This window comes from Heloderma suspectum, chromosome 4, assembly GCF_057233095.1.
Source record: "Heloderma suspectum isolate Gila_16-S chromosome 4, 16-S_ref, whole genome shotgun sequence".
In the NCBI taxonomy this organism is placed as follows: domain Eukaryota; kingdom Metazoa; phylum Chordata; class Lepidosauria; order Squamata; family Helodermatidae; genus Heloderma; species Heloderma suspectum.
Window position 1 is genome coordinate 25,458,622 of NC_139461.1, and position 144,179 is coordinate 25,602,800.

General features: G+C 46.3%; 1 protein-coding gene and 1 long non-coding RNA gene across 2 annotated transcripts; one reads left to right on the forward strand and one right to left on the reverse strand.

Annotated features, from left to right (window-relative positions):
* Positions 1 to 39,812: 39,812 nt before the first annotated feature.
* LOC146346642 (uncharacterized) lies at positions 39,813 to 53,577 on the reverse strand. The gene is made up of 3 exons (XR_014789820.1): positions 53,055 to 53,577; positions 52,558 to 52,636; positions 39,813 to 41,225 (listed from the first exon to the last, which is right to left on the reverse strand). It is a non-coding gene; the product is annotated as an uncharacterized LOC146346642 (long non-coding RNA).
* HAS2 (hyaluronan synthase 2) lies at positions 53,094 to 101,939 on the forward strand. Its single transcript, XM_084847978.1, has 4 exons — positions 53,094 to 53,527; positions 82,434 to 83,060; positions 98,173 to 98,274; positions 100,165 to 101,939. The coding sequence occupies exons 2-4, from the start codon at positions 82,434 to 82,436 to the stop codon at positions 101,092 to 101,094; spliced, it is 1,659 nt and encodes a 552-aa protein (XP_084704104.1). The 5' UTR covers positions 53,094 to 53,527; the 3' UTR covers positions 101,095 to 101,939.
* Positions 101,940 to 144,179: the final 42,240 nt, after the last annotated feature.

Sequence of the window (144,179 nt, forward strand, 5' to 3'; positions counted from 1 at the left end):
GGTCTGTCATTTTCATGGAGTTGCAGCACAATGCTCAGGTTTGTGGCACAAAATAGCACAAACATTGTGGGCTTTGTGTTAACTATGAGCCCACATTTGATGTGGTTGGCAACACAAAACGTGGGGTTTGAGGCACAAAGCTAGAATAAAATCTTGCCATAAATTTGGAGGAGGTACCAAACTTGAGGGTTCATAGTTAACACACAGCTTTTCCCAGCAACTCCGATACTGGAGGAATATATAGCCATATTGACTAGTGGCCACTGATAACCTTACCTTCCATGAATCTGCCTAATCCCTTTTTAAAGCCATTCAAGTTAGTGTCCATCACTAGATCTTGTGAAAGCAAGTACCATAGCTTAACTATGCGCTGTCTGAAGAAGTACTTTCTTTGACTGTCCTGAATCTCCCACCCTTCAGCTTCATGGGATGATATCGAGTTCTAGCAGTAACAGAGAGGGAGGGAAGCTTCTCCCCCCCTTCCCCCCACACACACTTCCTCCATATCATGCATAATTTTATACACCTCTATCATCTCTCCCCTTACTTGCCTTTTGTTCTAAGTGAAAGAGCCCCTAACATTGTTATCTTTCTTCTTTGGGGAGTTGCTCCAGCTCCTTGATCATTTTGGTTGCCCTTTTCTGCACCGTCACCAGCTCTACAATATTGAGGTGTGGTGTAACCAGAAGTATTCCAAGTGTGTGATTGCATCATACATCAGTAACTCTCTTGTGTTTTCCAACCACTTCGTTCCTCCATCTTTTTGCTTACCAAAGAAAACCTGTTAAGAAGGGAAAGATGGAATACTTCCATACCGTCCTTTGATGGATGATGCTAGGGCTCTTACAAAACTGTGGGACTTCTGAAGCACATTACAGCGATGCTTAATGTCCTAGTATGAAAATGGATAGAGCGTTGCCAAGTAAGTAGAACAAAAGAGGCAGGGAGATTACAAACCAGAAGAGGTGTTGGAGATGGTGATGGGATCTTCCCATCTCTTTTCTTTTTAAGGCAGCTGGGGAGGAGTTGATTTGGAGGGGGTGATTTAATTTAGCCTTTTAAATTATGTAGCTGTTTTACTGTTTTTAATGTTTTTAGGTGTTTTTTTTACCAAGTTAAGATTGTATTTTTTAAATTGTTGTACACTACCTTGATGGCTTTTTAGAAAATAAGAGAGTATATAAATGTTAATCATCATCAGTATAACACAGCTGCCACTGTTTGTCTTATTTTCCTCAAATACTTCCCAAAGTCTTACTTCTGTCTCATCTTACTCCTCACTCACAACCTTTACAACTCACCTAAGAAACAACAGGCCATGATGTAACTGGGAATAGCCGATCCCAGAGCAACAGGACCACCACTGCTCGGTCAGACAACCGTTTTACCACACAATCCATCAAACCTTTTACCACACATGACCAGCACCTGATGTAAGATAAAATTCCCTTTACCATTTGCAAAAGACAGCCAAGCTACCATGAGCTTATCCTGTCATTAGTTTGTCTGTATTAGCTGAGTGATGCTCATTTAAGGGGGGCAGTGGGGATAATGAAGCGTATGCCATAATAAATGTGTCTTTAAAGTGCCACAAGACTCTTTGTTGTTTTAACTGAGGAAGAAAGTGTTCCCTCAGATTTTTTTTTTTTTAAGAAAAACAATACTGCATTGGTTGTGAGCCAGGCTCCCAGCCCTTGCCCTGAGAGAATAGGAAATTGGCTGGGGTCAGAGTTATTATTATTATTATTTAAAATATTTCGTGGCTGCCTTTCAGGGCAGAAGCCCTCCCAAGCATACAGCAATATAGCACAGAAAACCAATATGATATTAAGAGCAAAAACACACACAATAAAACATGAATAAAAACAAGAATGGCATAGAGAAGTTGCCCTAAAAATTTTGGGCCCTGCCCTGAGGTCCTGGGGCTGCATCAGGAGGTGGTGTTTTGGAAGCTGAAAGTGTCTCCCCAAAACACAGACCATTATAATTATTACATCCTTGTTGACAGAGCTAGGCACCAGAGAAAGTCTGGTTATTTACTTTTGAATTCTCAGCTCCATTTATAATAATGTTTTGGGTAGAGACGACTGGCCATCACTATCTCATGTTTTGTTGCTTTGAGGTTTAAGACTTTGTCTGAGTAACTTGGTATTTACTGAATTCATAGTTTCTCCTTGTATTCTTTGCTAAGATTGGCTTAGGCAGCCACTGCTAATCATTGGCCATGTGCAAAATGAAAATAGAGCACAGTAATCATGCTGGCCCATCTTGCAGGGATTGCTGAGATGTAGGTATAGTGCTAGATGGTTGAGCAACTGTAAGTCAGCCTGGGCCCGGGAAGCAAAACACTGAGCTACTGCTCATCTACAGCCCTGCCAGTTTGCACTGGCCAGGGCAGAAAGTGTGGGGGGGGGGTGTCATGTTTTATTCTTTTTCCCCGGTGAAGCAGGACATTTTATGTTTTCCTTCCCACTGGTCACAACGGGAGGGAATTTTCATATGCTAGCTCCAGGCTAGCATAGGTGAGGGGTCCTAACTGGACCCTGGTCCAAGGAATGGAGAAGTCTGGCATCCCACAGATCCCCTGCTGGCTCCAAGCTGTCCCCAGAATAAGAACATAAGGAAAGCCATGCAGGATCAGAGCAAGGGTCCATCTAGAATGCCCAGCATTCTGTTCACGTGGTGGCCAACCAGCCACCCACAGGAAACCCACCAGCAGGACCTGAGTGCAACAGCACCCTCCCACCCACGTTCCCCAGCAACTGGTGCACATAGGCATCCTGCCTGTGATACTGGAGGTAGCATAGAGCCACCAAGACTAATAGCCATCGATAGCCCTCTCCTTCAGGAATTTGTCTAACCCCCTTTTAAAGCCATCCACCATCACTATGTCTTGCAGTAGCAAATTCCATAGTTTAACTGCTTCAGGGCTTTCCACCTGCTACCACCAGTGGTAGCTTTCCACCTGTGTGAGCACAGCGGTGGACTCTGCCACGGTTGAGCTGCCCCCCTCCATCAGAGCTGTCAGAGGGACACCTGCACCACCTTCTAACCCCCTCCAGCCATCAAACATGGTGTGGGAAGGCGGGGGGGTGGGGTAGGATTCCTCTCCAAAATGCTAGATTGGGGGGTATAGAAATGTAAATAATAATAATAATAATAAATGAGCCAAACTACACATTCCGCTAATCATATAGCGTGAAATTCAGGGTCATCTTTTCATTTACTTTAATGAAAGTGCATGTGGACCCAATTCAGAAAAGGATGCCATGGGAGAGCGGGATTAACCCTCTCCATGGGTTAAACTTTTAGCTTTGCTGTTTTAAATCTGTATTTTAAACTCCTGCACTGCTGCTAGGTTCTATTGTGGTTGCATTGTTATATTTTGGCTTTAATGTTCTATATATTTTAAATTGTTTTATTGTGTGCTGTTTGGTTTTAATTTTTGTGAACTGCCCAGAGAGCTTCGGCTATTGGGTGGTATAGAAATGAAATGAATGAATGAATGAATGAATGAATAAATAAATAAATAAATAACAAAAGAAAAACGTCTCCGCTGTTATCATGCTGGGGACAGGGTTGGGAAGCAAACTGTGTGTGGGGGAAGGTTTAATAATACTCTTCTCTCAGAGCAAGGTGGTCCTGATCTGAATCTGCACCATGCATGGTTACACTAGAGTAAATAAAAAGATAATCCTGAGCTACATACGACATGATTAGCAGAACGTAGCATTTGTCTCTGTTATTATTCTAAATGCACAAAACCAACGTGGAAGATGAAGTCTTCACAAGCTGAGTTCCCTGCTTGCCAAGTAGCCATAATTTGGGAGTGGGGGGGGCGGTCCTGCAGCAGGGGAGAAAGGGGGCTAGCAAAAGCAACTGTTCAGCCGTGGCACCAGTGCCTTCCAGGTGGGGAGGCCTATTGAGCCAATGATTGACTTGATTGATTTGATGAGGGGGGAGCCAAAAGGCAGACCAGGGAGAAACTTTCTGGTCCACCTAAGGCCTATAGAAACAGGCCTCTGTCACAGCTTCAGCACTGCCATCACCAACTTCCCCACCTACCCACCCCTGGTGGTTTGTTTGTTTGTTTGTTTGCTGCATTTCTATACCACCCCATAGCTGAAGCTCTCTGGGTGGTTTACAGAAGTTAAAACATTAAAATACAGTATGCAAAGTTTAAAAGCCATTTACATAAAAGCACACAGACAATATAATCAAACAACATATAACTAAAAACAACTTTGAACAGTCAGTCATAACTAAAGACGCATCCAGGACTGATTAAAACTCATCATGTCCTGCCAAATGCCTGGCAAAAGAGATCGGTCTTAGCATAGTGCTGAAAAGATAATGATGTTGGTAGCCAGGTAACACGGCTGGGAAGGAATTTTACCTGCGTTCTGACTGGCAAATAGAAATTGGCAAATTTCACCCTCCTTGTTACAAGATTATTTCCACTGCAAACAAGTTGATCTGTACTGTAGGTAAATTCTTTATGGCTGGTTCATTTTATAATGTTTCATGCCACAACTGTGCAGGCATGATAGGTATTGGGCTGGATCCATTCGTAAGGGGAAACAGGATTGGGCTTCCCCCTCCCCAGGGTGGGGATCCCCTTAAGGGATCCTGGGGAAGTGGTACCAAGACCACTTGGAGGGGTTCACATTAGTGGTCTGTGCCATTAGTGAACCCCTGACCCTGCCATCCACCACCAATGTTCCTCTTATGCAGACCAGGATGGGAAAATCAGCAAGTAGGCAGGTTGCCCAATCATAGGATCCACCCTTTATGCCTCCACCAATCCTATTCAAGCTAAAGATAATAAAAGTTGTGGCTAATTTTATTAACCCATCTACATCTGTGTGTCTAATTTGTTCTCTTCATGGCCTGGACCCAACTAGATGCTGCTCCAGTAAACCAGTAGTTTCAGTGGTCAACCTGTATTTGGACTGTACCACTTCACAGTGTGGAGGGAGCGGGAGGCTCACACCTAGAAAACTAGATGCCAGGAGAAAGAGTCCTAGTTTTTTTTCTAGAGAGATCACTCTGTTAGTTTGTTGCAGCAAAACCAACAGAGAATCTTGTGGCACCATATAGACTAGCAACATTATAATGGCAGGAATTCTTGGAGTTGTGGTGCAAAACATCTTGAGGGCACCAGGTTGGGGAAGGCTGGTATAAGCTTTTGTGGACCCAATCCACTTCATCAGAACTGCTATCCTCAATCGACAGGAATATATACACATGGTTGGTGGGCATGGGGGAGGGTTGTAAACTGTGAGGTCAGAGGGAATTGACATGCAAGTACAGACAGTGATAATTACCTTAACAGTGTACATTAACAAAACAATTGTTGGGTGGCATCACAGATATCCTTGCACTGATGAGCTGATTAGCACATGTAGTGGGATAAAAAGCTTTTATCCCCATTCAAGTCACAGGAGATAGAGCTGAACCTCTGGAAGAATTCTTGTTCAGCTGTTTTGTGTTGATATCTGAAGTTCCTGAAGTTCATTTGTTCAAGAATGGTCACCTGAAGGTCAGTGACAAGAGTCTCCTGGGAGGTTGAAGAGTTCCCCCACTGGTGTGTGTTTTTGTTTGTTTTTTTAGTATTGCCATTTCTGATGTCAGCTTTGCATCCACTTATTCTTTTGTGTAGGAACTGGTCTGTTTATCCTATGTAGAATGCAGCAGGACATTGCTTTCCTGCCCACAGGGCAGTATTCTTGCATATGAGCCCTATCTGCAGGCCACATAGTAAATTCCAGAAACAGTCTTAACACTTCATCTGCTGTTTGTGAGACCTAGGCCTAAGATATCAGCATTCCAAAGCTGACAAGTGCTGTAAAGTTTTGCTGTTGAGCTAATTATTAAAAAGTGAAAATTAACAAATGTGTAAGTGGCACAAGGGACTGGAATGTAGGGCTTCAGGTTACTATTCTTCTTATCTAAGATCTCTAATGTTTGATATAAGTAGCTGATGATAGAGGTAGTTTTATTCACATGTACGTATGTCCTGAAGCTGAATTAATCTGTGTTTAGAAAACATTATAAATTCTTCAGTTCAAACAGAGTTATAGCAGAAGTGTTAGGGGAAAGACTGTCTCCAGGAAACACATACAGGAACAATCCGTAGTGCTCGTTAAATTCCTGGTAGCTTAAATCTATAAATGAGCAATTTATAGCTGCCAAGCTGGGCCATTTACGCCTGTAATATTGCATAGATATGGCCTTTACAGCTGCTAAAAATGGCGACCGCAGGAACGATGAGCACTTGAGAACGGCTCCAGGTAGGTGCCAGCAGCTCAGCAAGCGTGGGGAGGTGAGCAGGTCTGGGGATGTGCAAGCAGCGGTAGCAACTGGGCAGGCATCCAGAGAACCCAAACGGGGGGCGTCCATCCATCCCTAGTCACACATCCTGCCCTGAGCCCACTAAGTTAGTTAGCCTGCTGCCCTCAGGTGTGGTGGAGGATGCCGTCCCATCACCAGCATTTCAGTCAGATTCATCTGCCAGCCTGGTCAGCTTCTGTATGTGGAATGGAGAGGGGGTTAACCTCTTGTCCTTCACCCCAGGTGGCAAAATGTCTTGGACCAGCCCTGATGAAAGTTGAAAAGGCAGGAAGCTAGAATTCAGTGATGTGGAGGTAAATTTTGAAGTACAGGTGCTGATCATGGCAGTCCTCATAGCGTTGCCCCCAAGAAGAATCCAAAAATGCAGATGTGTTGAAGCTTTTCTACATGAAGCATTGTGCACTCATCATTCCCTACTCACAGTTGTTCACGGGTTCTTTGGATGACGTCATGAACCCTAGGGATGGACGAAAGGGACTTACCTGGTCCCGCAGCTTGCTTCGTGGTGGGGGGGAGGCGCCTCGGTTCTCCCCCCGAAGTTCAGGCGAGGGGAGGGAGGCGCCCCGCCTCGCCCGGCCGACATTCAGGCCGGGGAGGAGGCGCCCCATCCCTCGCCGCCGAAATTCAGGCCGGGAAGGAGCGCCCCATCTACCCGGCCGCGAAAAAAAAAGTAAAGTAAAAAACAACAACACACACCCGTGATAGGCTACGTAACGATTTACGTAGCCTATCACGGCTAGATTTCCAAAGTCAGCCGTGATAGGCTATGTAAATCGTCACGTAGCCTATCACGGGTGACTTTGGAAAAAAAAAAGCGCGTACGCAAATGGCGGCGCCCATGGGGCGCCGCCATTTGCATTCCTTAGTTTGGCACATCTAGTCTACGTAAAGATTTACGTAGACTATGGCGAAAATAAGGGAACGCTCTTTGCGTTGCCCTTATTTTCGCCATAGTCTACGTAAATCTTTACGTAGACTAGACATGCCAAACTAAGGAACGCAAATGGCGGCGCCCCATGGGCGCCGCCATTTGCGTACGTGCTTTTTTTTTTTCCAAAGTCACCCGTGATAGGCTACGTGACGATTTACATAGCCTATCACGGCTGACTTTGGAAATCTAGCCGTGATAGGCTACGTAAATCGTTACGTAGCCTATCACGGGTGGGTTTTTTTACTTTCCTTTATTATTTTGCAATAGCAGCGGCGGCAGCCGGTCAGAAGACCGGCTGCCCCCACCGCCCCCACCGAACCGCCGCCAGGACCCGCCGCTGAGAGGGACATTCGCACAAGGTAAGTCCCATCCCGGGGGGGGGGTGTGGCAGAGAATTTCACCACCAATTTCAGGGGGCCGAATGCATTGGCATTCGGCCTCCCGGAGATTCGTGGTAGGGATGTACGAAAGTCACTTACCTTTTCACAGGGGTGATTCGCGGTGGGGGGGAGATGCTTCGCTTCTCCCCCCGAAATTCAGGCCAGGGAGAAGCGCCCCGTCTCCCCGGCCGCGAAAGAAAAAGTAACAGAAACAAAAAAAACCCGTGATAGGCTACGTAACGATTAATGTAGCCTATCATGGCTAGATTTCCAAAGTCAGCCGTGATAGGCTACGTAAATCGTCACGTAGCCTATCACGGGTGACTTTGGAAAAAAAAAAAAGCGCGTACGCAAATGGCGGCGGCCCATGGGTGCCGCCATTTGCGTTCCTTATTTTGGCACAGGTAGTCTACGTAAAGATTTACGTACACTATGGCGAAAACAAGGGCAACGCAAATAGCGTTCCCTTATTTTCGCCGTAGTCTACATAAATCTTTACGTACACTAGACGTGCCAAAATAAGGAACGCAAATGGCGGCGCCCATGGGCCGCTGCCATTTGCGTACGTGCTTTTTTTTTTCCCCAAAGTCACCCGTGATAGGCTACATGACGATTTATGTAGCCTATCACGGCTGACTTTGGAAATCTAGCCGTGATAGGCTACATAAATCGTCATGTAGCTATCACGGGTGTGTGTGTTTTTTTACTTACTTTTTTATTTTGTAATGGCGGCGGCGGCAGCTGGTCGGGAGACTGGCCGCCGCCCCCGCCCCTGATGAACCGCCGCCGAGAGGGACATTCGCTGAAGGTAAGTCCCATCCCGGGGGGGGGCAGGGGCCGGCGGAGAATTTCCCCAACACTTTCAGGGGGCCTAATGCCTCGGCGCTCGGCCTCCCGAAGATTCGGGGAGAAATTCTCCGCCATCCCTAATCGTGGAGAAATTCTCCGCCATCCCTAATTTGAACCCTCAGCTTTGCTTCTGTTTAAACCGCACTTCTGGCAAGTATCCATTTCCACCAGGAGCCCAGGGCTGACATTTCCAGGCTTGCAATGCACTCTACAAAAGAAAAAATGCATTTGACAGCATGGTCACATTTGAAAATGTGCAGAAAACACTACATATATTTCTAAAATGTGCACAAACATGCTTTAATCAATGAGGGCATGCATTCTTTAATGCACCAATTAATGCACTCATTTGAAACATGTGCACAAAAATACATATGGATTCTTTTCTGTAACTATATATATGGATAGACAGATGATGGTGATGATGATGAGAGAGAGAGAGAGAGAGAGAGGTCTATCCGCATGGAACTGGAACAGAACAGACTTGGAGGTGGGAAAAGGAGGATGTCTTAAGAACATAAGAAGAGCCATGCTAGATCAGACCAAGGATCCATCTAGTCCAGCATTCTGTTCACACAGTGGCCAACCAGCTGCTGCCGGTGAGAAGCCCACAAGTAGGACATAGCACCATCCCACTCATGTTCCCCTGCAACTGATGTTCATCGGCTTACTGCCTCAGATACTGGAGACAGCAGACTTGACAGATTTCCCCATCCTCAGTTTGGACACAGAGTTTCTCCTGTAGGTTTGTACATCCCAACTTTAACTGGTGTTTAAGTGAAGATTTGTAAATTGAGTTTAAACCCATATTGTTAAGCGAGCCAAACTTCTGGGAATTATTAAGGATGTTATGAGAGTCTGGGAAGGGAGTGGAGTACAGCAGACTCTCCCCCACACACTTGCTCTCCCTGGACCTGCTTGCCGAGCCCCGATGCTCACCCGGACCCACTCGCCAAGCAGCCACATGGAATGGCCCTGCTTTCCTTCTCAGCTCCCTCAGCACAGCCTGCTCGAATGGCTGCTGCTGGTGGAATGGCTGCTGGTAGTATGTCAACATACTATACCCAATTTCCTTGATGTTATGGCCCTCCTTCTCTTGTAATGATATTTTAAAGACCTGTTTCTAGTCACAAACCATATCAGACACACTTCCTGTCAATAACCCTAATGACTCTTCCTTTCCCCTATTCACAACTCAGTCTTTCTTCTACCTTTAATAGATCCTACAACCATTCAGAGCCTATTGGGATTATCTGTGATCAGCACCTTCACTGTAATTTCAAAAACATGGATGATGATGGTGAAGTCCCTTTAGTGAATCTGATCCCTGGAAACAGCAGTTTACAGTTTTTTAAAAAAAGGCCTGGAGTTAAAATAGACTAACATAACTCGCATGGATGATGATGAAGTAATACATGTAGCTTTCTTGTCCAGACATGTTAATTAATGCATCACCAAAGACTTCTCTGACTTTTCAACAGATGTGCATATCTTATGGCAGGCTTACTAAGAATCTCCTTCTAATCCCAGTTCAGCATTTTTATCACCAAACTAGAAATTCAACCCCCAGCTCTGCTCCTCTGCCAATAACAAGACCCATGATAACTACTCAACACCAGAATCTATTTATGTGTCAGAACTTTCCCAGTCTTAGGAACATAGGGACATTGGTCCATCTTGCTCAGTACTGTTGACTCAGTGGTTGAATGTGGGTTGTTGTTGAACCATGGGTTAGTGTGTTGTCTGAACGCATGACATTTTCCACAGGGTTGTTTGTTACACATGCAGTGTGGGTATTTTTCTCAGACAAGCTACCTTGAGAACTCGTGTTTTGTTGTTGGGTTGTTCAGGGTGGTTAACACGCCACACTATTTAGTTAACAAGCCACCCTGTGGAAAATGTCCTGGGTTCAGACAACACAGTATAACCCACAGTTCAACAACAACCCACACTCAACCACTGTGTGTGGGTTGGTGTGCTGCGTGAACAGCTCCACTTACCAACAGCATGCAAAGCAGGTGCTCTACCACTGAGCTACACTACCTTGAACTTAAAAAGTGGGAGAAGAATGGTTTTACATTGGTATCTTGTGCCAAAGGACACTACAGATGAGAAAGGTACAGAAAAGGAGAACTAAAATTAAAAAAAAATTCAAGGGCTTGGAGCACCTTCCATAAGAAGAACATTTTGAGACTCCACCGTTCAATTGTATTGCACATGCATTGCATGCAGAAGGTCAAGATTTGATCTCTGGTATTTCCAGTTAAATAAGGTCCTAAGTAAAAGTGTTCTGAACGACATTGACTGAGATCCTGGAGAGGTACAACAGATGTCTTCAAGTGAAAGTCCCACAAGGGAAGCCTAGGCTTCACATGCAGCTGAATGATGCAGTAGTAGGATCTTGAAATGGTACACTGGACTATCCTCTTTTTTAAAAAAAATCCTTTGCAAGTGAAAAATCTAGCACACCAAAAAGAAAAGTTCTATCCCAGCTTGCATCTTCTTATGCTAGTTTTCTACTTGCAGAGAGTTTTGTTATTCTTTTTCCTCATGAACATTTAAAAACATGCTCCCCCTACGCCCCCCCACCCAAAAGCTTGAAGTGGTACAGACCATTCTACCTCTTCAGAACTCTTCTACCTCATTCTGCTGCTTAAGTAGACCAAGCCTTATTGGTAGCATTAATAACAACAACCACCTTCATTTTGCTGCAGTTTGTTTCCATGAGGTACTTCCATGAAGTAAATTTACCATTTATTCCTACTCTCTGCTTTCTGTTCTTTGACCAGTTACTGATCCCTAAGAGAATATCTCCTCTTATTCCGTAACTGCTCATTTCCTCAGGAGTCTTTGGAGAGGGACTTTGTCAAAAGCCTTTTGGACGTCCAAGTAAACACTCTCAAAGAACTCTAAAGGGTTAGGGAGACAGGAAAAGAGCAATAAGCCCTTCCTGCAACTTCTAACTCACAAATATAGCCGATCCATTCATGCTTATAAATGTAAAGACATTTGTACAGATACTGGCATTTGCCTTTTGCCCAGCAGGAATGTTTAGGAATAGAGAAAGAGCAACCAATACCAACCGCAGTGCATGTGGCAAGGAGAGGAGACATAAACTGCTTAATCCTATATGCAGGTCTACTCGGACATAAGTCCTGCTGAGTTCAATCAGATTTGCTGCCAAGCCAATATGCACAGATTTGCCTCCTAAATGTGTGTGTGTGCATGCCCGCATTTCAGTTACCTGCCAGGATAATTCCTAAAATGGTGTCTTTCAATGGCAGAAGGACTGCAACTGAAAGGACCAAGCTGTAGCATGCTTTCTGCATTTGTATTCAAAATTCCAGCATCTCCATAGGCCGTAGTCACTAAAACATCTTCTTTATCACAAGCAACAGCCTCAAAGTGATTACCTTTCCTCCAGACTCTATTTTCCATGCAAGGGATAATTCTGGGGGCCAACAATTTGCTTATTGCACAACTATATGGTTGGTAAATGAATCCTCATTTCCAGACAGTGAAATTACTGCTTGAGAAGCAATACCATCCATCGCTATGTCATCACTGAAAACTTGCCTGGAGCAGTTTATGAATTAGCAGCCCTTTCCTGTGAAATACAACTGCAGCCCACAAGATGTGTGCGTGTGTGCGTGTTTGAAAAAAAAAAACTATGTTACTATGTTAATCAGCTATGAAGTTGGTCGTTAATCAGCACAGCGGCTTGCTTTTAATGACCGGCTTCACCGAGCCTCTAGAAGGAACCTGCCCTCCATCAATGGACAAGGGGGTCAGACAGTGTAAATCTCAATGTCATGGATGAACCCCACATCACGCAAGCAAGCTCTTTGAAGCCAATGGAGAGATGTGTGGGAGTTTGGGTGCACAAGGATGACTAAAGCATTTGGCAATCGATGGTCCATAAAGAACGGAAGTGTCTTCCGTGCAGGAAGGATGATGCTTATCAGTTTTGGAATGGGGGCGGGGGGGGGGGGGAGAAACTGACTTCCAAACTCCCAGTCCCAGACGGTGAAATGATGTGATAATTATCAGCACCATCTATGACAAACTCCAGCAGCGGGGATTAAGATAATAATATAATGAAGGGGAGAAAAACCCGCCACTTCCTGCAGAGATTTTGGGAGGGTGTGTATCCAAGACAGAATGTATACTGGCTCGATAGTTGTCAAGCAATAAAGTAGTCTATCATGTTGCCACCTATTCATCTGAATTCCGAAAGGCATGATGTTGTAAAGATGCGACAGTGTACCACCATATCCCGCTTTGCTAATATAAGGGCTATTATCAGTGGAGGCTGGTAGCTCTCATTTCGGTGGGGCCATGATTCCATTCTGCGTTTCAGTCAGAATGATCCAGAACCCTAAAGGAGCTATCCAAGGTGCCAAACCAATTTTGGGGATAGGGCATGGCACCTTGGATAGCTCCTTTAAAGTTTTGGCTGGTTCTGACTAAAACCCAGAATGAAATCACAGCCCCACCAAAATCTGAGCCACCAGTCTCCACTGGATATTACTATGTTTTTCTTTACTTCTCCTCTCTGCCTTGCAAGGGATAGGTGTATTCTAGCTAAATAATAATAATAATAATTAAGTACCAGAACTGAATGGAACTCTCAGTCCTTCCCTTCTATACAAAAATCCACTTGTGGAATGCTTCCAGATGAAGCTTTTATTGTTCAATTGCACTGCTTCATTCACGGAATTTTATGGGGTGATCCAGACATCATTGTCTTTCATAGTAGCACTCCCATGTTTTCCCACTGCTCCTTCCATCTTTTTTCTTGCCAGAAAAAAAACTGTTAAGAAAAGAAAGAATAGCTTCACAATGTCTTGTAGTAGTTAGCACTAGGACCCTCCATCTGGAGGGACCCCTGAACATACACAGCTCTCTTCATCTCCCATAGAGCCCCAGACAATTGTGAACTGCCTTCTGCTCTCCCTTGTTCCAGCTAGCACCAGAGTTGGATTTAAATTCGTGTTGGCATCTATATTTTCCAAGGGAAAATGGCATTTCTTGCCATCCTCCAATAGTCCTTTATACAACTTGAAATCTGGTTTGCACCTAGCATGGCCTTATCTAGGGATGTCTGAGAAATCTGAATGGATTCAAATGACTTTGGATTTCTATGAATTTGACTGACAAATTCTGAAGAAGACCAGCATCTTCCTAGTGCGTGGATTCTGCAGACTTTCAGGCTGCTTTTTACTTTCCAGAATTGTATGCAAATTTAGTTGTACAAAAATAGGCAAATTACTTGAAATTTTTTATTTATTTATTTTTATTTATTACTTTTCTTAATCGCCCATCTGGCTGGTCACCCAGCCACTCTGGGCGATGTGCAATAGTACAACAGTTTAAAACAATAAAATTCCACGTTAAAACATCGCATTTCTAAAAATACCCTAACCCACCCCAAATGCCTGCCTGAACAACCACGTTTTTAATGCACAGCGGAAGCTCATTAAAGAGGAGGCATGGCGGAGTTCCCTAGGGAGGGAGTTCCACAGAGTGGGGGCCACCACGGAAAGGCCCTCTCCCTCATCCTCACCAACCTAGATGTCCTGGCTGATGGGACAGAGAGAAGGCCATCTGAGGCTGATCTTGTTGAGCAGCCTGTCTGGTGTGTTGGTGGAGGCACTCCTTGAGATAGGCTGGGCCGGAACCATATAGGGTTTTAAAGGTCAAAACCAACACCTTGAATTTGGCCCAGAAAACAACTGGTAACCAGTGCAACTCCTTCAGCACCAGAGTGATGTGATCACGTGGGCGGCTGCCTTTAATATGCTAATATACATGCTATTTTTAAAAAACACACATACACCATTCTCTACATCTCTGATCTCTCTTCAGCCTCCGCTGCGTAGCACTCTGCTCATTGAGTATGCTGAGTTAAGAAAAATGCACGAAATGTTACGTGCCAGTGAAAGTTATGTAAATTGAGGCAAACTTTTTTGCATACTTTTCCTAATGGGAAAAACCTGATTCCATCAATAAGCAGACGATGGAATGAAAGACGCCTGACAATCCATGAAACACACAGAACAGGTTAAACAAAATCTGTATGTGCCTAGCCCAATCTAATTAAATCTGCATAACACCACCTGCACTCCGATTTTAGAATGTTACAAGCTACAATCTTTGGGGGCTTTTGTACCAGAGTTCCAGAGAATAGCAAGGAGAGACAAGAAGGCCTTCTTAAATGAACAATGCAAAGAAATCGAGGAAAACAACAGAATGGGAAAGATCTTCAAGAAAATCGGAGATCTCAAGGGAACGTTTTGTGCAAAGACGGGCATGATAAAGGACAAAGAAGGCAGGGACCTAACAGATGCAGATGAGATTAAGAAGAGGTGGCAAGAATACACAGAAGAACTATACAGGAAAGATCTGAATGTCCCTGATAGCCATGATAGTGCGGTCACTGAACTTGAGCCGGACATCCTAGAGAGTGAAGTCAAGTGGGCCTTAGGAAGCATTAGTAACAACAAAGCTAGCGGAGATGACAGTATTCCAGCTGAGCTATTTAAAATCCTAAAAGATGATGCTGTTAAAGTGCTGCATTCAATATGCCAACAAATTTGGAACACTCAACAGTGGCCACAAGACTGGAAAAGGTCAGTTTACATTCCAATTCCAAAGAAGGGCAACGCCAAAGAGTGTTCAAACTACCGCACAATTGCGCTCATTTCACATGCCAGCAAGGTGATGCTCAAAATCCTACAAGCTAGGCTTCAGCAGTATGCGAACCGAGAACTACCGGAAGTACAAGCTGGGTTTAGAAGAGGCAGAGGAACTAGAGATCAAATCGCCAACATTCGCTGCATCATGGAGAAAGCAAGAGAATTCCAGAAAAACGTCTATTTCTGCTTCATTGACTACGCTAAAGCCTTTGATTGTGTGGATCACAACAAACTGTGGCAAATTCTTAAAATGATGGGAGTACCAGACCACCTTACCTGTCTCCTGAGAAACCTGTACGAGGGTCAAGAAGCAACAGTAAGAACCAGAGATGGAACAACCGATTGGTTCAAAATTGGGAAAGGAGTACGACAAGGCTGCATATTGTCACCCTGCTTATTTAACTTATATGCAGAGTACATCATGAGAAATGCCGAGTTGGATGAATCACAGGTCGGAATTAAGATTGCCGGGAGAATTATCAACAACCTCCGATATGCAGACGATACCACCCTAATGGTAGAAAGCGAAGAGGATCTCAAGAGCCTCTAGTTGAGGGTGAAAGAGGAGAGTGCAAAAGCTGGTTTGAAACTCAACATTCAAAAAACTAAGATCATGGCATCTGGCCCTATCACTTCCTGGCATATAAAAGGGGAAGAAATGGAAGCAGTGACAGATTTTACTTTCTTGGGCTCCAAGATCACCGCAGACGGTGACTGTAGCCATGAAATTAAAAGACGCTTGCTCCTTGGGAGGAAAGCTATGGCAAACCTAGACAGCATAGTAAGAAGCAGAGACATCACCTTGCCGACAAAGGTCTGTCTAATCAAAGCTATGGTTTTCCCAGTAGTAATGTATGGCTGTGAGAGCTGGACTATAAGGAAGGCTGAGCGCCGAAGAATTGATGCTTTCGAACTGTGGTGCTGGAGAAGACTCTTACGAGTCCCCTGGACTGCAAGGAGGTCAAATCAGTCCATCCTAAAGGAAATCAACTCTGAGTGCTCATTGGAAGGACAGATAATGAAGCTGAAGCTCCAATATTTTGGCCACCTAATGCGAAGAGAAAACTCCCTGGAAAAGACCCTGATGCTGGGAAAGACTGAAGGCAAAAGGAGAAGGGGACGGCAGAGGATGAGATGGCTAGATAGCATCATGGATGCAATGAATATGAACTTGAGCATGCTCCGGGAGAGAGCGCAGGACAGGAAGGCCTGGCGTGCTATGGTCCATGGGGTCATGAAGAGTCGGACACGACTGAACGACTGAACAACAACAATGAGGGACTGCCCACCAACCTGCCACACTCCAGGCTGTCTATCTTTTATTCATTTGTTTTACTGAATATTTAGCCTGAAGAAGAGTTCTGGAGAACTCAAGAGGTTTGCTCACTACTTTGTGACATTTAAGTCAGTCCTAATAAAAAGTATTCCACTGCTGTTGCTTTTGGAAGCAGTATGGCTACCTGCAATATCTGTCTATAGTGCTTTGTGTCTGAGTGCTAAACTATACACTATGTTAAATGCATAGCGTGGTGGAGTTAACCCTAACTTTTTTCTAGTTTAGTGTAAGCTGTGGGGCTCTGATCTGGATTGGGAGCACTGTGTACACAGGTTTAAACCTCCCCACCCAGTCACTTCCCCCTTAAATTCAACCCTGCCCCCATACAGGGGCTAAAGAAAAAGAAAAACTCCATTAGTGCCAATTGGTGTTAGTACTTAACGTGGTGTGCAGTTTAGCCCTTCTATACTCATGCTTAGTTACTTCCACAAGTTTGGGGGTATCTAACTATGATGCTAACTACAAGTTACATGCATGGACATGCACCATTTTTCATAGAGAAAAGGAAAAAAAGAAAAGACACTTTGCCCCTGGCCTCTTTACAATCAGCTTCTTCCAAGGGCAGATAAGTCTGCTGCATCAGGTATGATTGGCAGCGGTGTCGTGGTAAATTGTGCAGGCGCTCATCATGGGAGTCCCCATAGTCATGCCCCAAGGAATGTCCAAAAACTCAAAGTGTCAACAAACCAGTTCTAGCATTTTTATCCCTGCCAGGACAGGAGCAGGTCTTTTATAAAGCTAATGGACCTTAACTGCCCATGCATGACCATGCCACCACAAAATATTTATGTTACAATGGATAATAATATATTCTTGGGAAAATCCATTTTCCCCCAGCTCCCATGAGGATTGCAGCTAAGCTCAGAGAGAAAAGAGAATTCTGAGGGGTGGTGGTGGCAGATGATTCCGTGTCCCTGATAATAATAAAAAAAGTGCTGGTGCCGTATCCCCATGAGCCCTGCCTCCACTACACCACTGATGATAATTGGATCATTCAACCAGTCCTGATGCAAAGATGCTGAAAAGTAAACCTGCCCTCAGAGAGAAGGAAATCTGTTCTACCTATGGCCAATTCTGTGACCAGTTCTGGGCACCACATTTTAAGAAGGATGTGGACAAACTAGAGCGTGTCCAGGGAAGGGTGACCCTGATAGTGAGGGGTCTGGAAACCAAGTCCTATGAGGAATGGTTGAAAGAGCTGGGTAAGCTTAGCCTAGAGAAGAAGACAAGATTAATGGGAGACAAGGTAGCTATCTTCAAATATCTGAAGGGCTGTCATGTCTTCTGTTGCAGAAGATGGAGCAGACTTCTTCTCTGTTGCTCCAGAGGCCAGAACTAAAACCAATGGGTGCAGGGAAGCAGATTTCTTCTAAACATCAAGAGAAAAGTCCTAACAGTAAGACCAGTTCAACACTGGAACAGACTGCCTTGGGAGGTGGACTTCACTGGAGATATTTAAGCAGACACTGGACAACCATCCAAGAGGGATGCTGTATTTGCATCCTGCAGTGTATATCCTGCATTGAGCAGTGTTCGGACTAGATCCCCCAACGTCCCTTCGAACTCTAAAGTTCTATGATCCCATTATCTGTACATCAATCACTAATTCATAAGAACATAAGAAGAAGATCCATGCTGGATCAGACCAAAACCCATCTAGTCCAGCATTCCAAATTGGTGGCCATCACTACATCTTCTGGTTGCAAATTCCATAGTTTAATTATGTGCTGTGTGAAGAAGCACTTTCTTTTTTCTGTCCTGAATCTCCCACCAATCAGCTTCATGGGTTGACCCCACTGGGTTCTAGTATTATGAGAGAAGGAGAAAAATGTTTCCCTATCCACTTTCTCTGCACCACGCATAATTTTGTACACCTCTGTCATGTCTCCCCTTACTTGCCTCTTTTCTAAGCTAAACAGTCCCAGATGTCGTAACCTTTTCTTGTAAGAGTGTTGCTCCAGGCCCTTGATCATTTTAGTTGCCCCTTTCTGTATTTTTCCAACTCTACAATGTCCTTTTTTAGGTGTGGTGACCAGAACTGTACACAGTATTCCAAATGTGGTCGCACCATAGACTTGTATAAAGGCAGTAGGATATTGGCAGTTTTATTTTCAATTCCTTTTTAAATTATACCTAACATGGAATTTGCCTTTTTCATAGCAGGTCTTTCCCAATCAGAAGACCAGCTAAGAACAGTAACTCATGGAGAAACATAGGGGTTGGACTCCTTGGAGGGCAGGTAATTCATATTCTTTCTCTCTCTTAAAGTAAACCTGGTGGGGTGATAGAGTGCAGTGTGCATCCAATTTTAATTTAGAAGAGGGAGAGAAAGCTTGGGAAACACTGCTTTTGGCAAACCCACCTTTCTGTTTCCTGGTTGTTGATGCAGAAAAATCAAGGAGTCATTTCTGTCTTTCCTAGGAACAGGGCATCAGCTGCTCACTTTGCTTGGGAAATGTAACACAATTTACTCCAGATTCCCTACTGTGAAAGTGAGCATAGCCCTTTGTTAGCCCTTGCAACTTGAAAGGACAGGAAGGATATAAGATATATTGCTATCCATTCAGAAAAAAGGACATTCTCTCCTTTAAAAATAACGATTTCGATTAAAATATATTATGCTGGTAAAAAAGCTAAAGTTATAATTTTCTTTAACCACTGGCCACAGCTGCAACCCACATTAAAACTTTTCAGAGTGAATGTTTAAGAGCTGGAATTGCTGATCACAGTTTTGTTAAGTCATTTTAGATGATACAACCCACAAATTTGGATGTGGTGTCTACCAGCCCAATCCACAACCCAATTAAGCTGAGATATTTGAAACTTAGCTAATCCCATGTTGTTGAAGTCAACAGAGAGATATAAGCTTAAACACACATCCACCATCTTATATGGGTTCTAGGTCAGACTCTTTCTTTGTACTAAGCCAAATTCCCATCCTGGAAAAATGAGACCGCCATTTTGTGAGGCTATTTTAGATGTGGCCTGCATATTGCTTTTATAACTCAACTCCATTTATTTACTAGACTTGTGTGAACGGAAATCAGAGGTTTGGTGAATAAATCACAGTCATTTGAGGTTATAAAATTGGTCATCTAATCTGGAATTATTCTGTAAATACACCAGTACCAAGCACACAGAGGGATTTGAGAGCCCACTGATCGCTTGCGTTCCTTCCTCACTATTTTTGTTTAACGTGATTAGCAGTTGTGCAAATTATATATTTCTACATAATAACCTTTGGTTTACCAGAAACAGTAGCAATTATTGTAAAAACCTGGACATATTTTATGGAACAAGCCCATGTTACATGCACAGACAGAGTCTTTGGATTTGTGGGCCTTGGTGCCAGTCGAACAGGCTGGGCTGCCATGTATTCAGGGCTGGATTGAGCATTATGCTCAGTACACCACAGAGAGGATCTCTGCCAAACAGTTTCTCTTATTCTTCAATCATCTGGTCATTTGCCAGTGTGGAATGTATTCCCATTTTGTTCCCAGCTCCGACCTTCCTCAAAAGTGTCTGATAGACAGAAAATGGTGGCTGCTCCCATGGCCAAATTCTCAGCTACTGGGAAATTCAAATGCTAGTGGCAGGAGTACCATGGGGCATGCATCCACATTTAGGACTGCATGGGCAACTCTGATTGTCCTAACTGAGAAAGGAAGACTATAATTAAAAAAAAAAGCAGGAGAAAATACAGAAAATAGAAAATATAGATCAGGGACATTGAGCCTCATCCTAATGAAGGCCATGAACCAACCAAAGTTAAACACTTTTAAGTCCCATTTATATCAATGGGGGGAAATTTAAGCTTTAAGGTTTTTAATAGTGCAATTCTATATGTGTCTACTCAGAAGTAAGCCCCCTTTAGTTCAGTGGGTCTTGCTCCCAGGTAAGTGTGCATAGGATTGCAGCCTAAACTGTTCTTTAAAAATGGATTAAACCAAAAGCAGCTTCATGCAAAGCTCTGTGCTGAATGCATAAGAAAAAAGCCGCACAGAATACCATGGTGTTTCATGCAGACTACAAATTTAGTGCAAAAAGAAGAACCAGTATTTTGAGAGTATGACATCCTGGAGATCCCCTCTTACTTACTATATGAGTTGGAAGCTGGGTTAGTAAAAAGCCATTTGGCATGCCTCTGTTTTTGTAGAGCATGATTTCATACATTTAACTTTTTCCTTGTGAAGTACACCCACATAACATGGGCACCACTGCACATGCCTCTAGGACATTCTCCTTATCCAGCAATAACATGTATCATAATCAGGGGGACTAGAAACTTAGGGCATGATGCAGCCAAAGTTAAACACTTTAAAATCCCACGAGAAGATTCAACACATGCCTTAAATCTCTCCTATCCAAACCAATTGGATTTAAAACTGCTTAACTTTGGCTGGATTGTGCTCTTGATTTGCTTTTAAAATTAAGGCCTATGCATGAAGGGGAGGGGCCATGGCTCAATGGCAGAGCCTCTGCTTTGCATGCAGAAGGTCCCAGGTTCAATCCCCGGCTTCTCCAGGTAGGGCTTGAAATATTCCTGCCTGAAACCCTGGAAAGTGGCTGCCAGTCCGTCTTGACAAATGAGAGTTAGGTGGACCAACTGTCTGACTCGATATAAGGCAGCTTCCTATGTTCCTACATTCCTGTGCTCAGGGTTCCAAAAAAAAAACCCAGACACGTTCTTCAGGTGAACTGGAATAACTATTGTAGTTGTAGATGGTCATGAGGTAAAAAATCCCCCCTCCAGCTCTAACTTCCTCAGGAGTAGTCAGAGGCCAGCCAAAATTTGTGACCCTACCTAAGCTTCTCAAGAAGCCAAATTCCACTGCTCCGGAATCTGTTTAAATGTGGAGTGGAGTACAAATGTTGTAGAAAGAATGAATGAATGAATGAATGAATACACAGTATGTAGCCGTGGGTATAAATGGAGTGTATTCACTTCTAAGTTTTGTTTTCACTAACCAAGAACACAATCCTAATAGACTGATGTTCTGTAGTCAGAGGGATTGCCACTCTATGCTCTGCCAACTGGAGCCAGGAAGAACGGCAAAGGCTTTTACAGCTCCCCACTCCTCCATTTGGCTATTCAGAGCTAGATGGGCCTCTTAGCCCATTCAGCTCATTCACTCACCTGTGGGCAGGGCCAGGAGACAGAGAGCCTCATGGATCTTGTGGATACACATCTCTCTGTCCCCTTCACACCCACCAGAACATCCCCTTTTCAGCCTCCCAGACATCTTCTAAGGATGCTTTTGCGTTGTCAGATGAGAATCTGCCACAGTGCTTTCTGTGGCAGCTGGGTGGGTGGGAAATCCCCTCTTGGGTTTCCCCTCCCAAGGTGGTAGCTGTGTGTATAGCCTCAGGACGGGAAATGTGCTGTAGCCTATGGGCCCTGGGAGAGCGTCCCAGGAACTATAGGATTGCTTTCTAATACTAAGAATGTAATATGAATTCAATACTCAGGCATGTCAGCACATGATAGACTAAAATATAACTTTTCTGGAACAAGAGGACCCCCTCCCCCCCACGATATCTGATATGGAAGTCTCTTTATACCTCATATTGTTTTCTATGCTTTTTTTTTTCTTTGTTGGCACATTTAGTAGTTTATATTGTTGGTTTTACTGCAATATTTTATTCATATTATTATGTTTCTGTAAAATGCTTAGCGAAATTTATTTTATGAGGTGTTTAATACATTAAATAAAGTAATTTTATTTTATTTTATTTTTTATTTATTTATTTAAATAAATAAATTATTATTATTATTATTATTACTATTATTATTTATTACATTTCTATACTGCTCCATAGTGGACATATCATATTAATTACACTATGGAATTGCACTGAGGTTTAAAATTGGCTATTTTTCCCTGTCATTAATCCACCAATGCCCTGTGGAGATGCACGTTCCGGAGTAATACTGAGCTGTCCGTTGAATAGATGACTTCTATGCGTCTCAGACTTGACAAACGCAAACCATGTCTACACTGACCTGGTTTGCATGAGGAAACAACCCACACAGTTGGTTAATGATGGGATGTTTGGGAGCGAGCAGGCACAGGCGATCATGCTGGCTCCCAACCGCTGAACTGCTTCTGGCACACTAAACAACTCAGGGATGCCCTGTCCCCAGGTCGTTCTCTGTGACATCCAAACCCTGAAGTCTGGGTTGCTGTGCTTTGTTCTTAGATTATAACTCTGGGTTGTTTCTCCCCCAGCAACCCAGAGTTCTAGATTCAGATGTCATGGAGAACTACTCAAGGATGGCTTCCCCAGATTGTTTACCACACCAGAAGCAGGTGAGTGGTCAGGAGCCAGCATATTTGCTCACTCCTGAACAACCCGTGGTTAAAAACCGTGGGTTGTTTCACCATGCAAACCAGGTCACTATTGCTTAAAGCAAAGGTTCAGAGTATATTTCTTAACACCTTGGTAGAACATTAGTATTGTTTTTCTAGTAGGTCAGTCAGGTAGCATGTGGTAGCACAGCCTGTCCCCATATGGTGCCTTCCAGATGTGTTGGACCACAACTCCCATTATTCCTGGGGATAATAGAGGTTGTGGCCCAACACATCTGGAGAGCACCAGGTTGGGGAAGGCTGTCGCAGTATGTTATTTTCAGCACTACAGGCCCAGCCAGTTCTACTAAGGCTGCAATCTTATGCAGACTTTCCTGAGAGTAACTCCCATTGAGCATAGTGGGACTTACCTCTGAGCACCCTTGCACAAGGTTGCACAGGGGATATCAATGCCTATTCTGTTGGGTTTATGTTGAGCAAGGAAGACAGTGATAAGCAGGAACAAGCAGAAATAACTTAAACCACCAAATTTCAGAGGCTCCAGAGGGGTGTTCTCTACCTCCCAAGTGGACTTTTAAATCAAAGGGGACATTGTGATTAGATTAAGGCCCCGGAGTGACACCAGCTCTCCTTTGGTTTTGCTTTGAACTCTGGAAAGCTCCCAGGCTGAAGTGCTGTTCAAAGACGCTTCCTTCGGATGGATAAATATGGGGGAGGGTCGAATTACCACCTCATCTTGCCGGTGTCCTCCTCTTCTCTAGCTAGTCACACAGCTCAGATTTCAACAATTTCTTCTTTCCCCTTGAAACTCAACAACAAAGGCAAAAGATGCTACTGGCTTGGGAAAGTGCCAATAACCAATGACCTACAACGAGAGAGAGAGAAAGAGAGAGAGAGAGAGAGAGAGAGTTTAAAAAACACACACTAATAAACCTTTGCCAACATTACCCATTTGTGGCTTTGATCCAGCTAGTCATGATAAACTGTCATTGAAATAGATATTAGGGATGGCGGAGAATTCTGCCACGGACTCCAATGAGGCCCCAGAGTCCATGGCGGAACAGAAGACTTGCCTCCGCCTCCCCACAGAATCCTTTTCAGCTGGATCCTCCAGCTCCATATTGCCAGTGATACGGCCGCCATGCCCGCCGTATTGCTGGCTGAAGGGACTGACTGGGGCCTCAAATGGCATCCGGGACACCAGTCAGTAGTCCCCTTCAGCCAGCGATACGGCATGGCGGCTGTATCACTGGCACTTCAGAGCTGGCCGGCGGCTCCACGGAATCGCTGCAGAGTGGAGCCAGCTGAAGAGGATTCCGGGGGGGGGGACAGATTGCCTCCCCCCCATGGCCCCCCCCCGGACTGGCAGGTAGGGGATTCATACATCCCTAATAGATATAGCACAAGTTGGTCACAACCAGTGCAAGTCCCATTGCTTTCAATCCGTGGTGCCGTTAGGTAACTTCCAAAATGTGCTAAGCCAGCCCTGCTGTGCTTTAGGGCCCACCAGTGGAGGCTGATGTGGCTCCACTGTCACTGGGGCAGTGAATCAGCTCGGGGTTTCAGTCAGAACCAGTCAAGACTAGCACCTTGCATAGCTGCTTTAGAGTTCTGACTGGTTCTGACTGATGCCCGGAGGGCCCCACTGACATTGGAGCCACCAACCACCAATGGGGCCCACCTGCTCACTGGTGCATACCACGTTTCAGCTCCTTTGGCCGTGTTTTAGGTCTCCCACCCACCCTGTTTGTGTTTGGAGGAACCCACAGCCCCCTTAAGAAACAGGAAGCTCATCTTTTCACCACTGTATATTACATTCCCTGCCCTTCCCCATCTTTTCCCCACCAATATACCCTCTCCCACACCTTCAGTAAGAGCCAGATGGAAGTGCATCAAATGATCTTTATTGTTTGAAATACAATGCTTCTTTGGAAGATCAATTCCTACTTTGGCTCAGTCTTCTCCCAAAAGAGGGTCTATGACCCCCCTGGCAAAGGTGAAATACAGGCTGAAGGGGCGGGATTGCAGCTTGAGATCGATAGGCATATGGTCAAGGAACACCAAATTACTCTGAATGAGTTCAGATCTCCAGGGCCAGATGAACTGCAACCTAGAGTAATAAAGGAACTGGCAGAAGAACTCTCAGAACCGCTGTCTATTCTCTTTGAGAAATCATGGAGGACGGGTGAAGTGCCAGATGACTGGAGGAGGGCTAATGTTGTCCCTATCTTCAAAAAGGGTAAAAAGGAGGAACCTGGGAACTACAGACCAGTCAGTCTGATATCAATCCCTGGGAAAATTCTGGAGCAGATGATCAAGCAATCCATCTGTAAGCACCTTGACAACAATGCCGTGATTACTCGAAGCCAACATGGATTTGTCAAAAACAAGTCCTGCCAGACAAATCTGATCTCATTTTTTGATCAAGTAACCTCCCTTGTGGACCATGGGAATGGTGAAGACATCATATACCTCGACTTCAGCAAAGCTTTCGACAAAGTGCCCCATGATATCCTGATGAGCAAACTAGCTCAAAGTGGGCTAGATGAAACAACGATCCGGTGGATCCACAGTTGGCTACAGAATGGGACTCAAAGAGTGCTTATCAATGTGACCTTCTCAAACTGGGGAGAGGTAACGAGTGGGGTACCACAGGGCTCAGTCCTGGGCCCAGTGCTCTTCAACATTTGTATTAATGACTTGGGAGGTGCAGGGAATGCTGATCAAATTTGCAGATGACATAAAATTGGGTGGGATAGCTAATACTTTGGAAGACAGAAACAAAATTCAGAGTGATCTGGATAGACTGGAGCACTGGGCAGAAAACAACAGAATGATATTTAATAGGGATAAATGCCAAGTTCTGCACCTAGGAAAAAGAATCCAAATGCACAGTTACAAGATGGGGAACACGTGGCTCAACAACACTACAAGCGAGAAGGATCTTGGAATTGTTGTCAATCACAAGCTGAATATGAGCCAACAACGTGATGTGGCTGCAAAAAAGGCAAATGCCATTTTGGGCGGCATTCATAGAAGCATAGCTTCCAAATCCCAGGAAGTCCTAGTTCCCCTCTACTCAGCACTGGTTAGGCCTCATCTGGAGTACTGTGTCCAGTTCTGGGCACCACACTTTAAGAAGGATGCAGACAAACTGGAGAGGGTTCAGAGGAGGGCAACAAAGATGATCAGGGGACTGGAAACAAAGCCCTGTGCTGAGAGACTGAAAGAACTGAGCATGTTTAGCCTTGAGAAGAGAAGACTGAGGGGAGATGTGATAGCGCTCTTCAAGCACTTGAAAGGTTGTCACAGAGAGGAAGGCCAGGACCTCTTCTCAGTCATCCCAGAGTGCAGGACATGGAATAATGGGCTCAAGTTACAGGAAACCAGATTCCGGCTGAACATCAGGAAAAACTTCCTGACTGTTAGAGCAATACGACAATGGAACCCATGACCTGGGGAGGTGGTGGGCTCTCCCACACTGGAGGCCTTCAAGACGAGGCTGGACAGCCATCTGTCAGGGATGCTTTGACTTGGATTCCTGCATTGAGCAGGGGGTTGGACTCGATGGCCTTGTAGGCCCCTTCCAACCCTACTATTCTATGATTCTATGATTCTGTGATCTTAACTGCATCTACAGCACTCTTAAGGCACTTTTGGCAGGTGGGAAGGGTGCACCTTGTGGAGAACCCAAAAAGGGATGCCTGTACCAAGTTTCAGCGAGTTGTGCGAACTCGGACTGAAAATAGAAGAAAGGTCCAGCCATAGCTGGAGTGGCTGTTCATCAGCCTTGGCAAGGATGCAAGGGGTCAAAGATACTGAATGTGAGTCAGCAGTGTCTTCTTCCAAAAAGGAAAGTGACATTTTGGGTTTCATAAGAAAAAGCATTGCATACAAGATGTGGGAGGGGATCATGCTGCACTGTTTAACCCTAAATAGGTTCCTGTTTAATCCATTAAGGCTGATATATGTTCATTGCTTGATGACATAAAGCAGGGGTCCCCAACATGGCGCCCATGGAGACCTCCAGTAGTACCCATGAACCTCTCCACTCCCTGCCCCCTTCAGAAACCATGTTTTTTAATAAAAACCTTGAAAACTGTTGGGTAGGAATGGACAGACTTACTCCAGTCCACCTTGCGCGCCACTCACTGGACCCCTGCAGGTCACCCAACCCGTTCGCCATGCCGCGCGAGTCCATGAGCACCCGGCAAGCAGCATTCAGCTGCCCATTTCCTCAGTGAGCTGCCATTTTGCATAAAAATGGAAGCTCATTCTTTTATGTACATGGTCTTTTATGCAAATGGTGCCCATAAAGCAGCCACTTACTCAAGATTACAGGTGTAATTTGTCTGTTTATGCCTGTAATCTTGCATAAATGGCTCCTTTGCAGCCACCATTTGTGTAAAAGGCCCTTTATGTAAAAGAACAAGCCACTATTTTTATGCAAAATGGCAGCTGGACGGACCAGCGGGGCCTGCTGTGCTTGTCCAATTCAGCGCTCCCCAGATCTGGCAAGTGCAGCAGTCCATCGACTAGAGTCCAGGTGGCTAAGCGGGGGGTGGGGCGGAGTCTGCCGGATTCCTCCCCCGTCTCAGACTCCCACAACATCCCGAGTGTTGGGGCGTCAGGTTCTCCTTCCTGTTCCTGAACCCACTGCAAGTCTGCAGTTGGCAGGCAGGCAAAGAAGGAAAGGGTTGCTTTCTGGTCCCAGTCCCACACAATCTTCCAGACAGACAGACCTTTCCCATTGATTTCTCTCTCTCCAGTCCCTGCCTCTAGCCCCACTATTTCTCTTCCGGCAACCCCTTCCTTTGCCATTTCTCTCCTTTCCCCATCCCTAGCCTTCTTTCTCTCCCTTTCTAGCCTTGCTCTTGCTCTTTCTCTCCCCTCTACCCCTTTGCCTTACTATTTTCCCCTCCCTCCTAGCCTTTAGCCTGGCTATTTCTCTCCACCTCACCTCTTTTGCTCACTCTTTCTCCCCCCACCCGCCCCAGCCTCTAGCCTTGCTTTTTCTCTACCCCTTTGCTTTGCTATTTTCCCCTGCTTGCCTGCCTGCCTGCTTGCCTCTAGCCTCACTATTTCTCTCCCCGGCCCTCCTTTTAGCTCACTTTTGACTAGCCAGGCCCCCATGGCAGCCCCCCAAAAGGTTGGGGGGGCTGACTTCAGGGGTTTTCAGATAAAGGCCCTCACACATTCAGAGCATTTGTGTGGGAGCCACATGGCCATGTGGGTCAATCCCAGTCCTCTTTGCCAATGAACTTGTTTGCCATGCACCCTGCTAACCCCACATTCAGTCAGCGTGAGAAGGAGCCCTATGACGTGCGTTCATCAGAACACAGGTCTCTTCTCATGCTGGCTGAATGCACAGATGACTTTTTTGGCAGAGTTAGTTTGACGGAGCTAGCTTGGGGGGGGCACAGCTCAATGACAGAGCACATTCTTAGCATGCAGAAGGCCCCAACTTCAATCCCAGCATATCCAGGTAGGGCTAGGAAAGAATCTTGCCTGAAACCCTGGAGAACCGCTGCCAATCAGTGTCAACAGTACCAAGCTAGATGGACCAGTAGAAGGCAGCTTCCTATGTTTCTAGTTCATATTTAGCTGTCAGATATCGAAGACTGGTTCGTACATGCATGTTCATCATCTGATGATGATTGGCAACATCAAGGGATGACTTGCATGTTTGAATGGGCCACCACTCATTCATTTTAACTCTAGCCAAGGACTTCCAGATCACCTCTGATCACCCCAGAGGCAGTGCTTTTTAAAGGAAGCAGTTCACACGTCCAGCTGCTAATGATGAGGGGTATAGAAGAAATCAAGTAAAGTCTGTGCTTGTGCTGACCCAGGAGCAAATGTTGATAAAGTGATGTATATGCATGTGACTGTGAACCAACCTATAGATGTGAGAATGGAATGTTGCTCTCACTTTTTAAAAGGAAGATTAGAAACAAGCTGGAGAGGAAAGAAGGAAGAGAACACATCTTTGCTACCAACAGGCAAGAAAGGTGCGTGCAGAAGAATGAGCTGCTAGATACTTCAGCAGGAGGCTTGGAAGACAGTGCCTTGGCATTAATGGCCCGTCAGTGACATTACAATGCACCAGGCAGAGTTATGGTTTACCCAGCAAAGGGGTGGCATGGCAGATAAACTGTTCATATCTATGGAGAGTTTCTCTGGTTGCCTCCACAACAGGGCTGGACAACTCATGGCCCTCCAGATGTTTTGGCCTACAACTCCCATCAGCCCTAGCTAGTGTGGCAGGATCATGGCATAGTTTGTTGTTCATATATTCACAAGATATATGGGCTGCTTAATTCCAAGCCCTCTAGGCAGCCCACAGTGACATATTTCAACATTCCTTACCAAAACAATCTGAGCCAAGCATGTGCAAAGTAAAAAGTTAAACATCAAATTGAGTATGCATCTCATACAATACATTCATAGGTTCAGGAAATTATACGCTATAACGTAAAAGGTTAGAAATGTAAGAAAACAACAAAAGTAAATTATATTTTCTCCTAGGAATCTGCAGGGCATATTATAAAGACCATCTCATAGCTTCATTAGCCTTTCAAAATAACAACAACAACAACATTTAACACTTTTGAGTATTCAAAGTACTTCAGATCATCTCAATACTCCTTACAGCAACTCTGTAAGCATTATCTCCATTTTATAGATTGGAGAGCTGAGCGTGAAAAGCCACCTAGTATAGTCATGGCGAGGTATTATTTTAACCTGTCAAAAGGATCAGACAAATTCATGGTGGATAAGACTATCAGTGGCTACTAATCATGATGGCTATATATTACCTCCAGTATTTTTCTGGAGTCGCCTCCCACCCTCCCTTCACCCACCCATAGCCAAACATTTTCTCAGTCAGTTCATTCCCCAGTTGTAATTGATTGGTGTTTACTAAGCAATTAGCAACACTTTTTTTTTTTTTTTACAGTTTGATTTCTCCCAGTAAATGGAGGGGCAAATTACAATGTGTCTGAAGAAATTAAGAAACAGAGTCTCAGAGAGGCCCCAGAAGATAAGGACGAAAAGAGTCCTTCACGCCCACACAGGAATCCAAGGAAGAAGATGGACTGTTTTCTGGAAAGACGATAACATTAAGCAGGAAGTTACGTCTGAGTAGACTTGGTGGGTCAGGAAGAGGCCACACACGATCAGGGTGTGCAAAAATAAAAGGGGTCACAACACTGATTTGCTGGAACTGAAAAATAACTTCCGTTGTGAAATCGGTTGTGAAATCCTGTCCGTCGGCTCCAAAGAACGGGTCTTTCCAGACACCGTTGTTCTCTCGGAATCGCTGAACAGCCACGGCTTGAAACAGGCAAGCAACTCTGCTCCAACAAGTAATCCCTTTGTTGAAGAATCACTGTGTTCAGCAGCAATCATATCTAGACTCGGGGTTGATGGTAAACAGCCATTCTGGCTCCCCAGTTATCATGGCTGTGCAGGGCTGGCCCTACTGTTGGGCAGAGTGAGGCGGCTGCCTCAGCTAGCTGAGTTGGGGTGTCATTAAAAGGCAGCAAATTGTTAGTTATTTAATTTGTTGTTGATGTTGTTGTTGTTGTTGCATTTTTAGTGCCAAGTAAAGGGTGGGGGAAAGGTGTTTGCAGTATTTTACTGCCTCAGGTGCCAGAATAATGTGACCTAGCCTTGGGTACTATGCATGTTGACTGGGGGCGGGGGAGCACCATTTGCTGCTCTGCCTCAGGTAGCAATGTCTTGTGATAGCCCTGTGGCAGATATTTTAGAGCAGGGGTGTTCAATCTGTGTCCCTCCAGATGTTGTCGGACTGCAACTCCCATGATCCCTCACTATTGGCTATGCTGGCTAGGGCTGAAAGGAATCGCAGTCCAACAACATCTGGAGTATCACGAGTTCCTGACCGCTGTTCTAGAGCCATTTCACACATTACACAGAGGCAGACCTGGGTTTGCCATCAAGTGTGTACACTCAAATGCAGCTCCTAGCTTACCTGGGGAACAACGTTGGGGTGGCGTGCAGTCCCGATGGGGAGGCAGGGAGGGGGCAGCTGCACAACAACAGCACCAGCATCGAGTGTGCACCCACACGGGAGGCAGGAAGCCAATCAGGGTTAAATTGGCTCAGCAGGAAGATGGCTTTGCCGGCGGACTGGAGGGAAAACTTCCCTCCCTCTAGTCCGCCAGAGGCTGTTGAGAGCAGGGCCTCTCACGTGGCTTCAGCATTGCCATCACTGATTGCACCCAAATGAGTTACCACCCACCCACTCCAGGGTAACTCATTTCTTGCCATGGATTACAGTTAGTCACTAGTCAATGGGGCTGGAAAGGAATTTTACCTGCCCACAGATTGGCACCAGTGTGCAGGGTTTTCACCTCCTCCATTGCAAGAATATTCATGCGGTGATATTTGGCTTTGTTTGGCTTGACAAGTAAGGTTGGTTACAGAACTTTCAATTCTAAGTCACAACTTTGCAGGTGTGGAAGGCATTGGCTGGATCCACTGGCAAGGGAAACGGGATTGGGCACCCCGTTTTCCCCTTCAAGAGGGGGTCACTTTAAGGGACTGTGTGTGGGGGGGTGGCATTAAGACCCAGCTCAGCGTGGGGCTGCAATCTGGGACACACCCCAGGGAGGCAGAAAGGGGCTCACTTCAGTGGTCTGTGCCGCGGGGGTGCCTCTGACTTCTGCCTCCCGCAACAAGGCACTTGACAGGAGGGTCAGGTTGATGGGATCAGACTGCTGGCGGGTATCCTGATTAACGGATCCATGCCCTATGCCCCCGTCAACTCTATTCCAAGATGAACCAATAAAGTTGTGGCCAATTATTTAACCCATCCAAGTCTATGGCAGAATTTGTTTCCCCACCTCCCTGTCCTTAGGGGTGCACGAAAGTCACTTACCTGGTCTCGCAGCTTTTCGCGGTGGGGGGGAGGTGCTTCGCTGCTCTCCCCCCTCGCCTCGCCCGGCCGCGAACTAAAAAGTTAAAAAAAAAAAAACGCCCTCGTGATAGGCTACGTGATGATTAACGTAGCCTATCACGGCTAGATCTGCAAAGTCAGCCGTGATAGGCTACGTAAATCGCCACGTAGCCTATCACGGGTGACTTAAAAAAAAAAAAAAGCGCGTATGCAAATGGCGGCCCCCATAGGGAGCCGCCATTCGCGTTCCTTATTTGGTCGCTGTAGTCTACGTAAATCTTTACGTAGACTACGGCGAAAATAAGGGCAACGCAAATAGACTACAGTGACCAAATAAGGAACGTGAATGGCGGCTCCCTATGCGGGCCGCCATTAGCCGTACGCGCTTTTTTTTTTAAGTCACCCGTGATAGGCTACGTGACGATTTACGTAGCCTATCACGGCTGACTTTGCAAATCTAGCCATGATAGGCTACGTTAATCGTCACGTAGCCTATCACGGGGGCGTTTTTTTTTTTTTTAGTTTTATTGGAATGGCGGCGGCAGCAGCCGGTCGAAAGATCGGCTGCCGCCCCCGCCCCTGACAAAGACCTGACGAACCGCTGCCGGGACCCGCCACCGGGAGGGACATTCGGGAAAGGTAAGTCCCGTCCCGGGGGGGGTGCGGGGGGCGGGGGGGTGCAGAGAATTTTTCCCAAAACTTGTTCGGGGGGCCAAACACGTTGGCGCTCGGCCCCCCGAAGTTTCGGGGAGAAAATCTCTGCCAACCCTACCTGTCCTCCTCTAAAGGGAATAGCTGCACGCTACCACACACAACAAGATGCTGCAGTGAATGACAGCACCAAGACGAGTACATCTGCATGAAACCGGATTTCATCTCAGTCATGTTTTACATTTTTAACTGTATGCTTACAACGCCTGAGGTACACATCTAAAGAACATGTGATGGGGCCGTGATTATTGCGAGGAAAATGAATCGTAGCAACACCTATTGTGACATCCATGGGACATGTAAAACCAGCCCTTTCAAGGTAGCCATGTATGGGTTGCCAAAGAAGTGGAACACATCACTCCAAGAGAGGGCAAAAGTGGATGCAGATTTGCATGAGATTTGCACATGTTGGTTGATATATATAAATGCAGATTTGGAAAGAATTATTATAATTTAAACAAAAATACAACACATCTCGCCAAAATGGGGACGACTGCGACCAGGTGACCTGTGTGCCTTGCTGTCCAGGTGCGAACTGTGGATAGGCAACTTCAACCTGCTCTCCCTTCTGATGGTTCTTCATCTTTCAGCCAGACGTGGACCAGGCATCCCTTCAAACAGAGGACTGTTCTCTGACATCCCTTCAAAGAGAGGACCATAATCTGTACAATAGGATACATGGCCGCTGTTGGAGGCTGGTGGCTCCGATTTCGGTGAGGCTGTGAATCCATTCTGGGTTTCAGTCAGAACCAGCCAGAACTCTAAAGAAGTTATCCAAGGTGCTCAACCTATTTTGGGGATAGGCTCAGCACCTTGAGTAGGTCCTTTAGAGTTCTGGCTGGTTCTGACTGAAACCCAGAATGGATTCGCAGCCTCACCGAAATTGGCACGTCTTAGTCTACATAAACATTTACGTAGACTAAGACGGCTAAAATAAGGGGAACGCAAATAGCGTAGACGCTACGCTATTTGCGTTCCCCTTATTTTCTCCATAAATGTTTACGTAGCCTATCACGTCTGATTTTTAAAAAAAAACACGCGCGTACGCAAATGGCGGTGCCCATGGGCGCCGCCATTTGTGTTCCTTATTTTGGCACGTCTTAGTCTACGTAAACATTTACGTAGACTAAGACGGCGAAAATAAGGGGAACGCAAATAGCGTAGCGTCTACACTATTTGCGTTCCCCTTATTTTTGCCGTCTTAGTCTACATAAATGTTTACGTAGACTAAGACGTGCCAAAATAAGGAACACAAATGGCGGCGCCCATGGGCACCGCCATTTGCTTACGCGCGTTTTTTTTCTTTCTTTTAAATCAGCCGTGATAGGCTACGTAAATCTTTACGTAGCCTATCACGTTTTTTTTTTGTTGTTGTTGTTTTTAACTGGAAATGGCTGCGGCGGCAGCTGGTCGGAAGACCGGCTGCCGCAGCCGCAGCTGCCACCACCGCGCTGCGCCGCCGCTGAACCGCCGCCGCCAGGAAGATCCACCCAAGGTAAGTCCCATCCCGGGCGGGGCGGGGGGGGCAGACCGTTCCACCACCAATTTTGGGGGGCCAAATGCGCTGGCATTCGGCCTCCCCGAGATTCGTGTGGTGGAATTCTCTGACATCCCTACTTTTTGTTGCTTTTAGCATCCCTCGCTAACCTCAGCTCGTTCTTAGCTTTAGCCTTCCTGACCCCATCCCTGCAATTCTGTACTACCTGCCTGTACTCTTCCTTTGTTGCGTCGCTTTTTTTCCACTTCCTATATGTGTCCCTTTTTGTTTTCAGGTCATCTCTAAGCTTCTTGTGAAGCCACATTGGCTTCTTCTGTTGTCTTCCACCTTTTCTTCTTGTTGGAATGGTTTGTAATTGTGCCTTGAGAATTTCCTTTTTTAAAAGCTCCTACCCATCTTGGACTCCTTTTCTCATTAGAGTCGCTTGCCATGGGACCTTACTGATCATTGTTCTGAGTTTATTAAAATCAGCTTTCTTAAAATCCAGGGTACGCGTTTGACTACACTCGGCTTTTCTTGCCCTTAGAATCAAGAACTCAAGTACAACATGGTTGCTTTTCCCCAGAGTTCCTGTAACTGCTACTTTATCCACTGAGTCATCTCTGTTGGTTAGGATCAAGTCAAGGATAGCCGATCCTCTAGTTCCTTCCTCTACTTTCTGTAGGAGGAAGTTATCCGCCACACAAGTCAGGAATTTCCTGGAGGGGCCATGTTTTGCAGAATTTGTCTCCCAACAAATATCGGGGAAATGGAAGTCCCCCATTACTACTACACCATGCTTCCTTAAAACATTGGCTATTTGCTTTTCAAAAGTTTCATCCTCATCTTCTCCTTTATTGGGTGGCTGGTAGTAGACTCCGACCACCAGGTTCCTTTTATTCTTTGCTCCATTTATTTTGATCCAGATGCTCTCGATGGGGCTACCAAGCTCATCCTCCTGTATTTCTGTGCAGAGATAAGTATTTTTCACAAACAGTGCAACCCCGCCTCCCTTTCTGTTCCTCCTGTTCTTTTTGAACAAGTTATATCCTTCAATTGCTGTATTCCAGTCATGAGAATCATCCCACCAAGTCTCAGTTATACCTATCAAGTCATAATTTCCCTCATGTATTAAGAGTTCAAGTTCGTTCTGTTTGTTTCCCATACTCTGGGCATTAGTATATAGACATCGAAGACCATATGCTTTATAGTCTGGCTTTCTTCCTACATGTGTCTGAAGACTATTATTGGGCGCTATTAGAGCTGTTCTCTCCCTTGCAGTGCATGAGCTTTCATCCATTGTTACCCCCAACATTACATCTCCCTTCCCCATAGGATTCAGTTTAAAGCCCTCCTGATGAAGTTCTTCATGCTGTGGCCAAACACGTTCTTCCCAGCCTTTGTGAGGTGCAACCCATCCCTTGCCAACAGCCCATCTTCCAGGAAGTATAGCCCGTGGTCCCAGAATCCAAATCTCTTGTGTCGGCACCACCTTCGTAGCCAGTCATTCACCAGGAGTATTTTTCTTTCCCTTTCTATCCCTCTTTTAACTACTGGAAGGATGGATGAGAAAACTATCTGGGCCCCAAAGTTCTTGAGTTTCCTTCCCAAAGCTTCAAAGTCTGACGTGACTTCTTCATAGCTCCGCTTGGTGGTATCATTTGTTCCCACATGGATGAGAAGAAAGGGATACCTGTCAGTGGGCTTTATGAGTGGAGGCAACATTTCAGTCATGTCTTTAATCCGTCCTCCCGGGGGACAACATACCTGGCAAGTCCATGGGTCTTCGCGACATACTTGGGTTTCGATCCCACACAGCAAGGAGTCTCCCACTACTACTACTCTTCTCTTCTTCTTGTTCTAGGCCTTGGTTTCATAGCCTCTGCTTGATTGACCTTCAACCTCTTGCACACTCTCATGCAGGTTCCCCTGTGATTCTTCCTCTGCAGGCTGTCCTCCAGTCTCATCCACAAGTACCTGGAATCAGTTCCACAGCTCCACTGCTTCCACTGGTGCAGAGTGGCATCTAGTTCTTCTTCTCCTGACTGTCACCCTTTTCCAAGGAGTATCCTCTACTCCATTTTTCCTCACCTCAGCATTTCCCACTTCTGCCTCAGCTTGCTGTTGCTCTAATGCTCTTCAAGCTTCTGGTCTTCACTTTGCTGCTGTAGTTCCCCCATTCTCTGCAAGAACTCTTCATGTTCTCTTATTCCCCGGAGGGTCGACAGTCGCCGCTCCACTCCAGTCCACTTACTTTTTCTTCCAGCAGCGTGATCAACTTGCACTTGTTGCAGGTGTAGGCCATGTTGTTCTCAGGCAAAAAAACAAACATTGCACACACCTTGCAGGTCACCACCACTGGAGAATCTTGTCCTTCCATAGCCTCTATTCCCTTTTTGTGTCTAGCCTTCTGATTGTTCTTGACTAGCCTGTGCCTGCTCCTCTACTCAGTAGAGGTTAAAAGTAGAGTCCCACTGGTGTGGAAGTGTGTGTTACAAGGAAAAAAATGTAAAAAAAATGTTTGTTAAAAAAGAAGGAAAACGGGAAAAAATGTTAGGGGCCTCCCCCTTGACCTCCCCTGCTGAACTCCCCTGGCCAACTCCTGTTTGCTCCCCCTGTCCGCTCACTCTGGTCGCTCGCTCTCTGGGAGCTTGCTTGCTTCCGTAGTCCCTGGACCAGCTGGAGTAGCTTGCTCTGCTCTGCTCTGCTGGGCCTGGGAGGTGGGAAACAGACTGAAGCTTCCTGTCCACACAGCTACTGGGAGTACTCAGGCCACACACTAGGGGTGCACGAAAGCCACTTACCTGGTCTCGCAGCTTTTCGTGGTGGGGGGGAGGCGCTTCGCTGCTCTCCCCCTGAAGTTCAGGCCGGAGGGGAGGCTTCCCGCCTTGCCTGCCGAAATTCAGGCCGGGGAGGAGGCACCTCACCTCGCCCGGCCGCGAAATAAAAAGTTAAAAAAAAAACCGCCCCTGTGATAGGCTACGTGACGATTAACGTAGCCTATCACGGCTAGATTTGCAAAGTCAGCCATGATAGGCTATGTAAACCGTCACGTAGCCTATCACGGGTGACTTTAAAAAAAAAAAGCGCATACGCAAATGGCGGCCCCCATAGGGAGCCGCCATTCGCGTTCCTTATTTGGTCGCTGTAGTCTACATAAAGATTTACGTAGACTACGGCGAAAATAAGGGCAACGCAAATAGCGTTGCCCTTATTTTCGCCGTAGTCTATGTAATCTTTACGTAGACTACAGCGACCAAATAAGGAACGTGAATGGCGGCTCCCTATGGGGGCCGCCATTATCCGTACGGGCTTTTTTTTTTTTTAAGTCACCCGTGATAGGCTACATGACGATTTACATAGCCTATCACGGCTGACTTTGCAAATCTAGCCTTGATAGGCTACGTTAATCGTCACGTAGCCTATCACGGGGGCGTTGTTTTTTTTTTAGTTTTATTGGAATGGCGGGGGCGGCAGCCGGTCGAAAGATCGGCTGCCGCCCCCGCCCCTGACGAAGACCCGACGAACCGCTGCCGGGACCCGCCGCCGGGAGGGACATTCGGGAAAGGTAAGTCCCGTCCCGGGGGGGGGGTGCGGAGAATTTCTCCCCGAAACTTGTTCGGGGGGCCGAACACGTTGGCGCTCGGCCCCCCGAAGTTTCGGGGAGAAATTCTCTGCCAACCCTACCACACACACCCAATTCAGCTGGAGCTCTCAGAACCACCTGGTGAGCTCACAGCCACTCAGAAGGATAAAGGGCAGCCCCCTGGGCTTCCTGCAGCTCATGTACCTCTTTGCCTCTGTCTCCTTTGTCTCTTCTACCTCCTGGTGAGCTCACAGCCACTCAGAAGGATAAAGGGCAGCCCCCTGGGCTTCCTGCAGCCCACTTACCTCTTTGCCTCGGTCTCCTTGGTCTCTTCTACCACTGCAACTCCCCTGGTCAACTCCTGTTTGCTCCCCCTGTTTGCTCATTCTGGTCGCTCGCTCTCTGGGAGCTTGCTTGCTTCTGTAGTCCCTGGACTAGCTTGCGCTGCCCTGCTCTGCTCTGCTGTGCTCAGCTGGGAGGCGGGAAACAGACTCCCATATCAACACCCATATTATATGTGGGAAATCATCTGTGCAATTTTTGCCTATGCATATAGGATTGTGTGCGCACATGCCCCATTTGGACAGTCTGATGCTGTGTGGATGGTGGAGATGTGCCAGATTGGACCTCTGAAGTATCATCGTAAGTGAGGTATATGCTGAGCATCGCAGAGTTAAAAAAGATGTCACCGATAACTAAGTCCCAACAATGCAATTTTAATTCAAGCCAAAATAGGCATGGATGACTATCATTATGTGTTAATGGAAGGTGTGCAGTACAATCTTTCTACCCTTTTGCTGCTTTAATGTAGTTTTTTTGTTGGTGTTGTTGTTCTTCCTGTTGCTCTTAGGAGTCATGATTTTTAGGTTTTAATGTTAATATTTGGGTTGCTTACTGTTGTATGCTGGTATTTGTTTTTATCATATGCTACTTCAAACAGAGAATGCAGCTTATAAGGGCCGGAAATAAATATATGAGCAAACTTTACAAAAACCATGATGCATTGCAGATGCAAAAATGCATGCACAAAAATATCCAGGGAGTCCAATTAAGTAAATGCTTGCAAAGAAAGAAAGAAAGAAAGAAAGAAAGAAAGAAAGAGGATAAAAGTTTAACCAGATATCAGTTTGGGCAGTGTTCCACAGAAATCCATTGCTGGCTGGGACAGAATTCTTTTGGCAGGTTCTGAACATCTCTGATTTATTGTGCACAAACCTCTATAAGCAGCAGGTAGCATTAAGGTATGAGTCAGACATGGTTGTGAAAATTCCCATCACAAGTAAACTGGAGTGTTAAGAACCTTTCCCAAAAATATATAGTGTCCTATACTGGATTCAGTGTAGATTTCCTATGCAAATTTGGCCAAAACCTTACTAAGTTTTACATTTTCAGCAAGCACTTAATTCTCACCATTTGTAAAATATTTAAATGGCACATAAACCTAGCCTTATTTCATTTTCAAATGTATGCCTGCCAGAAAATAAAAAAGCACCACTCATCACACAACCAATACATGAAGATTAAGGTGTGCACTTCTGCCTTTCAGCATTGTAGGTGCCACACACTGAATACAGGCAAATGTGTTATTTTATTTAGGGTACAATCCTACACATGTTTAGACAGAAAAAGTTCTATTTTCCAATTCCCTGGCTGGCTGGGGAGTGCTAGGAGTTGTAGGACTTTTTTCTGGCTAAACATGCATAGGACTGTGCGTTCAATGAATATTCTGTTTTTAAAATTTCTAAATAACCCTGATTCTAGGGCAGTGTACAATAAAAACTGTACATAAAACATACATAAGTGTACAAGTGTACATACAAGTGTACATAACATTTCAAAATTGCAAATACAATATTATAAAAAACAATGCAAGTAACCATCACACAGACAAACTGAGAGGCAACCAGCAGAAGCAATACAATCAAGTAAAATGCAATCAGTGTAATGCTGTGATGATGGTGATAGTATCAGATAGAAAGCTGAGGTGATAACGTGGAATAGTAGGCAGCTTTTCTGCAAAGTAGATAAGGTCTTCTTTAGAAGTCATGAGCCCATTATTACCTCAGGTATTGTATGTAAACTTCTGTCTGTCTATTTATCTTGTTAGCCTACATTGCCCTTAGAGCAAAAACGTCAATTTATCGTTAAGCGTAAGATACAAATGTCACAGTGATAACCTTTATATCAAAGTAGCGCTCTTCATCTGCAAGAGCAATGAAGCTCAAGGACATGTAATTTTGATTTAGTATTTTATTTATCAAAATATTGGTATTGTGGTTTTTGCACCAAAGGCACTTCAAAGCAACTAACCATGTTAAGGGAGATATAACAATTTAAAAAAAAAACACACACAATCAAATTAGCATCAAAACAATACTAAAACTAGGAGACGAAGGAAAAGCTCAGAACACAACAGGTATGGAGAGGGATGGGAATCCTTCTGACAACTCAAAAGGGCTCCAGATCCTCTTTTACCTGTCACCAGAAGGCCGACAACAAATGGTTGGAAGGAACAAGCCAGAATGTTATGCCATAATTTGTGGGTTTAGATGGCATAAAACACTGTGTTATTGGGCACCTTCCACTGAATAGCACTAATTGTTCTTCAGTTGTAACATTCTGATATGGTACAAAGCACTGTGGGAGAATCTCATAGTTGGGACCAAAAGAACCCCCAAAGCCAGATTAGTATGTTTTGTGCAAAATGATAGCTATGATTGGGAGGGGGGCAGTTTTTCTGCAATCTAACTTGGGGGTGGGCAACTTGTGGCCCTCCAGATGTTTTGGCCTACAACTTGGCTATGATGGCGAGGGCCACAAGTTGCTCACCCCTGGCTAACTGGTTAAAAAAAATGTTTTAAAAATTCCAGTTTGTAAAGGGGGTTGTGAACCTGTAGGTTGCTGTTGATCCCTGATACCAGTTGTGATTATGATAAGAGAAGTGAGTAATTTGTCTACTATGAAAATAAAATATTGGGGGACGTTTCTCCCTCTTTGCTCCTTTCTCACACAAAATAAAAAGAACAGTTCTGGAATAAGCATCTGCAGACATGATGAGTACCGAATGAGTTTAAGCAACATTTGACAGCATCACTTTGACCCCTGCCTACTGGCTTATGTGTATGATTTTTCAGTTGTCTTAGTGATTCCAATAAGGGTCAAATTGATCCCCAAATCTGGAAGAGTAAAAACATCAGGTTTTTTTACTAAATTAAAGAGGGAGAACCCTGAAACACCACATGGGAATTCATACCTTGGCCTTGCTGAGAACTACCAAGAACAGGGAGTTGTGGAAGACTAACACAATTTTTTAATGATTTCTTTCCAGTGCTGCCGGTGCATTTGATCCCATCTGTCACTCACAGCAAAGGCGTTACAGGGACAATTAACATATATCATTTGAATTTCTTAATTAAAAACAATAATAATGCACATGTAATAATTTTACATGCATAACAATTCACTTATCAACAAAACAATAAAACAGAGCAGAGCCCTCCCAAAGTTCTGTCTTTCACTTGAATCCACAACAAAAATATAAATAAAACTTCTCTGAAGCTTGATTTTTCTGCTGGCCAAAGAAGGAAACAGTCTCTACTCAGTTCATTCCAGCAATCTTCTCAAAATGGACCAGGATCCAGCAACACAGGAACAACTTGTTAAACAGCCCTTTATACAATATAAACGAACATAAATAATAAGGAACTCACAATGTTTGTAAAAAAAAATCATGACTCTTTAACAAATTTCAAAAGGAGACCTCCCTACTGACCTGTCTCAAGGGTTCAGGGTCTTACAGAGAGGAGAAAGCAAGCTTCTTCCACACCGCATTTCGATAACTGCCTAAAATGGTGGTCACTCCCTATCTCACTCCTTTACCTAACATGTGCAGGAATATTCCCAATCAGAATTCTTAAAGAAAAATATACCAGTGGGTTACATTCACATAGCTCTTTCCCATTGAAATCAGACTAAAAAGGTGCTTAACTTTGGCTGGACTTAACTAGAGCTTCCCCAGGGGATGATGACATTGAGATTCAAGTTGCAGTTTTGCCATCAAAACATACAAGCCTGGGTTATGCTGTCAGGTCCATCGGTCCATCTAATGCAGTACTGTCTACTGTGGGTAGCCATGGCTCTCCAAGGTTTCAGACAAGGCATTGAATCCTGTGCAAGTAAGGCAAGTGCTGTGCCACTGAAGTGTGGGCCCACCTCATTGTATGATGATAGAGAAGTTGCTGTCTCACAGCCTCACATCCGCATCTGCAAAATGGGAGGAGTAGCAGCCAACATTGCAAGGCAGCAGTGAGTTTGAACCCAATAGAGCAAGAGTGGGGAACCTCTGGCCCTCCAGATGTTGTAGGCCTCCAACTTGCATTAGCCCCAGCCAGCATGCCCAATGGTTGGGGACGATGGGAGTTATAGTCCATCTAGAGGGCCACAGGTTTTCCGACCCTGCAATCAAGAATGTAAAGCACTTTGCATGCTTTCAAAGCTATATTCAAAATAAAGAGCCATAGAGCATATCCCTTCTGTGCGGAAAGTCGCTGAAGCAATCCCTGGTCTCTCCATCTGTTCAGAACTGTTTGCCCTGAGCAATGAGATCTCTCAAAGACAATCTGCCATTCTTTCCTAACCTGAGCCAATCAAAGGAATCACTTCCTGAAATATCAAACTCAAAAGTAAAGTCTCAGTAGCTGAATCCAATCAAGTGGTTAGAGGGTGATATATTGGGCTATCGGGGACAGCCTGACCTTTACCGATCTCTTTCTCTGTATCTCGTTTCCTCTTGACACCTTGGATACCCTTAATGGATTTTAACAGCATCTTGAATAGCGTAGCTTGTCACGTCCGGTGCATCTTAACTAAGCTGTTCCTGGGCCAGTCAGATAAGGGCAAGGCATACGAGCATTTCTCCATGTGCAAGATCACATCCAATCAGTGTAGTTGGCGGCGGGGGGGGAGGCTTTTCTAACCTCTTTCAACATGGGCTGGCCAGTGACAACTAAGACACAGAGCCCAGCATACCTCACTTCAGAACATGTAAAATGTCAGCTGGGACTTCAGCAGAGAACAAACCAAATGGGGCACAGCAAAGCCAAAGTGAAGCACTATTAAGTCCTCTTCATTGCAGAGGAAGAGACTGAAACATGTACTATTGAAGTCTTCTATTGAAATCAATGGGGATTAAATGGCAGGAATCCTTGAATCAGTTTCAGTGTAGACTGGAAGCTAATCAGAATCCCTCAAGATCACAGACTTCAGGACTGCTTGTCAGATTATGCATTTTCTACACAGAAAGCGCCTTGTGAAGCTTTTGTGTACACCACTGTATGAATACATTCCTATACTTTCTTCTTCTGTTTCCTTTCCGGCTTCACTCTTTTTCTTCTGCTGCTTCTTTTACACAGAATAGTGTTTCTCCCTCCCATCCCATCAACATGCCCCCTTTCCCCCCATTTTAATCAATTTCTAAGCCCCTTTTCTTTTAGCTTTTCTCCATAATCCAAGCACGTTCATTTTTCTCAACTTAAGCACACACACACATGCGCACACACACACACACACACACACACAAAATCATGACTGTCCAAAATTACGGAGAATGGCCACATTCACACGTCTGTATTGTCAGTCCTGCCAGATGAATTCTGTGAATGTCTAAAAACTCAGGAAACCGCTGCCAAGTTCTATTGATGGCCACCTACATGCAACTGTCAGCATTCACCAGTATGTCCACCAAGCTGGGCAATAGATATTTATTTTCAGATATTCACAGTTGTTCACATTCAGTCCAAAAATACCCTTCACCATCTCCTTGTTCCTCACAAAAAGAGAGCCTATCTTAACTATCGCACATCCTCTTGCAATTCCCACTCTCTTCCCCATTCGCTAGATATTATTTATATATATATTGATGTAAATATGTATATGCATATTTAAATAAATATGTAAATATTTATATAAAATTATATATTTATATTATATTATATACATTTATATATGTATTTAAATTTGTGTTTCTTTATATATTTATATTTCTTTATCTATGCATATTTATAAATATTTCTATATTATATGTATAAATATGTAAATATTTATATGTTTTCTAATATTTATATATTATACCCCATGTCTCCTGGCCATCGAACTGTGGTGCTGGAGAAGACTCTTACGAGTCCGCTGGACTGCAAGGAGGTCAAATGAATCCATCCTAAAGGAAATCAACCCTGACTGCTCATTGGAAGGACAGATGCTGAAGCTCAAATATTTTGGCCACCTAATGCGAAGAGAAAAGTCACTGGAAAAGACCCTGATGCTGGGAAAGACTGAAGGCAAAAGGAGAAGGGGACAGCAGAGGATGAGATGGCTAGATAGCATCACCGATGCAATGAATATGAATTTGATTTTTGAGCACACTCTGGGTAGGGAATGCCAATGCATTCGGCCCCCCGAAATCGGCGGTGAAATTCTCCCCCCCCCCGGGATGGGACTTACCTTTGGCAAATGTCTAGGGGTGTCAGAGAATTTCTCGCCGAAACTTCGGGGGGCCGAGTGCCAACGTATTTGGCCCCCCGAAGTAGTTTCGGGGAGAAATGCTCCGCACACCCCCCCCGGGATGGGACTTACCTTTCCCAAATGTCGCTCCCGGTGGCGGGTCAAAGCGGCGGTTCGGCAGGGCTTCGACAGGGGCGGGGGCAGCAGCCGGTCTTTCGACCAGCTGCCGCCGCCACCATTCCAAAAAAAGTAAAAAAAAAAAAACGCCCCCGTGATAGGCTACGTGACGATTAACGTAGCCTATCAAGGCTAGATTTCCAAAGTCAGCCGTGATAGGCTACGTAAATCGTCACGTAGCCTATCACGGGTGACTTAAAAAAAAAAAAAAGCGCGTACAGCTAATGGCGGCCCCCATAGGGAGCCGCCATTCGCGTTCCTTATTTGGTCGCTATTTGGTCGCTATTTGCGTTGCCCTTATTTTCGCCGTAGTCTACGTAAACATTTACGTAGACTACAGCGACCAAATAAGGAACGCGAATGGCGGCTCCCTATGGGGGCCGCCATTTGCGTACGCGCTTTTTTTAAAAAAAAAGTCACCCGTGATAGGCTACGTGATGATTAACGTAGCCTATCACGGCTGACTTTGCAGATCTAGCCGTGATAGGCTACGTAAATCGTCACGTAGCCTATCACGGGGGCGTTTTTTTTTTTTTTTACTTTTTAGTTCGCGGCCGGGCAAGGCGAGGCGCCTCCTCCCTGGCCTGAATTTCGGCCGGGCAAGGCAAGGCGCCTCCCCCCCGGCCTGAATTTCAGCTGGGCGAGGCGAGGCGCCTCCCCCCCCGGCCTGAATTTCGGGGGGAGAAGCGAAGCGCCTCCACCCCACCGCGAAGCAAGCTGCGAGACGAGGTAAGTGACTTTCAAGCACTCCTACGAATGTCCCTCCCGGCGGCGGGTCCTGGCGGCGGTTCGTCGGCCTTTCGTCGGGGGCGGGGGTGGCAGCTGGTCTTCCGACCGGCTCCCGCCGCTGCCATTACAAAGTGTAAAAAAACCCAAAAACCGTGATAGGCTACATAACGATTTACGTAGCCTATCACGGCTAGATTTCCAAAGTCAGCCATGATAGGCTATGTAAATTGTTACGTAGCCTATCACGGGTGACTTTGAAAAAAAAAAAGCGCGTACGCAAATGGCTGCGGCCTATGGGCGCCGCCATTTGCGTTCCTTGTTTGGTCCCAGTAGTCTACGTAAAGATTTACCGGGTAGTCTTTACATAGACTACCGGGACCAAATAAGGAACGCAAATGGCGGCGCCCATAGGCCGCCGCCATTTGTGTACGCACTTTTTTTTTTTTTCAAAGTCACCCGTGATAGGCTACATAACGATTTACGTAGCCTATCACGGCTGACTTTGGAAATCTAGCCGTGATAGGCTACGTAAATCGTTACGTAGCCTATCATGGGGTTGTTGTTGGTTTGTTTGTTTTTTTAGTCTTTGTTTCGCAGCCGGGGAGACAGGGCGCTTCTCCCCGGCCTGAATTTCGGCCGGGCGAGGCAGGAAGCCTCCCCCCCCCCGACCTGAATTTCGGCCAGGCGAGGCGGGACGGCTCCCCCCGCTCGCCTGAACTTCGGGGGGAGAAGCGAAGCGCCTCCCCCCCACCGCGAAGCACCCCTGCGAAAAGGTAAGTGACTTTCGTACATCCCTAACTCTGGGAGAGAGCGGAGGACAGGAAAGCCTGGCGTGCTATGGTCCATGGGGTCACGAAGAGTCGGACACAACGTAACGACTGAACAACAACAACTCCTGGCCTACTCAAGGCAGCTAGCAAAATCACCATTGCACAAAACAATGGCAGTCAAATATTATAAAATAACAGCAAACCAGGACATGGGAAATCCAAAAACTTCACCCCTACTGCCACTGCCAGCCCACAATGTAAGAACATAAGAGGAGCCATATTGGATCAGACCAAAGGCCCATCTAGTCCAGCATACTGGGTAGTATCCAATGTTAGTCCTACCTAGAGTAGGCCTATTAAAATGAATGGGACTTAGGTTAGTAGTGACTAACTTAAATCCCATTAATTTCAGTGGGTCTACTCTAGGTAGGACTGACATTGGATCCTACCTTCTGTTCGCACAGCGGTGAAGTTTTCAACAGCATCCTCCCATCCACGTTCCCCAGCAATTGGTATGCAGAGACATGCCGCCAGTGATACTGGAGGAGGCATATCACCATCGTGACTAGTAGCCACTGATAGCTTTATTCTTCATGAATTTGTCTAATCCCCTTTTAAAGCCAAATTAAAGCCAAACTGGTGGCCACCACTAAATCTTGTGCTTGTGGATTCCATCACTTATCTATGCACAGTGTGAAGAAGAACTTCCTTTTATGTGTCCTGGTTCTCCTACCATTTAGCTCCATAGGATGACCCCAGGTTCGAGTTTTTAAAAAGAGGGAAGAAAAGTTCTTCCTATCCACTTTCTCCACACCATGCATAGTTTTGAATACCTCTATAATGTCTCCCCACACTTAGCTTCTTTTCTCAGCTAAACAGTCCCAGACATTGTAAGCTTTGCTCAAAGGGGAGTTTCTCCAGCCCTTTGATAATTTTGGCCATGCTGGCTGGGTATGATGGGAGCTGTAGTCCAACACATCTGGAAGGCCCCAAGTTAGGGAAGGCTGCTGTATTTTATTTTACCAGTTGACAGAGAGAAATAGAACATTAATTTTGATTTAACAAGACCTGATGCATAGTTCTGCTCTCAATTTCTTCTTTATTACAGCATCACCGCCTTGAAATGCCTCTTAGTCTCCACCACCCAGAGGCGAATGATATAGATTCTGAGGGGAGGCAGGAGCAGAAGAGACTTCTGGGATATCACTGCCAGTGGCCTAGCCACTGATGCCAACGTGAGAAGGAAGCACATGGTCCAGTTCTCCATGCTACTGAAATAATGTGGAGCTCATCCAAGCCCTAGTCAGCATAGCATCTTCAGACTGCCACCAGGGCCTGCCATGGCTTCCATTAAAAATTCCGGCACTCCAATCAGCAATGGTCATGTGTTCTTTTCTACAGGAGACAGTCCTCTATTTGAAGGGCAGCCAGAGGACTGTCTTCTATTTTGAAGGCATCCTCTGTTGGAAGGGCTGCCCAGGCCAAGTCCGGTTTAAAGATAAAGAACCATCAGAAAGAACAGCTGGGCCTTGAAGCTGCCCATCAACAACATCTGGAGAGCAGACTGGGCAGGCAAATAGGTTGCCTGGTCACAGTCTCACACACTATGGCAAGATGTACCGTATTTCCATTTAAATTATAATTATTCCTAGATTTGAGTCTATACATATACATCAGTATATGCAAATTTTATGCAAATAGGCATCCTCTTTGGGGGTGATTCACAAGTGGCCAGCCTAGCTCTGGGTGGCTGAATCTGGGGGCCACCATTTTACTTTCCCAGATGCTCTGGAGTGATGCTATGTCAGCGGCATTGTGGGAAATTTTAATAATGGCTCCCAGACCCATCCACTCTACACTGATCAGGGAGTTGTTTTGGCTGCCAATGCTGTCAAGTGTGCTCACTAGGGAGTGAGCTGATTGACATAGGAGGGGCTCACCTTTGCTAAGGATCCCCTGAAACCTGACAACAGCCCAGAGCTCCCCACAGACTGTTGCTTTTTCAGCATGTTAACATATAAACAGAGCTGTAGAGGCATCGGCCAGATCTACACCTTGTGTCATATCATTATGATCCCATCATGGTAACGCTATATCCCTCTTGTGCATTTATACCTCAAAGGATACACAATAATATCCGTTGTGGAATTTTGGAGAATGTGGAATGAAAAGCAGGAAATAGCACTACGATAGCAGTATATCAGATGTGTAATGTGCCTCAACAGTTATCAGTGCACTTCAATACTGCTATAACACAGTTGTGTAGATCCAGCCATCCTCTATTTGAAAAGCTATCTGTTCAATTCCAGTTTAAAGATAAAGAACGGTAAGTCCATCAACCTTCCCCAGCCTGGTGCCCTCCAGGTATTTTGGGCTACATCTCCCAGGATTCATGACCATTGGCCATGCTGGCTGAGGTTGATAGGAGTTGAAGCACAAAACATCTGGAGGGCACCAGGTTGGGGAAGGCTGTTAGCACCTAGGAAGCAGACTGGATTTGCAGGCACACACATCACCTGGCCACAGTCTTCCACACTATGCTGAGATGTTCTTTATAGCTATTAAAATGAAGTAATTAATTACTTTAAAATGTGAATCTATTCATTTAAATTAGCATATGCAAATTTCATGCAGCATCCTCTGTTGATGTCTTTTGGGGGGATGTGTTTCCTCTTTTTGGTGATTCATAAGCAGCCACCCTACTCTCAAAGCGCACACAGCTCCACAAGCTTGTTTGAACTCTGCTGTTATAGTTTTGTAAAGTTTAGCATGGGTGGGGCAATAACATGCCGTCCTCGTTGGGACTGGCAATTTTTCTTAAGAAGTAACTACAACAGTTATGACTCAACTCCTCTTCTTCCTCTTTCCAAATCTTCCCAAAGCAGAGTGGGATCGAGCCACGGGGATGCAGCAACTCTGCCTCTCCAGCAAGATATTAATCATGTCTCAGCTATGACAAGGTTAACACATCTGTTGATTTGGTCCAGCGGATAGTTGATTATATAGGGCCTGTGCTCTAATCCCATCAGTTCCACTTTGGCCATGTGCCATTTAGCAAGCCACTGTGTTTCAGCCATCTGTACAATGGAAGCAGTAATGCTGTGCAATATACAGGCCTCAAATCAAGATTGATCTGCAACAAAAACAAGGTCACACATTACATAGGGTGGACAGGTGTCCTCTTTTACAGGGGACAGTCCTCTGTTTGAAGGGCTGCCAGAGGACTGTCTTCTATTCTGAAGGCATCCTCTATACGAAGGGCTGTCTGGTCCAAGCCTGTTTTAACGATAAAGAACCCTGTGAAGGAAGAGCTGGGCCTTGAAGCTGCCCATCAGCAGCACCTGGACAGCAGACTGAGCAGGTCACACAGGTCACCGTCTCCCATACCATGGTGTGGCGTACTAGTTTACAATAATAATTTCCAAATTTGCATCTACACATACAAGTCAGCATATGCATTTATGCAAATTGGTGCTCTCTTTCGTACTGGTTTTTTTGGTGATGAATGTCCTCTTTGGGGGCAAGTCACAAGTGGCCACTTTAGTCTAGTGCAGGGGTGGGCAACGTGAGGCTGTCCAGATGTTTGGCTTACAACTCCCAACAGGCCTAGCCAACATAGCCAATGGCGAGGCATGATAGGAGTTGTAGGCCAAAACATTTGGAGGTCCACAAGTTGCCCACCCCTGATCCAGCGAGTAGTAGGGCTGTACACTGCCTCAGCCAGAAGCCCGAGTCAAATCGGGGCACTTCAGACCACTCCCGAGGCAAAGCGGAGGGGTCCCAAAGCAGCCCGAAGCAAAGCAGGTCGCTCCGAAGCGTTTCGGAGCAATCCGGAAGCCCAGCCGCCACGCTGCTACCACACCACTGCTGTTACCCAGCCCCCAGCTCCTTACCTGACTCCTCTGGGTGTGCACCAGCAGCCATCTTCTTGTTCTCAAGCATGGCAGCCATTTTTAAAATGGCAACTCCCTGTATTTCCAGAGGGCCTAGGAGCTGGCGGAGGCAGTGGTTGTGGTGGCAGCTCCCCCGGCAGCAGATGCCCGGGTGATGGCTCCCACAGTGGCGGTGCCCCTCCACCACAGAACAAGGGCCCAGATGGGGGCTGAGTGGTGTGTTGGGGGGGCAAGCAGGATTCAAATGTCTGAATCCTGCTTTGGCCTCATAGACTGAAGCAAGTTGGGGGGATGAATCAGCCCAAGCCAAATTGGGCCTGCCTCGGAAGCACTGAAGCGGCCTCTGATTCGGAGAGGGGGTTCCATGCACAGCCCTAGTGAATAGTATCGTTCCATAGCATCATTAAGTGGAGTTGCTGGTGAACTCCAGAATTTCAGGAGTCCACTCCAGGGGATTCATTGTGGACTAGATTCTATACCAGAAATGGACAACCCGCAGCTTACTTGCAGCCCTTGGAGGCTGCCTATACAACCCCCACCCCCGCCGCAAGTACAGATGCTCCCCAATTCCCCCTCCCCTGCTGAGGTGGCACAGTTCAGATGGGGAAGCAAGTGTACAAACAGAGCCATCCCTGCATGCCCTCTTTCCCAGCACAGTCCACCCTGATGCGCTCAGGAAAGGGATCGCTGGGGGGCAGGGCAGGGGAGAGATAGGGAAATACAGGGATAGAAAATGGGCTGGCAGGCAAGGTTTGGTGGGCTGGGGAGTGTGAAGGGTGAAGAAAAAGGGGTTGCTAGCTCTAGAACAGAGGCAGGGGACTTTTTTCTGTTGAGGAACCCATTGCCCCATGGGTAATCTGTCAGGGACTTCCGGGGGGTGGGGTGGACAGGGCCAGAGTAGGGCCACACTTTTTTCTCTTTCTACTACTGCTTCTCTCTCTCTCTCTCTCTCTCTCTCTCTGTGTGTGCGTGCGCACGCACGCGCCACCCCTTCCCTCTCCCCCTCCTTCTCCTTCCCAGCAAGGTGCTGGGCAAGATAAAAAATGATCTTGCCAGAGGTCTGAACTGATCACTTACAGAGGGCTTCCCCCCCACACACACCATTCCATTGCTCCATCCATTTCGGCTTTCCTCATTTCCGCCCCCTTCCACCGGACTTCTGTCCCTCTGAGCTTTGCCCACCTGTGTGAAATTAGGCCACTGGCCAGGTGCAGTGCTTGGGGTGCAGGTTCCCCACCCGCTCTAGACCCTGTCGGGGCTGGTGAACCATTCTTAAGAACTGCCTAGAAGGAGAATAATTTTACCAGTTACTGCAGCATTGTGACCCCCGCAATCCTAAATGGGCAATTAGAGAAGGGGGAGTGAATTTTACATACTGATTTGATTCTTTGACTGAAGGCTTCTTGTAGCCCTCATCTGGCTTAACTTTCTGGATGTCCACCAGATGTCCAGGAAACAAACTGTTTACTCCAGATTCTTTCTGGAGCAGCTTATGGGGAGCTTGCCCACTTACTAACAAGGGGAAATGTTAGGGAGGAGATTCATGCTTATTTAAGAGAGAACCAGATGCTAAATGAATGCGAACAATGGTTAAGAGGGGTAATCCTGACGCATTACGGTCAGTTGGAGTTTTTGCCATTGACTTGAGCAGGACCTGCCTCCAGGGAAGCAGATTGATACATGCTTTTCACTCGGGTTTACCATATGCATAAATATTGGAAGCTGTATAACTTTTGACTAGACAGGAATGGTCGTGGCTTATTATTTTCTAAACAGTGACACCTAGTGGTGAGTTTTCTTTGAACTCAGCTGTAGAGGGAGGGGAAAATGCTGAGGGTTCCACTCCCATGTGAATAAATGACTGTGAATGGAAAGTTATTTTAGATCCATCAGTGATAAGGAGCACAAATTCATAATAATTCCATTTTTATGGCTCATATAATACCTATGCAAGCAGACATCAGAAGGAAAATTTGCAATAGGACTTATCTAATTTCTCATCCATTTTATACAGTGTCTTGGTGCAGAAAGGCAGGATATAAATTTAAAACATAAATGATAATGAATACCTGGATTAATTGAATGCCTTCTACATGGAGAAGTTGCCCAAGGAATAAAGAGCAGAAATGCACGCTCTGGCCTCTGCCACTGACCAGGGGACCAAAGGCAGGAAGATCGGGGGGGATGGGGGGGACGGGCAGGGGGACCAGCCTGTCCCCATCCATCAGCCAGTCCCCGTCCATCAGCCAGTGAAGGAGCAACTGGAGGGAGCTTGTTTCCCCTGCTCTGCCAGAAAGGTAACCCAGTGCTTGCTTTCCTCTTCCCTCCTCATGCCTTTTTCCTTTTGTGTCATGTCTATTAGATGGTAAGCCTGCAGGCAGAGAGTGTCTTATCTTTTCATATCTGTACAGCATTAGAAAATTATAAGTGCTTTGTAAATGAATAATGATGATGATCATGACTTCAGTTCTAGATCTAGTTATGCACAGCTGCCCTTGTGCCACATGTGAATTCACATCAAGATGCACATTTGTAGCCACATCACCTGCAAAGGCAGGAAAGATGCCCTTGCACATGGATCTCCCTTGCTGAACAAGGCAAGAGCTTTTTCCGCAGAACTGCAAAGAGGCTTCAAGACGAACCACTGAAGTGTTTCTTTCTGTTTTCTTCCTTTTTTCTCCAGTGTTGGGCTTGTAGGCCATGGGACGGTGAATAAGTTATTTCTCCTTTCCAAGAGCCTAAAGTTACTTCCAAGCATTCTCCTTCTTATCTCGCAAAGCTCGGGTGGATCAAGAAAGCAAAGCCAAGAAGTGTAAAGCAATTCTGATGAATTAAGAAATAATCAGAAGCAATCTCCTCACTTAAAAGAGAGAGAGGAAGAGAATATGAAACCTTGATTTTCTACGCAACATGGACCAGAAATCCTTTACTTACCCAAACATACAATATGATTTGGGGCGGGGTGGGGGGTGCCATGGAGTGGAGGGATTTCAAAAGCCCAGATTTTCCTTTCCTGTACAAGAAGAGGAAATCAGGTGGTGGTAACGTGTGTATTGCATTTCTTTGCAAATGTTTGCAATTATGTTAATTGAATTCACTCTAGTTTGAACTGGTGCTGGAGCCAACTTACATGAATGGGCAGTTCTCTCTCTCTCTTCTTCTCCTCCTCCCCCCACCCGCCCCCCACCCGCCCCGCAACTTGCAGGAGTTCCCTCCCTCCTCCCTCCCCTCTCCCCTCTCCCCCATCCTTTCCACCCTATTAAAACAACCTCCAAGTCTCACTTGCTAAAAGACCCCTTAACTTAGAGGAGGCAGAGAAGCCAAGGAAAGAGTGAGGCAAGGAGGAGAAGGAGAAGGAGAAGAAGAAGAAGTGGGAGAAAAGGGAGCGGGGGAGAGAGAGAGAAAGCCAAGAGACGTCTGGAAAATATTACCCAGCCGCTGCTCCAACTGCTGAGGCTGCCGCCGCTGCTGAGACGCTTTGAGATAGAAGCCCCATTCAGACCCGACCAAAGACTTTTCCTACTGATGCTGCTTCTGCTGCGCCCCGCTCCACTTTCTTAACGCCTTCTGCGACGGGCGCCTGCCTGGAGGAGTCCCTCGCCAGAAACCAGCCCATCCATTCATATATCTCTGGAAGCCAGCTTTGGTTTTGTTTCAAAAGCAAGCCGCGGGGGGAATAAAACTTGAAATTGAGGGAACTGGGATCCAGGTGGGAAGAATGGACCCCGCCTGCTCTTTTCCGTGGCTTTGAGGCAAGTTCTACCCCACCCCTCCCAAAATTCTCCCGCGAGCGCGAGTTGATCTATTACCTCAACCTGGGGGGGAAAGGGCGACACAATCCCACCACCTCGCGGCCGGCCTCTCGTTAGAACTTGGATGAGCAGAGGAACAGAAGGGCGGCAAGGTGAGCGCTTTTATTATGACCGTCATTTTGTTTTCCTGCTTGTTTTGGGTGCTGGCATGATCGCAGCCGGGGCTTCTTGAGAATCAGGTTTGGGAATCCGGGAGAGCCCCTCTTTTGGGGGGGACAAGACAGATCTCACCGGTAGGACTTTGCTTCGGGGTGGGGGGTAAGGAGTAAGAATCTCAGGACTTTATTTCTGTAGCGCCGTCAATGCAACATAGTGTTTTACGGAGGGAACGGCGGATCCCTGCCCCGAGGAGTATACATTCTTAACCAATGATCGCTGATGACTGTCTCCGGTGATGTTCTGGTAGAGCTGATCTCCTAAAGTATTCTCGAAGAGAAGCTATCTAAATGATGAAATATCTTTATCACACTATACTGGAGTGGGCGGTGCGCTCGGTGAACTGATATACCTATGTTACCTTGGGCTTCGCGGACAGACAGGGCGGTACCAGCTAAGGGTATTTATTATCCACGATCCAGCCAACATGAGCCACATTTCTTAAGGCTGCGATCCTATACATGCTTAATTGGGAGTAACGCCCATTGTACTCAATGGGATTTACTGCTGAATAAGCATGGCCAGAAGGATGGGTTGCGCTTCTCTTCCATTGAAATAAATGGTACAAGAGAGTGCTTACCTTCGACTGGATCCTGCCCATTTTCTCCATCCTGATACATAATCGCAGACCAAACCCCTCCCTGCCCCCGTTCTCCACCTCAAATTATGTTAATATGCGGACGCTGCAACCTTAAAGACTCTTCCAAGATGAGCAAGGATCCAGATGCAGTACTTTCTCCCCAAAGACAGAGTAAAGGACTCTTGTGCAAGAGTCAATTTATAGCTAGGGTTAAGTCTTCCCATCCCTTTCTGATCCAGTGGGTACATAATGGAAACCAATATTACTACAAGCGAGTAAGAGTCTTATGTGCGAGACTTGCACCCCTGCGGAATGGGGTGAACTGATTTCTCCTCTCGATTGACAAAAGTTTATAATGGGCATTTACCTAAGTCATAAAGGTACTTTGGATATTTGAAAACCTTGATCCGGTTCCAACTTTCGGAGGCGGTAATATCCCAGAAGGCAGGGCTTTATGGGGGTGGGGTGGACTGCATATACTGTCGCTATTTAGACACTTGTAAAAACATGAAACGTGACTTCGCCACGCCCTCCCCTCTTCCCCGTTTCAGAGGGGTGGGCGTGGGGAGACGGAACTTGGGAAGGAGCTGAAGGAGAGGGGGAAAGGGCGGGCTTCGGGTCTCAGATTCCCAGCGAGTTCAAGAGAGAGGGAGACAGAGCGATCTCTCCATAACGTACAAAACGGGGCCAGAATCGCCCAATAAAATGGCCTGGCAGGCGAAAGGACGTCCTTGTTCACACCACATCCATCATTCACGTGCGGAGCTCATTGCCGCAAGATGGGGCAGGGATGTCTTCGAGCTCCTTTGAAAAAAGGGGGTGAAAAAGGATTGGACAAATTGATGGCGGATCTAGGTGTTCAGTGGAGCTCCCATGGGCGGAGGGACTACACTTTTAAGGGGGCAATGCATGTGTAGACAGAAAGAAGTCTTACAATTTCCAGCATGCCCCAGCCAGCCATGCTGGGAATTGTAGGACTTTTTTTCTGTCTACACAATGCATAGGATTGTGCCCTAAATATCAGATACTCTGGGGAGCTGGGGCAGGGGGAGAAACAAAGGGCTGTGAGCAATCTAGGCAAGGTTGGGAAAACTATGGTCCTCCATATGTTGCACTCCAACTCCCATCTGCCCCAGCCAGGACAGCCAATGTCCAGTGATGATGGGTATTGTAGTCCAGACTCATCCAGAGGACTACATCTCCCATCAGCCCTTGCCAACACAGCCAATGGTGAGGGAAGTTGCCATCCAACAACATCTGGAGGGCCACACGTTGACCCACCCCTGCTATAGAGGCACCTGTTTGGTTGATGTGAGGAGGACCTGGATGAGATGCACTGTTGGGGTCCAGCACAGGTGCAAGTTCTCCCATCACTTGAGGTACAAGGGCACACATGCTGCTTCATTGTGACCCCCCACTCCCTTTCCCCTTCCTCACATCACACTCCCTCCCCCTCCCCTTTACCGCAACACACCCCTCCCACCCCCTTCCTAGGTTTCATCCCCCTTCCCTTCTGTACAGGTGATCTCCTGGGACACCCCTCCCATGCCTGACTCTGAGGAAGGACCCCCTCAGAGCAAGGCATTTCAGCTGGGTGGGCTCTCTGAAGAGCTTCCTTGACCAACATGGCTCTTCACAGGGTGGCTGCTCTGGAGAGCCCCACCGGCTGCTCTCTTGCTGTGGCAAATGTGGCTGGCAGGGCTCTCCAGAGCACCCACTGGAGGTGGGAGCGGCAGGATCTATTCATGAGAGGGTCGACCCTGTTTGGGTCTGACTTCAGAGAGGCTGATCTTCCATTTAGAAATGCTTACTAGGGAGAGAGGCGCCCACACGATCCCCTCCCTTTGGCTTGAATATTCAGTTTTCATTCCCTTTTGGCTGCATACTTCTCTGTGGAACTAAGTCCCATCAAACATGCTGGGTCTTACTTCCAAGTAGACATGGCTAGGATTGCACTATTTGTAGTAACAGCATGCTAGGCCAGCCTTATCCAACCTGCTGCCCTCTGAATGTGTTGGACTAAAGCTGGGCTTTGTAATCCAACAGCTCTGGAAGGCACCAGGCTGGGGAAGCCTGCATTGGGGGTTGTACAGGCGAGGGTAGCACTGGAGAACTTGCCCTGCAGAGGCAGAGCTTAGGCTTCCTCCTTATACCCATTTATTTATTTATATTACATTTATATGCCACCTTTTCTTTTCCTATTGCGAGGAACTGCAGGCAGCATACTTGATCCTCCTCTTCTCCATTGAATCCTCACAACAACCCTGTGAGGTAGGTCAGGCTGAGAGTCAGTGACTGGCCCACTCACCCAGTGAGCTTCATGGCTGAGTGGGGACTAGAACCCAGATCACCTGAGTCCCCAGCCCACTGCTCTAACCACTACACCACACTGGCTCTCACCTGTGAGGAGGGCTGCCTAACAGAGGTTACAAGGCCCAGGGCAGGCACAGTGTTGGGGCCCCAGCCTCTGGCCCCTGCAGGGAGCTCTGTTATGGGGCTCCGCTGAGCAACGTGGTGGGGTTGAGGTGGGGGGGGGGCTGCTTGAGAGAGGGCACACATTGCCCCAGTTGCCCTGCACGGGAGTAGGTCCCATTGAACTCAATAGGAGTTAATTCTGAGTAGACACGCACAGGGCTGGCTCTGTGCATGGTCTCTAGAAGGAACACAACGTGGAATGGGCACTTCCGGACTTTTGGGGGCCAGAATGGCAGGGAAGTGGCAGCTTCGACGGGTGGGTCTCTCGGGGTGGGATCACCGAGGCAAGGCAGGGGAAAAGAAACAAGCTACGTGGCAGCAGCTCAGAAGCCACGCTTACCCGGGTATCCGCTCTCCTCTCGTCCGCTCCCTCCCTCCCTAACGGGGCAGGACAAAGGAAGCGAGGCTTGGGAGAGTCTCGCTGGCCCCCGCTTGGCAGTGCCGGGCTCCAAGATGACTATCTGCTTGCCCTGGACGGAAGCCACCGCATTGTCTGATTGCCACCCATTTTTTCGCTCTGGATTGTGCCCTCTCCTCTCCTCCTCCTCCCCTCGGGAAAAGGAGACAGCCTTCCTCGACCTGGTGCCCTCCAGCTGGGGTGGACTGCAATTCCCATCTTCCCCAGCCAGCTATGCTCCCCTCGGGAGGAGACGGCTTTCCCCAACCTGGCGGGGGCCCCCCAGATGGGTTGGACCACAACTCCCATCGTCCCCCAACTGGGGATGATGGGAGTTGTAGTCCAACCCATGGTGGGGGGGCGCCAGATTGGGGAAGGCTGGAGTAAGGGCATGGTGCTTTGGGAAGGGGGCTCGCTCCGTCACTCCCTTCCAAGCCGAGGGAGAGATGCAGAAGGAAAAAGTGTCGGGTTACAAAAGCCTTGCAGAGCTTCCCCAGCCGGAGAGCGGGGCTCCCTCGAAGGGGCGGGGGGCGGTTATGTGACCAAGACCCCCGACGTGGTCTCGGGGGGCCCGGCTACTTCCTTTCCTCCCCCTTCCCCCGTTGCCTTGTCCGCTGCCCAGGGAGGTGCGGGACGAAAGCGAAAAGCCCGAACTTTCTTACAGGTTAGGAACCCACGTGGCAGAGACCGAAGGAAAGGAAAGGGGCGGGCGGAGGCTGGGGATGCCGACGATGAGGTCACTGCGTGGGAGCGCCCGCCTCCCTTTTGTGACGCCGCGCCGCACCCTCTCCTGATTGGCTCCGGTCATCTGAAAGGGGTTCCCCGGCAGAAGTGAAATGAACCTGGGAGGAGTTTTCGTGGGGAGAGTTTAAAGGAGTGGGAGAAAATAGCAGGAGGACGAAGGGTAGCTTGAGGCATTTTAATAGAAAAGGTGAAGGCAGCTGTGTTGGATGTAAGACAAATCCGAAAATCCATACAGTGTAAATAATCTTTATTAGATCACCCCCAAAATGTGCAAGCTCTCAAGTCTTCAGATCTCTTCATCAGGAAAGATATTGGTTGAAAGAGGTTGGATAGTAGTGGTCAATAGAAACATAGGCCGGATCCAACCAATATTAAGCAAGCATTTGTAAATTCCGTTGACCCCCCGCCCCCGCCACTGGGGGAAGATTTAAAGCAGGAAATTGAAACTGCACTCCTACGCACGTTAACTAGGGAGTAAGTCCCATTGAACTGAGTGGGGCTCATTCATGAGCAAACATGCATAGGCATGCCTTTGGCTGGCCCGTGCCTACAAATTCCACAGGGGGCATTTATAGCTTCAAGATTTTTTCTGTTTCTTTGAATTTGAAGGTCTGTGGATTATGTAATAAATTTGAACTGATTATTATTACTACTAGTAGTTGTATTTTAAAACAATGTTTCTTTCTATTCACCCATCCAGATAAAAGAGACATTTTTATTGATGCAGATTGGCAGTAAAAACATTTTAACTGTGTGGCAGGGATGTTCCCCTTCAGAATGTATGTGTTTTGTTGCCATATTGGCATTGGGGTCAGGGAGATATTTCAGTGATTTAAGAACAACAACAACATATTTCAATATTTAACCATTAAAAAGAAAAACACTCAGATTCAGATCTGGTTTCCCCCAGAGTTTGGGGCAGTGGGAATGGGTGATGTATCTCCCACACACAGACATGCACATAATTGTTTTCCTAATTGCTTTCATTTCTCTTGTCCAAGATAAACAAGTGAAGGAAGTGTAATATATTCACTAGTATGGGACAATGGAAACAGGCTGCATCAGAAGTCTTTGGTGGTCATATTTTATCTGAGCACAATTTTGGAGTTAAGTAGTTTGAGAAATGTGACTTTAGGCTGGTTTTGCGTGAGATATTTTAATATATAATTTCATTGACCCTTTTGCTTTGTGTTGTAGTAAGACTAGTAGGTTGGTGTTGTAAATAATCTTTCTCAGCTTTGCATTATAGACTACTTACCTACTACTATTGTTAAAGGGCAAAGTTCTGTTGACTTTTGCTGGTGTTTCAGCCATTGACACAATCAATGATCTGAGACATGGTCATTTAGCCACTTCTGTGCAACCATTTGCTGAGGTTTCGCTACATTCAGGGGGTTAGGTTCACCTTTGGCCCTTCTGATATTACAGAGACTTGTGTCATTTGCCATTTTCTCAGCACTTCCTTACATTGCTCTTCTCATAGGAGCTCACGCATGTGTAATCTTTTCTTACTTTCCTCAGGAACCCATTTATATTATCCATCAATATAATAGTTTGCTAGAGGGTCCTACTATAGGAGTACAGAATCGGAATAGCACAGTGAAAATAACGAACTAACACTGTATTCTTTGACCTCAAGTCTCCAAAAGTCCCAATACCCAGTTATTCCCTCCGTTTCAATATTAGACTCAAGGGATGTTTCCTGCCGCTACTGTCCAGAGGACTTCTTCTACGTATTCCCTGATGAAGCCAAAGAAACACAGGACTGTCCCATTGTTCAAAGCTATGCCACAAAGGAAAGTAAGGTGTGAAAGGAGAAACCCTGAACTACACTGTTCAGGGTTTAAGATTCAGGGTTGGATTCAATGCTGAGCATTCACCAACCGAGTGGAAAGTGCTGCCAGAATGGATTTCTCCTCCTCCCCATCAGCTCCCTGTGTGCCCCACAATAGGGATGCTGGAGAAATTTGTGATGGATTAAAATGAGCTCGGATTTCTAAGAATCTGACCTGCGGAATCTGCTGTGGAGCGCCCCCTCAGGCCATGTGGAATCTGTGGACTTTCGGATTATATTTTTTTACTTTCCCGAAATGTTCGCATACAAATCCATAGAAGAATACATATGTTTCTGCTGAGGAAATGCTGAATGGAATGGGGGACAATACACTAAATGTTATGTACTGAGGTAAATTATGTAAATACTTAATATGTAAATATTTACATAATTATTTGCATATTTTTCCGCATGACGAAAAAAAATATTCGCATCCGTCTGTGGGCAGACAATGGAACGAAAGACACCTGACAATCTGCGAAGCACAGATGGAGTGGATTTTACACAGTCCGTACATCCCTACCCCACCAATCTAGCTCTGGAGGGTTGGGGGACCCTCTTGAACAGATTTTGGAGGCATAAAGGGAGCTGCAGGGGGGAGGACAGTAAGGGGAAGTCATGTTGAACAGCAGAAGTCCGCTTGCACAACCTTTGCTTTAATGCTCAGTTCTTCCCAGGGAGGCCACAGCAACAGCTATGAGGCTAAGAAGTCTCCCCACAAACCATATAGACAGAAAAACATCACTGAGCATGTAGAATTCAAAGCGCTACTCCCTTCTACAATTAAAGGGCCACACCCTTGGATAACACATGCATGTCCATCACTCAGTGAAGGATAGCCAGATGCAAATGTGTAGTCATCATCTGAGGCCCTGTTGCATGCCCACCACCTAGAGAGATGAGGTTAGTGGGCACTCAAGACGGGGCCTTTTTGGTAGCAGCAATAGCAGCAAGCACCAATAATGGAACTCCCTCCCTTGGGAGGTTAGTTTAGTGCGCGCTCTCTCCCTCTCTGGTCCTTTAGACAGTCAGTGAAGATGGTAGTGTTCTGTCAAGCCTTTAATAGCTAATATCATTCTAATTCTATGACTTTTTTCTTCCCCTCTGGTTTCATTGTGATGAAGGTTTCTTTCTGCATCTTTGAACTGATGATTTGATATATTCATTTTATCTTGTTTTTATTATTGTTTATTCCCATTAAGCAGAGGAGCGACCTATATGTATGCTAAATAAAAAATCATCAAAGGTGATGGGGCTCCCGCACCTTTAACAGTTGCGTCAAAGACGGGATTTTAGCAGGTGTAACTTGTCATGCAAACAACACTGGCAGAACCTCCGCCTTCTACACAACTATTAAAGCTGCAGCAGGAGCCCTGTCTTCTTTTGCTTCTGGCCATGAGCGGTAGCAATCTGAAGTGATACGTGGAATGTGTAAAAGCAGCAACTATGTGGTACAGTGTGGTGCTACGAGAATGAGTATGATTTGGGAAGTTGCTGGGTAAAATCTTACTTAAGCCACAGACTAACTAGCTGGCCTTAGGAAAGCCACTGCCCTGGTTTGCATGTCACATTAAGCCATGGTATGGGTTGTTGAATTTTGGGTTGTCGTGGTATGTGAATGCAGCTACACTAGCAAGCCATGGTTTGGTGATCATGAACAACCCAGAAAGATAAACTATGGTTAGTTGCTGGGTTGTGAACTCTGGGTTGTTTAAAGCATGTTTTTTTGTTATATGTGAACCCAGAACTGTGGGTTGTTCATGGGTTGTTTCACCAGGCTACAGTAACAATGGGCAAAAGTGGTTAAAAACAAACAAACAGCCAGTCTGCATGCCAGTACTACAGCACCACAAAAGCATTTGTGATACAGGGAGAGGGTGGGCGAAGGAGGAGGGAAACAAACAACCCAGGGATTGAGAAAACAAACCACAGTTTGTTTGATTGTCTGCCAGACAAACCCTAGGTAGGGCAACAAACCATGAGTTAAATAAACCATGGGTTAGTGTTACGTGCGAACCTCTCTGCCTCATACGGCTGCCCCCACTCCCTCATTTGCAATATGGGAATGATAGCACTGACGTCCCTTACTGGATTATGCCAAGGACTGCTGGGAAGATTTATCTGAAGTTCTTTGAGTGCAGAGGCTGCAATCCTATGCCCACTTACTGGGTGGGTAAACACCGATGGACACAATGGGATGTAGCTCTGAATAAATATGCACAGAATTGCACTGTAAAAGTTCTATGTGCATGCTAATTATTATGCATTACTTATCAAACACCACAGACAAATGCTTTCATATTATCTGACATCACCTCAAACACAGTACTTTTCAATGGCAGCACTTCTCATGTTTAGTTACGTCCGGCATCAGAGGCAGTATGCCTCTGTATACTAGCTGCTGGGGAACATGGGCGGGAGGATGCTGCTGCATCAGTGTCCTGCTTTGGGCTTCCAATAGACAGCTGGTTGGCTGGTGTGTGAAGAGAATGCAGGACTATATACAGTAGCCCTTTGGTCCAATCCAGCACAGCCCTTCTTAGGTTAGCTGTGACTCACTGGATGCTTCTATCCACACACTAGACTTCTTCTTTCTCTCAGCATTGACACCATTTGCTCCATCATTTATTACTAGGAACCCAGACGACATTCCTGCCAGATTGCTGCATTCCCCACTGCTATCCTAATCCTGGTTTGTGGCTATTTCCACCCACCTCCAAAGCTTCCCATGCAACTGCAGCATGAAACATCCAGATGGAAACAAGCTAGCCTGACTGTCTCACTTGGTGATCGGTGATCCTACTTTCCTGTGTTCTTTGCCCACCCCCTCACCCCCTTTGCCACTTATTTCACTGTTCCCCCTCTCTGCTGTCTGGACAGTGAAACTGGCAAGGTGAGGTAAAACTGTGTCAGTTTCTTCATTGCCCTGTCAATATGGAGAGCTCAGGGCTGGATGCACCAGATTCTCGTCGGAAGCTAAGCAGGGTCAGCTCTAGTTAGTACTTGGATGGAGAACCGCCTGGGAATCAGGCTTCCTGCAGTGAGCAGGGGGCTGGACTCGATGGTCTTGTTGTAGGCCCTTTCCAACCCTATGATTCTATGATACTATGATACATTCTAGGCTTCTCCACACAGGGCTTTTATCCTGCAATTGAGATTGGTTACCCAAGGAAGTTTGTGGGTCCTTTACATGACATCGTCAACCTCAAGGGCATCTCCCATGCTAAATGACCTTTATCCCATTTTTTTTAAAGATTGGAGATAATGAACTTTCAAATTACAGCGCGTTGGGTTTCCTCCAGAAAAGAGGAAGTCATTCTATAAGAGGAGCTAGACCACAATGCCATCTAGTGGCTGTATAATGAAGCATATAGAACATGCAGGCAAGGGGGGAAGGGGGGAGGAAGGGAACTGCATGTAAAGGGAGCCTGCCGTGATCCTGCATTTAAAACAGAAGCAGAAGCCCCAGTAAAGTTGTGGGATTTTAGCCTGGTGTAGAAAGGCTCTCTGGGTTTTTTTTATTTGATCTATCTAAAAACATGACCATTATGAAGGGGAAGACAACAACCCCAAGCAAACACCCCTCTTTTGCCACAAATACCATATTGTCTTTGATAGTTCGTCTGGAGTACTACTACCAGCACATCATCTTCATCCTTGCAATCGCTAATCCAGATTACACAGAATCTGTATTTTATCAACGCTTCATGGTAGGGGTGGGGAGAGCTCCGTTTTAACGAGGCACATCCTTGGCTAAAGGGTATATTAGCAAGAGAAATGGGGGAGGAGGGGAGAGTTCAGAATAGGGCCCCTCATCCTTTAATCCAATGCTCTTCAGAGACCCCATATTGGGCCTATCCTATGACATGAGAACATACAGCTGGTTTCATGTTTATAATGGCCTGATTTTTTGCCATTATTGAAGGCTGGGCTCTCCTGTTCTTTAATTTGCACTTTAAACATAGACCTGACATCGGCTCTGTCTGAACCCTGCAGCGAAGATCAATGGCATGTAAAATCTGGAAGTGATAAATGAGTAGGAGACGAAGGCAACTGTGTTGCAGCATTAAAGCCATACAGATGTAACATAACTGTTAAGTTCCCCCTCCATTGGCTGTTAAACTGGAAGGGGAGGAATGCTGACAGCTATTTTATGTTCATAATGAATGAACACTGGGAATCATTTGTACTTCAAAGATGGATGTACTTATTTGGCCGCCAAAATAAGTCTCAGCCAGTTTCTCAGAAATGGGGATGGCACTTTATAGCAAGCAATCAGCTAATGTTTAATCTACATGGGTGCATGTTCAGTATGAGTGCAAATATAGTAAGTGTGAACATAGATACCCTTCCTCTGAAATTCACTGCATTGTTCTTTGAAGCAGATCAACTGACATCAGATCTGTTTCCAGTGGCAAAGTGAGCAGATTGTGTTACAGGAAGGGTAAAATTCCTGTGCACTAGTCCTATATAGTAATAGCAAACTCATTAAGAACACAAGAAGAGCCCTGCTGGATTAAACCAAAGGCCTGCCTAGTCCAGTACTCTGTTCCCATAGTGGCCAACAAGATTCCTGTGGGAAGCCCACAAGCACTACATGAGTGCAAGAGCACCTCCCTGCTGGTGTTCCCTAGCAACCAGTATTCAGAGGGATACTGCCCCTGACACTGGACGTGTATATATATACACACACACATTTGCATTCCTATACTGCCCAATAGCCAAAGCTCTCTGAGCAGTTTACAAAGATTAAAAACATTAAAAATACAGTATACAGAGATTAAAAGCCATTTGCATAAAAAACACTCAAACAGACAATATACACAAGAGAACGTACATCTAAACCAACTAGGGGTGTACGAAACCCTGCTTACCTGGCTCCGCCAGGTTCCGCAGGTGGGGGGAGGCGATCCATTCCTCCCCCCAGAATCCTCAACGGGGGGGGGGGAGGCGATCTGTTCCTCTCCCCCCCGGAATCATGCCCGGCCGGCTCCACTCTGCAGCCAGGCCGTGGTGCCGCCGGATGGGCCAACCCGCAGCAGGGCCTCCAGCCGCTGCCCAGCTGGCGTGGACACAAATGGTGTCCTGCGTAGGGGACGCCATTTGCGTCCCTACGCAAGCCCGTGATAGGCTACGTAAATATTTACATAGCCTATCACGGCTAAAGCAAGGATGCAAATGGCGTCCCCTACGCCATTTGCGTTCCCGCTTTACCCGTGCTAGGCTACGTAAATATTTACGTAGCCTATCATGGAAAAAAAAAAGGGAACGCAAATGGCGGCGGCTACAGTGGCCACCATTTGCCTTCCCTTTTTAACACAGGGACACCATTTGCATCTCTGTGCAGGCTGTGATAGGCTACGTAAATATTTACGTAGCTTATCACAGTGAAAAAGGGAACGCAAATGGCGGCCGCCATAGCCGCCGCCGTTTGCGTTCCCTTTTTTTTTGCCATGATAGGCTACATAAATATTTACATAGCCTATCACAGCCTCTGCAGGGATGCAAGTGGTGTCCCTGTGTTAGCCGTGATGGGCTATGTAAGTATTTACGTAGCCTATCACGGCCATTCGAAAGACACAAATGGAGGCTGCATACACAGCCGCCATTCGAGGAGCACTGGAACGGCTGACAAAGGTAGGCTCTGTTCCGGGCCCATTTCGCGGGGTTGGGGGGTGGCGGGCTTCTTTTCACCATGGATTTTGGGGGGCCGAATGCACTGGCATTTGGCCTCACCAAGATCCGTGGCGGAATTCTCCGCCATGCCTAAAACCAACTTCAATCAAGCAATATCAAGCAAATAACCATAATCATAAGACAATCCAGGATCAATTAAAACTTATCATATGCTCAAAACTCCTGGGAGAAGAGAAATGTCTTAACCTGGAGTTAAAGAAGATAAAAATGTTGGCACCAGGTGGGCCTCATCGGGGAGATAACTGCATAATTGGGGGGCCACCACCGAGAAGGCCCTCTCCCTTGTTCTGTCTTCTGAACTTCCCCCAGAGTAGGCAGCCAGAGGAGGACCTTAGATGTTGAGTGTAGTGTACGGGTAGGTTCATGTCGAGAGAGGCGCTCCACCAGGTATTGTGGTCCCAAGCCATGTAAGGCTTTATAGGTTAAAACCAGCACTTTGAATCAGGCTTGGAAACATACAGCCTCGTAGGGATGTATGAAACACAGTTACCTGGTTTTGTCCAGGGACATCTGCGGTGGGGGGGAGATGCCCCATCCCTCCCCCCAAAATCCTCAATGAGGGGGGAGTCGATCTGTTCCTCCCCCCGGAATCCTGGCCGGCTGGCTCTGCTCTGTGGCCAGGCCGCAGAGCTGCCGGCCGGGCCAACCCGCAGTGGGGCCTCCAGCCGCTGCTGGGCTGGTGTGGACGCAAATGGCGTCCTGAGTAGGGGACGCCATTTGCGTCCCTATGGTAGCCCGTGATAGGCTACGTAAATATTTACGTAGCCTATGAAGGCTAAAATGGGAACACAAATGGCGTAGGGAATGCAATTTGTGTCCCTGCATTAGCTGTCATAGGCTACATAAATATTTACATAGCCTATCGCGGGCTACCATAGGGATGCAAATAGCATCCCCTACTCCGGACGCCATTTGCATCCGCACCAGCCCGGCAGCAGCAGGAGCCGCCGCCGGAGCCGAAGCCACAGCCAGAGCCACAGCCAAGTAGGCTCCGTTTCGTGGGGCTTTCGCGGGGTGGAGGGGCTCCATTCCACCATGGATTCCGGGGGGGCCAAATTCACTGGAATTTGCCCCCCCTGGGATCCTTGGCGGAATTCTCTAACATTCCTACATACAGGCAGCCAGTGCAAGCAGGCCAGAGTGAGTCTTATATGTCTGGAGCCATTGAAGAGCTATATATCTTGAGCCATTGATGAGCAGCCATTGATAGCCATATCCTCCATTCTCTGGGTGTTGATCCCTACATAGCCACAACAGCATCATTCATGCACAAGAGGAAGGTATCAGCTGGCATAGAATAAGCCCAAGATTTGTAGACTTACCCCCCCCCAAAAGGGGGGGAACCTAAGTGGGGAAGGCAACACCCCAAAGCAGGTCTATGAGGACTGAGCATGCTCATTGGACATAGGATGCTGACTCACTGTTGGGGAGGAAAGGAAAATGAGGGGAGGCAGGAATGTAGTGGAGTACCTTGGAAAGAATCATAGAATAGTAGGGCTGGAAGGGGCCTCTAAGACCATCAGGTCCAACCCCCTGCTCAACGCCGGAATCCAAGTCAGAGCATCCCTGACAGGTGGCTGGCCAGCTTCATCTTGAATGCCTCCAGTGTGGGAGAGCCCACCACCTCCCTAGGGAATTGGTTCCATTGTAGTATTGCTCTGACAGTCAGGATGTTTTCCCTATGTTCAGCCGGAATCTGGCTTCCTGTAACTTGAGCCCATTATTCTGTGTCCTGCACTCTGACATGATCGAGAAGAGATCCTGGCCTTTGACAACCTTTCAGGTCCTTGAAGAGCGCTATTGTATCTCCCCTCACTCCTCTTCTCAAGGATAAACATGCCCAGTTCTTTTCATCTCTCCTCATAGGACTGTTTCCAGGCCCCTGATCATTTTCATTGCCCTCCTCTGAACCCTCTCCAGTTTGTCTGCATTCTTCCTAAAGTATGGCACCCAGAACTGGACACAGTACTCCACATGAGGCCTAACCACTGCTGAGTAGAGGGGAGCTAGAACTTCCTGGGATTTGGAAGCTATGCTTCTATTAATGCAGCCCAAAATAGCATTTGCCTTTTTTGCAGCCACATCACATTGTTCGCTCATATTCAGCTTGTGATCTACAACAATTCCAAGATCCTTCTCCCTTGTAGTATTTTTGAAGCAAGTATCACCCATCTTCTAACTGTACACTTTGTTTCTTTTTCCTAGGTGCAGAACTTGGCATTTATCCCTATTAAATGTCATTCTGTTGTTTTTTGCCCAGCACTCCAGCCTATCCAGATCACTTTGAATTCTGTTTCAGTCTTCCAGGGTATTAGCTATCCTGCCCAATTTTGTGTCATCTGCAAATTTGATCAGCATTCCCTGCACCTCCTCCTCCAAGTCATTAATAAAAATGTTGAAGAGCACTGGGCCCAGAACTGAGCCTTGCGATACCCCGCTTGTTACCTCTCCCATTGATCGTCTCTTTGAGTCCGATTCTATAGCCAACTGTGGATCCACTGGATCGTTGTTTCATCTAGCCCACTTTGAGCTAGTTTGCTCATCGGGATATCATGGGGCACTTTGTCAAAAGCTTTGCTGAAGTTGAGGTATATTATGTCCACAGCATTCCCACAGTCCACAAGGGAGGTGACCTGATCAAAATGAGATCAGATTCATCTGGCAGGATTTGTTCTTGACAAATCCATGTTGGGTTTGAGTAATCACTGCATTGTTTTCAAGGTGCTTACAGATGGATTGTTTTATAATCTTCTCCAGAATTTTCCCAGGGATTGATGTCAGACTGACTGGTCTGTAGTTCCCAGGTTCCTCCTTTTTGCCCTTTTTGAAGATAGGGACATTAGCCCTCCTCCAGTCATCTGGCACTTCACCCGTCCTGCATGATTTCTCAAAGATTATAGACAGTGGTTCCGAGAGTTCTTCTACCAGTTCCTTTATTGCTCTAGGGTGCAGTTCATCTGGCCCTGGAGATTTGAACTCATTCAAATTAATTAGGGGTTCCTTGACCATATGCCTATCTATCTCAAGCTGCAATCCTTCTCCTTCAGCCTGTACTTTGCCTTTTCCAGGGGACTCATAGACCCTCTTTTGGAAGAAGACTGAACCAAAGTAGGAATTGAGCACTTCTGCCTTCTCCTTGTCATCTATTACCATTTTGCTATCCTTATTTAATAGCTGAACCACCATTTCTTTCCTCTGTCTTTTACTATGCACATATCTGAAGAAAGCCTTCTTGTTGCTTTTAGCATCCCTCACTAACGTCAGCTCATTCTCAGCTTTAGCCTTCCTGATGCCATCCCTGCAATTCTGTGCTACCTGCCTGTACTCTTTGTTGCTTGGCCTTCCTTCCACTTCCTATATGTGTCTTTTTTAATTTTCAGGTCATCTCTAATCTTTTTGTGAAGCCACATTGGCTTCTTCTGTTGTCTTCCGCCTTTTTTTCTTGTTGGCATAGTTTGTAATTGTGCCTTTAGAATTTCCTTTTTTAAAAGCTCCCCCCGATCTTGGACTCCTTTTCTCGTTAGTGTCGCTTGCCATTGGACCTTACTTATCATTGTTCTGAGTTCATTAAAATCAGCTTTACTAAAATCCAGGGTACACGTTTGTCTACACTTGGCTTTTGCTTCCTTTAGAACCTAGAAGAGTCATGGGTGGCTCGCTGGGTGGCTGGAATCCTGCACAGGAGCACTCCATACTGCAATATTTTATTGCATGGCCAGATTGCCATAACAATTTAGCAGGACTGATGCACATTGCACTTCATGGAGTAAGATAACCAAGAGAGGAGGAGACAAGGAGAAAATGTCGTGTCAGGGCTAATAGGCTTAGTTTTGTAGATAGGTTAGTTTCTAATAGGTTAGTTTCTGTAGTACGGAATGAAGACTAAGGTTAAGCCCAAGGCCTCATGGGAGATATCTGCTTTGGATAGGGACCTGAAGGAAGTCAGAGTAGCTTCACCATGTAAGAGTCTGGGGAAGGTGTTCCAAGAATAAGAGGCAGCATCGGGGAGAATGGGAGGATTCATGCCGGAGGAAAGGAGAAGTTTGGGCGGACATGAAGAAGCAAATGGTAGAGACTGGGGAACAGAGATCATGTGCAGGGATGTTTCAGGAGATGATGTGACTGTTTAGATTGGGACTGGTCTTGAAAGCATGTTCATTTATATCAGTGGTGGGCAACTGGTGCCCTCCAGATGTTTTATCCTATAATTCCCATCAGCCCTAGACAGCATAGCTAATGGTGTGGGATGATGGGAGTTGTAGGCCAAAGCATCTGGAGAACCACAGGCTGTCCACTTTACATGGATACCCCTATCTTTGGGTGGGATGTTATAGTCCCTTCTTGTTCTGTGAGTCTATGAAATCAATAGGGTGGTTTCAGTCTAAGTGTTTTGGGAATTCCTTTCTGCAAGTGCAACAGCCTGAACCTAATCAGGAGGTGCTTCACTATCATCCCCCCATCATCCCCTTGATGTTGCTTTCTGAAATCACTTTTGAAGCCCTTCTGAAGTTGGATACAAAGCCAAAACAAACCTAAACTTAAACCAGGGCCCTTCCAGATGTTGCTGGACTGCAACTCCCATCAGCCCTTGCCAATGTAGTAGCATAACAAGAGTTGCAGCCCAACATCTGGAGGGCCACAAGTTGCCCACCCCTGACTTAAACCCCAAACCCACACACATATGACCCATGACTGAAAGTCATCATTTAAACCAGAATCAGCACAGAAACCTTAGCATACCAGTTTGCTGGAAGGCATACCCTGTTGCTCAACTAGTGAAGGAATTCCCTGTTTGTGGCTGTTTTTGACCACAAGTGGGATTTCCTTGCTCTTTGGAACTGTTCCGGCCATCGCTCCTTTCCCTTCTCAGGCTTATCAAATTAGTAACAAACAGATTGGTGGCTGGAACAATGCCAAGTAGCAGCAGCAGCAGCGATCTGGCACTGATTGTTAACTATTGAATTCCGGATGTCAGATAGCAAATGCCAAATGTCCACTTACAACATCACCTATCAAGTCTCACTTTTTAGATACGGCTACGACCTTACACACAGTTAGGTTGCTTGAACCTCCTCGCCTTTGGTAGGATTTCAGCAGTGTTCAGGACTGTAGCTTAGGCAACTTGACACATGAATCTTAACAGCAGAACCAATATTTTATATAGTTTTATACTGCACTTTGTGTTTTTAATTTTTGTGAACCGCCCAGAGAGCTTTGGCTATTGAGTGGTATAGAAATGAAATGAAATGAAAATTTGGAAAGTACTTAATAAATATTGTTTAGCATGGCTGCTGATGTGTTTGAATTATTGCATATATTATAAATGTAACACATCTGAGATTGGCTTTGGATGTTACATTATGGGGGAGTGAGAAGTTGCGGGGACATGTACTTTCTGTTCTTCCTTCTATGCTGGGGTGAAGGAACATGAGGTCCAGCAATCTCCTGGGATCTCAATCAGACACATTCCTCCCCTGGCCCTACACTCCTTCTCCAACCCACTAATTGTTTGGTGGTTTTCCAGCTTTTGTGCAGCTTTCCCCCTATTCTAAAAGGTTGAAATGCCTCTCCTAAGGTTCAGTTACTGCCAGTAAGAGCTTTAAGCTAAAATATGTTGGGATATTTTTCACTGGGGTTGGTGTGGGGGGGAGAGTCAGGATTGCTGTGGGAGAGGCTTTAAGTCCCTCGCCCCACATCCCTGTGATTCTGTCCAATTCCAGTTTAAAGATAAATAACCCTAAGAACTGTTCCCCATCACCAGTTAGCACCTGAACAGCTGATTGAACAGGCAGGCACACAGGTCACCTGGTCACAATCTTCCACACCATGGTGAGATATACTGTGTTTCTATTTAAATTATAATAATTATTTCTAAATTTGCATCTATACATATAAATGAGCATATGTAAATTTTAAGCAAACCACTCTCCTCCTTTGTCCTCTTTTTTTGGTGATGCATTGCCTCCTTTTGGCAATTCACAAAGGGCCACCCTACTCTTAGGAGTACCTCTCACTCAAAAGTTAGGGTGAAACTGAGATGTGGTGATGGATTTAAATTGGAGTGTTGCTTGCAGGCTGACGTTGGTTTCAAGGCAGTTACGGGCATGCTCTGCAAGTCAATTCCAATGTTCATATGAACATCCTACATTTGGTTAGTTAGAGAGAAATCAAACGCATGAACACGAGGGTGCTTTCAAAAATGTTTTGGTATAAATGAATTACATATGCCATTGTTATTTTCCTTGCAGCGTAATACAGAAAGCATTTGAACTGGATTTAGTAATTCCTACAGGATGGTTACTACATGGCAGCCACAAGCAATAGGAATGTCCTAATTATCACATTGTTGCAAAGTCTATAGGCTTTGAGTACTTCACATATCAAGTCCCAACATTTGAGTGCTTGACGAAAATTCTACTGGAAAAAAAATTCCCACAGATTGTGCTCTGTTGTAATAAGGAGCAAAGCTCCCCCTGAGTTCAAGGCAGCCAAAATCTGTCAGGTTGGTTTGATTCATTTGAGTCTATGGTCTTAATCAGCTACACTGAAGGCTTTTTTCACATGTCCACTTGGCTCACACTAGTACCCCTTTAACTCACTCAGATTTTGGTCACCCCCTTCTTCTTTATTGCTCTTACTTGTAGTGCCATCAATATGCTTTGTGAGATTAAATAAATCAGTTCCCTGCTAATAGCTCAGCAGCTAAAACTAAAGCAACAAGGGCTGCATTCATAGAGGTACAGCTTCCAAATCATGTGAAGTACTAGTTTCCCTCCACTCAGCACTGGTTAGGCCTCATCTTGAGTACTGTGTCCAGTTCTGGGTGCCGCACTTTAAGAAGGATGCAGACAAGCTGGAGAGGGTTCAGAGGAGGGCAACGAAGATGATCAGGGGACTGCAAACAAAGCCCTGTGAGGAGAGACAGAAAGAACTGGGCATGTTTAGCCTTGAGAAGAGAAGACTGAGGGGAGATATGATAGCACTCTTCAAGTACTTGAAAGGTTGCCATAGAGAGGAAGGCCAGGACCTCTTCTCAGTCATCCCAGAGTGCAGGACAGGGAATAATGGGCTCAAGTGACAGGAAGCCAGATTCCGGCTGAACATCAGGAAAAACATCCTGACTGTTAGAGCAATACGACAATGGAACCAATTGCCTACGGAGGTGGTGGGCTCTCCCACACTGGAGGCATTCAAGATGAGGCTGGACAGCCATCTGTCAGGGATGCTTTGACTTGGATTCCTGCATGGGGGGGGGGATGGACTCGATGGCCTTATAGGCCCCTTCCAACCCTACTATTCTATGATTCTAAGGGCTAAACTTAAGGAAAGGTTCGGAAAGGGTGGTGCTGTTTTTGTTGGTTGGTTTTGGGTGCTTCTTGTTTAGCATCTATCCAAAGCACATCACACGCTGGGGTGATGTGTAAACGGGATTCTTATTTGGAGCATGAAATCCCAGTGTGGGAGAAGATATGTGGGTTTCTGCTTTGGATGTCACCCCAGAAGCACCAAAAGACAGGCACAATTCAAAGGGCATTTCTAAGCAAACCCCCCGCAAAAACCCACATCCTTTCCGGAGCTTCTTGCTTTCGGTTTCTTTGTGGGATTAGGAAGGGCTTCTTTACACAGCAGCCGGGCAGCCACATGGCTTGAACTGAGGGAGTGCCTTTCTCCCTCCCTGGCATGTGTGCAAAGGGGGGGGGCATTTTCATAGCTCAACTTCTGCTGTACAGTTTTCTCGCAGCCCCCAGGAAACCTCTGACTTACTTCTGAGTAGAGATAATACCACGGTATAAGTCTGCAATCCTGGGCACACTTATGTGGGCGTAAGCTGCATTGAACTCAGTGGGACTTACTTCTGAGTAGACATAAGATTGCCCTGTAAGTCTGCAACCATCAGCACACTTACTTGGGAGTACGCCCTATTGAATAGGGTACTCTGAAACAACAGAGGATGTTGCTTCTGAGCCTGGTGGGCTGGGGGATCAGATGCATCTCCCTTCATTGCAGGGAGGCATTTTACCCTCTTCTCCCTCCAACTGAGAAATGCAGAGGCAGGAGATGCAATCAGCAGGCAATTCTTGCCCTTGTGCCTGTCAAATCTGTTCGGGTCTCCTTCCCTGCAATCCCACTCCCATCCTCAATGCCTTCTTCATCTGACCATTCCCCCAGCAACCACGAAAACAAATGCCCACAGCAGGCAGGCAAAGCAGTTTCTTCCGCTACGGAAGAATTTCACGTGGAGGTCATGATGCTCCTGTTCCATGGGCTGGAAAAAAATACTACATTTTTTGCATTTGGGGAAAATATGGGATAGGCTGGGGAAAATGGTGGGAGACACCCTGGAGGGTAACGGTGTCATCTTAAGAGCCCGCAAACTTCTGTGACAGAGCCATCTCAATAATAGCAGGATAAAATAATAAAAGCTCCGTGCGATGAACCCGAAAGTTCTGTTTATGACCCATAAAGCCCTTATCAACTTGGGACCAGAGACTGTGCATTTCCATATGACCCTGCCCCAGATTTAAGATCTTCAGGAGAGGCCCTTTTTTCAGTGCCACCCTTTTCAGAGACATGTTTGGTGGGGACATGAGAGAGGCTCTCTTGGTGGCTGCTCCCAGACTGTGGAACTCCCTGCCAAGGGAAACTACGTCGGCTCCCTTTCTGCTCTCCTTCTGCCGGCATGCAAATATATTTTTATTCAAGCAGGTCTTTGGCATGTAAGCTGATCTGCTGGGTTGTAGGCTGTCTTTATTCAGTTGCTGTATTTTTAATTGCATTTTTAATGTATTTGTTTTATTGTTTTGTTTCTATTTATTTTTAAATGTCGTTTCTATGACTGTAAGCTTCTTTGAGTGCCATTTTCTTGGTAGAAAGGTGGGGTACAAATAAAAGACATAAATACCTGCAAACGTAAAAGAGGAAGCAGGAGTGACTAAGTGCAATCCTATATCTCTGGCTGCTAAGAAGAATGCCCTGCTGGGTTCAATGGGATTTGCTCCCAGGTAACAGCAATCCTACGTGGGGTGGGGGAAAGCAACAAGGCAGATTCACCACCTCATCCAAAGCCCTGCTGCCAGCTCCTCCCAGCCATGGCAGAGGGCCAGGGCAGGTCTGAATTTCCCCAGTGGAGTGAAGGGTTTCTGAATGGCCCCAATGGGAGGCAATTTCCCTACAGCTGGTGTAGCCACTGGCAGCCACAGGGAACAGAGCATCTTTGGAGCCAGCAGGTCCAAAGCTGGCTCCTCCCCACCCACGGATCACCCCATTCCAGGGCATTGGTGGAAAAACTGCCAGCAGGAGCTGTCCACCCACCCAGGCACATCAGGGGCCTCTACCATGGCAGAAGCTCCCACACTGGCAGAGCTCCTCTTGACCAGCAGAGGCTGGCATTTATAATGGCGATTGTTATAATTGTTTATAACACTACAGAATTTTATATCAGTAAATGGTTTGGAGAACTAGTGAGCTGGTCAGTGAGAGAGAGAGATGTGGTCCTAAAGTGCCCTCCAGATGTGTTAGACTACAATTCCCATTGGACTACAACTGCCACTGGCCATGCTGGCTGGGGATGCTGGGAGTTGAGGTCCAACACATCTTGTGGGCGCCAGGTTGCAGAAGGATGTTCTAAGGAATAATCAAATGTGGTCTGAAACACTGCTGTGAAAGGGATAGACTTCCTCCACTTGCCCTCCCAAAATGGTGCTCCTGTATCCTTCAAGCTCCCTCTGTTTCCTACTTTAACTTAATTCTCAATCCTCGTCATTTCTTTTCCAATAGCTCCTTAAGACCATCGTGAGTTCTCCTTTTCTAGTATTAGTCTGGTATCCTCATGACTTACCCAAATCTCTTCATTCCCTTCAGTTTTGTTTTGCCATAGGGAGCTAGTTCACACATGCTAGTTCACACAAAAGGAGAAGGGGACGGCAGAGGATGAGATGGCTAGATAGCATCACCTATGCAATGAATATGGACTTGAGCATGGTCTGGGAGAGAGTGCAGGACAGGCAGGCCTGGCATGCTATGGTCCATGGGGTCACGAAGAGTCAGACATGCCTGAACGACTGAACAACAACAAAAGGGGATTAGACAAATTCATGGAGGAGGATAAGGCTATCAATGGCTTCTAGTCCTAAGGGCTATATGCTATCTCCAGTATCAGAGGCAGTATGCCTATGTACACCAGTTGCTGGGAAACATGGGCGGGAGGGTGCTGTTGCACTCATGTCCTGCTTGTGGGTTTCCCATGGGCAGCTGGTTGGCCACTGCATGAACAGAATGCTGGACTAGATGGACCTTGGTCTAATCCAGCAGGGCTCTTCTTACGTTCTTATGCCTGTAGTGCTGGATCTTAAGTGGGTTATTCACACATGTACATCATCTCTCGACGTTGCAGCCAATAAGTGATGGACATGTATGTGTGGCCCCGCCCTTAGTGTGTCTCTAGAGACTGCTGTTTTTCCAGGCTGTAAATAAATTGATGGCCGTGAGATCACCCTCCTGACCATCCTTAACTGTAGGGAAGGCATAGAGAGGAGTATTGATCCAGGTGATTTCCGAGACTGGAGCACTTTCCCAAAGTGCCTTCCCAATGGTGTAAATGGCCGAGGGAGTATAAGTGTCCAGTCATTACATTCTCTTTACCACACAACCCTATTTGCTCATGTGCACATGGGTTTTGATTGTGATAGGTTGCAGATCTTCTGCCCATCAAAGAAGACAGCTTTCCAGGACCTCAGACAGCACAGTCTTTTCCAAGCCCTATAATCTTCTTTGTGTAGGGATCTATGACCATCCTTTAGTGTTTCGTTGCTTGTCCGAGTTAATATCAGTCAGCTCCTCTAAGCCTAATATCAGATCATAAAGTCTGAGGACACCGTGACCTTTCCCCCTGATTCTCATGTACAGTATGCAACCAATCACTCTCAGTAATGTGGCAATAATGTCAGTAGTATATTCTCTTGCAGTTCATGTAAACGTTTGCAGAATAACAATTCTCTAGAGTTACAGAAAACCCTTACGGCCAAACTGTGATGATGGTGACGGTCATATGTGCAGAATCAGGTCTGCTGCCAAATCCTCATAAACCAGTGGGGTATGGGGTTATTTAAACACAGTGTAAACCAGCAATAGGGGGGTACGACCCTCCCTCTGACCACATTTACCTCCCCCCATCCCCACAGCATTTTAGCTGCTTTTTTTCCAAGTGGGACTCCATGACCAGAAGTAACTCTTGCCAAGACAGGGGAAAATGATGCTCACAAACAGTTTGGGGTGGGGAAAGCATGGGTGGGGTTCAGCTGCCCCTCCAGACTGTCCATGCTGTGGTTTAAATTGCTCCCTCAATTCCTTTACACAGAACCAGCAGGACCCAGGTTGGATTCTGCTGCTGCCCGTCACATTTAATTGTGGATCAGGTTCTCTTTGAACTGGGTTCTAAAACATGGTCATAATGGGCAGTATCCAGTGTTGGCAATTCACCACCACTATGCACATTGTGCTAGCAGGAATGACTGCTCACACAACAGGAAGCTAATGCTTGTTAATGTGAGCCAGGAAACTAGCCGAAGCTAGTGCTTCCTGAATGGGACAAGTCAGCGGGGCTCCCTTCCATGAGCTCCGATGGCTTGGCCCATTTTGGAACAGGTGCTTTCGGCTAGCTGCCTGGGTTGCACTAGCCATCATCCCTGCTAGTGCAGCAGCAGTGTTGGAAACTGCCCTGTGAGTCTTCAGTTGTTGTTGTTTCTATGCTTTATTTTTTATTTTTTTAGGAATATAACTTTTCTGTTTTTAAAGAAATAACAAGTAAGATAGTAAGAGCAGTAACAAACAACGTACAATGGGTAATAGTTGCTTGAACCTGCCGAACTATCTGGATGGATTGTGCTGTGTGAATGAACCATTGCAGCAGATATATAACACCAAAAGATAGAACTTGCGTTAGACTTCGCTGCTCAAGCACGATGGAGTCAGTTCACATGTTCAGCTGCTTGACATCTGGCACTGAGTAACCAAGTGAGAAACCTGGATGTTGAAGAAACAGCCTTAAAACCTCAAACTGTTGGCCACAAATTTAGGGAGTGACTCTGGGGATCCTGCCAGAAATAGGTTTAGAGATCTTTTAAGATTTTCTCCATTACAGATTTTAAAAAAACCCAAAAAACTCTCTCTCAAGCCATGTATTTATGAAAGTTTACCTCCCCTCTTAGAACTCCCCACTCTTGTGATCTCTGAAACCTCTCCCCCTTTTATAATTCTTGTCCCTTGGATCTGCTGGATGATTGCTTTTCTGCAAGATTGGGCAGCTGTTTTCTGAACTAAAAAAGATGTATTCCCCCCTTCCCATCCTCACTCAGAAGGCTGTAAGTTTTCAGACAGAGAAATGTAAACAGCTAATGCACATTGTATAGTGATAGTTAAGTAGCAGCTCTTTTTCCCAGCCTTTGAAAGGGATGGTCCTCAAACATATATGATGTCAGAGGGTGTAGTTCCAAAATCAGATGTGGCCAACAGATGGTGTGCACTGAATATTATCAGTGTACAAGCAGACACTGATAAATACAAGGAAAATATGAATAATAGGAAAGCGCGCGGGGGGGGGGGAGAGGGGAGAGAGAGAGAGAATGAAGATCAACCTGGCTACACTACCAGAGGCTTCTGATCAGGGATACATTTAAGGTTGCGCAATTGTGTGCATAGCCTCAAGTGCAAAAGTCCCATTACCGATCCTGAGATGAACTAAGGCTGCAATCCTGAACTCTGATATTGGCAAGTAAGTCCCATTGAAACTAGACAGACGTACCTCTGAGAAAACAGGCATGGGATTGTGCTGCACAGGTAGGACTGCTGTGAGGATGCTGTCTTGAGATACTATCTTGAAGTGTTGGGTGGCCACTTAGAAACTGTCCAAAAAAAGAGGCATTGCATCATCATTTGGACAAGGACAAGAAAGGATGCAGATTTGAGTAACTATACATGCTTTGTATGTATAGATGCAAATTCAGAAATAATTACGATAATTTAAACAGAAATACAATACATCTCACCATGCTAGAGAAGACTGTGACCAGGTCATCTGTCATCTCAGTCTGCTGTACAAGCGCTAACTGTTGATGGGCAGCTTCAAGACCCCTGTCTGCTCTCTCTTCTGATGGTTCCTCATCTTTAAACAGGACCTGGACTGGACAGCCCTTCAAATAGAGGATGCCTTCAAATAGAGGATGGCTTTCTGTAAATTATGACACATGGCCACCCTATCCAAGAGGTGCACGTCAAAATTCCTTGCAACATTGGCAAGAATGCTATGATAAAACTCTGATTGCTTATGAATACATGTAGTCAAAGAGAGCTGAACTCCAGAATCCTCTTTGACACTGCAAGGGATCCTGGGGTCCTGTTCTGAGATTGCACAGCACTTACCTGGAACATCTAACAATATTTGCCCCGTGTGCTATGCTAACATATGCATATTACTCCAAAGTAAGGTCCAATGAGTGTGCTCACTGCTTTAGACCATCCTACACACACTTGCCTTGGAGTAAGCCCCATTTAACATGGAGCGGGGGGCTTACTTCTGAGTAAATATGCATAATAGGACTGAGCTGCAGATCTATCCCTGAAAAGCTTTTACTTTTCACATACACACACATAGACACAGAGAGAAAGACACACACTGCTCATTGCTGTGGTGCCTTAGCATCTCATTCACTTGTTAGATCTTGCATTTTTGTTAGATCATGCATAGCATGGAGTTTAGCACTGCGGAGATTCCGGAGACAGGCAAGCTAAGAATGCCAAAAGTTGCCAGATTCTATTTCAAGTTCTGAAAGGACTCAGACTATATGTAGTCTGTCACCTCTACTTCTTTTTTAATGACTTGCTAATAATAGTCTAAGCAACATGGAATAACACAACTGATGAAGTCGCTTAGCACTTCGAGCTTTATCTTGCAAGTTCAGACATGAAGCTGGAAGATATTGTGCAGCTCCTTCTCAGCAGTGACAAATGCATGCATTTTCAGGATTCCTGCTTATGCCACGTTTGAAAAAAAAGATGGGGTCACTCTTGGTAGTTTATATATTAAAAGCATAATGCATACGTTATATATGAAAGCATAATGCCAGAACTTTGATACTGGCGTGTAATATAATATCAACATGGCACATTTCAACTGATTATTATTATTATTTTATTATTATTTCTATATCACTTAATATAATAAAATATCTAAGCAGTTCACACTAAAATACATAAATAATACAATATTAAAACAATATAAAAGCAATATAAAATATTAATTCAAAATATCACTGTTCAAAGCATATCACATATATTATTTCAGTATTCCTTCCCACAGGCCTACAAAGCAAGCCAGTATTATTTTCCCCATGTTGTGGTTCAGGGGAAAGGGAAGCCAAGGCTGAGAACATGTGGTTTATATGGCAGTACCATGTGAATTCATGGCTACAGTAAGCTTTGAACTAGGGAACTCCACACACACACAACCACTACGCTGTATCAGTTCACCCCAGCGGAAGCCACTTCTATAACTTATATAAGCATCGGGAAGGCTGTAAAAAAAACAAGGCAAATTTTATCACATGTGGTGATGGATATTCTGAGATTCAGCTGCTCTGGATCAAGAGCTCAACAACAGAGCCAATCAAAAGCAGCTGAAACAGAGCTAGGTACTGCAGGACCTGAGGAAGTTCCCAGAGACAGCAGTTTTTGATTCTACGCTCAATCCAAAACTCATGGGTGAGAGTTTCATTCAGCTTGTTTTTTATAAGAAGCCCCCGCCCCCCGCTGCCCCCAAAATAGTATGGAAATAACTTGATATTTAAAATACGTGAATCTGGGAGAAAGCAAAATTGACCGATTTTGTCCATCGAAGCAGAGGGCTTTGAGTGCTTCTTAACCCTTAAAAAGTCTGAGTTTGAATGTCTGCATATTGCAGCCATGTTTGTTTCTGTCGGACTGCTCATCTTTAGCAGCTACATGCAGGCATGTGCAACATGGTTCTTTCCATGCTAGGAACAGCTCTACCTATTGAATATGGACAGTTAAAATGGGTGATAAGTTTGTTCAGTTCATTTTTGATCCAAACTTACAAAGATACACAGATTTCTTCATAAATGGGATGGAAAGAACTTGAGTTTTAAAAAAATAAATGTAGGAGAAAACAAAACTGATGGATTCGTCCATCCCCATTCATTTGAGGGCCAAGATCGACATGATGGCAGCAGATTCGTGTGTCTAAACCCACATCTGCTGCAATTACATAGAAAGTGGTGTAGGTACCCATTTGGGCTCACATCTGTTCTCCAATGCTGAGAGAACAGTGACACAGGGGAGAGACTTACAGGGAAGTAAATCACAGGTAGGAGAAAGATGCAATGCTCACCTAAAATAAGACCTCCCCAAACTCCCTTCCTTGCTCTATATATGATTAGGGCAGACCCAGGTTTAGAGAAAGAGGTCAGCTGCTGCTATGTGTTGTCTGAGCATGAGTTGTTATATCCCCAAGTACAGTCTGTTGACTGCCCTAAGTTGAAATGGAAAGTAGAAGGGCAGCACCCTACCATTAGACAGAGTGAGGCAGCTGCCTCAGGTCGCAGAAGCTGAGGGGTGTAGGGATGCAGCGAGGTGTCAGAGGACTGAGCTGTGTATGCCACATGGCCTGCCCTGGGCCCCCTAAGCTAGTCTTCTGCCCTCAGGAGTACTGGAGGACGTTGTCCAGTTGCCAGTGTTGAAGTAAGATTCAACTGCCAGTCTGGTCGGCTTTCATATCTGGAATGGATGGAGGCGTTATCTTGTCATTTGCCTCAGGCAGCAAAATGTCTGGAAGCCAACCCTGCACCTCACATCGGAGCCATCCACTGTGGCACCACTGAATAGCTTAGTTTAACTGTGCCCTCTGCCAATTTAGACTCCATCCTCACCCAAAATGTTTAAGCTGCCAGTCTCGGGTTCAAAGTCTGCTAACTCAACTCCTAACTGGGGGGTCTCTGAGATACCCCAGGCAGGCAATCCTGCCTCAAGGTCATCAGTGGGATCATTGCTGTGGAGATGTTCATGGACAATCACACAACACAGTTTGCAGGAACAGGAAATTGTGTACACATTACTTGGCAGCATTGTCAGCTTTTGTTTTTTAATGGGTTTGGGGGGGAAGGGCTATTTTGGATTTTGGTTGGTGCAACATAACATACATTTGTAAAAAGAACTTTAATGCCCATCTGTCTTAGAGAGGAGATAAGCAAAATGGCATCCAGAGTTTTAGTTTGCTTGTTTGAGTCTTCTCTGCAACTGCTTTCAATTGTCCACCAATTGTACCCTACGTGACCCAGGCTATGCTGACCCGAGAAAACAATGCAATGCAGGGCACTGTGGTGCTGATCCAGAAATAAACCCAGGTAATTTGGAGCCCAGGCACTTATAGGGGAACAGCACATCAGATGGAAAAACTAGGGCTGGCTTGTATTTTTTGCTGGTATCTGTAAATCATTTTAAGTACACATGCAGGGATCTGGGACTTGCTATGTTTCTCTGCCACATGTACACATGGTTGCAAAGACATATTTTCCACTGCCTAACATGTGGAGTGACTCTATGTCTCACCATTGAGCCCTCAACTGAGTGATGATTGATCTGTCAGCTTTTGCCTCTATTATTTGTAGCACAGCAGGAGGGTGGAATCTAATTGACAGTTATCAAACAGGACTAAGTGGTAAGTGCAAAATGAAGCATATTGACAAACCCTAACATGATTCAAGAGAGAACAACCTCTTTAGGAGTTTCTTTTGAGGTATAGTTCCCTGATGAAGGAACTATTCTTTTTCTAGCTCAAAACATGATTCATTTGGCCTGTTGCTAATACCCAAGATAGATAGAGAAGTGCTGTCATTTTATATAATTTGGGTACAACTGTAACCAGCTTGTAAATGAATGTTGGCAATAATTGTATGCATTATTGGATTGCTCCCAGTTTTTCCAGCCCTCTAACCCTTTCTCCTTCTATCAAAACTTGGAAGCTGTAACTTGTAGCTTGTAACTGTCTACTTTTATTGGGAAAACTGCAATGGGGAAGTCACAATGATCTTTCTTGATCTGTTGCAGATGCATTGCGAGAGGTTTATATGTATCCTGAGGATACTTGGAACCACACTATTTGGAGTGTCCCTTTTGCTCGGAATCTCGGCTGCTTATATTGTTGGCTACCAGTTTATCCAAACGGACAACTATTATTTCTCATTTGGACTCTACGGTGCTATTCTGGCATCACACCTCATCATCCAAAGCCTGTTTGCCTTTCTCGAACACAGGAAAATGAAAAGATCTCTTGAAACACCAATCAAACTGAACAAAACTGTTGCCCTTTGCATTGCTGCCTACCAAGAGGACCCCAACTACTTAAGGAAATGTTTACTTTCAGTGAAAAGGCTCACCTACCCAGGAATTAAGGTGATTATGGTCATCGATGGGAATTCTGAAGATGATGTTTACATGATGGACATTTTTAGTGAAATCATGGGCAGGGATAAATCTGCTACATATGTCTGGAGGAATAACTTTCACCAGAGAGGCCCCGACGAGACAGAAGAGTCCCATAAAGAGAGCATACAACACGTCACTCAACTGGTCCTGTCCAACAAAAGTGTCTGCATCATGCAAAAATGGGGTGGGAAAAGAGAAGTAATGTACACAGCATTCAAAGCGCTGGGGAGAAGCGTGGATTATGTGCAGGTAGGTATTAAAAGCCTTCCTTCACTGCCAAGTAAAACATGCCTCTAAAGAAAGAAGGTCTTGTACATTTTGTGCTGGATGCTGCATAGGCCATCTTAGTCCCTCTGCAAACAGAGTGCCCCTTTCACTCCCTGTTTGAAAACAGCAGGGCTGCTGAAAAGGTTTAACTCCTTAAATAGTTAAGACTGTCAGATGGTACACAATGACGTGTCACACTGGTGCAGGGAAAGCATAAATAGGGAAGGGCAGAACTGTCCACTAAGCTCTGTACTTATTCTTATTTAATTAATGAGGGTTTCCAAACCATGCATAGTTCAGATACCAATGCAGAATCCAGATTCACTGTAGGTGCAATCTGTAACTTTGGTGCATCAATGACATTCTTCCTGCTGTGCCTTCGCTATGACCCCAGTTACCCCCTGAATGACTCTACAGGGGAACAGGAATGGCAGGGAAAGCCGAAAGCCTGCTGTTCAGGCTTTGTCCTGCTTGGAATTCAGTGGAAGCTGCCGCATACCGAGCCAGACCACTGGTCCATCTTGCTCAGTATTGTCTACATTAAGTGGCAGAGGCTCTCCAGGGTGTCAGACAGGGGTCCTTCCCAGCCCTACCTGGAGATGCTGGGGATTGAACCCAGCACCTTCTGCATGCAAAGCAGGTGCTCTACCACCAAGCTATGATCCTTCCCCATTCCCTAAGCCTTGGTGTAATTCCAGTAGTGCAATAGGTACATGGTGGGGAGTCAGGACTAGAGATTCTAAAGCAGGCTGCGGACTAACTTGGGTCAGTTTTGGACCCCAACAGGCTCTGTTAACTCCAATATGCAATGAATTATGGGCAGAGAAGCACCCTCAAATTGGTGAATGAAATCTACAGCTGCCTGGACCTCAGTACACTCCTAGCTTTAAGTTGGCATGGACACAGACAGCAGCAGCCATATGCCATTGTGGACTGAGGAAGACTGTCCTTTCCTTTCCCCCACCCATCCCTTCGCTTAATGCTCCGCTGACCCAGCCACCCTATTGTGTGTGTGTGGGTGGGGGGGTCTTTGCCCATGCAAACACATGCAAAGTGACTACCAGATCTGTTTACTACTAGTTATTTCTAAATCTTCATTTATCACTGTACACAGTTGTCCTTAATTAAACTGTGCTATGGCCAGTAACCTCATGAGCACCTTGAAAATGTACAGGGGCTGTAAGCCTGCAGTTGCAGCCTTTCAGTGGGCTACTGCTCAGAAGGAAGGAAGGAAGGAAGGAAGGAAGGGGAAATGGGGTGTTAATAACTTCAGCGGGGATAGTCCACAGTTGATTCTTGAGCTCTTTGGAGGAAAGGTGGAATAAAAAGGAAGCCAATAGAGCAGCCTTGCCCAATCTGGTACCCTCCAGATGTGTTGGACTACAACTCCCATCATTCCCAGCCAGCTTGGGAGTTGCAGTCCCACACATCTGGAGGGCACCAGGTTGGGAGATGCTGGGCTACAGCAACCCAACCCAGGTTCCAGGTCTCCTCCCACCCTCTGCTGTGTCTAGTTAGTTCAAATTGATTTGTGAAATTAATTTCTCTCCTTTCTCTCTCTCTAATACAAACACACAAAGCCTTCTTGGTCCCTCTGTTTCTTAGGAATTATAGGTCACAGAATCATAGGATCATAGAATCATAGAACAGTAGGGTAGGAAGGGGCCTATAAGATCATCGAGTCCAACCCCCTGCTCAATGCGGGAATGCAAGTCAAAGCATCCCCGACAGGTGGCTGTCCAGCCTTGTCTTGAAGGCCTCCAGTGTGGGAAAGCCCACCACCTCCCTAGGGAATTGGTTCCATTGTCATATTGCTCTAACAGTCAGGACATTTTTCCTGATGTTCAGCCAGAATCTGGCTTCCTGTAACTTGGGCCCATTATTCCGTGTCCTGCACTCTGGGATGATCAAAAAGAGATCCTGGCCTTCTTCTCTGTGACAACCTTTCAAGTACTTGAAGAGTCAATGTACCTCTAACCATTGCAGAAACAAGAACATTTTGGCACATTCAGCTAGAGCACCTTCTGTAGAGGAAAGGCCGTAACGGGAGGGGGGTAGGTTAGAAAAAAGACAACTGGGGCGGGGGAGTGGCTATGACTGCGGTGTATAAAATTACACATGGTGTGGAGGAAGTGCACAGAGAGACACTTGTCTCCTTCTCATAATACTAGGGGTTATCCAATGAAATAGATTGGCAGGAGATTCAAGACAGACCAAAGGAAGTATTTCTTCATGTAGTGCATAATATCTGTATGCAATTCACACTGCCAGAAGATGTGGTGATGGCCCCTGGCCAACAGATGGCATTAAAAAGGGATTAGGCACATTAATGGAGGGTAATGGCTATCAGTGGCAAACTAGTCACGATGACTATGTGAAACCTCCATGTTCAGTGGTATTATGTCCCTCCCAGTTGTGGGGAGCAGCAGTGGAAGAGGGCTATTGACTTCATGACCTTCTTCTGGGCTTCTTGGAGGCATCTGATTGGACATTGTGGGGAACATGATTCTGGACTAGGTAGACCATTGGTTTGATCCAGCAGGGCTCTTATTTATTTATTATAAAGGTTTATACACCACCCTTCAGCAGAGCTTCCAGGGGTCATTTACAAAAACAAGATACACAAAATATAATGAATAACAACATTAGTGTGACAGCTTTGCTTGGTGCCATTCGTAGGTATTAGGTTCCCCATTATAGTGCCACAACGATGGGGAAAGTTGCACCTGGAAGAATTCTCCCTTCAGTGCAACCAATGTCCAGAAGCATCTGGCACATCAGTGTTCCCATGACTACTTAGCCCCAAACAATCCAGTGTCTATCCACTTCCTGTCATCAACAATCCACAAAGCTGGCTAGACCATTTAGCAGGATGAGGTGGCTGCCTCAGGAAGCTCATTTCAGGTGTCATGAAAATGCAGCACATTGTTAGTTATTGAAATTATTATTATTGTTGTTATAATCTTACTGTCAGGGACTGGAGAGGTGCTTGTGGGATTTTCTGCTTCAGGTGGTCTTGGATATTGTCCACCTTGACTTGAGGGGGGTGCCATTGGCTGCTCCTCAGGCAATATGTCTTGGTCCTGCTTGACAATCCACTTCCTGCCATCAGCTCATGACCCCTCCTGTCTCCTGTTCCTTCCCTGCAGGAAGTTTTGCCCGACTAAACCTCTCTGTGGCCCAACTTTTGGTCAACTCCAAGCTGCCTTCTCTGCCTGCCTGCCAAATGCTCTCTTCTCACAATTCTTCTAGCCTACATCATTAAAACTCTTGTCCTCTAAGGTTTTTCCACAGTCACCCATTTTCACATACCCTAACACGCTGCCTTTTTGTCCCCCTTTTTCCTCAGGCTTCTCCATTATATAACTACCTTTACCTCAGGTTCTAGTTTCTCATTACCCTGCATACTATGATCCCTTCCTTTAGCCTCTCTACCTTTGGGCTTAGAGACGTGTCATACTTTACATACAGCAGTCCTCTATTTGAAGGGCTGTCAAGAGCACAGTCCTCTATTTGAAGATATCCTATATTTGAAAGTCTGTCCAGCCCAAGTCTGGTTTAAAGATAAAGAACAATAAGAAAGGAGAGCAGGTAGAGCCTTCAAGTTGCCCATCTGCCATTAGCACCTGGAATGTAGGCACACAGCTTACCTGGTCAAAGTCTTCCCCATTATGGTGAGATATTCTATTTAAACTATAGTCTATAGCAATTATTTTTAAATTTGCATCTCTACATATATATTAACATGTGGAAATTTCATGCAAATGTGCGTCCTCTTTTGCCCTCTGGCTGGCTGGTGGGCATGTTTGTTTTTGTTGTTGTTTTGTTTTTCTTCTCTCTTTTCATAGTTAACATGAAAAGCCTATGAAGGCTGAACTGTGAATGTGAATCCACTTTCCTGCACAACCCTGACTAAACTAACAAATCTGGTTCTTACACATTTAGAACCAAAAGACAATCATTTGTACATGATCTCAGACATCATAAGAGATACTAAGAGATGGGAGTTTTTTTAATATCCCTTGTGAAAACAGAAACACCCTAGACATGCTGATAATAGGAAGAACCAGCACTGCTTCATCTGAAATCATGGCTCCTTCAATTTCTTCTGACCATTATTTCTTCACCTCCTTTTGCTACATGCCTTTCCCCTTTGTCTGCTATAGCAAGCAAGACTTCAGTTGTGCCACATAGCTGGCTGGGGGGATGGAGTGGCCAAGCAGTCTACTTCACAGAGGACAGTCCACTGTTTGAACAGCTGTCAAGGACAGTCTGCTCTTTGAAGGTTGCCTCTCTTGGAAGGACTATCCAGTCCATGTCCAGTTTAAAGATAAAGAACCATCAGATAGGAGCACAGGGGCCTTGAAGTTGCCCATTAAAATATCTGTACAGCAGACTGAGCAGGAACACAGGTCACCTGGTCAGTCTTCTCCAATATGGCGAGATGTATTGTATTCCTATTTAAATTCTAGTAATTGTTTCTAAATTTGCATCTATACATATACATTAGCATATGCAAATATTCTGCAAATCAGTATCCTACACTTCCTCTTTTCGGGGATGCATAAGTGGCCGCCCTAAGGAGAGAGGTTGTGGGCAAATGGATCAGTGTGGAAATGAACAAGAGAAGTTGCAGGGGCCTTGTCTCCCAATTCAGCAGCAAGTTCAAAGGTATTGGGAGGGGGAATCTCAGCACTACTGCTGGCAACTGTAGTGTGAGAGGACCAGTTGCTCATGTTACCATGTTAGCTCCATGCCACTCCATGCGCCATATTCCCTAATATTTACAACAGATACCTCTTATTTAAAAATGGCCTGTTGTTGCTTAAAAAAACCCTCACGAACCCCGCCCCCAAGTCCCCATTTTGCCGGATGTGCTGTGCATTGGGATTCTCAAGGGTGCCATTCCTTCTGTGAGAAACTGAGAGGCCTCCATATGAGTACATATGCTCGTGCTGCTCAAAATCGTATCTCAAAGCATCGGCAGAGGCCATGAAGATGGAGAGAGTTTAAAGTCCTATAAAAACTTGTTAAGAAGCAGGGAGGGAGAGAGGACTGGGTGGGGAGAAGCGGGGGGCACAGGGCGGGGGGAGCTTAGAAATACAAACAAGAGGGATCCTTCAGCCAAGTAGTGTTGGCTTCATCGTTTACAGCTGCATTACCTCACTCAAGGCAAAAGCTTGGCCTTTAAAGCCTCTGTGACACCGTTCACTTAAAAATGAATTAGGCAGGGCCCACTCCCCCGTTTCCAAAGCACAAGCTGCAGGCAGGGATTATTCACCAGCTGTGCTGTATCTGGCAGACATTTTTTTTTTTTCCTGTGCTAGGGCCTGAAAAATGGAACAACAACAAAAAAGGCTTACACAAAGAACTACTTCTCACTCATGCAAGCTACTTGTGCTAATTGAATCTGTATTATTCCAGCCTTCCTCTTATGAGCTTAAAGAGCAATCCTATGGTCCCTGGACAGCATCTGAAGGGCCAGTTGTTGTTCAGTCGTTCAGTCGTGTCCGACCCTTCGTGACCCCATGGACCATAGCACGCCAGGCCTTCCTGTCCTGCGCTCTCTCCCGGAGTGTGCTCAAGTTCATATTCATTGCATCGGTGATACTATCTAGCCATCTCATCCTCTGCCGTCCCCTTCTCCTTTTGCCTTCAGTCTTTCCCAGCATCAGGGTCTTTTCCAGAGAGTTTTCTCTTCGCATTAGGTGGCCAAAATATTTGAGCTTCAGCTTCAGTATCTGTCCTTCCAATGAGCACTCAGGGTTGATTTCCATTAGGATTGACTGATTTGACCTCCTTGCAGTCCAGGGGACTCGTAAGAGTCTTCTCCAGCACCACAGTTCGAAAGCATCAATTCTTCGGCGCTCAGCCGTCCTTATAGTCCAGCTCTCACAGCCATACATTACTACTGGGAAAACCATAGCTTTGATTAGACGGACCTTTGTCGGCAAGGTGATGTCTCTGCTTCTTACTATGCTGTCTAGGTTGGCCATAGCTTTCCTCCCAAGGAGCAAGCGTCTTTTAATTTCATGGCTACAGTCACCGTCTGCGGTGATCTCGGAGCCCAAGAAAGTAAAATCTGTCACTGCTTCCATTTCTTCCCCTTCGATATGCCAGGAAGTGATGGGGCCAGATGCCATGATCTTAGTTTTTTGAATGTTGAGTTTCAAACCAGCTTTTGCACTCTCCTCTTTCACCCTCAACAAGAGGCTCTTGAGATCCTCTTCGCTTTCTGCCATTAGGGTGGTATCGTCTGCATATCGGAGGTTGTTGATAATTCTCCCAGCAATCTTAATTCTGACCTCTGATTCATCCATCCTGGCATTTCTCATGATGTACTCTGCATATAAGTTAAATAAGCAGGGTGACAATATGCAGCCTTGTCGTACTCCTTTCCCAATTTTGAACCAATCGGTTGTTCCATCTCTGGTTCTTACTGTTGCTTCTTGACCCTCGTACAGGTTTCTCAGGAGACAGGTAAGGTGGTCTGGTACTCCCATCACTTTCAGAATTTGCCACAGTTTGTTGTGATCCACACAATCAAAGGCTTTAGCGTAGTCAATGAAGCTCGTGAACACAATGAACACTTGTTGGCGTTGCCCTTCTTTGGAATTGGAATGTAAACTGACCTTTTCCAGTCTTGTGGCCATTGTTGAGTGTTCCAAATTTGTTGGCATATTGAATGCAGCACTTTAACAGCATCATCTTTTAGGATTTTAAATAGCTCAGCTGGAATACTGTCATCTCCACTAGCTTTGTTGTTAGTAATGCTTCCTAAGGCCCACTTGACTTCACTCTCTAGGATGTCCGGCTCAAGTTCAGTGACCGCACTATCATGGCTATCAGGGACATTCAGATCTTTCCTGTATAGTTCTTCTGTGTATTCTTTCCACCTCTTCTTAATCTCATCTGCATCTGTTAGGTCCCTGCCTTCTTTGTCCTTTATCATGCCCGTCTTTGCACAAAACGTTCCCTTGAGATCTCTGATTTTCTTGAAGAGATCTCTAGTCTTTTCCATTCTGTTGTTTTCCTCGATTTCTTTGCATTGTTCATTTAAGAAGGCCTTCTTGTCTCTCCTTGCTATTCTTTGGAACTCTGCATTCAGTTGGATATAGCTTCCCCTTTCTCCCTTGCTTTTCGCTTCCCTTCTTTCCTCAGCTATTTGTAAAGCCTCATCAGACAGCCACTTGGCTTTCTTGCATTTCTTTTTCTTTGAGATGGATTTCGTTGCTGCCTCCTGAACAATGTTATGGACCTCCATCCATAGTTCCTCAGGCACTCTGTCTATCAGGTCTAATCCCTGAAATCTATTCCTCACCTCCACTGTATATTCATAAGGGATATGATTTAGGTCATACCTGAATGGTTTAGTGGTTTTCCCTACGTTCTTCAATTTAAGCTGAAATTTTGCAACAAGAAGCTCATGATCTGAGCCACAGCCAGCTCCAGGTCTTGTTTTGACTGACTGTGTAGAGCTTCTCCATCTTTGGCTGCAAAGGACATAATCAATCTGATTTCGATATTGACTATCTGGTGATGTCCATGTGTAGAGTCGTCTCTTGTGCTGTTGGAAAAGAGTGTTTGCTATGATCAGCGTGTTCTCTTGGCAAAACTCTATTAGCTTTTGTCCTGCTTCATTTTGTACACCAAGGCCATGCCTGCCTGTTATCCCAGTGATTTCTTGACTTCCTCCTTTAGCATTCCAATCCCCTATGATGAAGAGGACATCTTTTTCTGGTGTTAGTTCTAGAAGGTGTTGTAGGTCTTCATAGAACCGATCAACCTCAGCTTCTTCGGCATCAGTGGTTGGGGCATAGACTTGAATTACTGTGATGTTGAATGGTTTGCCTTGGATTCATACTGAGATCATTCTATCATTTTTAAGATTGTACCCCAGTACTGCTTTTCCCACCCTTTTGTTGACTATGAGTGCTACTCCATTTCTTCTAAGGGATTCTTGCCCACAATAGTAGATATGATGGTCACCTGAATTAAATTCGCCCATGCCTGTCCATTTTAGTTGGCTGATTCCCAAGATGTCGATGTTCAATCTTGCCATCTCATGTTTGACCACCTCCAGCTTACCTTGATTCATTGATCTGACATTCCAGCTTCCTAAACAATATTGTTCTTTACAGCATCGGATTTTCTTTTCACCACCAGACACATCCACAGCTGAGTGTCCTTTCTGCTTTGGCCCAGCCGCTTCACTCTTTCTGGCGCTACTTGGAAATACCCTCTGCTCTTCCCCAGTAGTATATTGGACACCTTCCGACCTGAGGGGCTCATCTTCTGGCGTCATATCTTTTAGCCTTGTGATACGTTCCATGGGGTTTTCTTGGCAAGAATACTGGAGTGGGTTGCCATTTCCTTCTCCAGGGGACCACATTTTGTCAAAACTCTCCACCATGACCTGTCCGTCTTGGGTGGCCCTGCACGGCATAGCTTATGGCTTCACTGAGTTACGCAAGCCCCTTCGCCACAACAAGGCAGTGATCCATGAAGGGGCTGAAGGGCCAGAGGATGCAGCAAATCTCCCCCTCCAAGGCCAGGGACAGAACTCCAATTGTAGATCTCCCACCGCTCCTCCAGCTGCTGCGGAAAGCTCCGTGGTGGCTCCTCCTCTCAAGATCGGGACTCTGCTTGGGCCAGGCAGGCACCAGGCTTTGCTGTGTACGGGCTTTCTGAAGGCCAAATTAGGCCCACACGCCAGAGATTCTGCTCCCCAGCTCTAATTCATGTTCAGCAGCAAATGTTTTATTTTACCCTGCACCATCCCTTGATCACACCACCACTGAGTGTTAAGTGAGGGATCACCTTTAATGCTGGGTTGGGAAACCTGTAGCCTGCACGAGGCCCCTAGGACAGGGGCTGTAACTCAGTGGTGGAGCACATGCTTTGCATGCAGCAGGTCACTGGTTCAATCTCCAGATTCTCCAAGAAGGCTGAGGAAAGAAGCCTACCTGAAATCCTGGAGAGCCATTGCTACCATTGTTGACGACACTGGACTAGATGAACCAAAGCTCTGATTCTGTAGAAGGCAGTTTCCTCTGTTCCTGTTAGTGACTAAAGCAGAATCCCTGGAGCTCTGGATTCTATCCAACTGCATTTCCTCTCCTCACACTCTCCACTCAGCAGCACGGAATCTATTCATTCCATCACACATAGTCTGGTAGGAACACGGGGGAAGTATTTGAGGGAAGCTATTATGGTGTTGAGATTGGCTGAGAATTTATCTGAGTAGATCCTTGTGTGTATTTTCTCTGAGCTTAAGTCACCTCCTGCAGTCTCTGCAGTGACAGAGCTGTGTGGATGACTGGATGTGTCAGCCTTCCCCAACCTGATGCCCTCTACATGTGTTGGACTGCAACTCCCATAATTCCCAACCAGTATAACCCTTGGCCATGCTGGCTGGGAGTGATGGGAGTTGCAGTCCAACACATCTGGAAGGCACCAGGTTGAGGAACGCTGTGATACATTGCAGGATTTCTTTTGTAAACATTTTTTCCAATAGTCCTTGCATAGTCGTTCTGGTGTGTTTTCTAAGACATCGTACCTTTGGCAAACTTCACAGTCGCAGCTCCCGAAGGACTTTTCTCTTATGGAAATTCTCTGGTGGACTATCATGCTACACTTGCCTCTGATTGTTCACCACACTCTGGGCAGGGAAATCATGGATTCCTGTGTGGTCTGAGGGCACATTATGCAGCCACCTTGCTGAGTATAAGCTGGTTTGATCTGGTCGTTGCATGGATGGATGACCACCTGGGAACTCTATGTATAACATCTTGAGCTTCATGTTGGAAGAAAGACAGGGCTATAAATGCCCAATTATATTCGTTTCTTAGCTTTCAGTGTTTTCCTACTCCTTTCCCTTGAAGCTCCTCCTCACACTCCCAGCATATTTAACCTTTACCACATCTTGATTGAAATCCAATAGCAGACTGGTATATGGCACCTGCCAACAGTTAGAATGCACTATCAAAAAGGAAGGGAAAGGGGCAACGTTGCCTAATATCCATACTTACAGAAAAAGGAGGTTGAGTGGATTCCATTGACAAGCACTTATTCTAGTATGTTGATATCCCTGTCTTTCTTCCAACATGAAGCTCATGTGGTTGTACAGAGAGTTCCCAGGTGGTCATCCATCCATGCAATGACCAGATCAAACCAGCATTATTCAGCAAGGAGGCTGCATAATGTGCCCTCAGACGCATTATGTCTGGGCCTGACTTGAGCCCAGTCAGGCCCAAGTCTGTACGTAAGATCTTAACCCACTGCACAGGTTTTGATAGCCCTATTCTGCCCCAGACTTTGTCCAAGAGGCTCCAACGTAGTCTGTCGACTCGAAGGCCTTCTCTGCATCACACAATGGTGCAAGGAGAAGAGAAGGCACCTCTTCGTTTGCTGGACTGGGCTCATAAAAGGGTAATGGAATATCCAGGGTGGTTACTGCTGTAGGCCTGTATTGTAATATTAACAAAAATGGTTCAATAAACTTTAATTTAAAAATATATAGATGCATCGGAAGAAGCCAGATAAAATTACTTCATTGGCTAGCTTTGGCCTACAGGTCACCCTGGTCTTAAAAATGCACCTTGTTGGTTACCAGTTACTGCATCATGACACCAGATCCATACACAGAGGTGCCTGTTGCTGTGTTACGGGGAAAGTCAGGCTCACGGGAGACTCTCTTTCAGGGTGGCTAAGTGTTCTACTTTAAGTAGGAAAGTCCTGCATTTCACAGATCTGGCAAAGGACAGCCCTTTAATTGAAGGTGTTCTCAATTAGTTTGAAGAGGTGTCCAGTCCATGTCTGGTTTAAAATCAAAGAACCTTAAGAAGCCGGGAGAACAGGGGCCCTTGAAGTTGCCCATCGACAGTTAGCATCTTGACAGCAGATTGAGCAAGGCACATAGGTCACCTGGTCAGTCTTCTCCGCTATGGAGTGATTCATTTTGTTTCCCTTTAAATTCTTGTTGTTGTTGTTGTTGTTCAGTCGTTCAGTCGTGTCCGACTCTTCGTGACCCCATGGACCATAGCACGCCAGGCCTTCCTGTCCTGCGCTGTCTCCCGGAGCGTGCTCAAGTTCATATTCATTGCATCCGTGATGCTATCTAGCCATCTCATCCTCTGCCGTCCCCTTCTCCTTTTGCCTTCAGTCTTTCCCAGCATCAGGGTCTTTTCCAGGGAGTTTTCTCTTCGCATTAGGTGGCCAAAATATTGGAGCTTCAGCTTCATTATCTGTCCTTCCAATGAGCACTCAGGGTTGATTTCCTTCAGGATGGACTGATTTGACCTCCTTGCAGTCCAGGGGACTCGTAAGAGTCTTCTCCAGCACCACAGTTCGAAAGCATCAATTCTTCGGCGCTCAGCCTTCCTTATAGTCCAGCTCTCACAGCCATACATTACTACTGGGAAAACCATAGCTTTGATTAGACGGACCTTTGTCGGCAAGGTGATGTCTCTGCTTCTTACTATGCTGTCTAGGTTTGCCATAGCTTTCCTCCCAAGGAGCAAGCGTCTTTTAATTTCATGGCTACAGTCACCGTCTGCGGTGATCTTGGAGCCCAAGAAAGTAAAATCTGTCACTGCTTCCATTTCTTCCCCTTCTATATGCCAGGAAGTGATAGGGCCAGATGACATGATCTTAGTTTTTTTAATGTTGAGTTTCAAACCAGCTTTTGCACTCTCCTCTTTCACCCTCAACAAGAGGCTCTTGAGATCCTCTTCACTTTCTGCCATTAGGGTGGTATCATCTGCATATCGGAGGTTGTTGATAATTCTCCCGGCAATCTTAATTCCGACCTGTGATTCATCCAACCCGGCATTTCTCATGATGTACTCTGCATATAAGTTAAATAAGCAGGGTGACAATATGCAGCCTTGTCGTACTCCTTTCCCAATTTTGAACCAATCGGTTGTTCCATGTCTGGTTCTTACTGTTGCTTCTTGACCCTCGTACAGGTTTCTCAGGAGACGGGTAAGGTGGTCTGGTATTCCCATCACTTTCAGAATTTGCCACAGTTTGTTGTGATCCACACAATCAAAGGCTTTAGCGTAGTCAATGAAGCAGAAATAGACGTTTTTCTGGAATTCTCTTGCTTTCTCCATGATGCAGCGAATGTTGGCGATTTGATCTCTAGTTCCTCTGCCTCTTCTAAACCCAGCTTGTACTTCCGGTAGTTCTCGGTTCGCATACTGCTGAAGCCTAGCTTGTAGGATTTTGAGCATCACCTTGCTGGCATGTGAAATGAGCGCAATTGTGCGGTAGTTTGAACACTCTTTGGCGTTGCCCTTCTTTGGAATTGGAATGTAAACTGACCTTTTCCAGTCTTGTGGCCACTGTTGAGTGTTCCAGATTTGTTGGCATATTGAATGCAGCACTTTAACAGCATCATCTTTTAGGATTTTAAATAGCTCAGCTGGAATACTGTCATCTCCGCTAGCTTTGTTGTTACTAATGCTTCCTAAGGCCCACTTGACTTCACTCTCTAGGATGTCCGGCTCAAGTTCAGTGACCGCACTATCATGGCTATCAGGGACATTCAGATCTTTCCTGTATAGTTCTTCTGTATATTCTTGCCACCTCTTCTTAATCTCATCTGCTTCTGTTAGGTCCCTGCCTTCTTTGTCCTTTATCATGCCCGTCTTTGCACAAAACGTTCCCTTGAGATCTCCAATTTTCTTGAAGAGATCTCTAGTCTTCCCCATTCTGTTGTTTTCCTCGATTTAAATTCTAGTTATTTCTAAATTTGCACTTCTGCCTATAAATTAGCATGTGCAAATGTTATGTAGATTGGTGTCCTCTTTTGCCCCCTTTTTTGTTGATGCATTTCCTCTTGTTTGGCAATGCGTAAATGGCCACCCTGCTCTCTTTGGACAATGGAATGATAGGAATGCGCTTCCACTCATGAATTTAGTCCTGCACCCTGTAGCCACTAGCCAACAGCTCGAGAGCATAGGATGTGAGGGGCCTCTGTGTCCATGTGGCTGCCCTACTCTCTATAATCCTGGGGAAAGCTGTGGGGAAAGCAATGGTTGCCAACTGGCCAGCAACACTGCCAGCCTATCCTACTCCCTTGAATGAAAGTGCAATATGCAGAAATTAACTGCTGAAGTTTTCTATGGCAGAGAGCTGGACACTATTACCTGCTTGTACAGTCTTGTGATTACATTTAGACTGCAGAGACCTGGGTTTCAATCCCTGCTTGGGCTGTGGTGCTCACTGGGTGACCTTGGGCCAGTCATTAGTCCTCAACCTAACAGGATTGTTGTGAGAATAATGGGGGTGGGGGTAGGAAGGGTAGCCAAAACAATGTATGCCACTCTGAGCTCCTTGAAGGAAGGCTGGGATTAAAATGTGAGGAATAATTACTGCGGGTCAATTAATCAACCCACAATTTGCTGCAGTGCATGCCACCGACATTTTAAATATGCAGCCTCCAATCGGCCCAGTCAGAGGTTCCTACATGATGTCTGAAGCTGGACGCTATGAGTTAAACAACGCACAATTAATGTGCAATTAGTTGTTAGGTTAACTGTGGGTTGTTTAATCCACAATTAATGCACGGCAGGTTTGGATGTTGCAGAGGAACCTCTGATCAGGCTGATCGGAGGGGACATATTCAAAATGGTGGTGGCACACACCATGGCAAATTGTGGGTTAATTAAGACACGATTTGCCACTTGGGTTAGTCACTAGGGCCAGTGACTAACCGAAGACGACCCACTAAGCTTTGGTGTCAAGACAGGGGCTGTTTCAAAAGGTGTTCACACAAAGTTTTCACTGACATAGAAGAGATTGGGAGTAGCCCCACTCATGCTACACTCCACATATGCATAGGTTCCCCAAAGAGCTGTGGATTATAGTCAAGATTGCAGTGACTCATTAACATTTTTACTCATATTTACGAGAACTCTTTTCAAGGAAGAGAAAGCCATACCTGGGATACATTTTAAACATGCTAGAAGTGAGACCAGAAAAACATTTAAAATAATATGAGCATATAATAATGCATGTAATAACAAACAGAACCATATTAAATGCTAAAAACAGGAGTAAGTGATTACGAGAAACAGTTCTGGATGAGTGTTTTGAAGCACAGAGCCCCATGAAATGCAAGTTCAAAGGGATCTGGATGGCAGAATTGGCTTCTGCAATCCAACATCTTTCTCTCACACACACATGAATGGCTAAACCTTCTGTGAGTAAAAAGGGCTATCGTATTTCTTCCCAGATCCTCTGCCAATTTTATAAGCATCTGTAGGTTCACTCATCATTCATTCCCCCCTTTGGACAGTGGGAAACTTTTGAACTGGGGGCACTAAATACATCCAGTTTCCTTCTGTCAAGTGGGGATCAGGAAAAGTGCAGAACACCCGCAAAGTTGTGTTTTTCCTTCTCTCACACATACATGCATACACTCACTCACTTCTCTGTGCCCCATCTCAAGAACACTTCCCTTGTTCCAAGTTGATCCAATGTGTGAATAAAATAAATACATCTGATTCTGGGAACAGACATTTCTTTATAGCCACAGTACTTACATGACCACTATTTCATTAAATAATATGCCCACTGGCCTGATACAAGAACTGTTTGAAAAGAAGGAACAATATAAATTCCATTGAGGGAATTTTTACAGTGGGCTGAGTGACTTGTGAGAAAATCAACTGAATTCTAAAGGAGCAGGTTTGAATCCTACACTGTGAAAATGTACATATTTTGACATGTGCAATTCAAAATTCAAATGTTGCCATAATCTCCATCTTCTTATGTGAAGCTGTCACTTTTGTCAGTTTTCTAAAAGGCACTCCTGAGCTTTACTAATCTAGTTCCAAGTTTTTCCACCCATATCCTATGATTCTCTGCTACAAATTCAAGATAACTTGACCAGATTTGTTTTGAAATTCAACATTTGTGAAACTCATAAAATGTTGAATTTCTGATGATAATAATAATAATAAAATTAGAAACAGCAGCTAGTAAGAAGTATATTCAGCCACTTCTAGTTTTGCTTCTAGTTTTACTTTTCATCCGCCCTGACTCTGGTATCTTTATTAATTACGTGTTTCTTTCTTATGGACAGGTATGTGATTCAGATACAATGCTTGATCCAGCTTCATCAGTGGAAATGGTAAAGGTTTTAGAAGAAGATCCAATGGTTGGAGGTGTTGGGGGAGATGTACAGGTGAAAGTAACAACTTTTCTGATATTTAGACTTGACATCAAAGACCGTTGCTTCACTTAGGAGCAGTTCAATGTGTTACCTCACAATTTCGCAAACAAAGATTTTTCATGAATTTGAGCACACTCCGGGAGAGAGCGGAGCGGAGGACAGGAAGGCCTGGCGTGCTATGGTCCATGGAGTCACGAACACGACTTAACGACTGAACAACAACAACAACAAGGAAATAGCAAATATATTTTAATGCATGATGTACAATGTGAGCATTTTTCCAATCATGAATGCACAGATCAAAAAACCACTGGACATCTAGTGTGTTTGATCCTTGTACTTGCAACAAGAGCCACATGAATGTGTTGCAATTATTCATGCATTTCAATATACATACTATTTCTTTCCGTGCGGGAATTTGTACTACATGAACTAGCCCTTCTGCTAATCTGGAAAACCTACATGAGCTTTTCCTCCAGAGGCCTGTTTGTGTAAAATGCATCCAAATGTATTTGTAAAAGTTCCTGGGCTGAGCATGAAATGACGACTGATGGTCAGGGGCCCAAGGGAGTGCTAAATTGCATTATTTTTAAGTCAGGTCCAATTCTTATGAAATATACTCCACATGAAGCTTAACTTCTTAAAAGTTGGAGTCAACAGTTGTATTTCAGGAGACTTACTCATCAGGCAACCTTCATTTTCTTAATTATATAGGCCCTTTATTATAGAGAGAGTGTAACCTGATTACGAAGCATAACACAGATATGGCAATGTGGGTGAGCGCACTGCTTACGGCAGCTATTCTGGCTTAGGGGCCAGAATAGATGTGTACCAACACCATCAGCAGTCTGTTCTGAGTCCTCATGGCTGCTTCCCAGGGCATCTGTACCATGCAGGCCTGGCCAGGTCCTTTCCTCCACTGCTACCAAGGGGCATGATCAGCGGCAAATCTTGTATGGTTTACGCTGCCACTTCCCCTGAGCACATCACTACTGGACACCAGCAGTAAGGGAGGCAACACCTTTAATGCTGGGGTGGGGAATCTGTGGCCTGCATGAGATCCTTAGGAGAGGGGCTGCAGCTCAGTGGTAGAGCACATGCTTTGCATGCAGAAGATCCCCGGTTCAGTTCCCAGCATCTCCAGGTAGGGGGCTGGGAAAGAATCCTGCCTGGAACCCAGTGTGGCATAGTGGCTACAGTGTTGGACTGGGAGTTGGGAGATCTGGGTTCTAGTCCCTACTTGGCCATAGAAACTCACTGGGTGACTTTGGGCCAGTCACAGACTCTCAGCCCAGCCTACCTCACAGGGTTGTTGTGAGGATAAAATGGAGGGGAGAAGGATTGTGCATGCCACCTTGGGTTCCTTACGGAGGAAAAGGGGTGGGATATAAATGTAATAAATAAATAATAACTCTGGAGAGCTGCTGCCAGTCAGTGTCGACAATATTAAGCTAGATGGACCAATAGTTTGACTTAGTAGAAGGCAGCTTCCTATGTTCCTAATTTCATGGAGGGGGGGACACACACGGGGGGGCTGTGCAACGCTGCAAACATCTGCCCGCTTTTGGCTCTGAGCACAATTGCCTATAGGTTCCCCACTCCTGCTTTAAAGGATATCCCAAATGCTAAAAGTGAGCTTTCAAGTTACAAAGAACTGCCGCAAATGGTTAATTTCATGAATATGTGTAATATCAATATTATGCATATGAGAACCAAAACAAAGTGTGTGAAAAAACATGGCCCAGGGGGCCTGGGGGAGAAATAACAGGTCAAAATATTTTTAAAAATAATGCCGGCAACATTAATTTTATGACATTTACTTTATGGCTTTTTAAAAACATCGTATGTTCTTTTCTTTAGGAACTAATGTTAAAACTTCCTTTTCATTGTTGCTGCTTGTAGATTCTGAACAAGTACGACTCTTGGATCTCCTTTCTCAGCAGCGTCAGATATTGGATGGCATTTAATATCGAAAGAGCCTGCCAGTCCTACTTTGGCTGCGTACAGTGCATCAGTGGACCTTTGGGGATGTACAGGAACTCCTTGCTCCATGATTTTGTGGAAGATTGGTACAATCAAGAATTCATGGGATCTCAGTGTAGCTTTGGAGATGACAGACATCTCACAAACCGGGTCCTGAGCCTTGGCTATGCAACAAAATATACAGCTCGATCAAAGTGCCTTACCGAAACACCCATAGAATATCTCAGGTGGTTGAACCAACAGACCCGTTGGAGTAAGTCCTATTTCCGAGAGTGGCTATACAATGCAATGTGGTTCCACAAGCATCATTTGTGGATGACCTATGAGGCTGTCATCACTGGGTTTTTCCCATTTTTTCTTATTGCCACTGTCATTCAGCTTTTCTACCGGGGGAAGCTGTGGAACATCCTCCTTTTCTTGTTGACAGTCCAGCTTGTGGGTCTGATAAAGTCTTCCTTTGCCAGCTGCCTTAGAGGGAACATTGTCATGGTGTTTATGTCCCTTTACTCAGTGTTGTACATGTCAAGTTTACTTCCGGCCAAGATGTTTGCAATAGCCACGATAAACAAGGCAGGGTGGGGCACATCGGGCAGAAAAACTATTGTGGTCAATTTCATAGGACTCATCCCAGTGTCCATTTGGTTTACAATCCTCTTAGGTGGTGTTATTTTCACAGTATACAAGGAATCCAAAAAGCCATTTTCTGAATCGAAACAGACAGTGCTGATCATCGGTACAATACTTTATGCTTGCTACTGGGTGATGCTTTTGACTTTGTACTTGGTTCTTATCACCAAATGTGGCAGGCGGAAGAAAGAGCAACAGTATGACATGGTGCTGGACGTATGATTTGACCACTGCGTCTTTTTCCATTTTTGCTGCCCATGGAAAGTTTTTTAAGCAACCTGATGACGAACCTTCTAGCGTTTGTGGCACTGAATTTGATATCATCAAGGGGAAAGGATCACTGCTGCTGGGACTTGAACATTAACAAATTCATGAACATGCCAAAGCAAAAAAAAAAGGGAGGGGAATAATAATAAAAATAAAAATGTGATTGTGCCTTTTTGGGGGGGAGGGGGAACAAAATCGCATGGATTCAACCCATTCCTGTGGGTGGTCTCCAATGATGCACTTTCTTCTGTTGTGCGTACGCCCAAAAGTGTTAATGTCCTATATACCTCATTGGTCATGCTCATGTGGACGGACAAGGAAGAAAGAGAGTTTTGGAGACACAAGGAAAGGATCTGGTAACCCCTTGCAACCTAATTTATGAACTTCTTGTTGTTCTGTTCTGTGATTTTTCTAGGAACGGCTGCGCGGGTGTGCATGTATGTGTGTGTGTATGTGAATGTATGTGTGTGTTAGGCTGCCAAATGTAATTCCAAAGTCAATTTTTATAAGGTTTGATGACCAAGTTGTATTTTTATATAATTGTAATTATTTGTCTCTGTTTACTTTTCACACCAGTTCTTTTTTAAATCTCATATTTTATATTTCTGCCAAAAAGTACACTCTTCCCTCCCTCACCATTCTTAACAGTCTCTCTCCTTTTCTAAACAGGCTTTGAAGAATCCCTACTTTAAAAACAAAAAGACAAAAAAAACCTTGCCCACAATGTGAAAACAGATGCTGATTTGATTTTCTTTCTCTTTTTTGCAATGGAAAGAATAAAACTTTCTCTGTACTTTTTAAACTGATGAATGGTTATTTCTGTGAAAGTATTTAAAGTGTGCGCTTTTTATTTTAATTTTATTTGAAAAACACCAGCATCATTGTCAGTTTTTGGAGAACAAAATCTTTGTGCACAACGAAGAGCACCATCTTCCAGGAGTTTTTTCTGCATAGACTCCGCTGAAGGGAATGGGAGCTGCTCAGTTCAAGTGGGACCTGCCGCAGAATGTTGCAGCATGGAATGCTCTTGTTCAGGGCGCCAGACAGACAGACAGCCATGCCCTCTCCCAGGATACTCCATTCCATGGTTTGCCATTATTTTCTCTAACAGATCATCCTACTGAGCATGCTGAGTCCTTATTTGACTATGTGGGTTTCTCCCCCACCCCCACCCCCAAATGGTCACGCACAGCTCCGATTCATTTCTGTGTGAGTTGTGCAGAAGAACTTCCTGGGGAATTATGCTCTTTAAGGCCAAAGGGATAGATATGTGCAATCTTCCCACCCCCAGTCCCAGAAATTTTGTAAGAGGAAACAAATTCTGGCAGATGGTGCACATCTGAGGGTTACAAATATGCCTTAATAGACCCCTTCCCCTCTCTCCCCATCCTCCCGCAATGTTGCCATTTTTTAAAATGCCTATTTTTTTTAAAAAAATGAAAAGTCTCCTAATATTGATCATTTTTTCTTATTATCCCCATTACCTGAACGGTGTTGCTGGAGTGCTTCTCTTGCTTTCCATTTTAGAAATCCTGTGAACCTGGGTGAAATCCTGAATGCATATGGAGTTACTGAGCAATTGGACAGGCTTCATTCGGTGCAGGATTTGACCTTAAGGGCTACTTCCCTGGTCAGATACAGGCAGCAGTGGGAGAGTTCTGAGGAGGTAGAATAGATTGTCCCACTTCAGAGTGCAGGTGTGGAATCAATGTTTCAATTCTTTCCTTATGTAAAAGCCTCCCTGCATTGAAAAAATATACATGCACATAGTAGCTTAGCCTACAGGGACAAAGTTTTAGCATATCCTTTTCAGTGATGTGCTACTTAATACTAATAAAACTTTCAGGGAGTTTTCTATATTAGGGAGATTCAAAAATGGTATTCACCTCCCCTCCCCCTCCCCCCTGCCCAGAAGTGGTACAATCCAGAATTCTACTACCTCAGTCTACCACCGTACTTTATAAAATGAGGGTTCAAGCTTATCAGAACTTTTGACCCCCTCTGAACTGGAAGCCTTAATTGTACTTGTAATTTCTGGTGAGCAAAACTACAAGCTCAACGGCACTCTTTTTGGCGTTAGATCCAAGATGAGTCCTATTTAGGGTTGACCCACTGAAAACAACCGGATTTACGTTAGTCATGACCTAACTAATGGGCAAGCGACCTTTATTTCAGTAGGTCTACTTTAAGTAGGACTAAGTCTGGATCCAACCCTTCACATCTTCCTCCACAGGTAGGTTTCCCCATTCATTTCAACGGACATGGTAACTCCTGCTGTTCACTGAAGTGAATCATGGGAGACAGTGTGTGCATAGGAGACAGTTTCTGCACTAGCAGAACTGCAGGAGTCTGGACCAGGATGATACCCTTGAAGCAAATTGGCAACTCGCAGGTCTGGCTGTGAACAAGTTGCATCATATCAGATTTATCCTTGCAAGGCATTTGCCCATCTTTTCAAATATGGAATTGACTTGTAGGAGTTGTCCTGTTTTTTCAGTCGGAAGGCAAAAAGTAGCCCCAAGTTTCTAGTTCTCTGGGTTGCAGAGAAATGAAGCTTAAGGGATGCTGAAATAGATATGGTATTAGAAGATTCAAAAGTAAATCACAGCATGTTCATATCAAACCAATGTTAAGTTGAAAAGCGACACATACTTTTTGAATGCTCAGAATTTGCAATACAACTAAATGCAACAATACTAAACAGGCTGATTGTTCAATCTTGTGAAGAACTCCTTCCCAGACTTGAACAAGTGGCAAGATTTATAAAGTATGAGGAGGGGTCTCATGGCGATTCTTTAACTTCCTGAGTAGTTTATTGGGTTGGATCCAGTCTATGTTAGTCACACTAAAATCAATGGGATGAAAGTTAATAATGACTTATTCCAATCTGACAAAAGTGTGACTAACTTACAGCACAATCCTATATATGTCTATTCAGAAATAAGTCTCATTGAGTTCAATAGGGTTTACTCCCAGGTAAGTGGGCATAGTCTGGACTATAGTTATCTGTCTTTAATGGTTAACAGTAGGCAGGTTGCCTGTTTATTTGTACACACCAATGTTTTGTGTGTGTGTGTGTGTATGTTTTTAACTATGCCTATAAATACAATTCTGGTTTTGAAAAAAAGAAACTTTTGGGCCCAATTCCTGCAGTAATTGTAATAGTAATCCCTATGAATATTCACTAAAGAATGACATAATCTCAGCAACATACTGATCTATACCCTTTTGGATTCTTCCATGGACATACACTGTGGTAAAACAGAAGCCCATCTGGTTACATCTCTTTGTCCTCTTTCTAATGCAGATATGAGTTTGATTTTAGCCCTCTTCAGGCATTATCTAAACTAGTGAAAGCAACATGAGAGCAAGGAGTGGGGCCATGGTGAGTAGCTCCACCCCCAATGTCACATGTGCCAATTAACCCCTCCTCCTGGCCTCTGCACATACAGCATGAACATCTGCAAGGAGGGTTTTTTTGTGCATGCAGCTGTATGGGTGGAGACTTCCACACGGGCTGGAACCCCAATAACATAGCCTCCCTCCTGGCAGATGCCAGTGGGAGGGGCCAAGTGGTCACAAGTCATCAGGGCAGAGCTCCTCCCTATGGCCCCTTTCCTTGGTCACGGGTCACTTTTACCAATCTAGATAATGCCTGAATAGGGCTCCCTTCTGTTGTGGAATATGCAACACACATACTACCTTTTATTACTTGTCCGATGATGTGGAGATAACACATTTGCTTGCAAATTAGCCTTAATATATATGCTCGCAACTGGGGATTGGGGTCGATCCTTTTTGGTGACGAAATGGATCAGTATTAAACATTTTTAAAAACAAAAACAAAACAAGCAAATGACACAAATGGAAAAAAGAAACTTGACTTTGCCTTTCAACTATTTATATTGTATAAGTTAAAGCTTCGGGGGAATAACGTTCAAGTGTCAAATAAAATCCTCTCATTTGATAAAAGATTGAATTAATTGCCTGTATTTATTCTAGCAATTATTCAATGCCTTTCAAGTATAGGTTGTTTAGTACAATTGTTACTTTAATAAATAAAATATTTTTGATACGATCGTGGGCATTTTGTGTTCTTTCCTGAGCAGTGTTGTGTTGCGTGCGTATTTTAAAAGGTATAGAGCCCCAAACTAGCAAGGAAGATCAACAACACAGAAGCAGGTTCTGTATGCACAGGGCAGCTGAGGCAAATGCTCATCTGGTCCCATCGCTGGCTAGGAACATCTTTTCTAGGTGAGCCACAAGTTTAACAAATGAAGCTGCCTTATCTGGATCAGAGTTAGAGACCATTGGTCCATCTAGCCCAGTATGGTCTCCTTCAACAGGCAGCAGTTCTCAAATAGCCCTGAGACACTTTTAACTGGAGCTGCCAGTTAAAAGTGAGATCAGTTAAGTTTGGTAGCCAGAAAGGGTGTTCCACTATATAGGCAAGGCGTGTGGTGCCAAATCTGGAATGAGATTCCATAACAGGATCCTATGCATGCTAACTGTGGATGCACTGCAGCCATTACATCAAGGTTAAGCACTTTGCAAAAGCACAGGGTCTCTTGATCTGGAAGCTGGAGCTAGATTCATGACCACAGTCTGTTCAGGATTCTAGCAGGGGATTCGTGGCCCTTCCAAAGAGCACCCTAGCCACTTCCTAGGGAAAAGTCTTTAAATTTGTGATAGACTGGTGGATACTATTGGACCTGCTTGTGGGAGACCTGGATTCAAATCCCAGTTGAACCACCTGTAAACAGGGGATAAAGCTGACTTAAGAACAAGGAGGATGAATAAGGATGCCCAGCAACCTCTTGTGTGGTATCATATTCAGTTCAGAGGAACGGTAGAGTAATGGTCTAAAACGGGTGCACAACCTTTTTGGTCCCAAGGGCCACATGCACTGTGTGTGTGTGTGGGGGAGCCACACATGGACGTGAGCACACATACACTCTTCCCCCCACACATACTCACTCCCACACATACACACATGCATACACAGTCTTCACACACACTCCCTCGAAACGAGGGATGTCAGAGAATTCCGCCATGGATCTTGGTGAGGCCGAATGCCAGTGCATTCAGCACCCCGAAATCCGTGGCGGAACGAAGCCCCCCCACCCCCCCACCCCACAAAATGGGCCTGGAACAGAGCACCTACCTGCTGCCATCTGTGCTGCATTGCAAATGGCGGCCGCATTTGCGGCCACCATTCGCTTCTTCCATATAGCCGTGATAGGCTACATAAATACTTACGTAGCCTATCACGGCTAACGCAGGGACACCATTTGCGTCCCTGCGGAAGTCGTGATAGGCTACGTAAGTATTTACGTAGCCTATCACGGCAAAACTAAAGGAACACAAATGGCAGCAGCTATAGCGGCCACCATTTGTGTTCTCTCTTTTTTTGCCATGATAGCCTACGTAAATATTTACGTAGGCTATTACGGCAAAAAAAAAAAAAGGAACTCAAAATGGCGGCCGCCATAGCCGCCGCCATTTGCGTTCGCTGTTTTGTTTTGGTTTTTTGCCGTGATAGTCTACGTAAATATTTACATAGCCTATCACGGCAAAATACAGGGACGCAAATGGCGGGGGTATGGCAGTGGCCAGATGTCTGGCTGTGGGCGGCCCTGGCCGGCAGCTCTGCAGAATCTCCGCAGAGCGGAGCCGGCCAGAGAGAATTTCGGGGGGAGGGACGGAGCTCCTCTCCCCCACCGTGAATGTCACCCTTCGAAAAGGTAAGTGACTTTCGTACCTCCCTACCCGAAACCCACAATAAAGCAAGAAGCCCACAATAAAGCTCATTTCTACACTGTTTATTTATGACAGGTCTATGCCATCCCATAATCAAAGGTTCTCTGGGTGGCTTACACTACTGTTGCCTCCATTGCCAGGAAGGAAGGACAAAACTGCTGAAGGCAGGAGACACATCATGAACTCTTCCCCCACGGATTAGAACTTCAGAAAGCCCATTCTGCAGCAGCCCACACACTGTTAAGGCAATGTCAGAAGGGGCCTTTAAACTACGAACTCAAGAGTGGCCATGCTGTGGTCCTCAGGCCACAGGTGGCCTCGGTCTAATTTATGTGGCTCCCTCAGCCTAATTTCAAAAGCCCTCTGCATGCAATCAGTTCAGACCTCTGACAAGAGTGATCTGTTCCTTCCTTGGCAGCCCACTCCCTCAGGGGAGGAGGGGAGAAAAGGGTGTGCCAAAAAGAGAAAGAGAAAAGGGGTCACCACTGACCCACCTTTGCCTTTAGTCCTGCCCCCTGCTGGCTTTGGCTCCACACACCACTGACATGTGGCCTCTGACAGATGACCCATGAGGGAATGCAGACCTCGAGAGAAATGAGGTTGCCCACCTCTGTACTAACCAATGAACTATGTTCAGCTCTGTCCCGCCCAGGCGAGCAGCTCTGCTGCAAGTTATAAAAGCACATTGTTATGGTGAAACCAGCCTCCTCCACCCCAAGACTACATTTCTTCTGTTTCCTTCCTTTTCTTTTAAAGGATCACCTTCTCTTCCACCTTCTCCTCCACCCGCTCTCCAGAAATGTTCAAATACACCTCATGTTGTCCAGTCCTTTTTAGGATCTGCACAATTATTCATTAAGAAATATGCCAGGAAAAGAAAGACTTGATGTATGGAAAAGAAAAGTCAAAGACAGCTCTGACACTCGGAACTTGTGCTCCTTGGTTGGAGACTCTGCAACAGTTCTGACCTCTGTCATTTTTTTACTTACATTCTGTAACTCACTGCATCTTTAAGACACAAGTGTGGAAATCTGACATTGGAACCGACCTGGAGAAATGACTCAGGAACAAGCCTTTAGGCCTTCCCCAGCCTGGTTCCTTCCAGATGTTTTGGACTACAACTCCCAGAATTCCTGACCACTAGCCACACGGGCTGCAGATGATGGGGTTTGTAGTCCAACAGCTCTGGAGAATACCAGGTTGGGGAAGGCTGTTTTAGCCTGTCAAACTCAGAACACTCTTACTTGATCCATGACAGCTCTTATTACCTCGTGACGGCAAATGTGATGTTTACATTATGTGTCTATTAGTTTTAATTTATTTATCACATTTATATCCCAACTTTCTATCATTGTGGAACTCAAGGTGGCTACATGTGGTTCCCAGGTGTTCTCCCCTCCAAGCCCTGACCAGAACCAGACCTGCTTAGCTTCAGCAAGGTGGCTGCCTCATGTGCCTTCAGATCATGTAGACCAGGTCTGGCTAATTTCTACAACCACAGAGGACATTCTGTTCTCTGGATTTCTAAGGTCTTGAAATGTATTTTGTTACACAACCTACATCCTGTTCACGCAACCACAAACATATATCGAACATGTAACAGGGAGAGGCGAAATACTCCTGCTGTCCCTGTGCCCCGACCTTTGCATGATCATTTCAAGGTCTAAACCAGAGGTGGGCCAGTTCTAGTGGTCTGGAGGCCAATTCCTCTACACTGAAACCCACTGCTGGCTGCACCTCTGTTCCTTCCTTGCTCCCATCCAACACTGGGTGGTGTGGCAGTAAAAAAGGGCTGATTTCCCCTTAAAACTGTGCTTTTTTGCTACTGCCGCACCACCAAATTTCACTGGCAAATTGCACCTTCTTTTCTTTTAAAATAAGGAAAAAATGGACCTTGTTTACTGCTGTACCGCATAATTTCAGCAGCAAATTCAGCACTGGCCTGGGCCACAAAAAAAGGCCGGGGGGCCACATGCGGCCTGTGGGGAGCCTGTTGCCCATCCCTGGTCTAAAGAGAGCATATGTGCATACATGTAGGCTCTGTATGCACAAGTGAGGACGTACCCACAACTAGCATGCACGCAAACTCTATTCACATCTTTAGATGAGCATGTGAAGGTCAAGAGTGGGGAGAAGCATGTAATGCTTTTTCACACACACATTCTGAAAACAATTTTGGTTTGTTTTTGAGTGGAATGGTGAGCAAAATCTTTACTGCACCTCTACAAAAAGTTAGTAGAGCCTCCTGGCAGCAGATAAAGGCATGTGTCTCATTCATGGTGGGGCAGGGGACAGAGGGAGTGGGGCCAGCCATCACAGCTCTGCTCTTCTCCTGCATGCAATGTTAATAATATGACTTTGAATGTTCAAATAAGGCTATTATGAAAAAAAAATGTAAAAATATCATCCAATACTTTCCAGAACAGCAATATAAACATCTCTGATGTAGGCAGTTTCCCTTCCTTTTTAGACTGGCATTCAACAGCTAGGATGAAGCAGGCATGTGGTACTTTTAATTTGACTGTGTTTTTTGTTTTACACAATGCACATTTTGCTTTATTTTGATATGCTGTTCAAAATGTGGGACATTAATTGACCATCCCTTCCTCTTTCTTTCTTTCTTTCTTTCTTAAATACCATTGAACATATGATGCTTTAGAGAGAGCCTATAGCTCCGGGACTACAGGGCATGCTTCCCATCTATAAAATCCCAAATACAGTGTGTAGTATCTTCATCAAAAACAGGGGTGGGCAACTTCCAGTGATCGGCAACTTCCGGTGGTCTGGGGGCTGCATTGCCCACTCTCCCGGAACCCATTCCTCTGCCACTGATACTGAATTTGCTGTGGTGGTTAAAAAAAAAAAGAAGAAGCAGCCATTTCCCTTGCAAACAAAGTCAAGATGCGTAAAGAGTGTGTACCTTGTTTGCAAGCACATCACACTCCCAGGAGGCTTCTGGGCGCACAATTCTGCTTGCAAACAAGGCACACTCTCCCCATGCATCTTATTTGCAAGGAAAGTCAAATGCAGTAGTGGTGGTGCAGGAGGGCCACAAAAATGGTCGGGGGGGGGGGGCTCATGCAGCCCACAGGCCATGTGTTGTCCACCCCTGATGTCAGAGGATCTCAGGTAACAGGACGGGTGTCTGAAACTCTGAAGAAGTGTTGCTAGTCAGAGCAGACAATAGTGGGCTAGATGACCTGACTCAGTACAAGCCAGCTTCATATACTTAGAATTGTGTCATAAATAACTGTGTCTATATACGTGGCCCTTTTCTTTGAGCTGGGAGGACAACAGATGTAACAGACGCGCGGAGGGGGGGAGCTCTTTCAGACCTGATTGCAGTGTGCCTTTATTTAGCTGCAGTTAGGATGATGCAAACGGGCACTTGAAAAAAGAGAACATCTCTTTTAAGCAGGCATTTTTAATAGGAGGGCAAATAAGCCATCATTCGATGGCTGCCAAAACTGCTCCAGTGTGCAATCTCTTATAAGCTTCTGTGCGTTTGTTTCTGATCTCTCTCCTTTCCAAGAGTAGGAAGAAATTTGGGCAGAGCATGCAAATCACTCTTATGTTAAAAGGATCTATAAAAGAAAGAAAGAAAGAAAGAGAGAGAGAGAGAGAGAGAGAGAGCTTTCTATTTTGACACAGGTTTTCAAAATGCAGGGCAAAAAAACATACTTTGGGAGCCAAAATTATTCGAGAGTACAACTAATTAGTAAGAGATTTTAGAAACTCCTGTCATTTGAGTGGAATTTAGACTTAACTCCTGATTAAATTTGCTACGTTTTCACATTATGGGCTAAGAAACACACTTTTAAGTTAAGGTTTGTTAATAATTTCTTTTCCACTGCTAGCATTTATTTTAAAAACGGATTTTACTCCAAGCCTATAATGGACTCTCTTCAAAGAATGCCTAGAGGGCAAATATTTATTTTAACAAAGCATTATATATGTTTTTATAAGTGGGCACATGTGTGTGTATGTGGATAGAGTGTGCACAACCAGACAATTGTTTGTTTAACCGGTTCTACAAGTCAAATTACAGTAATAAAGATGAATTATAAGAAACAAACTCACAGTAAAATCCCACTGTAGCAACAGTCCTCTCCTTTGAATCTCAGTCCAAAATGTTCCAGCTCAATGCAAGCTTCCATCTACAAAGGAAGAAGAATACAAAAATCAACTTTCCAGGTCTCTGTGTACATCAGATTCAAAACATGAACATCACAGAACGGTACATGATGAAGCATATCAAAAAAAGGTTTCTTTGAAACCTTCCTTTGCATTGTTTACCAACCTGAGGCAAGCTGTCCAGAACTAATTATTCCACAGGCAGAGCTCCTTTTCATTTTCAACAGCAACTGCCTCAGAAGAAAGGGGCCATCTTGCCAACCAAAGAAAGGTGAGGGAGCACCTCAGACAAAAACCTTCACAGACCTTTTGTAGCTACAATATTGCTCCAGCCCACTCTCTTGCTGGAATTTAAAGGGCTTATACATCTATATACTAAAAATGAACTAATTCTCCTTGGGTGGAACCTTATATAGCCAACCCAGCGACATCCGCAGAGAAGAGAAAGATGGTGGCCACAGGCCATATGTCCTCTTTTACAGAGGACAGTCATCTGTTTGAAGGGCTGCCAGAGGACAGTCCTCTATTTGAAGGACTGTCCAGACCAAGTCCAATATAAAGTTAAAGGAAGAGCTGGGCCTTGAAATTGCTCTGAGCAAACTGAGCAAAGAGCAAGTCTCATCCCAGCGAGGCATCCCAGAAGAATACCATGGTCGATGGTATCGAATGCCACTGAGAGGTCCAGCAGAACTAACAGGGACACACTCCCCCTATCCAGTTCCGGGCATAGGTCATCCACCAAGGCGACCAAAGCTCTCTCCGTCCCATACCCAGGCCTGAAACCAGATTGAAATGGATCAAGATAATCTGTTTCATCCAGGAACCCCTGGAGCTGGGAGGTCACCACACGCTCTAATTGTTGTTTATTCGTTCAGTCACTTCCAACTCTTTGTGACTTCATGGACCAGCCCACGCCAGAGCTTCCTGTCGGCTGTCGCCACCCCCAGAGCCCCAGCTCCCCCAAGGTCGAGTCTGTCACCTCCAGAATATCATCCATCCATCTTGCCCTTGGTCGGCCCCTCTTCCTTTGGCCTTCCACTTTCCCTAGCATCATCATCTTCCCCAGGGTATCCTGTCTTCTCATGATGTGGCCAAAGTACTTCAGTTTTGCCTTTAATATCCTTCCCTCAAGTGAGCAGTCTGGCTTTATTTCCTGGAGTATGGACTGGTTTGATCTTCTTGCAGTCCAAGGCACTCTCAGAATTTTCCTCCAGCACCACAGTTCAAAAGCATCTATCTTCCTTCGCTACACGCTCTAATACGTTACCCCGAAATGGTACATTAGAGACTGGACGATAGTTATCTAGTATGATAGGAAGGCTTCTTCAACAGAGGTCTCACAACTGCCTCTTTTGAAGCATAATGGAACAATACCTTGTTCCAAAGAGGCATTAATCACTCCCATTATCCACTCAGCCAGTCCTCCTCTGGCCTCTTTAATAAGCCAGGAGGGGCAAGGTTCCAGCATACATGTGGTGGCTCTCTCACCGCTCCAAGGATCCACACTTGGGCTGCACAAATCGAAAAGAATCCATCCACACTGAACAAGCAGGAGCCAAAGTGACACCCACAGGATCTGCACCAACTACAGTATCAAAGACTCAAAGTCAAAACAGATCCGAGCAATTTTATCAGCAAAGTGCTGAGCAAACTGTTCACAGCGGGCTGTCGAGTGGTCAGAGTTTCTATCACATGGGCCAGGATGTAGAAGGCCCCTGGCCGCTCGAAACAGCTCTGCCGGCCGGCTCCCCGCAGATGCAATGGTGGCAGAAAAGAAAGACTTCTTTGCTGCCCTCACTGCCACAGAGTAGGCTTTCAAATAAGCTCTAGCCCGTGTTTGATCGGACTCGTTCCAAGTTTTCCGCCAACGTTGCTCTAGTCTCCATCTCATTAGCAGCCTGTAGCAGCCTGTCTTCCCCAACCTGTGCCTTCCAGATGTGTTGGACTGCAACTCATTGCAGCCCAGCACATCTGGAGGGCACCAGGTGAGGGAAGGCTTGCTATAGTCTCACGCCACCCCTCTGCCCCCACACAATTACATTGCTCACACAAGCAGACAAACTAGATTAACTGGTTTGGAAAGGTCATCACCAGTGCAAAAGCTCTTTTCCAGAGGCCTAAGTTTATTCCTGCAAATTCAGCAAACTTCTAGGAATTGTAGAACTGCATGCAGAGAAGAGAAACATCTTACACCAATCAAGTGTCCACTCACACCTGAATTTTCTCTGATGAAATTGTGTTGGTAAAATAAACAGAGTTTAATCTGGCCTACAGCTAAGCACAATTAAGTGCCAGATATTTGAACAGGGCTTTAAGCGCCCTTAACTAGTGCAATGGATTGCAGCCACATGCTTTATTCTGGTGCAAATGTTATGTATAGCAAGGTCTTCTGATGTGAATTGTTCGCTTGTAACTCCTATTATGTTTCTCCGAAATCAGTCTACTAGTCTTTTTGGAACATGATTAGCCACAGATACAGAAATACAGTGCAATTAAGATACTAGCCAGTATAATGATGTGTGCGCGCGCGCTAAACAGCTTTTCTTTCCATAGCACTGACTGCCTAAGGGTATTGCAAGGACTTCAGATTAGAAACCCAAATAGCAGAACAATGACTTTTGTAATCATTCATATGGCTTGGGTAATCATTCAATTAAATAAACACGATTCTTTTAAATGGATGGCAAAGGAGGAAAAGTTTAATTGCTGTTGTGTGTGACCATAGATAGCTTGTTTTTATGGTGATTTTATCATAAACTGCCTTGAACACTGTGGAGATGTGACGTAAACATTCCTAACTGTCAGCCATTCAGAACAGTATATGACAACTGTGAAGGGTCTTTTTTTTGTTTGTTTTTAAAAGGAAACTTTCCTGAATTAAAGAAGCATACACACACACACACACATATAGAGACACATACGCACACACGCGCACACACACACTTTTATCCCACCCTTCCTCCAAAGAGCTCAGGATGGCTTACAAGTGTCTCCTCCACCTTTTATCCTCACATCAACCCAATGAGGTGAACTAGACTGAGAGATAGTGACTGGCCCAAGGTCACCAATTGAGCTTCATGGCTGAGTCAGGATTTGAACTTGGATCTCTCCAGTATTAGTTGGGTGCTCTAACCACTACGCAACACCAGCTCATTTTTATCCTGGCTTTCCTCCAAGAAGCTCAGGGTGCTTTACATGAGCCCCCACCTATGCCCCTCAACCTCACAACAAGCCTCTGAGGTAGGTTAGGCTGAGAAATCATAGAATAGAATCATAGAATAGTAGGGTTGGAAGGGGCCTACAAGGCCATCTTAGCTCTGATGATCACTGGAAAAAATGGTTTTCCAGTGAGCATCGCAGCTAAGCAAGGAAGCAGATTTCAGCTACACGTTAGGAGAAACGCCCTAATGCTAAGAGCTGCTGAAAAGTGGGACAGAGTGCCTTGGGAGATGGTGGTTGGCTCTCCTTTGCTGGAAGTATTTAAGCAGAGGTTGGACAGCCATTTGCCCAGGATGCTGTAAGCTGCAAGGTTCCTGGATTGAGCAGTGGGTCAGAACAGATGACCTTCAAAATCCTTTCCAACACTAAAATTCTATTATTCTGCCTCAATCCAACTTTGACATTTGCTGTAGCACACCAGTGCTGTACAATAGCTAAAACACATTAAAACTAAGATATCTATCTATCTATCTATCTATCTATCTATCTATCTTTTTTATATAGGGAGGAAATATATGCAGATATACCAGAAGCTTAAAAAGAACTTAAAGGAAGAAAAACCAGAGGAGAAAGACAACTACAGCACATTTTAAGAGAGAAAGATACCAATCAAAAATAAAACTGCAGACAAAAATCACACATTATGAAGTACATTAAGGGCACAATCCTATTGTGATAGATGGTCGCCTCTGACTTCCTCTGAAGTCGGAGACGACCGCCTATCCAATGCAGGGAAGCTGAAATACGTAGGAGAGGATTTCTTCCGTGCTCTGGATGCCCTGCAGTTTTCCTTAGACACCCAATTTCAGGCAACCAAGCTTTGGGGAGGGGGAGGGAACGGGGATGAAGACCACATAGGAAGCTATCTAAAACACCAACACCTGTCTAGAACAGGTCTCCTCCCCTCCCCACCCCCGGGAACACCACCTTTTCACCCTGTCCGTGTTACGAGCACAGACAGGCATGGAGGGGCAGCCGCTGCAGTTCTCTCCGCCCCGGCTACGAGGGGGGGGGCAGGGAGCACGGTTTCCTGGCTATGAGCTCATAGCGCTGTCTACAAGCTCGGAGCTGGGAAACCAGACAATCCTATCTCCTCAGACGCTGTCTAGGGGACACAGGATTGCTCTCCAAAAGGATTATGCAACTTACATATTTATCACGCAGCAGAAGAAAGAGTTACTTATCGGGTTGTGCGTGATGTGACTTGCTGTTGAAATTAACTAGGTCTATTTTATTAAATCACTCCTACTGAAACATATTCAGCATTTCACATCTTGTTCCTTATTGCGCTCTATTTTGGTTTGGATATGGTCAGTATTCTTCCAGTTAAGAACACATTGGAGCAGTTGAGTCTTACTAGGGATGCTATTAATTCCACAGTATCCACAACAGATTGTGGGCTCTCACTCTCACCTCCGCAGAAGAGTTTCACAGGGATGCTCAGAGAATCAGGTTGGGCCTCACCACACGAGGCCTCCAGCTCAGTATAGGGTTGATGAAGCCTTCGCTCAGTGACGGAACACAGACTTTGAGTGCAGAAGGTCCCAGGTTCGATCCCCGGCATCTCCAGCTAGAGCAGGGAAAACTCCTGCCTGAAGAGCTGCTGCCAGTCAGTGTCGACAATACCGGGCTAAATGGACTAATGGACTGACTCTGCATGAGGCAGCTTTCTATGTTCCTAAGGTTCCATCACAGCTCTTTCTCCTGTCTGTTCCTGTGGCTGCAGCTGTGTGGTTGGTCCCTCATAGAGCTGTGTGCAAATGACCTCTCGAAAACTCTGTTTTCCTCAGTGGCAGCAGCAGCAACTGCACTGGCAGCCTGGCCACCATTTTGCATCTTCCACAATGCCCCAGACTTCCAGAGTATTGTCTGTTCCACCCCAGTGGGGGTGGAACAGCACCTGGCTGCCCCATAAAGTGGAGAATATTCAGAGAAAATTCTGCAAAGTGACCTTTTCTACAGGGGTGAGAAAAGGAAGAGCTCAGAGATTTCAAACATTTCAGCTCACCTTTCCGTGCCAAAGGCGTCTGTACTTCAGGAAGGCCTAATGCAGCTTTGCAGCATCTTGGGGTTGTACCAGCCCTCACCGCACATGCTCTGCAACCACATAGATGGGGCTGATTGTGTAGGTTTTCCCCACACTGAGGGAAGGTACCACCACTGCAGAAAACATCATTGGGCAGATATTTGTCTCTCTGTGTGCGCGCATGCACGCGCATATATAAGAGAGGGCGGTTTTGTATGTTTTTCTCAGCAACGAGGACCTGGAAACAAGGTTTGAATGTAAACTGATCTTCACTTTGTTTCTAAACTCTTATTTACCATGTTTCTCCTTCCACTCACTTCCTCCTCCTTTCTCTGTCTCTCTCTTGCCCTACCTCCTCCTCCTTCTATCAGGGCCCTCTAGGGACAAACCTTTCTACTACTCAAAACAAGGAAGTGTCTATGACTATAACGATAAACAGGCGGCCATATTTATTCTGTTTCTTCAGGAGGATATTGGTCCCATTGCCTGTAGTGGAACTTCAGTGGCATGCTACTGAGTAATGAGTGCAACCCATGAGAAATTTGAAATTCCCACCATCAGCGTTCACGTACAAAGCAAACATCTGTCCGTTGTTTAATTGTTTGCTCATATATCCCAAGCTCAAATGCTCATATGAGCCAAATATCTGTGTTCTCCCTTGACAATCACCCTGCCCTCTTCCAATTCCTCATCATTAATAAACCCTAAGGAAGCTTCCACACAACTTTGCCCATCTCGGAAACCATAAATAAATAAATAAATAAAGTCACCTGTTTTATTCAACAAATGGTTCTACCATATTCTTTCTGCCACACTCACAGATGGGCCATCCCATAAATCAGTTAACGGACTAGGCTGCTTATGTTTACACCTTTCTTTCAAGTGTCAGTTCAATCTGCTCTTGAACAATGTCGATCTCTGACTGAAAAGCCACCCAGGAGTCAGCAGTTCTATAGGGACAGATAAGACCCTATTGACTCCTTGTGCTACCTGACCTCAGCTGGGCTGGGAGCTTTAGGCATCAGGAGCATTTGCCAAAGCTGCACTGCTTCAGCAGGGGCCCCACAGCCAGCCACCACTCCTGTTGTTGCTCCCTCCTGCCACAGCTGCCCCCTCACCTGCTCTCCCTTCGGCCCTGAATGAGAGGGCGAAGCTGCTGCTTCCTTCTCACTCACCTGTGAGGATTGGACCAGATGGAGCTTGAGGGTCCACCAGAATCTGTTGCTAGCACTGGGTTCCCTCTGTCTGTACCAGTGCTGCGGTAAGGCTGAACTCAGGGGCCACCCATTCCTGCTACTATCAAGCCGTACACCAAATGAGGTGCAGAGGCCCGGCTGCCCAACTCCTCAGTTTCAGTCCTCCAATCTGAGATGCTGGTTGGCTTAATTCAAAGATCAGGTTGGATGTTGCAGCCATGAGGTTCCACAGTGCCAGTCTCAAAAAATGGAGATTGCAGAATGATGGAATGAATGAATGAATGAATGAATGAATGAATCACTGGCAAGTGTTGCAGGTATCAGATTATACCAGTGTAGGCGGCTGGCTCTGATGTAAGGGGGGGCATGAATCAGCTCTGGGTTTCAGTCAGAACCAGTCAGAACTCTAAGCTGCAGAGCACCTTGGATAGCTCCTTTAAAGTTCTGACTGGCTCTGACCGAAACTCGGAGCGGATTCGCTGCCCCTTGACATCAGAGCTACCAGCCTCCCCTGGATTATACCTAGCATTCTGAGACAAAAATGCAATGGCTGACCCCGATTTCTGAAAACTAGGGATGTGCGAAAGTCACTTACCTTTTCGAAGGGGGTGATTCGTGGTGGGGGGGAGGCACTCCGCACCTCCCCCCAAAATCCTAACCCAGCCAGCTTCACTCCGTGGCAACTCCACGGAGCCGCTGGCCAGGTGCATTTGCAGGCGTGCGGAGCCTGCGAATGCAAATGGTGGCGGCTACGGCGGCCGCCATTTGCATTCCTGTTTTTTTGCTATGATAGGCTACGTAAATATTTACGTAGCCTAGGGATGTTAGAGAATTCCGCCACAGATCCCAGGGGGGCCGAATTCCAGTGCATTTGGCCCCTCGGATTCCGTGGCAGAATGGAGCCCCCTGCCCCTCCACCCCACGAAAGCCCTGCAAAATGGAGCCTACCTGGCTGCGGCTCCAGCTGCGGCTCCAGCTCCGGTGGTGGCGGCGGCGGCAGCTCCAGCTGCTGCTGGGCTGCTGCGGACGCAAATGGTGTCCTGAGTAGGGGACGCCGTTTGCATCCCTATGGTAGCCCGTGATTTGTTGTTCAGTCATTCAGGCATGTCTGACTCTTTGTGACCCCATGGACCATAGCACGCCAGGCCTTCCTGTCCTGCGCTCTCTCCCGGAGTGTGCTCAAGTCCATATTCATTGCATCGGTGATGCTATCTAGCCATCTCATCCTCTGCTGTCCCCTTCTCCTTTTGCATTCAATCTTTCCCAGCATCAGGGTCTTTTCCAGGGAGTTTTCTCTTCGCATTAGGTGGCCAAAATATTTGAGCTTCAGCTTCAGTATCTGTCCTTCCAATGAGCAGTCAGGGTGGATTTCCTTTAGGATGGACTGATCTGACCTCCTTGCAGTCCAGGGGACCCGTATGAGTCTTCTCCAGAACCACAGTTCAAAAGCATCGATTCTTTGGCACTCTGCCTTCCTTAGAGTCCAGCTCTCACAGCCGTACATTGCTACTGGGAAAACCATACTGGATTTTCCTGGTGATAGATGCTTAGGGGTGGACGAAAGTCACTTACCTTTCGTCGAAGCTTGTTCGCGGTGGGGGGGAGGCGCTTCGCTGCTCCCCCCGCGAAGTTCAGGCCGGGGGGGGAGGCTTCCCGCCTCGGCGGCCGCGAACTCAAAAGTTGTTTTGTTTTTTTTTCAAACGCCCCCGTGATAGGCTACGTGACGATTAACGTAGCCTATCATGGTTAGATCTGCAAAGTCAGCCATGATAGGCTACGTTAATCGTCACATAGCCTATCACGGATGACTTTAAAAAAAAAAAAAGTGCGTACGCTAATGGCAGCCCCCATAGGGAGCCGCCATTCGCGTTCCTTATTTGGTCACTGTAGTCTACGTAAATCTTTACGTAGACTACAGCGACCAAATAAGGAACGGGAATGGCGGCTCCCTATGGGGGCCGCCATTATCCGTACGCGCTTTTTTTTTTTAAGTCACCCGTGATAGGCTACGTGACGATTTACGTAGCCTATCACGGCTGACTTTGCAAATCTAGCCGTGATAGGCTACGTTAATCGTCACGTAGCCTATCACGGGGGCGTTTTTGTTTATTTTTCTTTTCTTGGAATGGCGGCGGCGGCAGCCAGTCGAAAGACCGGCTGCCGCTCCCACCGCGCACAAACACCCGCCGAACCGCCGGCCGGACCCGCTGCCGGGAGGGACATTCGGCGAAGGTAAGTCCCGTCCCGGGGGGGGTGCGGGGGGCGGGGGGGTACGGAGGATTTCTCCCCGAAACTTGTTCGGGGGGCCAAACACATTGGCGCTCGGCCCCCCGAAGTTTCGGGGAGAAATTCTCCGCCATCCCTATGCTGCCCTAAACAGCTAAATATAGTAATACATATGCTACTGGATGAGCAGTATAGCTTTGATTATATGAACCTTTGTCGGCAAGGTGATGTCTCTGTTCTTACTATGCTGTCTAGGTTTGCCATAGCTTTCCTCCCAAGGAGCAAATGTCTTTTAATTTCATGGCTACAGTCACCGTCTGCGGTGATCTTGGAGCCCAAGAAAGTAAAATCTGTCACTGCTTCCATTTCTTCCCCTTCTATGTGCCAGGAAGTGATGGGGCCAGATGCCATGATCTTAGTTTTTTGAATGTTGAGTTTCAAACCAGCTTTTGCACTCTCCTCTTTCACCCTCAACAAGAGGCTCTTGAGATCCTCTTCGCTTTCTGCCATTAGGGTGGTATCGTCTGCATATCGGAGGTTGTTGATAATTCTCCCTTCAATCTTAATTCTGACCTGTGATCATCCAACCCGGCGTTTCTCATGATGTATTCTGCATATAAGTTAAATAAGCAGGGCGACAATATACAGCCTTGTCGTACTCCTTTCCCAATTTTGAACCAATCGTTTATTCCATGTCTGGTTCTTACTGTTGCTTCTTGACCCTCGTACAGGTTTCTCAGGAGACAGGTAAGGTGCTCTGGTACTCCCATCTCTTTCAGAATTTGCCACAGTTTGTTGTGATCCACACAATCAAAGGCTTTAGCGTAGTCAATGAAGCAGAAATAGATGTTTTTCTGGAATTCTCTTGCTTTCTCCATGATCCAGCGAATGTTGGTGATTTGATCTCTAGTTCCTCTGCGTCCCTGCATTAGCTGTGATAGGCTACGTAAGTATTTACGTAGCCTATCACGGCAAAAATGGGGAAGTGAATGGCATCCGCAGATGCAGCTGCCATTTGCAAAGCAGCGCAAACGGCACCAGGTAAGTGCTCCATTTTGCGCGCCTTTCGCGGGGTGGTGGGGCAGCGGGCTTTGTTCTGTCATGGATTTCGGGGGCACTGAGATCTGTGGTGGAATTCTCTGTCAGCCCTACTGAAAACATAAAAGGCCAACTGTAACTCAGATCTGCTTTTAGGGATGTACGGAAGTCACTTACCTTTTCGCAGGAGTGATTCGCGGTGGGGGGGAGGCGCTTCGCTTCTCCCCCCGAAGTTCAGGCGAGGGGGGGAGGTGCCCCGACTCGCCCGGCCGAAATTCAGGCCAGGGAGAAGCGCCCCGTCTCCCCGGCCGCGAAAGAAAAAATGGGGGGGGGAACCGTGACAGGCTATGTAACGATTAACGTATCCTATCACGGCTAGATTTCCAAAGTCAGCCATGATAGGCTACGTTAATCGTCACGTAGCCTATCACGGGTGACTTTGGGGGGGAAAAAAAGCCCGTACGCAAATGGCGGCGGCCCATGGGTGCCGCCATTTTCATTCCTTATTTTGGCATGTCTAGTCTACGTAAAGATTTACGTAGACTACGGCGAAAATAAGAGCAACGCAAATAGCGTTCCCTTATTTTCACCGTAGTCTACGTAAATCTTTACGTAGACTAGATGTGCCAAAATAAGGAACGCAAATGGCGGCGCCCATGGGCCGCCGCCATTTGCGTACGCACTTTTTTTTCCCCAAAAAGTCACCCGTGATAGGCTACGTGACGATTAACGTAGCCTATCATGGCTGACTTTGGAAATCTAGCCGTGATAGGCTACATAAATCGTCACGTAGCCTATCACGGGTGTGTGTTTTTTGGTTTTTTTTTCACTTTTTTATTTTGTAATGGCGGCAGCGGCAGCCGGTCAGGAGACCGGCCGCTGCCCCTGCCCCTGACGAAACGCCGCTGAAACGCCGCCGGGACCCGCCACCGAGAGGGACATTTGGCCACGGTAAGTCCCATCCCAGGGGGGGTGGGGGGCCAGCGGAGAATTTCCCCAACACTTTCGGGGGGCCGAATGCCTCAGCGCTCGGCCTCCCGAAGATTCGTGGAGAAATTCTCCGCCATCCCTATCTGCTTTTTGCTCTGCCTACAGAGGTTCCTGTACAGAGAACACACAGTTTCCTGGATAGGCAGAAAGCAGAAGACAAATTGTTACCGACTTTATATTAGCAAAACCGGATATTAATTTTAGGTGTGGTAAAACATTCAGTTGAAGCCAAATTGTGTTGTACTACCTAGTGCTGCCTTCCCCAACCTGGTGCCCTCCAGATGTTGTGTACTTCAACTCCTATCAGCCCCAGCCAGCATGTCCAATGGTCAGGAATACTGGGAATTGTAGTCCAAGACATCAGGAGGGCACCAGGTTGAGGAAAGCTAACGTAATGCTTGGAGGGGAAAAGAACCCTCGGAACACAATGTCCCTCTTAGGTGGTAGAAAGAAAATCATCTTCCTCTGGTGATAGATGCTGCCCTAAATATAGTAATACATATGTTAGTGGATGAGTAGTATCCAACACTGCCCATGTGCCCCAGGACGTTCCACTAGCACAACAGAAAGCTAGCAGTTCCTAATGTGACCAGAGCCAAAACATTCCTCTCCAGAAAAAGGGCAGATCAGCTCTGCTGACCTATCCCATTCTGGAAACAAGCATCCAGAGCAGAATCCAATATGTATACATATGGTGCAGTATGAATCTCAAACCCTACATTATTGGCCTGATTTTTGAAACCTGCACACCCTCACACACCCCTTTATATTTTCCCCTGCTTTTCTTCTACCAGCTTCCCATCTTCAAGTAGATTTTCTGCTCTGGATTGAAAGAGAAAACAGGCGACTTCAAGAGTGGGGCTTCCCCGCCAGTCCCATCCTTGAGACTGAACACATCTATTTCTCCCTTTGATGTGGCTGACCCCTGTTGAACCAGAGAAAGCCGCTGCTTCTGAACTCAGATTTCCCCAGGGGAAATGAATTATTTTGACAATAGGCTACTTACAAAGTGTCCCTGGCCTACCAGGCAGTGAGGAGGAGGAGGGAAAAGGAAGATAAGCACTTCAAAGGGGGGGGGGAGTGCAGTTTATTTAAAGGCAACTTCAAATTTGAGCTTAAGACAGAATTCAAATTTCCCCCACATTTTTTTGTAAATTGCCTTTTCAGTTCAGTCCAATGGCTTTATCTGATTCTTCTATAGAAATTCACATACATGCACTCCCAAGAGGAAAATATCCAAATGTGCTATAAATGACTAGTTTTATTCTCAAAAGCCAGCTAATTTGGAGGATAGGATCACACTGTACACACTTTTCATAAAGGCGGGTAAAAAGGAATAAATTATGCTAGTGCTAGACAATGTGAACATGCTGTTTTGCAACTGCAGTATTTTGTAACAGTCTGATCCAAGGCAGAGTTAGGGTTTAAATTGGTTTAGAATTTAATCCTATGCATGGCTGCTCAGAAATACATCTCACTGTGTGTGATGATGGGGACTACAGGTAAGTGTGCATAAGACTGTGGCCATAGGTGCATCTAACTGCATAACACTGGGCTGTATACGGATTTCGGAACAGTGCTGAATGTATTGTGTAAATTAGCAGCATTTAACCTGTCCAGCCAAAACCCATTTGGTAGTACCCAGTTTCAGTTCTTTTGCTTTTGAATTTTCTCAATGCAAGATCTCTCCTTATCTGTCTACCCAGATACCCCGAAGGTGCTAACTGTAGTTACAAAATAGGTACAAGATACCAGAGATGGAAGAAACAAAATAGGTGTAAAGTCAACATCGTGTTGTGCACACATACACAAAATCAGATCCTTCCTGGCGCTTTTGACAAACTTGGAGCAAATGATCTCTCAAAAGAAAAGAGGATTAGAGATTATATATACATATACTCACTGAACCTTTTGCTTTCCCCTCCTAATAAGATCCTGGGATTTGTACTATAATTTTTGTTACAGACTTGTTTATTTATCAAAATATTTAGATCCTCCCTTTCTATCCCAAAGGATATCCAAGGTGATTATCAAAAGAACAAAAGAAAAATACATCAAAAAATATTGAAAAATACACACGAACAAGAAAAAACACACAGCAGCAGAAAACATAAACCTCCAGATATCACTAGCCTTCAAAAGCCTTCTGAAAGAATAAATCAGCTTTGCACCTATTTGGTTTATATTTACTTCTCTGAGTTTGCGTTTGATTTATGTGGCTCTCTTTGGCATTTAGTTAACACTAGGAAAAGCAACAGTTGCAGCAATGTTTGATAATCAAGTGGTTATCAAAGTGCTTTATGAAAGTTGAGATGCATGGTTCATTGTGCTTGTATCAACCCTTTTGAAAGCTATTACAAATGTTGGCTAACATTTCAAGGATGTTCCATTTGGTGGGAAGACAACAATGGACACGTATTTCTTTTAAGTTGGGTGCTGGCTTATATTTTAACTGATATGCCTGCTTTCAGTCAACACCCTTTTTCCAAGAGTTTCTCTTTTTTATAATTACATGCGATCGTTATTTATTATTTTATTTATTTATTTAAAACATTTGTATCTATATCATTAAGAACTCATGGCTGTGTACATATAAAATCCCAAGCAAACCTAGGGTGCAATCCTATGCTTGAGAAACGCTTTCCTCCAAGGAGCCCGAAGTGGCATATTCCATTTCATCCTCACACAACATCCATCTGAGGTAGGTTAGGGGGAGAGTCAGTGACAGGCCCAAAGTCACCCATTGATCTTTGCGGCTAAGTGGGGACTAGAACCCAGGTCTCCCAAGTCCCAGTCAATAAAAACATAAGAAGAACCATGCTAGATCAAACCAAGGGTCCATCTAGTCCAGCATTCTATTCACAGTGGCCAACCAGCAGCCCATGGGAAACCCACAAGCAGGACATGAGTGCAACAGCACCCTCCTGCCCATGTACCCCAGCAACTGCTGTACACAGGCATACTGCCTCCAATACTGGAGATACAATATAGACATCAGGACTAGCAGCCATTGATAGCCTTCTCCTCCATGAATTTGGCTACGTAAGTATTTACGTAGCCTATCACGGCCTCCTGAGGGACGCAAAATGACGTCCCTGCATTAGCCGTGATAGGCTACGTAAGTATTTACGTAGCCTATCACGGCCTCCTCAGGGACGCAAATGACGTCCCTGCATTAGCCGTGATAGGCTACGTAAGTATTTACGTAGCCTATCACGGCCTCCTCAGGGACGCAAATGACGTCCCTGCATTAGCCGTGATAGGCTACGTAAGTATTTACGTAGCCTATCACGGCCTCCTCAGGGACGCAAATGACGTCCCTGCATTAGCCGTGATAGGCTACGTAAGTATTTACGTAGCCTATCATGGCTATTGAGAGGAGGAAGCGAATGGCAGCCGCAGGATGGCCGCCATTCACAAAGCAGCGCAGACGGGAGCAGGTAAGTGCTCCGTTTCGCGCACCTTTCATGGGGTGGGGGCGGCGGGGACTTCGTCCCGCACGCCTTTCGTGGGTGGGGGCTTCATTCCGCAACGGACTTCGGGGGGCCGAATGCACTGGCATTCGGCCTCACTGAGATCCGTCATGGAATTCTCTGACATCCCTATGTCCAGTCCCCTTTTAAAGAGATCCAAATTGGTGGCCATCAGTACATCTTGAGGTAGCGTATCCCATAGTTTAACTCTGCGCTGTGTGAAGAAGTCCTTCCTTTTATCTGTCCTGAATCTCCCACCAGTCAGTTTCATGGGATGACCCCGGGTTCTAATATTATGAGAAGGGGAGAAAAATGTCTCCCTTTCTACTTTCTCCATACCATGCTTAATTTTGTACACCTCTGTCATGTCTCCCCTTACATTTTTTTTCTAAGCTAAACAATCCCAGGTGTTGTAACTTTTCCCCATAGGGGATTTGCTCCAGTCCCTTGATCGTTTCAGTGGCCCTTTTCTGCACTTTTTCCAAGTCTACAATATCCTTTTTTTTTTAGTTTCAACACTGTAACCACTGCACCACACTGATACCCTGCACATAAAGCCTGAGCTGTTCCATCAGGCTTGCATTCCTGCTCTGTATGACTGGGACAGAGACAAATGCCTCATGATGTCACTGTTTTCTGCTTGTTGCTGTGGCTGAATGGGTAGGAGCTGCTCTCTGTGGCATTTACAGTGTGGGTTCAAATCCTGGAAGCTGCCTCTCTTAGTTTCTTTTGCCTCTGGAATGGCAGTTCCTGGTTTTGCATGCAAAAAGTCAGCGGGGCCATATTTCTCTCATTCCCATGATGGGGCTTGAACAAACGCCTCCAGTTCCCCAACCTCATACCATTTGGGGGTGAGCTGCTGGAGGCTGCTGTCACAGGTATGTGGTTGTGGCTTCCCTGCCTTGTTGCACGTCCTGGTCTTTCCCATTCCCTGCTTGACAAAAAGAAAAAACATTTTCCTTCCCTCAGTGTGGGTTGAACCCAGGTACTGAGGAAGGCTGTGTCTCCTCCCAAAGGGAGCTATTGGGGTGCTCTGTTACATGGCCGATCCTTTGTTCCCCTTGTGTGTTATGATCCAAAATGGTCCTTGTGAGCAAGTGGTATAATTGAACCCCTTCCTGCAAGGATGACACAGGGATCCACAGCTGCTGGGTCAATGCAACCTGGGTCACAGGATCTCATGGACTGGGTGGGCAATATTGCATCATTGTGCATGTTGCACGTGATTTGGGAAAGGAAGCTGTTCGGGGGGGGGTGTCCCATCACTGGTACACTTAGTACATCATTTCCCTCCATATTTGAGTGGCATGGGGGGCACTGTTGGCCTCACAGTTGTGGCGAGCGCTGGTGGTATTGCTATGGGTGCTAAGGGTGTGGCTGTCATTTTTGCTCTATGTGTATTTTTGGAGTGGCAGATAGAGCAGACAGGACAGGAGGAGGAGCCTGATTGGGCAGAGATCAGGGTGAGCAATGGGAGGGGCATTGGTGGGTGGGCAGAGCCTGAGCAGAGGTTGAAGAGTATCAATGGTTTGGAGGTCACCAGACGCTCCTCATTGCTTCCTTAATAGCTGAGCAAGTCAGGCAATAAGGCCAGAGGAGGGATTTATTAATAATGAGCAGTTCTAGCAGGCAGGGCCAGGTCAGGGGCACTGATGGCTGTACCTTGCATTGTATTCAGGCACACCGAACAAACTATACATTCACCCCTTAATGCAGCCCAAACTCAAGACCCTCCTCCATTTCTAGGGGCCGACAATCTGTCCATTTGGGTTTCTCTTAGTTTCTCACTTTTCCCATCTTAAGTTTGTTCCAACCCATTTCTGCATCAGCTTGCAACTTTAAAAGTCTGCATGAAAAGCCGTATGTACTTTTGTGCACGTTTTTCTGAATATATGCATTTTTGTACACAGTTTTGTTCAATATTCCCATTTTTTGCAGTTTTCTTTAATATAATGCCATTTTGTAGTCCCCCCTCCCACGAATAGTCACATGTTTGTCCACACTTTCCCTTAATATATGCACTTTTGTGTACATTTTTTTGTTTGCAGAACTGCATTGCAAAATTCTGAGGACTGCAAATACTGAAAAATAACTGCATTTTGATTCACATATGGATTTGGGGAGTACGCTTTCGGTGAGTAGTTAGTGAAATACAAACCAAAAAAAATTTATTTTATTTTATTTATTTAATTTCTATACCACCCAATAGCCGAAGCTCTCTGGGCGGTTCACAAAAATTAAAACCAAAGAGCACACAATAAAACAATATAATATATATATAAAACATTAAAACCACAGTATGACAATACAACCAGAATAAAATCTAGCAGCAATGCAGAGATTTAAAATTAGGGGTGGACGAAAGTCACTTACCTGTCCTCGAAGATTTCCCGCGGTGGGGGGGAGGCACTTTGTTGCTCCCCCCGCGAAGTTCAGTCTGGGGGGGGAGGCTTCCCGCCTCGCCCGGCTGAAATTCAGGCCGGGGAGGAGGCGCCTTGCCTCGCCCGGCCGCGAACTAAACAGTTAAAAACAAAAATGCCCCCGTGATAGGCTACATGACGATTAACGTAGCCTATCACGGCTAGATCTGCAAAGTCAGCCGTGATAGGCTACGTAAATCACCACATAGCCTATCACGGGTGACTTAAAAAAAAAAAAAAAAGCGCGTACGCAAATGGCGGCCCCCATAGGGAGCCGCCATTCCCGTTCCTTATTTGGTCGCTGTAGTCTACGTAAATGTTTACATAGACTACGGCGAAAATAAGGGCAACGCAAATAGCGTTGCCCTTATTTTCGCCGTAGCCTACGTAAACATTTACGTAGACTGCAGTGACCAAATAAGGAACGGGAATGGCGGCTCCCTATGGGGGCCGCCATTATCCGTACGCGCTTTTTTTTTTTTAAGTCACCCGTGATAGGCTATGTGGTGATTTACGTAGCCTATCACGGCTGACTTTGCAAATCTAGCCGTGATAGGCTAAGTTAATCGTCACGTAGCCTATCACGGGGGCGTTTTTGTTTTTTTTTCTTTTATTGCAATGGTGGTGGCGGCAGCCGGTCGAAAGATCGGCTGCCGCCCCCGCCCCTGACGAAGACCCGCCGAACCGCTGGCCGGACCCGCCGCCGGGAGGGACATTCGGCAAAGGTAAGTCCCGTCCCAGGGGGGGTGCGGAGAATTTCTCCCCGAAACTTCTTTGGGGGGCCGAACACGTTGGCGCTCGGCCCCCCGAAGTTTCGGGGAGAAATTCTCCGCCATCCCTATTTAAAATACAGATTTAAAACAGCAAAGCTAAAAGTCTAGAAAGTTAAAATGCTAAAATGCCTGGGAAAATAAAAAGGTCTTCACCTGTATTCCTTCACCTGGAAGGAATACAATGTAGGTGCCAGGCGAACCTCACTAGGGAGCTCATTCCTAGGGGTGTGCAAAACACTTACCCCGTTCCGGCCGGCAGTCTGTGGGTGGGAGAGGCGATCCGTCCCTCCCCCCCGGAATTCTCCCTGGCCACAGCCAGACTTCCAGCCACTGCCGGGCTGCGGCCACAAATGGCGGCCGCTACGCCAGCCGCCATTTGTATCCCTGCCAAGCCATGATAGGCAATGTAAGTATCTACGTAGCCTATCACGGAAAAAGACAGGGACGCAAATGATGTAGCAGCCGCCATTTGCGTCCTTGCCTTTTGCCATGATAGGCTACATAGATACTTATGAAGCCTATCACGGCTTGGCAGGGACGCAAATGGCGGCCAGCGTAGAGGCTGCCATTTGCGGCCGCAGCCCGGCAGCAGCCAGAAGATGACCCAGAGCCGCTGGAGACGCCACCGCTGCCAAGTAGGTCAATTCCGGGGGGGGGATTTCGGGGGGGTAGTCCATTCTGCCATGGACTCCAGGGGGCCAGCCTCACTGGAGTCCGTGGCAGAATTCTCCAACATCCCTACTCATTCCACAGCTGGGGTGCCACAGCAGAAAAAGCCCTCCTCCTAGTAGTCACCCGCCTCACTTCCTTTGGCAGGGGCTTACAGAGAAGGGCCACTGAGGATGATCTTAAGGTCCGGGCGGGCACATATGAGAGGAGGCGATCCTTCAGATGACCTGGCCCCAAGCCATTAAGGGCTTTGAATGTTAACACCAGCACTTTGAATCGGGCCCAGAAATGGACCGGCAGCCAATGCAGCTGGAAAAGGACTAGCATAATACAAGCTCGCTGGCCAGTCCCTGTTAACAATCTTGTTGCCCTATTTTGGACCAGCTGAAGTTTCCGGACCATTTTCATAGGAAGCCCCAGGTATAACGCATTGCAGTAATCCAGACAAGAAGTTGTCAGAGCATGGATAACTGTAGCTAGGCTATCTCTGTCCAGATAAGGGCGTAGTTGGTATACTAGCCTAAGCTGATAAAAAGTGCTCCATGCCACTGAGTTCACCCTTGCCTCAAGTGTAGGGATGTACGAAAGTCACTTACCTTTTCGCAGGGGTGCTTCGCGGTGGGGGGAAGGCGCTTCGCTTCTCCCCCCGAAGTTCAGGGGGGGGGAGCCGTCCCGCCTCGCCCGGCCGAAATTCAGGCCGGGGGGGAGGCTTCCCGCCTCGCCCGGCCAAAATTCAGGCCGGGGAGAAGCGCCCCGTCTCCCTGGCCACGAAAGTGTAAAAAAAAAAAAAAGTGATAGGCTACGTAACGATTAACGTAGCCTATCACGGCTAGATTTCCAAAGTCAGCCGTGATAGGCTACATAAATCGTTACGTAACCTATCACGGGTGACTTTGAAAAAAAAATAGCGCGTACGCAAATGGCGGCAGCCTATGGGCGCCGCCATTTGTGTTCCTTATTTGGTCCCGGTAGTCTACGTAAAGATTTACGTAGACTACACCGTAGTCTACGTAAATATTTACATAGACTACCGGGACCAAATAAGGAACGCAAATGGGGGCCGCCATTTGCGTACGCACTTTTTTTTTTTTTCAAAGTCACCCGTGATAGGCTACGTAACAATTAACGTAGCCTATCACGGCTGACTTTGGAGATCTAGCCGTGATAGGCTACGTTAATCGTTACGTAGCCTATCATGGGGTTGTTGTTGTTTTTTACTTCAGCTGTAAAGGCGGCGGTGGCAGCCGGTCAAAAGACCGGCTGCCGCCCCCGCCCCCACCCCCGCCGAAAGCCCGCTGAACCGCCGCCGGGTCCCGCTGCCGGTAGGGACATTTGGCTACGGTAACTCCCATCCCGGGGGTGGCGGGGGGCGGGGGGGGTGGCGGAGAATTTTACAGCCGATTTCGGGGGGCCGAATGTGTTGGCACTCAGCCCCCCAAAGATTCGGGGAGAAATTCTCTGCCATCCCTACTCAAGTGACAGTTCTGGATCCAAGAGCACCCCCAAACTATGAACGTGATCCTTTAGGGGGAGTGCAACCCCGTCCAGAAAGATTGAAGGCAAAAGGAGAAGGGGACGGCAGAGGATGAGATGGCTAGATAGCATCACCGATGCAATGAAGATGAACTTGAGCATACTCCGGGAGAGAGCGGAGGACAGGAAGGCCTGGCATGCTATGGTCCATGGGGTCACAAAGAGTCGGACATGACTTAATAACTGAACAACAAACCCCCTCCAGAACAAGTTGAATATCACCTAGCCGGGCAGATGAACCACCCAATAACAGTACCTCTGTCTCGTGTGGATTGAGTTTCAGTTTATTGGCCTTCATTCAGTCCATTACCATGCCCAGGCACTGATTCAGAACAGCCACTGCCTCACCTGGGTTTGATGAGAAAGAGAGGTAGAGCTGGGTGTCATCCGCATATTGATGGCACCTCAGCCCACACTTCTGGATAATCTCCCCCAACGGTTTCATGTAGATGTTAAACAGCATGAGGGATAAAATAGAGCCCTGTGGAACCCTATGGCACAATTGCCATGGCACAGAGCAATAATCCCCCAGCACCACCTTCTGGAATCGGCCATCCAAGTAGGAGCAGAACCACTGTAGTGCAGTGCCTCCAACTCCCAACCCAGACAACCTATCCAGAAGGATACCATGGTCGATGGTATTGAAAGCCACTGAGAGGTCCAGGAGAATCAACAGGGTCGCACTCCCCCTGTCCCTCTCCTGGCAGAGGTCATCCCACAGGGTGACCAAGGCAGTTTTCATTCCAAAACCAGGCCTGAAGCCCGATTGAAATGGATCTAGATAATCCGTTTCATTCAAGAGTGCCTGGAGCTGTCCTGCAACCACCCGCCCAAGCACCTTGCCCAGGAAGGGGATGTTGGACACTGGCCTATAATTGTTAACATCCTCTGGGTCCAGGTTAGGCTTTTTCAGGAGTGGTCTAATTACTGCCTCTTTTAAAGCAGCAGGCACCACTCCCTCTCTCAAGGAGGAATTTACAACCTCCTGGACCCAGCCGGACATCCCCTCCTTGTTTGATTTAATAAGCCATGAAGGGCAAGGGACAAGTACACAAGTGGTCGATCGGACTTAGCCAAGCACCTTGTCCACATCCTCAGGCCTCAATAACTGAAACTCATCCATTAAAATTGGACCAGATGGCGCTCTGAACGCCTCTACCAATGGAACTGAATTAATCATAGTCTCCAATTTATGACAAATCTGAGGAACTTTATCTTCAAAGTGCTGTGCAAACTCATCACAGCAAGCAACCAAGGTTTCCACAGTCTCTCTCCCTGGCCCAGAAGGTAACCACTCGGAAAAGCTCTGCTGGACGACACTGAGAAGATGCAATGCTGGTGGAAAAGAACTGTCTCTTGTCCACCCTCACCGCCACAGACTAGGCTCGATAGTGAGCTCTTACCTGTGTTTGGTCAGACTCAGCACGAGTTTTCCTCCACCTGCGTTCTAGCCATCTCCCCACTTCCTTCATTGCCCTCAGCTCAGATCTACGAAGGAGCTGGCTGGGCTCTGCTCAGAGGGAGAGGGCGCTTAGGCGCGATCATGTCAACCACCCGAGTCATCTCTGCATTCCACAGAGCAACTGGGGCTTAAGGATGTACAAAACACTTACCTGGCTCCATGCTGGGGCATCCACGGTGGCGGGGAGGTGCTCTGTCCCTCCCCCCGGAATCCTCCCCGGCCGGCTCCACTCCGCGGCGGCTCCACAGAGCTGCCAGCCAGGGCTGGCCACATCCTGAGTTTTGGCCACAGCCAGGCTGCTGCAGCCGCAAATGGCGGCTGTCGTAGCAGCCACCATTTGTGTCCTTGCAGGCAGCCGTGATAGGCTATGTAAGTATTTACGTAGCCTATCACGGTAAAGGCAGCCACACAAATTTGCCTAGCTCAGTAAAGCCAAGCCATTTGCGTGGCTGCCTTTACCGTGATAGGCCACGTAAATACTTACGTAGCCTATCATGGCAAAGAGCAGGGGCACAAATGGCGTAGCAGCTGCCATTTGCATCCCTGTTCTTTGCCGTGATAGGCTATGTAAATACTTACATAGCCTATCACGGCTGCCTGCAAGGACGCAAATGGCAGCTGCTACGATGGCCGCCATTTGTGGCCACAGCAGCCAGGAAGCAGTCGACCAGGAGACCAGCCAGAGCCGCCGCCGCCGGAGCAGCCCCAGGTAAGCTCCGTCCCGGGGGGATTCCGCGGGGGGGGGGAGGAGGCCGTTCTGCCACGGATTCCGGAGGGCCCGATTCTAAAGAAGACTCACAGACTCACTGGAGTCTGTGGCGGAATCCTCTGAAATCCCTACCAGGGCTCCAACAGGAGCACCAACCATACCAGCAGGAAAATCCCCCAGAGCCCTCTGGAATCCATTGGAATCCATTAGCCTCCAGGGGTGGGCCATTTTAATAGGTCCCCCACCCTTGCAGAGGGGGAAGGCTGCCAAGAGTCTAAACCTCAACAGGAAGTGATCTGACCATGACAAGGGGACAGATGTTAATTACTCCACTTTCAGATCACCATCCTCCTGCCCAGTCGAGAAAACCAGATCAAGTGTGTGTCCTTTTATACAGTCAGGGTCAGAAATATTGGAAAAAGGATAACTGTTTTGGCAGTTGGCTTCTGTACACCACCACATTGAAGTTGAAAGGAAACACACCCAGATGAGAGCGAAGTCAGGACTTTCAGCTGTAATGAAAGGGCCCACAAAAGTGGGGCACTAACCATTCAGGCAGTACAGCCAGTGGCATACACACACACCCATCTTTGGTGGCTCATAAGTAATGGAACAAACCAACATCATTTCAGACATAAGGATCGCCTTTACTACCTGGATGAAAATCCTTTGCAGGATGGAACCTGAAGTCTGGAACCCATGGACATGACCAAATGCTGAGTTTTCTCCCTCGAGATGCTTTGCCAGGCCTTTACTGCAGCTGCCTTCAGCTGCTGCTTGTTTGTGGGTCTTTCTGCCTTCAGTCTTGTCCTCAGTAAGTGAAAAGCATGCTCTATTGGGTTGAGATCAGATGACTGACTTGGCCATTGAAAAATATCCCACATCTTTGCCTTGAGAAACTCTTGGGTAGCTTTTGCTGTATGTTTGGGGTCATTATCCATCTGCAATATGAAGTGGCGTCCTATCAGTTGGGCAGCATTCGGCTGAATCTGAGTAGAAAGCATAGCCCTATACACTTCAGAATTCATCCTGCTGCTTTTATCAGCAGTCAGGTCATCAATAAACACCAGTGACCCCAGCTCCATTGGCAGCCATACATGCCCGTGCCATAACACTGTTATGTGTTAACAGTGCCACCATGTTTGACAGATGATGTGGTATGCTTTGGATCATAAGCTGTTCCTTTCCTTCTCCATACTTTTCTCTTCCCATTATCCTGGTACAAGTTAATCTTGGCTTCATCAGTCCAAAGATTCTTATTCCAGAACTGGGCAGGCTTTTTTAGGTGTTTGCTGGCAAAGGCTAATCTGGCCTGTCTGTTCTGGAACGTTACCAGTGGTTTGCACCTTGTTGTGAAGCCTCTGTATTTACATTCATAAAGCTGTCTCTTGACTGTAGATGTTGACAATAACATGCCTACCTCCGGAAGAGCGTTCCTGTTGTGAAAGGGTTCCTCTTCACCATGAGCAGCATTCTGTAGTCATCCACTTTAGTTGTCTTCCGTGGTCTTCCAGGCCTTTTGCTGTTGCTGAGCTTGCCAGTTAATTCCTTCAGCAGCAGCAGCACCAGACTGATAAGGCTGCCAGGAACCATCAGGTTGGGGGAAGAACCAGAAGAGGGGACAGATGTAAGGTGTCTCGCCTCTCTACTCCTCAGCTGGCCTGTTAATCCCCCAGCGCCATACCTCCCCCTACCCATGACCACAGTTATGGTGGCACCTCCCCGACCCCCTGAGTTGCTCAATGGTCTTCCCAGGCACATATTAAAATGTTAAGATATAAAATACAAAACAGTATAAAGGAATATAAAAGAGAGCAGCAGCTAAGAAGGAGCAGGTAAAATCTGTGCTTGCCCCTTTCTTCCTGGTCTTTAAAGCTGCTGCCTTCTGCTGCTGCTATTTGCTGCTGGTTTCTCTGGCTGCTGGTGTCTCTGGAGAGTAGGGATGGCAGAGAATTCCGCCACAGATTTCAGTGAGGCCGAATGCACTGGCATTCGGCCCCCCGAAATCCATGGCGGAATGGCCTGCCACCCCCCCCACCTCCCCGTGGATCCCCCCCGGTACGAGACTTACCTGGGGCAGATGTTCCGGACAGCGGCAGCTCCAGCGGTGGCTGCGGCGGCGGCGGCAGCAGCGGCGGCTGGTCATCCGACCGGCTGCCGCCGCCGCCATTTGCAGTCTCGTCTTTTTTTTTTTTTTTTTTACATAGACGTGATAGGCTACGTAAAGACTTACGTAGCCTATCACGTCTGGGTTTAAAAAACCAACAACACGCATACGCAAATGGCGGCGCCTACGGCTGCCGCCATTTGCATTCCTTATTTTTCGCCGTCTTAGTCTACGTAAATATTTACATAGACTATTACAGCGAAAATAAAGGGGAACGCAAATAGCGTAGTGGGCGCTATTTGCTTTCCTTTTTGATTCACTGTTTTAGCCTACGTAGTAAATATTTATGTAGACTAAGACGGCGAAAAATAAGGAACGCAAATGGCGGCTGCCATAGCCGCTGCCATTTGCGTACGCGGTTTGTTTGTTTGTTTAACCCAGACGTGATAGGCTACATAAGTCTTTATGTAGCCTATCACGGTTGAATACAGGGACGCAAACGGCAGCAGCTACAGCAGCCGCCATTTGCATCCCTGCTACCCAGCGGCCGGATGTCCGGCTCCTGGCGGAGCCGGCCGGCAGCTCCGCAGAATACCCACGGAGCGGAGCTGGCCGGGCAGGACTCCATGGGGAGGGATGGAGCACCTCCCCCCCACTGCGAAGCAGATCCGCAAAATGGTACATCCCTACTGGAGAGGCGGCGGGTTGTCTTCATATGCTCCCCCATGCATCTCCAAGTGTGACGCCAAGGCGCTGCCTCTGGCAGCCCTGCCGCAAGTGCCTGTTTGGCAGTGGCAGAAACAGGCTCAGGGTCCGCCTGGTGCAGGTGGCCCTCCTTCCCACAGGCTCCTTCCCCCATTCTCCCCCATCCTTCCCCACAACCCTCAGAGTAGAAGGCATTCTGTGCCGGCCTGTGGCTCAGTGGCAGAGCACCCGCTTTGCGTGCAGAAGGTCCCAGGTTCAATCCCAGCATCTCCAGGTGGGCGCTCTGCCACGAAGCTGCAAATAAATGTAAACAGATCAGTTGCACAGACCGATATGGAGCCTGAATTCAATAATCAAAGTTCAACAGGCAATGCACATACCCAATTGCAGAGCTGTAGCATGTGCTTTTCAAACTGGGGTTCCTGTTCAACTATAAAAACAAACAGATTGTTAACATTGTTTAAAATAAACATCAAGTTACCCCAGGCAAGGGGTGGGGAACCTCTTTCAGCCTGAATTCAATTCCAGAGAAGCTCTCTGCTTGAGAGCCGCATTCCAGTCGTGAGTGGCACCAAGGCAAAAGGGGTGGAGACCCAAAGGCAAGCATTTTTTTAGCTTAGAGCGCTTACCACCAGGAACTAAGCCCCAGGAGAGGCATTTCTAGGGGTGGACGAAAGTCACTTACCTGTCCTCGAAGATTTCCCGCGGTGGGGGGGAGGCGCTTCGTTGCTCCCCCTGCGAAGTTCAGTCCGGGGGGGGAGACTTCCCGCCTCGCCCGGCCGAAATTCAGGCCGGGGGGGAGGCGCCTCGCCTCGCCCGGCCGCGAACTAAACAGTTAAAAAAAAAAAACGCCCCCGTGATAGGCTACTAGGGGTGGAGGAAAGTCCCTTACCTTTCGCCGAAGCTTGTTCGTGGTGGGGGGGAGGCGCTTTGCTGCTCCCCCGCGAAGTTCAGGCCGGGGGGGGAGGCTTCCCGCCTCACCCCGGCCGAAATTCAGGCCGGGGAGGAGGCTTCCCGCCTCGCCCTGGCCGAAATTCAGGCCGGGGAGGAGGCTTCCCGCCTCGCCCGGCCGCGAACTCGAAAGTTTAAAAATAAAGAAACAAACGCCCCTGTGATAGGCTACGTGACGATTAACGTAACCTATCACGGCTAGATCTGCAAAGTCAGCCATGATAGGCTACGTTAATCATCACGTAGCCTATCACGGGGGCGTTTGTTTTTTCTTTTCTTTTCTTTTCTTGGAATGGCGGCGGCAGCAGCTAGTCGAAAGACTGGCTGCCTCTCCCGCCCCGCACGAACAGCCGCTGAACCGCCGGCCGGACCCGCCGCCAGGAGGGACATTCAGCAAAGGTAAGTCCCGTCCCGGGGGGGGCGGGGAGCGGGGGGGTGGAGGATTTCTCCCCGAAACTTGTTCGGGGGGCCAAACACGTTGGCGCTCGGCCCCCCGAAGTTTCGGGGAGACATTCTCCGCCATCCCTATAGGCTACGTGACGATTAACGTAGCCTATCACGGCTAGATCTGCAAAGTCAGCCGTGATAGGCTACGTAAATCACCACGTAGCCTATCACGGGTGACTTAAAAAAAAAAAAGCGCGTACGCAAATGGCGGCCCCCATAGGGAGCCGCCAGTCGCGTTCCTTATTTGGTCGCTGTAGTCTACGTAAATGTTTACGTAGACTACGGCGAAAATAAGGGCAACACTATTTGCATTGCCCTTATTTTCGCCGTAGTTTACGTAAAGATTTACGTAGACTACAGCGACCAAATAAGGAACGCGAATGGCGGCTCCCTATGGGGGCCGCCATTATCCGTACACGCTTTTTTTTTTTAAAGTCACCCGTGATAGGCTAAGTGACGATTTACGTAGCCTATCACGGCTGACTTTGCAGATCTAGCTGTGATAGGCTACGTTAATCGTCACGTAGCCTATCACGGGGGCGTTTTTTTTTTCTTTTATTGCAATGGCGGCAGCGGTAGCTAGTTGAAAGATCGGCTGCCGCCCCCGCCCCTGATGAAGACCCGACGAACCGCCGGCCGGACCCACCGCCGGGAGGGACATTCGCCAAAGGTAAGTCCCGTCCCGGGGGGGGTGCGGGGTGTGGGGGGGTGCGGATAATTTCTCCCCGGAACTTGTTTGGGGGGCCGAACACGTTGGCGCTTGGCCCCCCGAAGTTTCGGGGAGAAATTCTCCGCCATCCCTAGGCATTTCAGCCTTTTAGAATGGGAGGGAAATGTGCCAGAGCCGGAAAACCACCCAATGACTGGCAGTCAGGGCAAAGAGGAATGGCCATCTGAGGAGCACTCCTCAGATGGCCATTGGGACCCAGGAGTGCTGGATTTGGCCCACAGATCAGAGGTTTCCCCTCTTGTCCTAGGCACAATCTCTGTGGGAGTGGACTAGATCAGGCCAACTTCACCCTAAAGCCAAATAAATTGGGGGTGGGGGCTGAAGTGTTCCAGTTTTCATGATGCTGGACATACGGGGTGAAATCCAACATAAGCCCTACTTGGAGTACACCCACTAAAATGAAAGGAATGTAGGTTAGTTCTGAGTTACCTAAGCCCCATTCATTTCAATGGGTCTACTCTAAGTAGGGCTTATGTTGGGCTTTACCCATGACCTAGAGGCCTAGACCATACAGTGACTGTTGCCAATCTGGGTTGCTCTGGATACTGCTGGACTACAACTCCCATCAGCACCAGCCAGCATGGCCAATGGCTAGGGATGATGGGAGTTGTAGGCCAAAACATCTCGAGGGACCCAGGTTGGGGAAGGCTGTCACAGAGGGTGCCAAAGTCCTGCACATAAAAGGTACTGTTCTGTTAACAAGGTAAAGGCTCTGGGGAATCAAGAGCTTCATAGGGCCTGCGGATCGTAGGGACTGCTATTGCAAACCCTTATTCCCAGTCCCTAGGAGTCTCACTAGGCTTAGATCTTAGATTCAAACCATGAGTTTCTTCATTTAAGACCCTGACAGATTTCTTCATCAGTAGCATTAGGTAAGAGCAGCCTCTCCTTTATGCCAGAGCCGGTTCTTCTAACTGAGGTAATGCAAGGCACAAATAGCTCTTCTCTTCTCTCAGTGGACTAAAGAAGTCTTCCTCCACTAAAGCAATCATCAAAACAAGTAAGCCCTTGTATGTTCAGAGCTCCCTAACACTTTTTTTTTTTTTTGGTGTGGCTTCAGCATGGCCTCTTTTCTAACAACCATCTGTCAGTGTTTTAGAAACAGGTCTCTGAGAATAACATGTCAATGTTTACCTGTCCAGAAGTTCAGGAAGGCTGGAGGAAATCTTACTGGAAATACAAACAAATGCATCATTTTGTGCATTTTGTGATGTCATGAGAACATTTGCCCTTCATTTCACAGAGTGTATGTGTGTGTTTAATATTGTACTGATTTGTACCACCAACTGTAAAAAAGAAAACCACCCTGTTTTTTTAAAAAAAATTGTTTAGAATAACCAATAAGCATCACGCTGTCATAGACACAACCTCCATGGGAGTTGGCTGGATCAGGCCAACTGCATCATGGAGCCAAACTTGCAGTGTTTATAGTCCTTTTCCTACTGACACATCCCTGAATGAACCATTAAGCAAACACTGCACAAATCCGTTCGGTGTTGTCTTTGCCATAATGGCACTATAACTTCAGCCTGCATGATTTTGTCTTGTTTATGGTTTCATTTAGGTTCTAAAGTTGTTCTTGAATTACCCGACGAAGTAGGACAAAACATACATCAAGCCATACATCATGTAATTAGGAAACAGAGGGCAATTAAGCATCAACAGGAGCAAGCCTTTAATTAGACAAGATTAGGTCTGACTCATGTTTTTGTGAATTTGGGGTTTTATGCTGACACTTGCATTTTTGATGGTGCATCGCAGCTTATGGACACTCAGATTGCAGCGGGGGAAGCAGTTGGGCAAGGAACAAGGAAGTCTTGGGCTGGAAGTCCCATAGGGCAGCCCCTCTGTCCTGTGGCTCGCTGAACACAACGCAAGTCTCGTCCTCCACCTTGATGATTTCAAGTACTCTGTTGTCTCTGTGAAACAGCCAACAGAAAGAACTTTGAGCAGGAATGCCAACGCTGTTTGAAACCAACACTGTTTCATTCTTTCTCATCCAAACCATCCACACAGTGTATTGCTCACAGGAAACCCCAGAGGGCTGTTTTCAAAGGCCCTGGTACGGTGCCCATGTGTCCCCTATTTGAAGCGCTGCCAGAGGACCATCCTCAATCTGAAAGCATTCTCTGCTTGAAGGGCTGTCTTGTCCAATTCTTGTATCAAGATAAAGAACCACAAGAACCATTCCCCATCAATAGTTAACACCCGGACCACAGGCAGGAGGAACAGAGGTCACCTGGTTACAGACAATCTTCCACGCTATGGTGAGATTTACTGCATTTCTTTTTAAATTATAATAATTACTTCTAAATTTGCATCTGTGCATATGAAATAGCATGTGCAAAGTTCATGCAAGTTGCTGTCCCCTTGTATCCTCTTTTTGGTGATGCATTTCCTCTTTTTTGGCTATTCATAAGTGGCCACCTTACTGGAGAACAGTGCAGCTCCACAAGCCTATCTCACAAAGGCCCTGTCCCAGAATGTTCTTGAGCCTTGGGAGCTGCCTACCCCTCAGCGTTCCATAACTCAAAACAGGGAGGCTCCTGGCTGAGCACGTAAGGCTGTGTCTGGATGGAGCCCAGCAACCTGACTGCATGAGCTGGTGGACAAAGGTGGGGCCAGGTTGGCCATGTATCCTACTTCACAGAAGGTAGTCCTCTATTTGAAGGCATCCAGCCCAAGTCCAGACTAAGGTTTAAAGTTAAGAAGGGAGAGCAGCAGGGGCCTTGAAGCTGGCCATCCACAGTAGCACCTGAACAGCACACTGAGCAAGGCACACAGGCCATTTGGTCACGGTCTTCCCCACTATGATGAGATGCACTCTATTTCTACTGAAAATATAGTGATGATTTCTAAATTTGCACTTATACATATAAATCAGCAACATGTGGAAATTTTATGCACATCTGTCCTCTTTTGTCTTCTTTTTTGGCAATGCATTTCCTCCTTTTTGGTGATGCATATGTGGCCACCCGAAACACAATCTACACTCAGATATGCCACAGTTAGAAAGGAAGGAAAGGAAAGGTTCCTCCTGTGCAAGCACCAGGTCATTACTGACCCCTAGAGGGACGCTGCTTACACTGGCGTTTTCGTGGCAGACTATAGCAGGGTGGTTTGTCATTGCCTTCCCCAGTCGTGACTACCTTTCCCCCAGCAATCTGGGTGCTCATTTTACCGACCTCGGAAGGATGGAGGGCTGAGTCAACCTGAGCCGGCTACCCGAGACCCGGCTTCCGCTGGGATCAAGCTCAGGTCGTGGGGAGAGTTTCAGTTGCAATACTGCCACCTACCACTCTGCGCCACACCGTTCGAAAACAGGTCCTAAAAGTAGATGCGGGTAGATGACTCCACATGACAAAAGCAGTGAAACAAACCATAAGCTACAAAGCACGTCAAATATATAATATATACATACATGCACTATATTGGATTTGTACTATTTAGAGGACAGTGATCCCATTTTGCAGCTGAAGAACACTGAGGCACAACAATAAGTGGTTGGCCCAAGATCAGTGAATCAATGATACAGATTTCTTAAGTACAAATAACAGTTAAGTAATGACAAGTGTGTTGCCATGCTTGCACCTTCCATGGGGAGGGGCACATCCGAAACCCCATCTTCCACCTACCCCCCAAAAACCCCGGATGTAGGGATGTTGGAGAATTTCTCCATGAATTTCCGGGAGGCCAAATGCCAACGCATTCAGCCCCCCGAAATTGGTGGAGAAACTGTCCGCCACCCCTCCCGGGATGGGACTTACCTTGCGCGAATGTCCCTGGCGCTGGTGGCTCCTGGCAGCGGTTTGGCAGCCGCCGCCACCATTTCCCAGTAAAAAAAAAAAAAACGTGATAGGCTACATAAAGATTTACGTAGCCTATCACAGCTAGATTTTCAAAAAACACCGTGATAGGCTACGTAAATCCTTACGTAGCCTATCATGGCTGACTTTGGGGGGGGGGAAAGCTCATACGCAAATGGCGGCACCCATGGGCGCCGCCATTTGTGTTCCTTATTTGGGCACGTGTAGTCTACGTAAACATTTACGTAGACTACGGCAAAAATAAGGGCAACGCTATTTGCCCCGCTGCTTTGCCTTCATCCCCACTCACCACCATACAGAGTGCCTTTTCGTCACCACTGAGCAATTACAACCTTGCTAGATATCCACATACTTAGACTTGAGAAGCAGGGGCACACAGAGCAGTGGCATGTATCTTGCATGGGGTAAAGCCCCTCTACCTTTTCATTGCAAAATGGTCACAACTCCACCTTTATTGCCATTGAACTATGACCAGACACCACATGCATTCTGTCCCCCTCCGTGCAGCCATTTGTTCCTTGTTGTTGTTTGTACCACAGCAAGTCTTCACAAAAACAGCCTCTTCACTCTCCATGAGTCTAAGGCTTTGGGGAGGAAAGTTCAGAGGAGGAAAAATCAGTAAATGCATTTAATCCCAACTTCTTCAGCATTTTTTTTATGCCAACTTCTTTGCTGGCCTCAGTTAATATAGCTTACAGTTATGTGGTCAACAATTATAGCTTTTGGCATCACCATAACTAATGAGTGCCAAAACTACAGAAGTACATATAGCATTTCAGTAGCCCGTTTATTTATGATCCCGGCACCTGGCTTCAGCTGCCATCGCTGTTCTTATTCTGTTTTACTTTTTGAGCACAGTGGTGGGGAATATGTCGCTTTCCAGATGATATCGGATGGCAACTCCTATCATCGCTCGCCATTGGCTATGCTGGATAGGGCTGATGGGAATTGCAATCCAACAACATCTGGAAGGCCACATGTTCCATACCCCTGCTTTAACTATACATATACAGAATCATAGAACCATAGAATAGTAGGGTTGGAAGGGGTCTACAAGACCATTGAGTCCAACCCCCTGCTCAATGCAGGAATTCAAGTCAAAGCATCCCTGACAGGTGGCTGTCCAGCCTCGTTTTGAATGCCTCCAGTGTGGGAGAGCCCACCACATCCCTAGGTAGTTGGTTCCATTGCCGTATTGCTCTCACAGTCAGGACGTTTTTCCTGATGTTCAGCCAGAATCTGGCTTCCTGTCACTTGAGCCCATTATTCTGTGTCCTGCACTCTGGGATGATTGAGAAGAGATGCTGGCCTTCCTCTTTGTGACAACCTTTCAAGTACTTGGAGAGCACTATCATATGTCCCCTCAGTCCTCTTCTCAAGGCTAAACATGCCCAGTTTGTTCAATTTCTCCTCATAGGGCTTTGTTTACAGTCCCCTGATCATCTTCGTTGCCCTCCTCTGGGATGCAGACAATGCAAACCCTCTCCAGTTTGTCTGCATCCTTCTTAAAATGTGGTACCCAGAACTGGATGCAGTGCTCAAGATGAGGCCTAACCAGTGCTGTGTGTTGGTATATCTATCTACTGATATATCTATATCTATCTATCGGCTGTCTGTCTGTCTAATCTATCTATATCTGTCTTTAACTTTCTGAGCAGGGCTGGATCTACACTTACCATCTTTTTTCACCACCTGCCTTTCACACTACGCAGTAGCCGCCTCGAATTGGAACTGGAATTTCCCACTTCGTGCTCCCACTTTCAATACCCTAATATCCCAGTATTTCCCCTTAATGTGCTCTGATTTTCTGCCATCACTACCATATCCAGTCGTAGTCCTCTCTAGGGATGGCGGAGAATTCCGCCACAGATTTCAGTGAGGCCGAATGCCTCACTGAAATGCTCACTGAATGCCCCCCGAAATCCATGGCGGAATAGCCTGCCGCCCCCCTCCCCCCCACGGATCCCCCCTGGGATGAGACTTACCTCGGGCGGATGTTCTGGATGGCGGCAGCTCCAGCGGCGGCTTCGGCGGATGCAGCTGGTCTTCCAACCGGCTGCCACCGCCACCATTTGCAGTCTCATCTTTTTTTTTTTTTTTTACATAGACATGATAAAGTAAAGTAAAGACTTACATAGCCTATCACGTCTGGGTTAAAAAAAAAAAAAGCGTACGCAAATGGCGGCGGCTACGGCGACCGCCATTTGCGCTCCTTATTTTTCGCCGTCTTAGTTTACATAAATATTTACATAGAGTATTATGGTGAAAATAAAGGGGAATGCAAATAGTGTAGTGGGCGCTATTTCCATTCCTTTTTGATTCGTTTTTTTAGCCTACGTAGTAAATATTATGTAGGCTAAAACAGCGAATCAAAAAGGAACGCAAATAGCATCCACTACGCTATTTGTGTTCCCCTTTATTTTCACCATAATAGTCTATGTAAATATTTATGTAGACTAAGGTGGCGAAAAATAAGGAACGCAAATGGCGGCCGCTGTAGCCGCCATTTGCGTACGCATTTTTTTTTTTTAACCCAGACGTGATAGGCTACATAAGTCTTTACGTAGCCTATCATGGTTGAATACAGGGATGCAAATGGCAGCGGCTACGGCAGCCACCATTTGCGTCCCTGCTACCCAGTGGCC

Coding starts and splice junctions, on each gene's coding strand:
- HAS2 (XM_084847978.1), top strand. CDS start 82,434: ATGCATTGCGAGAGGTTTATATGTATCCTGAGGATACTTGGAACCACA. Junction 83,061..98,172: donor GAAGCGTGGATTATGTGCAG/GTAGGTATTAAA, acceptor TCTTATGGACAG/GTATGTGATTCAGATACAAT. Junction 98,275..100,164: donor GTGTTGGGGGAGATGTACAG/GTGAAAGTAACA, acceptor TGCTGCTTGTAG/ATTCTGAACAAGTACGACTC.